Genomic DNA, 144,179 nt, shown 5'->3' on the forward strand with positions numbered 1-144,179 from the left:
GGGTCCTTCCACCTCGTTTTCCCGCTACGAGGCCGCGAACAGCGCCCTCACTGTTTTTGACATGCTCTCAGTCTCAAGACTGCAAACCCGATTCTGCCATTTTTTAATTCGCGGACCTATTTTCTCAATAATTATAAAATGCTACTTTTTGGTGACTCAAATTTATGTATAGGCTTTCCACTTTTATTTAAGCTATAATTCGCCACTCTTTTTGATTAATAAGTCTAAAGACCAGCCCAAAATACCTCAAATAGTTTCTGTATTTTACTGGAACTCATTAGGGTTACATAAATGGCGCATTGATTTAGTGGTGTGCCCCCTTATTAGTGCGGTACAAGAGTACCCATTTTTATATGATTAGTAATGTTTTATGCAAATAATATGATATTTAGGCTTACAAACATAACCTAAATGTACAAGTGAATGTTTCCATATTTACGTAGCTCTATTTAAATCGACTGATGCAGAAAAAAGTCTAACTCCAAATTCAGATTTATGCCTCCACCCCGGTTTTACATAAATAATGTTTGGCCCCAGTTCTAGGTCCCCATATGCATCTGCCCCTGGCAGAGGACGTGTGAGGGTCCGGGGTGGTAAATCATTGGTTATTGATATAAAAATGCGTTTGCCATGGAAGTTCACCCATTTTTGTTATTTTGGGCCGAATAAAGATGTAATGCGTTGTTATCAGTCAAATTCATAATTATAATTAATAATTAAGAGGGCAAAATAAGTAATATGTAGGAATGGATATATAGCGCTTTGCAATGAATCTCTTCATAAACTATGCAGAACAACCAAAACCACGAGCGTTGGTACCCTATCATTGCGTGTTCTTTTAAAATAAATTCTTGTTTATTTCTATAATTTGTGAATCAGGCATTAAAATACACTTAGGCCCTAGCAATGTAGGCCTACACAAGTTCGAACGAGACTTTTTATCTTTTGACGCGTATTTCGGTCAAATGCCAAAATTGATTGCTCAATGAATCATGAAATGAGAGCAATACTACTTTGATGATACCGATCTCAAGTGGATATCAGCCAATGAAAAAGTATTCACCGGAAATATATTTGTGGGAGTTGAATTTTGTTGAACTCGACAGATATATATTTGGTGGGTCACCGTGGGTGGTCTCATATATAACACTTGTGAGGGCTGTCATATTTGTCGTCGCTTCAATCATATCTTATGATATTTATATATTTATTTATATATTTATTTATTTATTTATTTATTTATTTTATTTATTTATTTATTTATTTATTTATTTATTTATTTATTTATTTATTTATATTATTTATTTATTTATTTATATATTTATATATATTTATTTATATTTATTTATTTAATTATTTATTTATTTATTGACTTATTTATTGACTTATTTATTTATTTTTTATTTATTTTTTTATTTATTTTATTTATTTATTTATCTATTACTCATTCATTTCTTGATTTGCTTTGCAGTTGAAACCTACAAGAAGGTATGGGTCAACCTCCGCGCCTGTTACAGGCAGGTCGTAAATGCCCTGAAAAGCAAATCTTTTTGACTCCTATTCAGGTCAGGGGCGTAACCAGACCTGACCTTCCGGGGGGAGGGGGGGGGGCAAGATTGAAAAATTTCCCAATTTCTGATCAAAAGTTTTAGTATTTATATTCGAGAGAACGCTCGCTTGCCACGAAGCGTTAAACGGGTGGAGTCGGTGGGGTCCAGGGGTCCAGGGGCAAAGCCCAGGCGGGGGTCAAGGGGGCTGAGCGCCATGAAGCTCCTGGTTTTTGGCATAGGCCTATTAGAAAATATCAGTGTTTCAGAGTACAAATTTCACAATGAAAGTAGTAGGCCTATAGATCTTTTTCTCTCTTTCTTTCCCTTTTCTCTTCTCCCTTGAGTCCCTTCCCCTTTTCTCTTCTCCCTTCCCCCTTTTCTTCCCTCTTTTTTCTTTTCTTCTTTCCCCTTTCTCTTCCCTCTTTTTCCCTTTTTTCTCTTCTCCCTTCCCATTTTTTCTCTTCTTTCCCTTTCTCTTCCCTCTTTTTCTTCCTCTTTTCTCTCTTTCCCCTTCCCAATTTTTGACTCTTCTTCCAGGTTTTTGTGTGTCCGGGGGGCAGCTTGCACCCCGGCCCCCACTGGTTACGCCACTGCTCCTATTTAAACCCATTTATCATGTTTATACAGACATTAAATCATGACAATAGTTCAATGGAGTTTACCTATTATGATTTTATTAACTTCGTTAAAGAAATTCTCTAAATTTTGCTTACCTTGGTCAACGGGCAATACTTGTTAACAGTCGGGCAACGCTATGAACTGTAGAAATATATTTTTCTCCGGTTCATAGTTTTATATTCGAAGCCGCATATATTTTGACGCCCAAAACGTATTCGAAGCCGAATATTCGCCTTCGAATATTCACTTTGAACCAGCCTTAACAGTCAATTTTGAGTTTCCCGTCACATAATTTCTGAAAACAAGTGAGGTAACTTTTTCATTATTCATTATTTTTCTGCCTTTCGTTATATGACTAACACGAATGTAAAATGTGTTGTTATTTGCCACTCACTCACTTGAAGATGGATGTTTAGCCCTACTGAGATTCAAAAGTATATTAAAAATAGTCACAATAATGAATTCAAATGAGGGTCAGAAAATGAAGTGAGGGCGGTGACGGGAAACTCAAAATCGACTTTCATTGGCCTAATCAAAAAGACTGATTACTCAATCCCAGGGATTCCTGCTCTACCAAAAATGTATAAAACCAAAGCCACTATTATCTACCCCAATTGCTGGTACCCCCCCCCCCCCTCGACGACTACTGTCACTCCCAACATCAATTAGTGTTGGTAGTAGGCACCTGCACTATTTATACCCAGCTGTGGTCAGATCAGGGAATGGTCAGATAATGCTCATTATTATTGTTTAATTAGTGGTCAGTCTGGTCACACTTTACTTAGCTTTATATCAGTAGTCGGATCAGCAGGGGTGCAATTGTATCCTTTTTCATAGAGCAAAATTGTTCAAAATGTTTATTGTCGAATGGTTCCAAAAAACCTTATTTCTGAACAGATTTCCGTCGTTAACAAAGCAAAATGTATGTTTAATATATTATTTACTTCATTAATAGCAATTTCCTACGTTTCCATCCATAAATAACCACAGAGCATTATCTGTTTACAAAATAAGTGTTTATTTTCAATTAGCCATCTTATCAGTAAAACTGATAGAGGCCAAATTATAGTCAAAAAACAGATTCTTTGTCTGGTAGTCCCGGCAACCCAGTCTGTATGTGGTTTAGTTGTAAACATACACAACAGAAACCGACTGTGAAGGAGCCTATATGCACGTAAACAACTTTCTAGTACATGTATAATAAAATCCGTTTTTGAGTATAATAAAGAAAGTCATGCATTGGCAACATGAAGGAAATACCTATTGCTAACTTGGTAAAATGCATACTGTAGCCCAATCTTGTACATCATAGCACCCAGTTTTGGTTTGTAGTTTCGAAATGTTGCAATTAAACATTAGTTCTTTCAAATATGAAACGCTAAAACACAAATCTAGAACAAACAATCATTATATTTAGAAAGATATAGCAAACTTTCCATGATAGAGATTGGACCCAAGACAAAGTACACCCAAATTAGGTGACAATTCGGAATTAAGCCATGGCTGGAAAAAAAACCATGCAGGCATAAATGCATAGTTAGTAATTTCATTGAAAATAAATAATTTATATTTAGCTTATATAAAACATCACATCCCATATGGTCTAGTGGTTAGGATCCGGCGTTTTCACCGCCGTGGCCCGGGTTCGATTCCCGGTGTGGGAAGAAATTATTTTCCTTTTTTTTAGTATTTTATTTTATTTTATGTTCAATTTTATGTTCTATTTATTTTCTTCTTTTTTTGGGGCGGGGGGGGGTGATTTTTTTCCTTTTTGATTTGGTTCTGCCAACTAAGGAAACAAGTACCGGTACTACTCGCCATTCCAAAAAATACAGAACTAATTTGTTTGGATTAAAAAAATATTATCCTGTTTTACCAAATGAAACATAGCTATATCCTAATCCTTTATTAGTCCTAACTGGCAATAAAATTCTAATATTTTTGTAATTTGAGGGGAAATGGTCCAAAAACATGCAATTTTGCATGTTTTCTTACAATTGTAGTCACAAAATTGTAAGACTTGGCACAAGTCTAAGCATTCAAAATCGTGAGTATAGGACAAGAGTTAGCTCATAATTTTAATATTAGGTGTTATTTTTGGTTATGAAAAAGATCGGAAAATGTGTTTTCCAAAAATTAGAATGCATAACTTGATATTAGCCTTTGTTCAAGTCTTTGGGCTTGATTGTCACAGAATACGAAAAAGGTAGAAAAACACCCCAAAATTACATGTTTTTGGCCCTTTAATTCCAAATATTGACCAAAAATTAAAATTTCACTTTCATTGCTAGTTAGGAGTAACTAAAGGATTAGGATTTACCTTTGTTTCATTTGGCAAAACAGGATAACATTTTTTAATCCAAAACAAGAAATGTCTTTAAAAAGACAACGCCATGGATGAAGATCATGTTTCATAATTTTGCATTGCAAGTACTTGGAAAGCTAGTAAATTTGAATGTTTGGCACAACCGGGTGCGAAATATTGGCATTTATTGGTAAATACCACCAATGACATACTAGGAAATACTCAAAATTTCCATGTCGAAAGCTGAATTGGAAAATGTGTGCTAAATTGGTCTACATTTAATTCATACTTGTAACAAACGGCTCAATTGAAATCACATCCTCTGAGTTTTACAACAATCCAACAATCTATATTCAGATAACCTTAAGAATGTTTGCTGCTTAATTAAGGGATTTCATATCAACCCAATTCATGACAATCCAATTATCCAGTAACTGTTAACCTTGATATGACCTTGATGGTTTTTACCCTTAGAGCCTAATTGTGATTACATGCACCATGTTTTATGAAAATCAGACTATCGATGCTCTGTTGACATCAAATGCGCTTGACACCACTTTGAACATTCTGACAATCCAACACAATATTTTTCATTATTCATTATTTTTCTGCCTTTCATTATATGACTAACACGAAAGTAAAATGTGTTGTTATTTGCCACTCACTCACTTGAAGATGGACGTTTAGCCCTAATGAGAGATTCAAAAGTATATTAAAAATAGTCACAATAATGAATAATCAAATGAGGGTCAGAAAATGAAGTGAGGGCGGTGACGGGAAACTCAAAATCGACTTTCATTGGCCTAATCAAAAAGACTGATTACTCAATCCCAGGGATTCCCGGTTGCTCTACATGTATCAAAAATGTATAAAACCAAAGCCACTATCTACGCCAATTACTGGTACCCCCCCCCCTCGACGACTAGTGTCACTCCCAATATCAATTAGTGTTGGTAGTAGTGCACTATTTATACCCAGCTCTGGTCAGATCAGGGAATGGTCAGATAATGCTCATTATTATTGTTTAATTAGTGGTCACACTTTACTTGTCAATGCTTGTTGACAGCTTATCAGTAGTCAGATCAGCAGGGGTGCAATTGTATCCTTTTTCATAGAGCAAAATTGTTCAAAATGTTCTAAAAACCTTATTTGTGAACGGATTTTAATCGTTAAAAAAGCAAAATGTATGTTTAATATATTAATTATTTCATTAATAGCAATTTCCTAAGTTTCCATCCATAAATAACCACAGAGCATTATCTGTTTACAAAATAAGTGTTTATTTTCAATTAGCCATCTTATCAGTAAAACTGATAGGAGGCCAAATTATAGTCAAATCAATTAGCCATCTTATCAGTAAAACTGATAGGAGGCCAAATTATAGTCAAAAAACAGATTCTGTGTCTGGTAGTCCCGGCAACCCAGTCTATATGTGGCTCAGTTGTAAACATACACAACACAGACCGACTGTGAAGGAGCCTATATGCACGTAAACAACTTTCTAGTACATGTATAATAAAATCCGTTTTTGAGTATAATAAAGAAAGTCATGCATTGGCAACATGAAGGAAATACCTATTGCTAACTTGGTAAAATGCATACTCGTAGCCCAATCTTGTACATCATAGCACCCAGTTTGGGTTTGTAGTTTCGGAATGTTGCAATTAAACATTAGTTCTTTCAAATATGAAACGCTAAAACACAAATCTAGAACAAACAATCATTATATTTAGACAGATATAGCAAACTTTCCATGATAGAGATTGGACCCAAGACAAAGTACACCCAAATTAGGTGACAATTCGGAATTAAGCCATGGCTGGAAAAAGTGTTCTGTATTTTTCTGGATTGGGGAGTAGACTTTGTTTATCTTAGGATGACACTTTCATATGGGACCAAGTTTTAAAAAGAGTTTAAAGCCACACAGGGAATTTTGTTGTTGTTAACTTTGACCCCTTTTTAGGTTTTTTTTAGATTACACCACTGGTAATCGCTCTCCTTATAGTTTGTCCCCATTGGTAAGTTATGATGCTTAAGGTACATGTTAAGTTCGTCAACTTACCAAGATAGTGATCTTGGCTTTTCGGTGGCACTGAGGGGCTTCGATCGACCCTCTTTTAATTTCCTTCTTACGACGGAAAAAATAACATAAGGATCCCCGGGAAGGAACCCTGATACTGATAGTAAGCGGTTGTACAGCTCAACTTACCGTACTTTGCCTAACCAGACAGTCCATGCCAAAATTGTTACTACACCTTTACATTTCATCGAATCTCTTTTTGATGTCTGTCATTTTGAACATCATACTTGAAAGATGTATGCTATGTAGAAACTTTATTTTGCAATTTCATAATTTGCATATTATTAGCATATTTGCAAGAAAAAACATGAAAATCAATAAATACCTATATTTTTCACAATTTCCATACTATAACAATCATACTAAGTCATTCAGGCACAGTAAGTATGAAAAAGAAACTGAGCTATCAAAATATATCTGGAAATTAAAGCAACAAAACAGGGATTACAGCATCAATTGGGAAATTGTGCACAAATCAAACGCTTGTATGAGGCAATCTGGTAACTGTAATTTATGCATTGATGAAAAGCTGGCAATCCTACTTGCCAAAAAAACCAATAGCTCAAGTGCCCTCAATAAAAGATCTGAGCTAGTATCTAAATGTCGTCATGGATACAAACCAGCCAACCGTGCTAAGAAAAAATAAGACTGTGTGATCATTGTCATACCATTCCACCTGATGATTGCTATATGCTTGTAGCATGAAACTCGGAGTAGTGGACATGATGTGTTAATTAAACTTAATTAATTATTTTTCACAATTTCAATATTTTATTAGAAATTAAGCATGTAGGCCGTTTGTTATGACTTGATGAATGAAAAACTGTTTGCTTATTTTTCCTTTTTTGCCCCAAAATGTGTAAAAATCACAATTTTTTGGATGACCTATATTTTCTTTGAATATTTATCAAATTTCTTAATTTAGGTATAATACAGTGCAGAAAAAGATGTCAAAAAAATATGTTGAAACAGATTTCCAATAAATTGTTCCATTTTCATTTTTCGGTTAAATACTCAATTTTCAAGCGCGGGATATTTGAAACATAAAATGAAAACATGTCCATTGCACTTTTTCCTCGAGATGTACTATATAATATCAAGGTTACGGATATATTATAATCCCTTCTTATCTTCACTGATCCATCAGATACCTATTGTTATGAATGATCAATGAAAAGGTTCAGAACTGGGCTACTAATGGTCTTGTCAAGTATCTATACGCCGTAGAAGTGACGTCATTATCGGATTAACTACTATAGCAATAGATGAATACAATTTTTGAATATACCGCGCTGCACTGCAGCAGGTTGCACTCATCACCTGTCTTCAATCATAAAATAACAGATTGAATACAATACCGCTCTTTTCAAAGAGACTAATCTACAGGTGCAAGTGATTAGCATTTCTTTGACATCTATGGTTCAATGCATCGGTACCGCATGAACGTTGTAGTGCGGGGCGATATAGCCAAAATTGTATTCATCTATTGCTATGGTAGTTAATCCGATTAACTACGTCACTTCTACGGCGTATAGTTATTTTCATGACTGTGTCAACTCAAAAATCATGCAAGGTCGAATGTAGGAAAAGTATGATCAGTTGAGCTGTAGCGGAATTTCGATAGATCAGGAGTCAAAATAAAAAAGGAAAAGATTTTCTTCCCACACCGGGAATCGAACCCGGGCCACGGCGGTGAGAGCGCCGGATCCTAACCACTAGACCATATGGGATGTAACACGAGATATTAAGCTAAACATAATATTTGTTTGCAATATTTAAATTAAAATTGCTAACTACGGTATGTGCTTTTGCAATTGCTTAGATATCATTTTCTCAATCAATCGTTTTGGCAGTGTAGTTTCATTTTTAAAATGAAGAAAAAAGCCTCATCATATTAGGCTTTGGGATATAATTTAGATGAATTCAACGCTGTGCAGGGTTCTTTGTTCTATTGTTTCCGATTAGAGCGCTGACATATTGGAAAATGTTGCTAATCAATATTATGAGAGTGTACATTCCATACTGCAGTTACTGTCCGTTTTCCTATACACAATACACAGTGCTCTCACCATTGACGCGTGACCTGTACAAATGATGTATGTTGGGAGAATGGACACTTGCCTAGTTAACATCACTGTGTGAAAATAACCAGCCAATATTTTATTTATTCTCCAAAACTTCTAGCAAATATATTTCTCTAACATGACCTAAAATTACAGCTAGGTTAGATGTTCAGAAATGGTCGCACTTTTGTAAAATATGAGTGAGGGCAAGGCATAGCTATAGCCAACTCCCCGTGTTAATTGAATGAAATATTGGTATCGGACCGCTCACTTCTGAAGGATGCCACAAAAAAACGGTAAAAGCTACATTTAAATTATTCAAAATAGGTTCTAGAAAATAAAGTTTTGTAACATGTCCTAAATTTTTAGCTAATTTAGATGTTTGGAGAGGGTCGCACTTTTGTGTTTTAAGAAGGATATGTAAACGACGGATAACACCAAAATATGAAGAAATTATTTCCAAACCGTGTTAAGTCAACAATCATTATGTTGCTCATTTTGAAGAATGCTGGTTAACAAAAAGCAGGTCTTTGTCTCATTTCGTGAACAAAAGTACACATACCATTGTTTCCTTTCGTTTCCTTTATAATCGGTTACCCAACTGAAGCTATAATACGCAAACTTTATTGCGATATCGCACATGAAAACAGTCACATGTGCACAGCCAGAGAAGATCCGATTTAATCAGTTGAGCTGTTTCAATGAGTGTTATCTTGGTTTAATAGCTTTTAATGGGGTTAAGTCCTGCAAAGGTCGAGATGAATTCTACTGTAGACATGACTGCATCATGCAACTTCCAAATTTTATTACAAAATACAACAATAATATTATTCTCCTGCCGAAAATGGTACTATTAGGGTAAACGTGTCAGTATTCTATTAAAACTGTTTACATGTAGGCTAATAAAATAAATAAATAATAATATAAACAAAAAACGGGCAAAAATGGTAAAAACGCATAGTTAGTTATTAAATTGCAAATAAATAATACATTTAGCTTACCTCACACATCACATCCCATATGGTCTAGTGGTTAGGATCCGGCGTTTTCACCGCCGTGGCCCGGGTTCGATTCCCGGTGTGGGAAGAAATTATTATTATTATTATTTTTGTTGTAATTTTAATATTCCTGATCTTTCACAATTTCACTTATTTATGTTATACTCGTACATCTACTTCTTCAGGGTTTCTCGTGTGTTTTTTTCCTTAATAGTTAGGAAACAATTTAACAGAGGATCATATTGAAGATATACATCCCCCCACAAAGACCTACATTTTTTTGGTGTTTTTGAAAAAAAAAAATCTACATCTTCAATACGAAAGTTCATCATTTTCATATGATGGACGGCTATTCATCCCAATTACATACTCTTTAAGTACATATTATTATTAGATTTATACAATTTACTTCGAGGACTGTTAAATTTCAAAAATATCAACAACAAAATATCTACAATCTGCTATCTACTGAAGATAGCAATCCAGTGATATACAACAATTCAGTGATACACAATCTGCTATCTACTGAAGATAGCAATCCAGTGATATTCAACAATTCAGTGATACGCAATCTGCTATCTAGCTACTGAAGATAGCAATCCAGTGATATACAACAATTCAGTGATACACAATCTGCTATCTACTGAAGATAGCAATCCAGTGATATACAACAATTCAGTGATACACAATCTGCTATCTACTGAAGATAGCAATCCAGTGATATACAACAATTCAGTGATACATAATCTGCTATCTACTGAAGATAGCAATCCAGGGATATACAACAATTCAGTGATACACAATCTGCTATCTACTGAAGATAGCAATCCAGTGATATACAAAAATTCAGTGATACACAATCTGCTATCTACTGAAGATAGCAATCCAGTGATATTCAACAATTCAGCGATGCACAATCTGCTATCTACTGAAGATAGCAATCCAGTAATATACAAAAATTCAGTGATACACAATCTGCTATCTACTGAAGATAGCAATCCAGTGATATACAACAATTCAGCGATGCACAATCTGCTATTTACTGAAGATAGCAATCCAGTGATATACAACAATTCAGCGAAGCACAATCTGCTATCTACTGAAGATAGCAATCCAGTGATATACAAAAATTCAGTGATACACAATCTGCTATCTACTGAAGATAGCAATCCAGTGATATACAACAATTCAGCGATGCACAATCTGCTATCTACTGAAAATAGCAATCCAGTGATATCAGTGATACACACTCTGCTATCTACTGAAGATAGCAATCCATTGATATACAACAATAATTCAGTGATTCACAATCTGCTATCTACTGAAGATAGCAATCCAGTGATATACAACAATTCAGTGATACACACTCTGCTATCTACTGAAGATAGCAATCCAGTGATATACAACAATAATTCAGTGATACACAATCTGCTATCTACTGAAGATAGCAATCCAGTGATATACAACAATTCAGTGATACACACTCTGCTATCTACTGAAGATAGCAATCCAGTGATATACAACAATAATTCAGTGATACACAATCTGCTATCTACTGAAGATAGCAATCCAGTGATATACAACAATTCAGTGATACACAATCTGCTATCTACTGAAGATAGCAATCCAGTGATATACAACAATTCAGTGATACACAATCTGCTATCTACTGAAGATAGCAATCCAGTGATATACAACAATTCAGTGATACACAATCTGCTATCTACTGAAGATAGCAATCCAGTGATATACAACAATTCAATGATACACAATCTGCTATCTACTGAAGATAGCAATCCAGTGATATTCAACAATTCAGTGATGCACAATCTACTATCTACTGAAGATAATAAAATTACAAACCATAATGTATGCAGTCCTTTTATTCAAAATAAATCAGACACCTCCACGCCCATGATAATCTACTCACAAATCTCAGTCTGATTTTAAATTTTTCAAAAGATGCGGTTTTCCTCTTGCGGTCACGAATTTGACAATTTTCACAAAAGCAAACTATATCTGACCAACGTCACATAACTATACTTTTATAAAAACCCACAACTAGGATCCATATAATATACACGCGACTTGGGTTGTCAGCCTTTGTTTTCTCAATGGGAATCAGTATACTCCAATGAATATTTAACCCATTCCATGAGGAATCAAAGTCGAAAACTTTTCATAATTTCTTTACAATATGATTAAAATTCATGTTAAAATAATAATCAAATGGGTATAAACATAATTGTCTAGTATTGGTCCAATATGGTTTTTTTTAATATATATATTAATATTTTTAATTATCTTGATTCCATAAACTGCAGACGATGCAGCCGGGTTAATTTAAAAATAGGAATAACCCGCCTACCCCTTTTGGCTATGCGTACGGTTCATTAGTTCGTGTAGCCTAAGTGTTTATAAGGCACGTGCCGGTAACGTGTCGAGTAAAACCCGTTACACCGCACAGGAAAAAGCGCGGGACATTTATAATACAATTAGGTAAATTGTGTTGGTTTTCTCACGGTAGTAATGAACATGAGAAGGTTCCAACGGTTTTCCGTTAAACGATGTTCTGTTTAAAGGAGGATTTCGTGATCCTAGCATCCTCTTTTTATGACATTTTTCAGTAGATATCCACGAAAAAAGCTTATTTCCAAAATTTCAGTTGATTCCTGTGGGAACATGGGGACGTGTCCCCCACCTTTTGGCAAAATGACCAATATTTTTGGGTTTTTTTCAGCCACTTTTTGCCTATTCAGGCCAAATGTCACCGTCACACATTCCCACTCACGCACCCCCACACACACACCTTTCAAGACGGATTAAACGCTAAAGATAGAGCAGAAACAGCAAATTGTAAACATGTGGGTATAATAACCATGATAACGATACATTTAAAGGAGTATTTCGTGATCCTAGCATCCTCTTTTTATCATATTTTTCAGTACATATCCACAAAAAAGCATATTCCCAAAATTTCAGTTGATTCCGATATTGCGTTTGCGAGTTATGCATGATTATGTGTATATTACACTGCTCCATAGACAATGTGTTGTAATTTCATCATCATCATCATCATCGCTATAATCATGATATTGATCATGATCATCATTATCATTATCATCATCATCATCACCACCATCACCATCACCATCACCATCACCGTCATCATCATCATCATCATCATCATTATCATCATTATTATCATCACCATCACCATCATCATCATCATCATCAGCTTCATTATCAACTCAGTGGCGGCGCCAGAAATTTTTTCGGGTGGGGGGAAAATTGAATTTCAGGGGGGCAAAAACAACAAATTTTGTGCAAAATTGCCGCAAAAAGTGGAAAATTTTCGTAATTTTGGGTTTTTACTGGGGGGCAACAGGGGCAAGAGTTCTGACTGGGGAAATTTCCCCCTCAAGGCTAGTAGACTAGGTATTGTTGGTCGAAGCAGCCAAAATTTTTTTTTTTATTATCTAAATCAATATATTATTGAAAAATAACCCTTTCATGTTTAGCCAATTTCATTCCACAAATCATATACTTTGAAAACTTGCTTGATTTATTGTTGTTTTAAAATGAGTTATGTATGTTTTACAAAAGTGTTGTTGTTTCAGCCCTCTTTACAACATAACTCAAGAACCACACGACCTACAAAAGTATATCTGTGATATTTGAATTCTTCTAATCAATCATAATGAAATGATCAATGCAATTTTTGCCAAAGCTCACTACCATTCGCAAGATGCCATGAACTACCAAATCGCAACAGTTTAAAATAGTTGCAATATCCGTAAGGGATCTGGAATGAGCGTTTCGACAGTATTTTTTGTGGGACATGAGAGCACATCAGACATATCGAATTGCATTCTGAATACGAAGAATGTCTTCTGATATCAAATAATTTTAATTTTTTGAAATTCGCGATATAATACAAATTTTATGGCAAATTATTAAAATTTGATACTTTTCACATTTTTGATATATAACAGTCCTCAAAGTATATTTTATAAATCTAATGATATATTCTTAAAGTGTATATATGTAGCCCCAAAAGACCTAATTTTTGTTGGTGTTTTGGGGAAAAAATCCATATCTTCAATACGAAAGGTCAACATTTTCAATTGATCGTCGGCTTTTCATCCCACCTACATACACTTTAAGTATAAATCATCAGATTTATAAAGTTTATTTCGAGTACTGTTAAATATCAAAAATATCAATTTTTAATCATTTGCCATAAAATGTGTATCACATTGCGAATTTCAAAAAATCAAAATTATTTGATATCAGAAGGACATTCTTCATATTCAGAATGCAATTCGATATGTCTGATGTGCTCTAATGTCCCACAATAAATACTGTCCAAACGTTCATACCCCATCCCTTAAGAGTTCAGTTTTGTGTCTTATGGATCTCTTAAAGGGGCATTTCGTGATCCACAGCCTCATCCCCCCACTTTTCCCAACAAAAGTTGAGATTTTTACACCACTGGATACCTCTGGCTACATAATGTTTATGTACCAAATATTTCTTGCAGATTAATTCGTTTAGCAAAAATATCGCCAAATTTGAATTTCGTTCTGGTGCACCAGAACGAAATTACAACACATTGTCTATGGAGCAGTGTAATACACATAATCATGCATAACTCGCAAACGCAAAATCGGAATCAACTGAAATTTTGGAAATAAGCTTTTTTCGTGGATATCTACTGAAAAATGTCATAAAAGAGGATGCTAGGATCACGAAATCCTCCTTTAAGTTTTGGAAATTGGCATAAGAACACTATAGAACAGTATGTCTATTAAATTCTGTTTTGTCACTTTGTCCGGTTTTCTTTCTGTACCACTTCCTAAGTTCTGACCGGTTTTTGTTCTCACAAAATGTCAACATAACTTCACACTGTACTCAATGCAAAATTAATTGTGCATAAACCGTGGGAACAGTCTATCAATACATAATACAACTGATGCCAAAAGGTCGTATCACTACATGAACCTTCACCATTTTGTATAACTGCCTTTTAGACCATTTACGTGTAAAAAGGCTGTATGTAACTAAATATCGATTTGAGATATTTTATTTTGTTTTTTAGTCTTGATAGAACAGATAATACTAATAGTCTAAAGGGGTATTCAGACTTTTTATTGTACGTACAATATTGTATGCAACATATCTACGTTGTTTAATCTATTGCCATTCTATTTCCAGTAATGTTTAAGTTCTAACGAATGTTTGATGACATAAAATCGATAATATATTTCTACTAGATATTACATGTAACATATTATCGATTTCGTCATCAAACATTCGTTAGAACTTAAACATTACTGGAAATAGAATGGCAATAGATTAAATAACGTACATATTGTACATACAATATTGTACGTACAATACTCGGAGTCTGAAGCGCGTATCATGGTATGTCTGGGTTTTGCGAGAACGGGTCTCAATAGTCTATTCAATAAATGTATGTCAGCCCGCTGCAGATTAACATACACAAAATTATGTTGCCAATCACTTATTGGTTGACATGACTTTGCCCCGTACTGACAATACAAATTGGTGTTGAACTGGGGAGGCGGGTAATAATCTATATATAGGCCTAGTGTTTAAGGTAACAGCGATTTCACACTAAATTCAAAAGCACTGAGTAGGCCCCTATAGCGGGCCGCGAGTCGCTCCATGTAAAGTTACGTCTGGGGAAAGTTCAGATTATTAATAATAATAATAATAATACTCTATTTTTATAAAGCGCATTTACATCAAACAAGATCACAAAGCGCTGAACAATATTAAAACAAAATATAATAGTACAGATAAAATATAAAAACATCAATAAAAAGTACAGATAACATTATCATAAAAACAAATTAATATGAAAAACAAGATAATCACGAGATAATATAAGATAAAAGAAAAATACAATAACACCAAGATGGGTAATGCAATGAAGGAATGATTAATGAGCAGCAGATGCAGAAACACATTGCACTAACCAACTGGCTAACAGCAAAAAGCAAATGATGTAGGGCTGCCACAACAAATTCACGAGAGTAAAAAACAATCAAAACTGAGCGGGCGTACACCAAGAGCAACAAACAATATGAATGAATAAAAAAATATATAACTGCGCAAAAAGAAACTTAAACTAACACCTAAAATGCAATCTGCACATGAAACGGAAACACGAGAGCAAAGGCCACAAAAATTAACTGTGCAGAAAGCAAAAGGAAAAAAATTTGAAGCAAAATTTACCAAAAAATATATAGACAAAAACCGTGATGAGAATTGCAAAGGAAGAGGTGAACGAGCAAGAGCAAAACAATAACAACAATGCAATTACCATCGGTCTAATATAATAATAAGCAAATACCATCGGTCGAACATAATAATAAGCAAATACCATCGGTCAAACATAATAATAAGCACAAGAAAAGCAAAAAACTAAATTATTGTCAACTTCAAAGAAACAATAATTATGGGTGCAATTTGTGAATGAAAGTAAAATGCTATATACGACATGTATGTACGAGGTGCATTTTGTAGTAAAGTGCAGTGATGGGTTAAATTCTGGCCAATGGAGGGCTACCTCCCCCTGGCGAAATTTGTCACTTGCAGTCTTCCCCGCAGGGGGGGGGTGCATGCGTGTAAAATCATGCAGTTCATTGGGGCAAAAATTGCTTAAATGAAAGTTTTTGTAAACAGATTTTTGTGATTTTTTGAGTCGGTTACTGAAAAGCAAAGACATACCCGACCAACCCTACACTACAAGATTAATATTGTGGCCGTCTGTACCGGTACACCATCGCTACTTGACTGGTAGGCCTACACACAGCGTATACCTACATAATACCAATGCTGCTACTGCACAGGACCCACCAGCAGTGGTACCGCGCTGGTACAGTGGCGTGCGCAGCACATTGAAAGGGGGGGGGGACAAATTAATATGAAAAACAAGATAATCACGAGATAATATAAGATAAAAGAAAAATACAATAACACCAAGATGGGTAATGCAATGAAGGAATGATTAATGAGCAGCAGATGCAGAAACACATTGCACTAACCAACTGGCTAACAGCAAAAAGCAAATGATGTAGGGCTGCCACAACAAATTCACGAGAGTAAAAACAATCAAAACTGAGCGGGCGTACACCAAGAGCAACAAACAATATGAATGAATAAAAAATATATAACTGCGCAAAAAGAAACTTAAACTAACACCTAAAATGCAATCTGCACATGAAACGGAACACGAGAGAAAAAAACAAAAAAATTAACTGTGCAGAAAGCAAAAGGAAAAAAATTTGAAGCAAAATTTACCAAAAATATATAGACAAAAACCGTGATGAGAATTGCAAAGGAAGAGGTGAACGAGCAAGAGCAAAACAATAACAACAATGCAATTACCATCGGTCTAATATAATAATAAGCAAATACCATCGGTCGAACATAATAATAAGCAAATACCATCGGTCAAACATAATAATAAGCACAAGAAAAGCAAAAAACTAAATTATTGTCAACTTCAAAGAAACAATAATTATGGGTGCAATTTGTGAATGAAAGTAAAATGCTATATACGACATGTATGTACGAGGTGCATTTTGTAGTAAAGTGCAGTGATGGGTTAAATTCTGGCCAATGGAGGGCTACCTCCCCCTGGCGAAATTTGTCACTTGCAGTCTTCCCCCGCAGGGGGGGGGGTGCATGCGTGTAAAATCATGCAGTTCATTGGGGCAAAAATTGCTTAAATGAAAGTTTTGTAAACAGATTTTTGTGATTTTTGAGTCGGTTACTGAAAAGCAAAGACATACCCGACCAACCCTACACTACAAGATTAATATTGTGGCCGTCTGTACCGGTACACCATCGCTACTTGACTGGTAGCACGGAATAGGCCTGGAAGCGGCGCTAGAACTTAGCATGAGGCCACATTGATATGTAAATAGCGTATTGTTATTTAAATTTGCGCCCAGACGTATTGAGGGCGACAGTCATGTTATCCAGACGGAGAATGGCTGCATATATGCCGGGCATGTGAATTTGCTGAGTGAAGGCTGATAATCACCTTTCTGTATAGGTGATAAGCTAGTATATTTCGTGTACCAGTTGGTTATAACAAAAAATTAGTATCTTATTAAATATATTAAATGTATAAACTTTGAAAGTTACATGAATTTGAAGAGCAGAGCTTCGAAATCTAGCTAAGTCAGGTGATGTGAAATTCTGCTGCGTGACCCCCTCTGCGTGGTAGAATTATATTCATAAAACATTGAATTTAACAGATATCATGGGCAGCCAACCACGATTTATCAGCATTTAAAATATATGTTAATTAACAAAGATAAATAATAAAGAGTACAAATGGCAATTAACTAGTAAACAAGCCTGAAATCTTAAAATGTTGCCACGTGTTTTCCCGAACACATGATATGTCACCATGTGACCACTATTCAGATTTACCGTAAATATTTGGAGTATGCTTGCACATCATGCACATACACTATGCATTTCTTTACCTCCGTATAAAATCAATAATTCATGCTGGGAGCCAAGTAACATTGTCTGCTCAGCGCAGATTGGTATTTTATTTTACTTGAGAGAGCATAATAGAAATACATAAAACGAATCATGGCGCCATGATGGAAGGTCAGGTCGGGTATCAAAGGTTATTATAACTTAAATAATACTTGTATTTCCCACCTTGCCTCTGTCACATATTTCCTTCATATTATTGACAGCAAGCCCTAATTTTGACTTTGCTACTGCAAAATGTCATTTCATATCAAATTAGTAGACTTTCTTTGAAAAAACATATCACTGGTGCCTGATGGGAATACCCGTCCGCCATTTCATTAAACTGGATCGTTTTCGCCTGGTTTGCGCCCAGATGTATTGGGGGCGTGCTATACTCTCATTGAACAGGCAAAGTTCGCAAAACTAACAACGTTGTTATTTGCCAAACTCAATTAACATGATCCAAGGGTCGAACATGAATTATTCATAACGAGCTATAACGGATCGATAACTGGCCTCACTTTCTAGCTAGTAAACCAGCTGAATTTTTCATAGATTTTGCGTTGCTAATAGAACAACCGTGAATTTAGTGTCACCCCCTTGCTGGTAGGCCTACACACAGCGTATACCTACATAATACCAATGCTGCTACTGCACAGGACCCACCAGCAGTGGTACCGCGCTGGTACAGTGGCGTGCGCAGCACATTGAAAGGGGGGGACAGGTTGTTCAATTCCCCCGAATGACCAACAAAAGTGGGGCCCCTGCCCCCCCCCCCCTTTGCGCATATATTGTAAGATGTCTAGTTTACATACATTGTACAAGAAATTTTGAACATTTTTTCTTGCAGACCAAAGGAACATTTTGTTTTTGCAGAGCCATCAGGCCTAAATGTATATGTAATCCATGTAGCATATTATTCAAAGAAGCAGTTTCAGATTAAGCATTTAAAAATAGTTATACATCTGGTATCGTGCAGGTCACTACCAAATGTTATATTACTTTTGCACGACTCAAAACTTGTTCAATTTGTTGATCATTTTTAACCTCTGAGGTTTTTTATAATATATTTTTTGGTGTGACCTGTGTTTTATATAACGACAGTCTTAAATATAAAATGCACTTATAACTTGATAAATAAAAGTACACGCATCATGTGTTTGAGACATTTGATTGTTTTTGAGACCTTTCTCTTTTGTCCTTTCTCTTTTTGGGACCTTTTTGAACTATTTGAGACCTTTTTGAACCATTTGAGACCTTTTTGTACCATTTGGCCTCCCATATTCCAATGTAAACGATTAATTTTGATCAAAAGGAAAACTATATTAAGATATTCTGAATTAGCAATTTATCTCATTTAGTATATTATTCCAAGTAAAACAGCATTGTCTGAAGGAAATCTTTATGATTTATGACCACTGATGCATCGTGTTTTTGTGTAGTAGCGATCAATCTCATTTTAGTACTTTAAAAAGGAGAAAGGAGAGAAGGCCACTCCCAAACACAATTGTACAATATTTTACTCCTAGCCCTTACTTCGTGAGAAAGGCGGAAATTGGAATTCCAATCTCAAGCCCCGATGCAAAGGCTTACTTAAAGGGGCATTTCGTGATCCACAGCCTCATCCCCCACTTTTCTCAAAAAAGTTGAGATTTTTATATCACTGGAAACCTCTGGCTACATAATGTTTATGTACAAAATATTTCTTGCAGATTAATTCGTTTTGCAAAGATATCGTGAAATTTGAATTTCGTTCTGGTGCACCAGAACGAAATTACAACGCATTGTCTATGGAGCAGTGTAATACACATAATCATGCATAACTCGCAAACGCAAAATCGGAATCAACTGAAATTTTGGGAATAGGCTTTTTCGTGGATATGTACTGAAAAATGTCATAAAAAGAGGATGCTGGGATCACGAAATACTCCTTTAAATATGCGTCCTTCAGTGACAAAAGATATCATTTCGCTACTTTTATAAAAGTTCACATTAACATGTGGAATAACCCCCAACATTGACTAAGAAAACCGCTTGGATATTGCATGTTTCTTTGTGGAAACGTCATTAAATGTAGGCCCTACATTTAAAAATCAGGTAATGCCCCTTTAATGCCAAATCTGGCATCTACCCACCACTTTTATGTTTGTATAAATCATATGTTTGGATTCAGCACCCCAAAATGACTAAGGACAGTTTTAAAATATTTTATGGCTCGCTCGCGCTGTGTGGGGAAAAAAGCCTCTAAAAATTAGGTAGTGCCCAATGTCTAATTTCAGGAGTTTCTACCAGTGGCGTAGCCAGGATTTTGGAACCGGAGGGCACAACTTGTAAATGTACCGACGGAAATATTTCTTGCCGACGGAAGTTGTGATTTGTTGACCCGAATTTTTTTTTGCATGGTTTGAAAGAGTGAAGACGCTGGGGGAGGGGCGGGAGGGGAGCAGAGCCCCCCCCCCCCCACTGGCTACGCCACTGGTTTCTACCACATTTATGTTTGTACAAATAATGTTTTTGGAATCAGCACAAAATTGACTAAGAACGCGTCAAATATTTTAATTTAAAGCTGTCTGTATAGACTTCCCATGAAAAAATACATTTCATCTTTCAGGCAGTGCCCCTTTAATACCACATTTGATTTAAAGGTGGGTAACCTGATCAACAGCATCATCCCCCACTTAACCCCATCAATAGGCCTATGCAGATTTTGGTATCCGGAGTAGGCCTATATTGAAATTAGGCGTTCCTTATTTTGGCTATGACGTTGGAGCCCCGGGTTGGAGGCCTATTGGAAGAAAGTCTTTTGCAGCTTTTGCTCTTGATCATTGACCCATCAAATTTTGCCAAAACAGCACTTGTTGGGGGGGGGCTTGATGCAAAAAAATTCATCGCAAAAATTGTTCGGCCCCACCTTTCAGATCTCAAAATTTCAGCCCCCCCCTTTAGGCCTATTGGTCAACCCCATAGAAAAGCATAAACTCAATTTTCCCGGGAAAATTTGTGGTCAATTTTTTTTCAGAGCCGCCTTAGGAGGGTCAACAATTTTAAGGGCCCCCTTTTTGTTTCAACCCCTCCCCCCTAACAAGTGTTTGTGAATGGTCCCTAGCACACAAATAACTTTAATACGACCACAGAATTCTAATAATATACCGGTATCTTTGCTTACGACAAATAACTTTTGATTCGGATCACCCTGTGTGAAAATCTTGCGCACACGTTTTGATGACGTTTTCACATGCACATTTCAGCTGTGTGTACAAATGAATGGCCGGAGCGAAGTCAGTGCAAAACTAGCAAACAAAAACAATGCCGAAAGTAATTTCAAGAAGTATTGTCGTTTCTGACAATCGTGAAAGGGAAGAGTATGACAAAGACAGACCGCTACAGACATTTTATTGTCTTTGCGGACAAATGGTTCTTATTATTGGTAAGTTAAGTGATCCGAAGAAGTATTTTAAGCTTACCGTACTCATCTGCTCAGCCTCAGTGCTCATTATGATTATTAATATTGTACTCACTGAGTCACTGTACACTGACTCCATGTACTTGTAGGTATCCCAGGCAAACCTAATGCTGGTTTCATACTACCCTGCCGCTTGCCGCTGAGCGGCGTGGCGCACGCGCATTGCAGACAAACAGACACAATAAAGGCTTGTCATTGGTTGAAACACCCTGCCGCTTGCCGCAGCGGCAAGCGGCAGGAAAGTATGCTGGAGGCTTTAGTTAACACATTTACTAGTCAGCCGAGACCGGGGCCCAAACACAACAATGCATATTTACATAGAAATTTGAATTTTTTTCGAGAATAGGTCGGTGAAGGAAACCTACATAAATATGTTTTCTATACTTCACTTGACCCAAATATATGATTTTTATGGTAATAATCAAGTCGCACATGGAATTTTAGAGGATTTTGATAGCAGTTCCATTAAAAAAAAGCTGCTATCGCCATGAGACTAAGATCTAGAAACACCCCTAAGATCTAGAAACACCCCTAAATACCGTTTTGGGGAATTTTGCTAGCAGAATCTTATTGATGAAAGTCAATCTTTGACAAGATGTAACTTTGTTACGGAAAGTGCTATGACAAAAATGTTTTCAGTTTTGGCTTTCTTTACTCAAGGGCTTTAATTTGATACGTAAAATGATGCAGTTTGATGGCAAATTTGAATTCACCTAGCATACCTACTCCATGCTGTACAGTGATAGTGTACTGAAACTTGAAAATTAAACGTGATTGTGAAATGGACATATTGTTTACTGTTAGTATGTGATAAAATCAACCAATTTACAGTACACTATTTTGCAAAGACCTTTCGCACTGGCCGTGATGATCATGATGACGTGATTCATCAATCAGAACTCAACTTCATGTTCACACTGACACTCAGTCTCAACTTAAGGGGGTACTACACCCATGTGGTAAATTTTTTACTATTTTTGCATTTTTCTCAAAAAATAATTACAAACTGGTAACATAAGTTATATTATTGGGGCAAAGAATCCAATTACTACACTGAAATTTCAGGGACTCAAGACAAGCGGTTCAGTATATATGATAGGAAACGCGGTACATCCTAGCGGTACCTTATTTCTGATCATAAATAACCAACCGCTTGTCTTGGGTCACTGAAATTCCAGTGAAGTAATTGGATTCCTTGCCCCTATAATAAAAATGCAAAAATAGTAAATGTATCGAGGGGTGTAGTACCCCCTTAACTTAAAAATGAGGGTTCAACCATGTCTGTAGCTCAAATATCAACAAAGTTATGGGCAAATGTCTGTTTTTAAAATTTTCCATTTTTCTGCGGCCATCATTGACAATGCCTTACAATGACTTACTGTACAAAAGAGCCAGTAATGCATCATTTTTCACCACGATGATCCGTTTTAAACAAAGGTCGCCCTCTATAAGCAATGTGAACATACCTGAAGACTTAATTTAGTATGTGAGTGAGCAATGAGCATAGGCTCATTACTACATCCATCGCATAGCCACTGTGTTAAATAAATGCACTTGTCTCTGATTGGCTGCTGATGTGATCTGCTGTTGTTAAGTCAATGATACGCGTCATACGCATTATTAAACTTAAAATGCATAGCGGTAATAACTATATGTAACATGACAAGAACATTGTGAGTACGGTACACTTAATTTGTTAATTTTAGGAACCAGGCAAACATATTAATAATGGGTGTTCACTACAGTTTCTGTCAAAGAAGAACAGCACTTGTTTACATTTTGAGAGCGTGTAGTGCACACAACATAAACACAGAAGTGGGGTTCTGCTTGGCTGATTCAATCACCTGACAATCATAACAGACGCGGTAATAATCTGATGGGCTGAAACAAGGCCCATTCCTGCTTATTTTCACCCTTGCACTAGCTGCCGCTTCCTTTAAAAAAAAAGTGTCAAACAAAAAGAATGTAGATTTTGAGGTGTAAAAACCTAAAAAATATAGGCAAGGATGCTGTTTGAATGCACATATCTGGAAAATTAATCATCGAAAGACAGTCTTATATTATAAACAAGGGATCATACCCCCCCCCCCCACCCCAATTTTAACCCATTCTATTTATTTGCATACATTTCTCTTACTGCAGACTGTGCCTTGGACAAGTTACCGCTTCGAAAACGAGACAAAGCCAGGGTGATTGACTCCAGCAAACATGTACACAAGTTGACCTGTGAGAAGGGAGAAATAATCTATCTTAGAAGGTATGACATATTTAGAGAATAAAAGATAGGATTTTGTCTTTTGCCTATCCAATATCGTGTCATAATGGATGGGCTGGCCAATAATTTGAGTAGAGCCGGTATCCACTACGATAAAAATATTGGCAAGCCCATCCATTATGACACGATATAGGCAAAAGACAAAATCCTATCTTTTATTCTCATTCTTATTCAGTTTTAGTATAATTTTAGTAAAAACTGCTTTTTTCAGAAAAAATAAAATTACTTTTGTGTGGACATCCCTGTTGTTTTAAATGAACGAAACCATCACAAACATCTAAACCGCCGAACCGCGTTCTTAGTTCTCGCATGTGTATTACGCGAACGCATTATTGCGCGATCAATTAGGAACAACAAGCGTGCCGCCGTTGCGTGGCAGCGCGCCCTGACTAATATCACTATCCACTATTGTGTGATATTATACACCAGAAAACCAATCAAATTACGTGAATTCTTTACAAGACACACCCACTGAATATATTAATTCTCAACAGTTGAAGTGAAAACATGTGTTGCCAGATTGACAGAATGGCTCAAGCCATTTGTTGGAAAGGTGATAAATTTGGTTTAATAGTAAGTGGCTTCAGTGTGAGATACATGTATGATCCCTCAAATTCTTTTGTTACTTTAGATGTTATACTTAATAGACCCTATGCAATAAACCAACCGGAACAGTATGACAATTGAAAAGGCAACCACCATGTTGGGGGACAAGATGATTGAGGGACAGGTCTCTAGTTCGATTCAGCAACCATTCATGCCTATCACCTGTTTTATTGTATTACCGTTACCGTATCATGGTAATTGCCCTGTGGTACAGTGAATAGATTCATCAGGTTTTGTATATCAAATCAGTTAGTAATTTGTGCTTGACAAAACCAGTAAGTTTTTACTTACTAATATTTTGTCCATCTTGTCGGAGGACTTCATCAGATGTGAGCATCTGATCCACTTTCCCGGGAAACTGGCTTCTGGGTTTTGAGTACCGTAGTCTTACTTCCAGTCTTCAAAAGTTTCCAGACATAGTATTGGTTCAGTGGATCTTAAGATAGCTCTTGACATTTTGAGAAAATGTCTCAAAACGTTGACTTTTTATGTTGAAGCCTACATGGCTAGCACGCAGAGCATTATGCAGCAGAATAACAGTATTTCTTTCTTTTTTACAGACCTGAAGGAATTGAAAAACAGTACAGAAAGAAATGCAAAAAGTAAGTAGGAAAGCTATATAATAGAGGTCCATAAATTCCATTCTAATATGGTGGAGCACACTCAATTCCAATTTGGCTGGGGTGCCGGTGTACTGTGTCAGGGACAGGGGTAGCGTTAACCCCCTAAATTAACCAAATATTAATTTTTCACCCTCCATATATTGGGAATGTGCAAGCTCGGGGTGAACTCTGACCCTTTACTTTGGACCTTACTCCTACCCCTGACTACACTGCAAAATATTTTTCACCCCCGAGATTTAATTTTCACCCCATGTATTTGGATTTTCTGCAAGCTCAGGAGTGAAAAACACGGGAAAACAACCCCCGACTTTCGGGCCTTAATGCTACCCCTGGTCAGGGATGGAGATTTAAGGCGAGCGAGTGCGGTCGCACACCATCGCATGTTAGAGTGCGATTTATAGCACATCTCAATTCCTAAAATTCTTACCGAGTGCAATTTAATAGCACACCTGGCAGCTCATTAAGGGGTACTACACCCCTGGCCAATTTTGTGCCTATTTTTGCATTTTTCTCAAAAATTATAGCACATTGGTGACAAGTAAGATATGTATATTATAGGGGCAAGGACTACAACTACTGCACTGAAAATTCAGCAACTCAAGGCAAATAGTTATTGATTTATTGATCAAATATTGGTTTTCCCTCATTTTTGACTGTAACTCCACAACTGTTGTCTGTGCTGAAATAAAATTACAGTGCAGTAGTTGTAGTCCTTGCCCCTATCATATACATACCTTACTTGTCACCAATGCGCTATAATTTTTTTTTTAATTTTATAAATAGGCACAAAATTGGGCAGGGGTGTAGTGCTCCCTTAACATTTCCAGAATTGCGATTTGTAACACACCTGTTATTTTCAAAACTCAATTCCTGCTGTGTGCTGTATACATGTACATTCTATCAAGATCATTGGGCGGATGACAATAATTGTCGGCCAAATCCCATTGTCGTATCTCAAAAGGCTGCCTTGTGTGATTTTTGGTTATTATCTCCTAATTAAGATGATACACTGTAAGTAAAATTAACTTTATTATGTTAATTTTGAGGTATTATCACTATTACAATCCCATGTCCATTCATAAAAGAAACAAGCATGCTGAATGATAAAATAACAGTATGAAATACAACAATAATACTGGGCATATATCTCACAAGATATGCCAAACAAAGGCGACAATATTTAGCCTGTCTTAGCCACCTGGGCACCTGTCCACCTCACCAATGACATGGAAATTATGCCGGGACTTGTAAAGTTAATGACTTTCTGTGATAAATTTAATGATTATATTTTAGCTGTTGTAACAGTGTTATTCAACTCTAAAAATAATTACATTTTGAGCTCAAGGAGTGCTTTTTATAACCATGATATAAAAGCAAAACTGGATGTTAACGCGGCTGTGTACTCTAGCCATTGTTTCTTTCTCAAAATTGAGTTTTTATGATATGTTTGTACCTTGTTATGTTTTTTATAAATACAAGGAATGAAAATCCAGATTTGTAAACTCCAACTGCAATATTTTAAGGATTTTATTTCACTATTCCACTCGTGTTTGAAATTGAAAAGGAAAGAAAATCTTTGTTGTACCAGCAAGGTACACGCGCAACAACTCATCGCGTTGCGTATCGCGCAATTTGTTAACGCACAAATACGCTGACGCGATACGCTGACGCTTATCTGCATCTTGGGCGCATCTTATGGAAACACCACGGAAGCACTGATTTCACAAAAACCTTGTGGTCAAATGGCTCCGTTTTAGCTGATAAAATGTGGGTTTTTTCAAGTTCTTTCCCCCGATTTAAATATCAAGTTATGAATGGATTTCACTCAAACTTCTCAAGGGGCTGTGGATTTACCCGATGTTCACGTAATATAAGTTACAAAAAGCGAAAACTGTCGCATTCTCCTGTGAGATTCGATGAAAGTGCAAAATGTGACCACTTTAAACTTCAACGGCCATTATTTCAATGTTCATTTTCTCGGTAAAATGACGATTTAGGTACACGATAACTCAATAAATACAGCATCTATAGGTAAGCAAATATGATCATCGTAAAAAGCATGATCGACTCAAGAAACGGTTTTCTCATTTTTTTATATTTTGGTCTATTTCCGATTTTGGGCATCATTTTGTGCAAATAGGCGTTTTGAATTTTAAAAAGTTCATTTTGATGCCTTATATGGTCAATATCTCAAAAAAATAAGGCCAATATCAAAAAATAAAAAACTGTTTTTGGAATGGAGCCTCAAGATTGAGCTAAAAACAAAATAAAATATTTTGGAAAGAGTGTTTTTTGTTATGATGTACCTAACAAATATTGCCAAAAACTCACTTTTTGTGATTTTCTTCAAAATTGTTGTTTTTACCCCAAATCTGTATTTATATTAAGATTTATTGATGTCTTGCCTTCATAAAAATGTATACTTTTATATGTTTTTGTGAATAATTACAAAGTTATTGCACTTTTACTACATGCATGTCTGAGAGTACACAGCCACCTTAAGAAGACGATCTGAAAAGGATCATACTGATGATGTTGCTCTTAAATGGTTTTAAATCTTTTATTTTTTAGGTGTGGTTTATTACTATTCTACCAGCATTCAGAAAAAGACAACAATGTTGTGTTCATAGTAAATGGTGCAGTATTTGAGCCAGGAAAAGGTCCAGTAAAGGAACCTTTAGTGATTAAACAACCACTTCGTAAAAAGGTAAGATACCAAATTAGTTGAGTTGGAAGAAGGGTCTATCGTTCACCCACGGAAATCAACTTCTAATCGACATCTGCAGATCAGAAAAAATGCGTAGAAAACAAAAAACTATGTTAACAAATTCAAAAAATGTCCCTAGAGGTCAACAGGGGTCAAATTACGTATATACAACAGGGTTCACATTTTAGAATTGCTCAGATTTTGTCAAAAAACCACACCAAAGTATTCCTTGAATATTTTTGAATTTGTTAACATAGCTTATCGTTTTCTACACTTTTTTTTCCGATCTGCAGACGGCGATTAGAAGTTGATTTCCAAGGGTGCACGATAGGCCCTTCAAACTAAACTAAATGGGCTGTTCTAGTTGAAATCCATATACCCCCTATGGAAGACTTGACCTTAATTAATCTTCCACATATGGAGTGTGAATTTCAAATGGGGTTACCTGAATGGATGACTCCATTTGAAATTAATTCACACTCCATGTGTGTGAGACTAATGTCATCATGTCTTGGTGTATGGATTTTAAGTGGAATACCCCATTGTCCTGATTCCTTGCAGTTCTTTTCCAGGAAAACAGCTTTTGAAAAGTATGCTATACAGAACAAATTAAAAGCCATGTAACTTACCGTTCACAAACACTTGTAGGGGGGCTGAAAATTTTGACCCTCCTAAGGGGGGGCCCTGAAAAAAAATTGAGTTTATATGCTTTTCTATGGGGTTGACCCATAATTTTCATGTCAAAAGGGGGGCCCTGAAATTTTTGAGGTCTGTAAAGGGTTTTTTGTGATTAAATTATTTTGCATCAGGCCCCCCTCCCCCTACAAGTGTTTGTGAACGGTCCCTTACAGGGGAAAGTTCAGATCCACGCATCATACACTAACTAGCAAATTTAAACATGGAAACATAACATGTGTTGGCAGGTAAGCCAGTGGAAAAAACTCCGGACATACCTACCTGTGACCTTTGGATAGTGGGTCTGATGCTCTAACCACCGAGCTACACAGATTATCCCTGATAAACAGGTATCAAAAAGTTGCATAGTCCAGTAAGTCCACCACCGTTATGTATCTGCAATATGTGAGCCTTGGGGACTGAAGACCAGTCCAAGACCTAGAAGTGAATTTACAACATAAGTGTTTTTATTTATTGAATAATTTTTCCGTAATTTTCTTTTTCTTTTCTCAGGTTATGTTGACCAAGAAAACAAAAGAGATGGGCAAGTATGCGTCCGTTACCGTGTCAACCGTTGAGGAGGAAGAAGACGAAATAGAGGAGGTATGTTTCAAAATCATTCAATCGCTTGATTTATTGATCGATTAATAAATGAATCAATCAGTGGTGGCTAGACTTCACCTATTTGCAAATTATCTTTTTATGTAAGTTGGCAAAAATAAAGGACCAGGCCCACAGGTTTTAAGCAGTGGCAGTGCCAGAGGGCCGGGGGGGGGGGGGGATTTTACTCCAAAATTCCTGGTGCCACCACTGGTTTTGAGATTAGGGTTAGAATTAAGAGTTACCGCTTGTGTCAGTTGAATACAAGAAGTTCGTAAACTTACATTGTAATAACAAAGCATTTACAACCTTGAATCCAAGCACCAAATTGTGCCTGGATTAGGAAAACCGATTTGAATCAGAATTACCAGAGAAGATGATAAAAGAGGAGGTCGCTCGCTGCCTACATCAAATAAATAATGTGTGCATCCGCCTATTGATGGAAATAATGATCTAATCCGATTGATCAACTACTACGATAAGTGGCTTTGCGCGTCACGACTGCCTGGCTCTAGACAGCGCATGCCCGGATATCAATTTGTTACGTCAGTTGACCGCGAAATATAATTTCTGTATTGTTTGGCATGACCGGCTGCTAAGGTTGACCCAAGATCCCTGTGAAAAAGACCCTCATTTTGGATCCAAATAGCATTTTTGGACACGTTTGGACATAAAACGGTAGTATATGGAGAAACTGACACGAGTTTGAATTACTGATTACACAAGTAACACTAGTTTTAAGTTTCCGTAAACTGCCGCAAATATTCAAATACATATCATTTAAATTTCTTTTCCTTTGACCTTATATTAATTTTACTGGAAAATTAATTATGCTTGACTTTCCATAACTTAACAAAACTTTCGATTTTTTTAATGGGAGTTGCGATATATATGATGCTTTTTCACTCGTTTAAAAATAATGGTCACCCTGGTTAGTATTATTTTTCTTTAAAGAAAAAAAAGCATGATTTGACTGCAAAATTTGGACTATTACGATGTACTTTCGTGTGTGGAATATTTTCTCCACTGAGAGAACTACCGAATCAGTCGGCGTGTGTCGGATGAACAGATTACCACAAAGGAAGTTTCAAGTGGTATTTTAAGTACCCCAAACAAAGAAAAGTGAATGGAGGTTAACTGTGGGTAATCGGATTATATGTTCGAGCGATCTCCTCTTTTCTCATCTTCTCTGGAATTACAAAATGCTGGTGTTGATGTTGAGTTTTTTATACTTCAGGAATTAATTGTTTTCAGTAGTTTTTGATGGAATTCTTTCATATGTTTGTGTCGGTTTTTTTTTTGTTGCATAATACAGAGAGAAATTGCAGATTCCTATGCCAGCAATGCAAGGGTCATTGAAAAGCAGCTGCAGAGTAAAGGATTAAATAAACGCAAAGCAGAAGATGTAAGTACCTTAACCCCATGAGAACTACCTGCCGATTGGTCAAAAAGAGGTTCTCATTATCAATTGGACCAATCAGGAATATTGTTAAATAATTTCACCACACAAAATAATTTGGGTGAATTATTTGCAAAGCTCCATTCTGATTGGTGATTCAAATGAAGATATGAGTTCCCATGAGAACTACCTGCCAATTGGTCAAAAAGAGGTTTTCATAATCAATTGGACCAATCAGCAACATTGTTAGAATAATTTCGCCACGCAAAATAATTTGGGTGAATTATTTGCAAAGCTCCATTCTGATTGGTGATTCAAATGAAGATATCATGTAATCGACCAATCAGAGGCAATGTTAGATCGGCAGGTAGTGCTCAGGGGGTTAAATGGACTAAAAATAAAGCAGATTTCCTGTAACAAAAGTGTCCAGTGAATAATTACATAGTGCCGTTTCACGGTTGTTTGACGGGATCATTATTTAGATTTTCAAACAAAACATGTATAACCAAATTTTAGGCTTAAACAGCTAAAAGCGATATCATGCTAATGTATACAGATGCTTTTGAGTCGTTCTCAACTTTCATTTCCCTCTTTTACAAAATTATTCACTTTCATAGTATTTTGTAAAGCTTTTTCGGATATAAAATGTATCTATTAATGCCAAAATTGGTGGCGCTATTTAGTTACGGGAAATTTCCCTTTCAAGCTTTTTTAAAAGCTTAAAATACAAATAATTCCCTTTATTGTTTGATAAAATATGTATATAAAATTTCCTTGTTGCTTGTTTCACCTATTCCAGCTGTTTTAATGGCGGTATTAATCACCTAACCCTTGCAAATAAAGAAATATGATTTAGGATAAATAGCGCCATCTATAGTTTGCATTTAGTTCATAATGAAGCCAATTCTATATACATCAAACAGCCATGGTTTATTGACTATTCATGTGATATTCTGATAGTCGTCAACAGTGCCGGCAAATGTTGATGGCAAGTGTGTATTGGGCTATTCCAGTTGAAATCCATACACCTGGTATGGAAGACCTTAATCTTCCACACAGGGGGTGTAGATTCAGGTAACCCCATTTGATATTCACACTCCCTGTGTGGAAGGTTAATGTCATGTCTTCCATATGGGATGTATGGATTTCAACTGGTATAGTCCATTCTTTGTCAAAGGAATTCTGTTGGCCATCATTGTCATACAGGTTGAAGGATGTAGCAGATGAAAACATTTTGTACTTTTGTGAGGGTTGTGTTTTTCAACTTGTATGCATATTCATTAGTTTTAATGAGCTCATTTACAAATTTTGTCAAAAATGTGTAGGAGATATTTTTTGCACAAGTTAAGAACACAAGGAATCGTTCAGTATTATGCCAGTTTTGACGGAAAAATTTTTTATGTTCCCACGTATCCGCACAAAGTTTTTGGAATCCCCCTTGTTTTCCCTTTTTCTTTATTTAAAACTTGACATTCCACTCATGGTTCAAGTAAAAATTTCTTATTGCCCTCTGAAATCCCTTCCCCAAAATTGGATTCCCCCTTAAAACTCCCACCCCACCTCCCGGCGTAAATATTGAACAGTCCCTAACATTGTGAGGAACTCAGTGCATAATTTGGCGGGCTCTTTCTCATTAGGACATGGAATCTGCAAATTGTAAAAATCTTGAATTTCTATTAAATTTTGGTTTCTTTTTTCCCCTCCAGGCTGTCCGAGAGGAATTGACAAAGAAGGCAAGAACAAAAGGAACACTGATTGATAAAGCGCCCCCTGGTGCTGCGAGTAATCAATAAGAACAAAAGGAACATTGATTGATAAAGCGCCCCCTGGTGCAGCAAGTAATCAATAAAGTACTAATCCTTCCAAGTGAAAATGCTGCGTAAATGACCAGCTGTTACTTTTGTTTTATTGAGCTGACCAATGACACACCTATCTACCAGGGCGTTGTCTGTGGCTCAGCGTTCGAAATAGGGCCGGTCAGCCGGCCATTGGCCTGTAACTTTTTAAGGTCAAGCCCGGCTGGCCTGTAACTTTTTGAGGCATATTTCGAACACTGCTGTGGCTCCAGTCCAGTGATTTGCCATGTCATGCAGATGGCCATTGTTCTCATCACTGCGATACACACGATTAGGATACACACACGAGGACGCCTTTTCTGCATACATCGACACTTCTTCAGCGTACAATGGCGACCTCCATTCTGGTACCGGGGTGCTGGAGTGGAGCCAAAACAACAGCGGGAATTGCTTGGAAAATCGAATAGAAAAAGTAGGCATGTACCAGTTGAATTTACTGTCGAGGCCCTGCACCTACCATTCAAGTAAAAAGTCAGCCTGCTATGCTATTTACTTGAAGATACTGGCATTTTACTTTGGGAGCAAAATACAGTTATCTGCAATGTTTTTGATGTTACAAGTACTGTGTTTTTCTTGGGTACAGTACAGTGGCGGCGCCACTGGGGAAGGGGAGGGGTATGGGGGGAAATACTTCTCCAGTTAGAACTCTTGCCCCCAGTAAAACCCCACATTACGAAAACCGTCACACGGGGCAGTAAGGCTCCAAATTATAAAAATACTTACATTTTTATTTTCAGACCTGAAACCTTTCAGCTTTAAAGCTGATATCAGGTTTTTTTTGCTCAATTTACGTGTTTTCTTTCATTTTAAGCCCAATTTGAGCCATTTTACCCCAATTTCACATTGTTTTCAGGCTTTTTTGAGCATATTCAGCTTTTTTCACTAAAGTATCCATTCTACTAAGAACCAATCAAATATTGATTCATGGTTGATGTGACAAAGTTTCACCTTCAGAAAGCATACTACAGAAATGACACCCTATGTCAAGCATTGGAATCTCCTTTATAAACTCCTCAACAAAAGTTTGGAAAGTTTTTTCAAGCATCTGTATCTCCATTTATTTGTGACATATTCATATCGTGTTGCATATCAATGGATAGCTACAATACTCCCGTTTACAATAATACCCCATTTGAAACAATAACATTTTTCACGGCTGAGTACACGCCTTGTGAATGTAGTGGGGTCTCAAACAGAATTTGCCAAATTGACCATTATTCTGTGCTCAAACAACGCTAGCCACGAACCTCAATAGCGGGTGGAAAAACCATAGGCAGCCACCTTCATGCTGCTCACCGACCTGGTTACACGTTACTATGGGATGGCATTCCATTCTTCAAGAAGGATTCGTCGCAGATCATTCAATGCGGTTGCATATGGGCTTCTCTGGCCCCCGGGTCTTGCCTGATGGCAGGTCATTTTGACTCTACTCCCATATTCTGTAGGTAGTCGTTGACTACTGTGGCTATGTGGGGCGAGCGGTGTCATCTTGGAGGATTGCATTAGGTCCCAGATTGTGAAGATATGGGATTGCAGCTTGCTGCACAGAATAACGGTCAATTTGGCAAATTCTTTTTGAGACCCCACCACATTCACAAGGCGTGTACTCAGCCGTGAAGAATGCTATTGTTTCAAATGGGGTGTCATTGTAAACGGGAGTATTAAAGCTATCCATTGATATGTAACACAATATGAATATGTCACAAATAATTTGAGATACAGATGCTTGAAAAACATTTCCAAACTTTTGTTGAGGAGTTTAGAACCCAGGCCTTGCCATCTAGTTTTTGAGGTCGAGTGGGCAATGATCACTCGCTACCATGATGCTAGGCGAGTGGTCGAATCACTCTCTAGTAGAATGTAGGGGTCAAATCACTCTCTAGTTTGAAAGATAATTCATTCCAATATGAAACACTTATGCACTGTTGACACCCTCTGGCCTCTTTCACTGATTTTCAGGGATTAAGGCTAATCTATTATCATGATAAATCAAATACATTGACTAAATGCTGAAACTTGAATGCTGTAAATTGGATTTAATTTTGGGCGATTCGCAGCAAGCGATATTTAGTGTCTATGGCGTGTGGAAAATCGTTCACTAGAAATTGAGTTTGGGCGAGTGGTGGTGAGCGAGAGCGATTGCTCGCCTCAAACGGCAAGGCCTGGAACCCATACCATTCCTCATGTGAGTCAGCTTTATTTGTCTCAATATTTGAGTGCAATCATCACAGAGTCATCCGATCATGCTCTTGCTGAAAGCTTTTTTATGCTGAAACTGTGGTGACAGTAGAATCCCATTATATTTTTATCAGAGTTATGAAAGTGTTGAGGCCAACCATTTTCTTATAAGACCAGGATAAAAGTTGGCATTGCTGGTATGTTTTAGATGCTATGTAATTATGTAAATAAAATCTTTTGATAACAAAATGACATTTTTGTTCAGTCTTTATTCCTTGTCTATTTCAACAGTACTTTAATATCAAAGTCAATTTCAATGTCAATGAGTTTCTCTTTAGTTGTTACAGTTTGATCAGCTTGTAATCGGCGGGCCTCATAACAACTCGGATTAATATCAATATATTTTATTTTAAGAATTGTCTCGTGACAACTCGCCAGAAGCATCACAATTTATTAGTTGAAGTCCTATACTTTGTCTACTTTCTTTAACACGAACAATATAGACCCAACAGGTCAACTATATCACTCTTACCGTGGGTATACTTTTCAGCATAGTAGTAGTAAAAGCCTCCCCCCCCCAGATATTACGGGCTGATCAAAGATTTAATTTGCTCTCTCCCCCTTAAGGGGGTACTACACCCCTGCCCAATTTTATGTCTATTTTTGCATTTTTCTCAAAAATTATAGCACATTGGTGAGAAGTAAGATATGCATATAAAAGGGGCAAGGACTACAACTATTGTATTGAAAATGCAGCAACTTAAAGCAAGTAGTTATTGATTTATTGATCAAATATTGGTTTTCCCTCATTTTTTTTTTTTTTTCCACAACTGTTGTCTGTGCTGAAATAAAATTTCTAGTGCAGTAGTTGTAGTCCTTGTCCCTATAATATACATATCTTACTTGTCCCCTATGCACTATAATTTTTGAGAAGAATGCAAAAATAGGCAAAAAATTGGGCAGGGGTGTAGTACCCCCTTAAGGGAACAAAACAAAACATCAATGCAGCCATGTGCTATACACACTCCTCAAAACATCCGCATTTTTGAAAACACCCCCCCGAATCCACGCCTGGAACATACACACCAAAATATTGATGATGTAACACCCCACAGCGTCACCATTCCTATATCTTCGTGATAGCGAATCCACAAGTTCTTCAACAACCACGCATGGCGACGGTTTGAGATAGGCCGAGCGACTCAGGCTAAGAGAGTGTTTATAAATACCTTGGTGGGAGGGGCTGGTAAAAGGGGGGGCAAAAGTTTTGGACCTTAAAAGAGGGGACCAAAAAGTTTTAGGTGTTTGAAAGGGGGGCAAAAGGTTTCGCTTTAAAACCGAAAATTTCCGCGCGCATTGAGGCTCTCTATAACACTTTTAACATGGCCAAGTTTTGGTTTTCAGTGCTTTTATTTGACTGACAAAACGATGGTACTTAGTGCACACATATCTATTAATTAACATAACATTAAAGATGATCAGCAACATCGGGGATGGTCTAGAAAATCATCACTTCCATTTTTATCATAGAATTTTATATTTCTACAAAGTAGGCTATATACAAACATGATTATGCACCAATCTGATCAAAAACCGGGAAAAATACAACTAAATCAAGAAAATATTGCAAATAAATTGGATTTCTTTGCACGTAAACTGCACACTTCAGTTTACTATTTCTCATTGCGGAATTATTTTGTTCACATACGCCCATGGTTTACCATATTAGGGCAGAGTGGGCACAGGCCCAGGTGCCATGGTCTTTAGGGACCAAAACTGATGCCTGTGTACGTGTATGTGATTTTGACCAAATTAATCTCATATTAGCTTTTTGCATATTAATTAGTTCCAATTTTTAAAACAATAAAAAAATTATTTGACCATTCAAGCTTCAATATGGCCAAATTTTTGTGCGCTGTTCACCTGCATTTGTACTATCATAATAGCCATGGATCCAAATTATGCTGCTGTGCCTATGAACCTCCAAATAAATCCTTTATTTCATTTATCCCTGTAAAATCAGATAAACACCCTGATTTGGGACAAATCTAAATTAAGTTTAAAATTAAAAATACCTTGTGCTTGTATTAGGCCTATGCACAATTGTCCCACCGGGAATGTTTCAAACATTTTCCTCCCTTATCATTGACATGTGACCCCCCCCCCCAAAAAAAAAGTTTTCGAGCGAAAAATTTGAGAAAACCCAGCCCCCCCCCCCCCTACCAAAGTATTAATGAACACTCCCTAAAGCACACCACCTGTACGATAAAAAAATATGTTTCCTTCCCACTACGAATGCTCTGCTGCCATCATGGCTATTCATCAGCTGAAATGACTCATTACGACATGCACAAGCTAATTACGCATCTTCAACGTTGCCAAGTTGAGAAAATTCGATTCAACAAATACCGTACGTCATCTACGTGTATTTACCGTAACAGGATGAGGTGTCTTTTTTAAAAATAAAAGTAGAGAGCCCGCAGTAGAGAGGCAGTTTCATATACGAAATCAATACTAAAGGAGAAAATCAACAAGTACAACGAATGGCAGAATTTGAGTCAGTTGATATTTAACTCAATTCCACGTAACTTTATTTGAGCAAGATAGGCCTATATACAATTTACACATGTTAGGCCTACATGGTAAAAGGTAAGATTTAAAAATGACAAATTGCGTTCTTAAATTCTAGGCCTACTCCAAAGCTAGCCGCAGTATACGTCTTTTCAGTGTCACAAACACAAAAACGTTCATATCATCAAACGCCCTGAAAGCCAATATTTATTGTTTTCCCTATAGGAAACAAACTTTCGTTACTAATTGTTCGTTATCTACCATGAAAAAAAAATGCTCCCAACGTTTAAACAATTTTTTGGATGATGTTAATTCCATAAATAGTAGGCCTATAGTGAGTCACTGAGTGAGAATAAGATCGCTTTTAAAACCAAACTATGGAACCACTCGTATGGCTTTATAAGCGGCAAATCTTTAGACGCACGATCTATTCACTCCTGGTTCGAACCCCGGTAGGGTAGTTCTACTTATACTTTTGATTCTATTTTAACTCGAGTTTTATAGTTTTTTCTTAATCCTAGGTTTTATATTTTTGTTAAAAAATCATAATATACGATTTTGGTCAAATTTTATGAAAAAAAATTATAATACTAGTGGGCCTAAAACAACTGCCATGAAGGTTTTCTGGTCATTCAGAAATATAAATGAGGTAAAATGAAAGAAAATGAAAGCACCAATTATGTTGATCACAGCGGCTGTGCGGGGGATTGAATGTCTTGATAAGACATTAAAGAGGCGCTCAATTTTGGCTGATTGCAAGTAGGTTAAGGGATATGGAATGAGCGTTTCGACAGTATTTTTTGTGGGACATGAGAGCACATCAGACCTATCGAATTGCATTCTGAATACGAAGAATGTCTTTCTGATATCAAATAATTTTCATTTTATGAAATTCACGATACAATACAAATTTTATGACAAATTATTAAAATGGGATATTTTTCACATTTTGGAGATATAACAGTCCTCGAAGTAAATTTTATAAATGTAATGATATAGTCTTAAAGTGTATGTAGCTGGGAGGAAAAGCCGACGATCAATTGAAAATTTTGACCTTTCATATTGAAAATATGGATTTTTTTCCCCAAAAGACCAATTTTTTTTTTGGTGTTTTGGGAAAATCCATATCTTCAATACGAAAGGTCAACATTTTCAATTGATCGTCGGCTTTTCATCCCACCTACATACACTTTAGGTAGAAATAATCAGATTTATAAAGTTTACTTCGAGTACTGTTAAATATCAAAAATATCAATTTTAATGATTTGCCATAAAATGTGTATTACATTGCGAATTTCAAAAACCAAAATTATTTGATATCAGAAGGCCATTCTTCGTATTCAGAATGCAATTCGATGTCTGATGTGCTCTAATGTCCCAAACGTTCATACCCCTTCCCTTAAGCCAGGGGTATAAGTTGGGACATGCGTAAAAATTACAAATATGCCAAAAAAATCAGATTTGAAAAAAAGGATTCCAAAACGCTATGTTCACAAAGCCGCACTCCGAATCATATCATGAGCCAGCCCTTTGGCTGAAGGCGAGTTGATTGATATGAGCGCTGCACACCGTCATCATCCCTATATCTTCGTGTTAAAAATTGCCGTGGTAGTACGATGAATCCTCACGTTTTTCAACAACTACGCATGGTGATTTTGTTTGAGATAGGCCGTGCGACTCAGGCTAAGCATACAATTTGAGATTTTGAGAGCCTGCCACACTGTTTCTATTCTATGTTTTACGATTTTCGCATGATCAATATATGGCTGGCCGTAACCGCCACAACGTGGAGCTGCTACGCGTAGCTTACTTTTCGCTTCGCGGAGCTAAATTGACCAATCATGTTAGATCTTTTCATTACGCGGAGCCAGTGGATGCATCCTCGTTCCAGAGAGAAAACTCTTGCCAAAATTAATGTTTACTATATGGGGATTTTAAATGAATCGATTGTAAATAAACCACGACCAGTTGTACAGGATCAATACCATTGTTTGATTAGTGTATAGTCAATGTTACCTTGCATGAATGTGTCATGTGTGTGGCGTGTTTGTTTGTTTGTCTACTGTGTCAGGCCAGGATCACTGACACCCACGGTACTGATACTCTCATACTATCACGGTGATCATATTGTTGAATGTTGTTGACTTTAAAATAATCATGATGCAGTCATGTCTACAGTAGAACTCACCACGACCTTTGAAGGACTTAAACCCTATTAAAAGCTATTAAACCAAGGTAACACTCAATGAAAACAGCTCAACTATGTTACATCAGATCTTCTCTGGTTAAATACACACTGCACTTGTGTCTGTTTTACCTGTGCAATGAGCAATGAGCTGGTATTATAGTTTCAGTTGGGTGAACGATTATAAAGCGAACGCAAGGTAACAATACTGTGGGCTTTTGTTTACGAAATGAGACAATAGTCTGCGTATTGTTAACCAGCGTTCTTGAAAATGAGAAGCTTAATGACTTAACACGGTTTAGAAATAATTTCTTCATATTTTTTTGGTACAAAAGTACCAATATTTCCAAACACCTAAATTAGCTAAAATTTAGGACATGTTACAAAACTATATTTTCTAGAATTTCAGAGAATACTTTAAATATTGGCCGGTTATTTTTTACACAGTGACGTCAACTAGGCAATGGCCTATATTTCTAACATACACTATTTGTAGAGGTCACGCGTCAATGGTGAGCGCACTGAGTATTGTGTATAGGAAAACGGACAGTAACTACAGTATGTATGGCATACTACTAGTATATAAAGTAAATCCGAACTGGTTTGCAGTTTGCTGAAGGTCGAATTCCGCAGGCCACACCGCGCAAGTTATACAAATTAGCTCCCGGCGATACACTGCAGATCGCAGAACTGTGTGCATGGTTTACCACCACTCTGCCTAGCTATATAGTTATGTACAAAACTGTATGAGTCCCGGTATGAGTTTCTTATGAGTGCATGTTCCTCTTAATAATAAGTCGGTTCGTACTTTTCATAAACTACTTTTTGAATCATAACTTTCGTGACCGAGGATATCTTGCAAATTCTGAATGAATAAATTCGCTTCACGTAATGTCGCTTCAGTCGTACTTGATTGGTCAGTTTTACCTCCGAGTAATGAAAAACTCTAACATGATCATTGATTGGTCAATTTGAGCTAATTTGGCTCCACGGAGCAAAAAGTCAGCTACGCGTAGCAGCTCCACGTTGTGGCGGTTGCGGCCTACCATATCAGTATCCCATATGATATTTCTATTGCAAGAAAATTTTATTTGTTGTCAGATAAATCACAGGTTTTATCTTAATTACACTAACTGGAAATTAAATGCACTAATTAGTGAGGACCGGTATTTTGCTGTGGATATGTTTGGCGGTAAACTTTTGAAATTCTGGGTAAAAATTGTGATCATTTCAACTCTTTGAGAAAATATTTATATAAATGAATGCATGTAGAATCAAGGTGCAATACAATGTACATTATTGACACACTATCACTCTCTTTATCTACGTCAATAATAGAATATCGATTTCAATCGAATTGAATACCTCGCTCAGTTTTGAGTTTGTAGTTGACTACTATACTAAGCGACCTAAGCGATCGATTGCTAGCCAATCAGATAGAACTCCTTTTCTTGCGTTCGGTGAAATACCAGTCGCCCGTCGCTCACCAACGGAGTATTAAATTTATATTTATCGTATAGGAAGTCGACACTGTGCGCTGTGACTTATGAACAAATGTTGAACTTGAAACAGAGCGGATAGCGTGTTTGAGCGGTCACAATTCCGTTTATTGTACGATTTCCGTGATCTGGTCCCTTCAAGTTAAAATAATGAAATATGAACCGAGCACTATACTATAGACAAATGCGCGAAGCGAGCAAAAAATTGTAAAGTGGCGTTTTGCTCCCAGATTAAGTTTCTCTGAATAACTTACGCGCGAAGTGCAGAAAGTCTGCCGATTTTAAGGAAGCCTATACTGAGTTTCGATAGTGGTAACCTAACCCTAACCGCCTAGGGCCTTTTTGGCGACGGGAAGGGAAAGAAGGAAAGAATAAAGAGCGAAAAGAAGGAAAGACTGAGTTGTTTGCTCTGGGTGGGATTCGAACCCGAGACCCCTCGCATGCCAAGCACTCGGTCGGCGACACTTTGCCACGGGTCTTGGGCTTCGCTGGCCAGCGAAACCGTGCCTATATATCACTTAGGGCGATTGCGTCATCACACCACGTGGGATGCATGTACGAACAGCGCATAGATCAAGTAGTATTTTGTAGTATTCAGGAGCGTAAGGGTTAAGCTAAAATGATCGATGGGACAAATGCAGGTGGTGGTCGTCGTGCATTTTCTAAATTCAGTAAATTTTCATCGTCAACCGTGCCGTGTAATTGAATGGGATTCTTTTGCGCTTGAAATATCACAAACAAATAGGCCTATGTTAAAATTTATATAAATACGAGGGGGTATCAAAAAGTTTTAGAAATCGCCCAGAAGTGAAAGACCTATATCAATGAAATTTTGGCAGTGCAATCACTGGTCCAAAAAAGGTCTCATAGGTATGTTTACTTTGTTTACAGGTGGCACTAGATGCCAATAACCTGCTGCCCAAGTTACTGCGCATAAACTGCAAGATTGAGAAAATTGAGGCAAACAGCATTATTAAGATCCTGCTTTTGAAGGGTTGCAGTGACTAGAAAATTGATGATGAAATGAAAGTTATCTTCGGGAGTGATTGTGACATGTCACTGTCGCTTTTTGGAAAAGGAATTTTTATTTCATCACAGATTTTCTGGGCACTGTAACCCTTAAAATGGAACTTAATCATGCTGCATGCCTCAATTTTCTCCATTTTGCTGGTTATGCGGTTACATAGGCAGGTAGTGACATCTAGCTCCTGCAAAAAAAAGTAAACATACCTATGAGATCATTTTTGGACCATAATGTACATAAAGACCAGCGATTGCACTGACAAAATTTCATTGATATAGCTCTTTCGCTGGGCGATTTCTAAAACTTTTTGATACAAGCTAATAGACCAACAATTTAGCAGTTATCACAAAACTTGTGAGTACTTTTATGAATGCAGGGTGAACCTTTGAAACTGCGACATGAGTTCAGTGCCGCTGCCTCCACGGGTGCCCCCCTTTTTGCAATAGTACGGAAGTCATGGCCCTTTGGCGATGAAGGAACCAATAGGGCCATGATGTGTTGGGCTCAACTTTGGTTTAGGTGGGGATTAGTCTCGGTCCCAGCCGGTTTGTGCTCCTTCGTCACTAAGCAAACCGTCTGGGGACAACCTCATAGTACGTCTTTTCTGATTGGCCAATCTTCGTCAGAAGAAAATCTTCTGATTGAGAATTGCTGTCAATCAGTGCCGGGCTTCAATGCATGCAACGGTTGAGTGACAGCTATGCGGTTACATAAATCCACACAACGTACGTGAGTATGCGCGGGAGTACGCGCTGTGAGTCGCTGACATTAAAGGCGATATCAGACAATTGGCGCCTCAGTGGCCAATGAGCTAGCGTATATTTTGCGTTTGCGGTATCTACAAACAGTGAGGGGCCTACGCTGTTTAATGTCACTTACACAAGTCACGTCCTATAGCCAATTGAAAACGGTTTTATTGAGAATTATTTGGAAATTCATTAACCAATCAGCAGATCGTCATTTCGGGGTTGTCGCCAGACGGTTTGTTTAGTGACGGAGGAACACAAACCGGCTGGGACCGAGACAAGGTGGGGATATGCGGCTAGACTCCGGCAAACTACCCGACTTCAAAATAAATTTGACGAAAAACAGACCCGCACACAGTGACATCGCCCCGATATCTTCATGGTATAAATCGCCATGGTAGGTTGAATCCACAGCCAACCATGGCCATTTTATTCGGACCTTATGAGATGTATAATTAGCGAAGTGACCTGACTAAGGCTACTGACAATAGACGGGGTAATTGATTTCTCGCTGTTTGAGTAAGCTTGTATACGACATTGCGGTTACTACTCTCCACTTGAGTGAGTGCCGCTATAGCCTGCTGCGCGCTGTAGTCCATACAGGACCAACGCAATATAAAATTTAGAGTTTTGGTCAAATTTTGAGTTCAAAGCGCACGGCGAATTTTCAAATGGCACGCTAACGACTATCATATCTGTTCAACACATATTTTCAAGTGTATGAGACCACATCTGGTTTCTTGAGAAAAATTCATTTACGGGAGATATTCATCATTTTCTAACCCAGTATCCGAAGATTTTCGTCTGATATCAAAATCGTGCATAGCAATTCACGTGTATCGATCCCTTGTATTCATTTTATGTCTCTGCTGCACCAAATAATTATTAGCCAGGCGATGTCGTTGTGCCGCACACCTTGCTAAAAAACAATAATAATTTGGGACTTAATGATCGAGTAAAATTTGAAAAAAACACACAAAATTTTCATGAAATTGATGGCCATCAATAAACCTGAAAATACACCCCGAGGTTAAACTAAATGGCTGAAAATGCATCCCGAATCTGCCGCACATCCATGTAGGCCTACATTGTACCCCCATTTCCACTAAGAACACCCGCCAACCCCCTCCCCGGGGAGGGTCATTGCACGCGCATAATTCGGGTGGCGTTGCTGTTAGGTATTTTCCCGGGGTATTTTCGTCTCAGGTCAAGGTACGTCTCAACAGCATTATTAAAGTTTTATGTTCATTCTTGTGTGTTTTTCTTTTTTTTGTGCAGAATCATGAAGATTCCCTGTCTGGTTGACCGTCTGCGAGTTCATACATGCAAGTATTGCAAACGAAGGTTCTATTTTAGTTCTAGACGATATTTACTTCATTTAAGATTCCATGAAAACTGGACACACCCATACAGGAATGGTTCGTTCCAGCAGGCTGCTGCAGCATGTCGCCGACATTTGTGGGCAAAAAACATCGCAATGTTATCTCTCCAGCGTCAATCTTGCACGCAGAGTTCCTCAAGTCCAGATAAGATGAATGTACATCATATGATAAGCACCAATCAGAAACGTGACAGATGTAAGATTTTTACATCGGCAAAGGACAAGACAAGACATGAATGGATTCGTACTAAAGGGAAATCAGTACATGATCAACAAAATAAACGATTGACAATTTGTTTGAAGAAACTAAATTTGGAAGAAATACTAAAGGGCAATATTATAGGAGGCCACCTTAAATCAAATAAATATCATTGTGGTGACGAAAAGACCTTACCAGCGTGTGAAAAGTCAAATAATAAATGGATTCCAACCAAAGATAAACCATCTCAATGTAAATATTGCAGCAAGAGTTTCTCACAGTCACGTGACAAGACTGTACATGAAAGGACTCATACCAAAGAGAAACCATACCAATGTAAATATTGCAACAAGAGTTTCTCACAGTCATATCACAAGACTGTTCATGAAAGGACTCATACCAAAGAGAAACCATACCAATGTAAATATTGCAACAAGAGTTTCTCAGTCACGTGACAAGACTGTACATGAAAGGACTCATACCAAAGAGAAACCATACCAATGTAAATATTGCAACAAGAGTTTCTCAGTCATGTCACAAGACTGTACATGAAAGGACTCATACCAAAGAGAAACCCTACCAATGCAGATATTGCAACAAGAGCTTTTCACAGTCATATCACAATACTGTACATGAAAGGACTCATACCAAAGAGAAACCCTACCAATGCAGATATTGCAACAAGAGCTTTTCACAGTCATGTCACAAGACTGCACATGAAAGGATTCATACCAAAGAGAAACCTTATCAATGTAGATATTGCAACAACAGTTTCTCACAAGTAGGTACCAAGATTACACATGAAAGGACTCATACCAAACAAAAACCATACCGATGTAAATATTGCAACAAGAGTTTCTCAGAGGCAGGTGAGAAGACTCGACATGAAAGGATTCATACCAAAGAGAAACCATACCAATGTAAATATTGCAACAAGCGTTTCTCACGGTTATGTGACAAGACTGTACGTGAAAGGACTCATACCAAAGAGAAACCATATCGATGTAAATATTGCAACAAGAGTTTCTCACAGTCAAGTGACCAGACCAGACATGAAAGGTTTCATACCAAAGAGAAACCTTACCAATGTAAGTATTGCAATAAGAGTTTCTCACACGTAGGTAACAAGACTGTACATGAAAGGATTCATACCAAAGAGAAACCTTACCAATGTAAATATTGCAATAAGAGTTTCTCACAGGCATGCCACAAGACTGTACATGAAAGGATTCATACCAAAGAGAAACCTTACCAATGTAAGTATTGCAATAAGAGTTTCTCACGCTCAGGTCACAAGACTGTACATGAAAGGATTCATACCAAAGAGAAACCATACCAATGTAAATATTGCAATAAGAGTTTCTCACAGGCATGCCACAAGACTGTACATGAAAGGATTCATAGCAAAGAGAAATCTTACCAATGCAGATATTAAAAAAAAAAAAAATAAATACCTGATACTTTAATATAATGCACCTTTACTGGAAGATAAAAAGCAAAATTCAATATACATAACAAAAAAATCAGGAAAATAAATTTATGAAGTGCAAATAAGTAAAAATAAATACAAATATCAGTGCTCAGTGCATGGTAGAGTAAGACCAAGACTAGACGCCATGAGTGACCAGACACTCAGGCCCTCAGTCTATGGCTGGCCTAGTGTTAACTCCTTGCATGGAGCAGGCTCCAATGCTCAAAAATTTGTCATGATTTAACATTAACTAATGTAAAATTGTAACTATAAAGAATAAAGGTTTATTATTAAAGAAATTGACCCCTGCATTAAATCTTGAGATGCCAATGTTGAATTTGACCACATTCCAAATGTATGTGCCAGTGGCACAGAGATTCAGGGAAGAAGGGCAAGGGTTATTGGTCTTGCGTCATATGGGCTCTCTTTTGAGTATTCCTTGACTTCCCATATTGAAAAATGTGACCTTTGCGGATAACTTCCTGATAGTCCCCGGGTAGACATCGGCAAATTTCACATGCAAATACCCGCTAACTTTTTCAGAAACTATAGTGGATACCTTTCAGGTAGTAGATAACGGATGACTACCTGATGACTTTTTTTGGAAATTAGTAGATAACGCTATACGCAGACATGGATATGATCATACAACTTTGTAGCACATTACTCAGCAAAAATAACACTGTTGTGTTGGTAATATATACACGCATGTACCGTCAGCGTTGTGCTTTTCGAAGTTCCATGTTATACATAGAGAGTTTGCGATGTCCCATGGCCATGCGCCATACGACGAGACTTTGACTGATACAACTCATTACTAGATTTGGGGGAGCAAGTCAATTTGGGGGGCGAGGGGTGGGCTGGAGTTTCAAAATCAACAAATTTTGCACAAAATTGTCGAAATCGTAAATTTTTGATTTTTACTGTTGCGGACTGGGAGAAAGAGTTCTGACATTGTTAATGAGCATGCTAAAATTGCTAGTCTCTGACCGCTTCATAGATTTGGACAGTGTTGCAAAGGGAAGATAATTGGTTCTGTAGATGAGTCAAGGATGCCATCAACATCAAATGAAAAGAGAGTTATCTAAACTGAGGCAGGGGGCACCACCACCAACTTCTACCCACCTATAACAAGCTAATCCACTCACACAAGTAAGAACAATAAATTCATTTGTTCATTTGCACAGTTATATGCTGCAGGAATTTATTTAATATCATAATATATGACAAAAACAAAATGCCCAGAATAACGATATCAATAATAATTATCCAGTACAATACACAATACAGTTATACATTCAAGAAGTTAAGAAATATTTTCTTCCAGTAAACATATGACCAGACACTGATAATTCATAATACAATTCAATATACATGTATACTTTGTTTTTATACACAATTTTAACAATGGGCATTACTTACTATACAACCATCCACATTTATAACAATATTTTGCTGCATATAATTATTTGCAGTACGTCGGACATTAACAAAACATATGCATAATATGTAAGTAGTGTATATCAAAGAATTTCCATAAATAAAAAATAAATGAGAAGAAATCGAGTGTCCAAATCTTTTGAGCTATTCTTGCTACACACTTACTGTACACAATAATTGAAAATATTTGTAAGAAGACAGTGTTAAAAGTTGGGATAGCTAATAGAGGTAATTGCATAATAAGCTTATTTTGATATTAACTAGGCTTTCGTGTAGTCTGACGGAATAGGACCTGTTTTTTTCTTTGTTACCAACTATATACTCATGTAGACTCTGATCATCAAGAAAGATTGACCACGAAAGTCCACTAACCGGCCCGTATGACGATGGAAAAAAAGAGGAAGAAAAAACAGGCTCTTTAATCTAGCACACCAATAATGTGATATTTGCATAGAACACCTGATAAAAATTAAAGGGTGTTAAAAAAAAAATACATACCTTGGTAGGGGCAGAAAACAGTATGTGGCACAAAGATATTAAACATCTCTAAAAAGGGTGGAAAAGGGGAAAAACCTGCGTGGTCACTGGACTTTCACGATTCGTCTTTCTTGCACCATACGAGATAGTGATCATAGTCTGAGCTAAACATAGTCTGGTAAATAAGAAAAAAAAAAGGTCCTACTCGTCGGACTACTTTCGTGACGGTTAAACCTAAATATTAATATTAATATATTGTAACTGGATAATATAAAGCTTTTATATTTCATCTTGGACAAAGGACAATTGTAAATTGGGGAAAAAAGCCATTAAAAATCTTGACATTCCATATGCGAGTACAAATTGACTCCACTATACAAAGAATAAATACTGTACAGCTCAGTGGCAGAAGTGGGCAAGTGCAATAGCTGTCATGTGTAAACGAGTACAAGGGGGGGGGGAGGGGCATAACTTGAAAATGTATCGGCAGAAGTTGTGAATTGTTGACCCAAAACTGTTAGGTCCAGTGCGCTGGAAATCATCTCTAGCTTCAGAAGATCTGAGACATAGAATTTGGCTCTATATAATTTGGGAACTTTTTCTCTCCTAAAAGTTGATTAATACTGATAACAACTTATTTTTGGCACATCCATACATTTTTATTTTTAATTTTAATATCAATAACATGATAGAGAGTGATATTTTTTCATTCTTAACTTTTACATAAATTTTCAGCAGCAGGTTTGCGGTATGCAAAGTTCATAGATGGCGAGCTGAAAATACATCCGCAGGCTAGGCTTGGTTCTGAAATAAACTTAAAAGTGCAAAATTAAAAACCTGGTGAAAATTTCCTGCTATACAAAAATAAAAATCTTGTTTTTATGGCCCAATTAGTACAAAAAAAAAAAAGTTATCTTCTGTCATTAATTTGTGGACAAATTATGGTATAGGATTTTATGACGGGAGTTCATAACAATTAGTAAGTTTTTACGGGTAGAACAAGCAGACCTTGCCTATCTGCTAATGTTTAAAGTTTGGTGGCTCTGAAAAGAGCCGTTCACTGACACTTCAGTGATAGTTCACGCAGCACAAAATGATTAATTGGTAACACGTAACATACAAAGGAGTATTCCAGTTGAAATCTATACACCCCCTATGGAAGACATGACCTTAATATTCCACACAGGGAGTGTGAAATTCAAATAGGATTACCTGAATGTGTGACTCCATTTGAAATTCACACTCCCTGTGTGGGAGATTAAGGGTATGTCTTCTAAGGGTACCTAGATTTCAAATGCAATAACCATTTCTGCCTAACAAGATGACTTATCCACCAAAGCACCCATTGAATTACCCAAAATAAAAGCACCTTTCCTATATGGAAATCACAGCTTACAAAATTATAGCAATTAAAAGATTATCTTGAACCAGAAGACATGATGCATATAAAACAAGATCTAAAAAAAAATCATAATTACTTATGACTCTCTCTATAGAGAGAGTCAGAAAAAGGGAAAGATTGTTGAAACTATAATTTCTTATCTTTCAAGGAGTACACAGCAGCTCATCAGCAGTATGGACTCATGATTGTGAGGATGGGGGTTCAAACCCTGGTAGTGCCATTGTTTTATGCAAGTAAGCCCATAACCACTAAGCTTCTCTTTTTATCACTGAGCAAATCCCTTCTGCTGCTTGTAAATTTTAACTCTCTTCACGCGGGTGTCGACTGCAGACGACAAGTTTCAAAAATTTAACAAATTTCAGAAATGTAAATTTGTATGACCATATTTGGAATCAGCATGAAAAATGCATTAAAATGAGTACAAACAAGCCTAATATTGGTTCAGTAGTTCTTAAGATAGCTCTTGGTATTTTGAGAAAATATTTCAAAACTTTTTCCGTTGAAGGGGCATGGCTAGCATGCAGAGCATTAAGAGGCAGATTACGGGCTTGGATAGCGACGTTTTCAAATATTTTTTGTGGGAGCTGATCGTGAGTGCACATCAGACGCACCAAATTGCATTTTGTATACGAGGAATGTCCTGATGATATCAAACAATTTAATTTTTAGAAATTTGCGAGAAAGTATTAATTTTATGGCAAATTATTAAAAATTAACATTTTGACATTTAACAGTCCTCAAAGTAAATTGTATAAATCTAATGATCTAGGTACTTAAAGTGTATGTAGCTGGGATGAAAAGCCATCCATCATATGAAAAAATTGACCTTTCGTATTGAAGATATACATTTGTTTCCTAAAATTAGTTAAAACTTTTAGGTGTTTTTGTGGAAAAAAATTATATCTTCAATGCAAAAGGTCAACATTTTTATATGATGGTCGGCTTTTCATCCCAGCTACATACACTTAATTACCATATCATTAGATTTATTAAGGTAATACACTATTTGGTAGTTCACAACATCTTGCGAATGGTAATGAGCTTTGGCAAAAATTGCATTGCTCATTTCCTTGCGAGTGTGTAGAAGAATTCAAATATCACAGAAATAATTTTGTAGGTCCTGTGGTTCTTGAGTTATGTTGTAAAGAGGGCTGAAACAACAACACTTTTGTAAAATGTACATAACTCATTAACAACAATAAATTAAGCAAGTTTTCAAATTATATAATTTGTAGAATGAACCTTTGCAAAACATCAAGGTGTTATTTGTCAATAATTTATTGATCTAGAGAATGAAAATCGATTTTTTTGGTTGCTTCGACCAACAACTCCTCGTCTACCCTTAAGTTTACTTTGAGGACTGTTCAATGTCAAAAATTTCAATTTTTAATAATTTACCGTATTGCGAAAAATCAGAATTATTTGATATCAGATGGATATTTCTCATATATTCAGAATGCAATTTGGTGTGTCTAATGTGCTCTCAGGTCCCACAAAAAATACTGTGCAAAGGTGGGTTACAGAGCCCTCAAAAGCTAGATGATAATAAGTTATAACAATAAGATAGTGGAAGCTTCAAAGGAAAAAAGTAATACAAAATTTCAATATGATGAACTTTCATACAAAACTTGCCAAAGAATAAAATAATATTGTCAACGAACATGAGAACTATACAAATATATCCTATATATTTAAATTTGTTCATAAATTACTGTTATTTTGGAGAAAAAAATACTATTTACACTGACATCATGGAACAACAAAAAATAGATGCAACATAAATAAACATTTCAAATGTGACAACATTGCATAGCTTAAAGGTGACCACAACGGGCTATTCCAGTTGAAATCCTTACACCCCATGGACGACATGACCATAATATTCCACACAGTGAGTGTGAATTCCAAATGGGGTTACCTGAACTGGTGAGTCCATTTCTCATGTCTTTCAAGGGGGGGGGGGGAGGATTTTTCAACTGGAATAGCCAGGATACATTGAAGGCAAGTATTTTGGGCTATTCCATTTAAAATCCACACTCCCCCGTGAAAGATTTTGGAAATAACTTCCACAGGGGGAGTATGAATTTCAAATGGAATGAACACATTACGCAGCTCCATTTGAATTCCATACACCCTCTGAGAAAGATTCAACATGAATCTTCCACAGAGGGAGGGTGAGTTTCAAATACAGTTGATTAATAATATGCTAATTCCATTTAAAATTCATACACCCCCTGTGGAAGATATTTCCAAAATCTTTCACAGGGAGAATGTGTAATTTTAAATGGAATAGCCCATCAATTGTATGTTTCACAGAAGACCCAATCAGTAATTTGCACCGAAATACTATAATTATATAAATTAATTAAATTCAGACCGACACTTTTAGAGCAAGGATATGCTTAAAATGCAAATCCTTTGGCCCCCATTAGCCTTTTCAAGATACAGCGCACACAATAGGAGGGCAGTCTTCAATATGGGTAGGTAGTCACTTCTACCATCGTGACGTCACAGGTCAAGAATACAGAGCCAATTCAAGACCAGTCGGCCTGATGATGCGTCATGGATATGACGTGATACCGTAGCCATCACAAATAGTAAGTCCAGTTGAATAGAATTATAATTTAGTCAACTATGGGTAGGTAGTCTTCAATATGGGTAAAACCTGGCAAATTCAAAAGACTTGACCCATTTCGTGCTGCGCCCTTGTGCCTGCCATATATCTCAAAAAGGCTAATGGACCAGATCGTGTCACATATAAGAAAGAACATATGTGACGTGTCATGTCAAAAGGAGACACTTTTGGGCAGGATCATAAATGGAGAAATAGCCAAAAATCTGCCCGTGGGTGATTTTTTCACAATTTGGATTTTTGCAAATTTGTGATGTTATTAATGTTAAAAATATTGTCAGATAGTTTTAGACCGGAATATAAACTGGCATCTTGTATTTTTTGACACATTTTTGCAGGTAATTCCTACTCTCAACATTGTCAATAATATTTTTAAAGGCCGATATCTCAGTTTTCAATTTTATAATACCATAATTTATGAACTCAATATCTTCACTTAGGAATGTCCGATTTAATTGGAAAAAACGGCGATGTGGAGCAAAATATCTCTTTATTTAAGATATGTAGAAACCGCGAAATTGATAACCTGCCCAAAAGTGTCTCCTTTTGACATGACACGTAACATATTCACACAGTTTGATTTTTGTGGCAGCCGTTTTGAGTGTGAAAAACATGAAAATTAATGTTCTACCTTGACCTTCATTTTCTGGGACAGAATCATATTCAGGGTTTAGAATTGTAAACAGAAATGAAGAGGTGATAACAACTGGAAGCAATGACAGGCTATTTGAAATCTACAACCCCTGTGTGGGAGATTAAGGTCATGTCTTCCATGGGGGCGCATGGATTTCATATGGAATAGCCTGTTGTATGCGCTGAATTTATAGCGCAGTTAGAGCTCTAGAAAGTCATAGAAAAAAAATATAAAAATAAATAAAAATAAATTTCGGATTTATATAGCGCCTTTTTCCAGCTAGATCTTGAAGGATTCAAAGCGCTGTAATTTAGCTGCCATGGTGAATCATCACAATCAGATCGTATCATCTAGGCCAGTTGCAGCCGAACCTCAGGCGCAGACCTATCAGCACTTAGATTGTAACATCCACCAATTATCTGTGCAGCTCCCCAAATTCCATTGGGTGAAGGAAGTTTTGATAACCAAACAACTAATCACCAATTTTTTGAAAGCAGGAGGAAACCGGAGATCCCGGAGAAAACCTGCGAGAGCGAGCATGGAATCGGGATAAACCAAGTGCACATGAGTCCTTGGGCGCGCCGGGCTTGAACCCGGGACCTCAGTGGTGCAAAGTTTAGGAACTACCGCTTCGCTAACTCGCGAAGGGGTAGAAAGTTACTGTTCACAATTAACATCCATAATTTAACTTTTCCAGTTACTTAGATTATATCTAATTTACCTTTATACTTTATGCTAGGATGAATTCGAAAGAAATTTGAAATCAATCTTCAAATTTCTTTAACCCTAACTGAACCAAACATCAAAAAATCTCAATTCACAAAGCATCTGCAAGGTATCCCATGTGATATGATTAATCATTGTGTCGATCATGCAAACAGTTGTATGGGCACAGAAAGCTCGGGAAGACCCCGTGACAAGGTATCCCTGTGCACGTGTCTGACCCTGTAAGTGAGGTTGGTAGTCTAAAACCGCACCCAAGAAAAATAGTTTCCTGTTCTTCTTCCTTCCTTCCTTCCTTCCCCCACGCCAAAAAGCACATAGGGCGTTACGGTTAAGCACAAACTTGTAAATAACATATTTCCTGAACACAAAAAAAAAAAAAAATGATTTCAAATTAGGCAATAGAACCAAATTAGTTTGATCTTTCAATCGACCAGCAATGCTTTATCGATGGTTATTATTAATTACCTATCTGGCTAATTGTGTTAATATATAATTTATGAATCTGTGCATGTAATGAAATTGACCAATACAAATTTACCATTAATTCTGATTATAAGTTGACAGTTCATTATTGACAAACATCGAGCAGCAGCATTGTTGGTCGATTCCAAGATCAAACAAATTTGGTTGTGGTGCCATACAAGAGATTATAATTATGTATGCAATACACACAGGGTCATCGCCCCGATATCTTCATGGCAGAAATCGCCATGGTAGGTTGAATCCACCGGCACGCATGGCCATTTTGTTCCGACCTGTTTAATAGTTTTGACACGCATAATGGGTCGAAGGACATCTGACTAAGACTACTGACAATAGCCCGGTGACTTGACCTCGCTGAGTGTGAGTGAGCATGGTACGCCATAGGTCATATGTTTTTAGACTACCCACGATTGGCCTATACACTGCGCTATATAGTTCGGCACATATAAAATCAGAATTATTGTCAGTTTTTTAGTTCAACACATATCGTCGGCTGTATTCCATAGTGGCGTATAGTGATTTTTGGTCATTTTTTTAAAAATTGGCACCTATGTTTTTAATAATGTTCTCTTTCATTTTTCTAAGTCTCATCAGTCATAATTAGCTAATTAATTAGTAATTAATTAATTAAATGTGGCGATAGTTACAAAGTGACATTTTTGTATTCCATAGTGGCGTATCGACCATACGCCACTTTTTATACACATTTTATAATTATGGAATATCGGCAAAAATGAAAAACATCGTATGTCATAATGGCGTACACGTATCGGACCTATACGCCACTATGGAATTCGAACGACAAAAAGTAACGCCATAGGGATTACACGGCGACCGATGTGGCGTACGGTTAACGTTAGGTTAGGGTATTGCGTTTTGTTTGTTTTCCATAGTGACGTATAGTTTTATTTTCGGTTTGCCAGCAATAGTATGTGTTTATTTCTTTTGAAAAATATATAACAATAAAATCTATTTAGTTTACTACAGAAATTTCACATCATTTACAAAATATAATGAATGTCTGATTTACACAACTCGATTTTAAATTGGCATTTCTTCAAACCCGATTTTCTCGTTGTTTATTCGCGGCGCCCCACTATACGCCACTATGGAATACAGACGACGATATATTCAAGTGCAAGGAACCACATCTGGCTTCTTTAGACGAAATCATTTACGGGAGATATTCATCATTTTCTATCCCGGTATCCAAAGATTTTCGTCTGAATATCAAAATCGCATAGCACATTCACGTGTATCGATCCCGGTATTGATTTTAGTATCACTGCTGTACCAAGTAATTATTAGCCAGGCGATGTCGGTGTGAGACATATGTAAGGATTAACTTCAACTCAAAATATATCTCTCTATACTGTTTCACTATAACGCAATGCTGCCCTCGCGTGACTGGCACAAATGCTTTTAGAAATGTCTATTACTGATACTGACTCTTAGTAACAAATCATTAATCAATATAGTACTTTTGCTTGATCAAAGACTATAGCATTGTTTTAATTCTTACAACTTATTATGACAATTATGTGTTCATGAATGTCACAATTTGGATCTTAGTGGCTAAGGTATTTGTCACAATCATTATGTGTTTTTTTTAAATTAAATATCCTATGGAAGACATGACCTTAACGAGGCATTTTGTGATCCACAGCCTCATCCCCCACTTTTCTAAATAAAAAAGAATGATGAGGTTTTTATTACCTCTGGTTGTACATAATGTTTGAGTGCAAAACATTTCTTGTAGATTCCTTCGCTCGGCAAACATGTCATTAAATATGAATTTATTTCTGTTAACAGAAAGAAATTATAACACAGTGGCCTATGGACCCGGGCCTATGGAGTCTTTGTAATACACATAATCATGCACAACTCGCAAATGCAAGACCAGATTCAACTGAAAATTTGAGAATAAGCTTTTTTCAAGTATATCTACTGAAACATACCATAAAAAGAGAATGCTGGAATCACAAAATACACAGGAATTGTAGATTTCAAGAGGAGTCGCCCATTCAGGTTACACCATTTTGAATTCACATTCCCTGTGTGGAAGATTAACCCTAACCAAACCCATGGTTTCTTTGCTATTGGAAGGGAAAGAAGAAACGAGAAAGGAGAGAAGATGAAGTCGCTTGATACCCTGGGATTCAAACCTTGCACCCCTGGCGTGCCAAGCAAAAGATCACCGACCGGAAGCCACAGGGGTTTTGCTGGCCTGGCCAGTGATTCCGTAGGTATACACGACTAATTGTGTCATGAAATCAAGTGGGACGTATGCATGCGTAGTGTTTTCCAAATAAGATTTAGTGAGTTTTAGTGTGGTTAGGGATAAGGGCATGTCTTCCACAGGGGTGTATGGATTTCAATTGGAATAGTCCAATGGCTTTTTGTCTATATTCTCTGATCAAACGTTTTTTCATTGCTACCTCATCAGCATTTTTCATGAGACATTCCAAACATACTTGCCAAGTACTTAATCTCATGCCCACTCTTAAAGTACTGTACAATACATACAGAGAGGTATTAGGATTCAAATCACATAGTGATCTTGTATATCGTCAGGGTTCGAATTCGTTAAAAAATTTTGGGTAGCAGTTTTTGGCTAATTCATCTTAATCAGGATACTTCCATATACTAAAGCATTATAAAAAGTGCTATACAAATGCAAAATTGGGTAGCAGTTACTTCAAAATAAGGAGCAAACTGCTATGCAATACAGCCGAATTCGAACCCTGTATATCGTACTAAAGTTTGTTCGGCTTAATAATTGGCAAAATATTATTCGGTTTTTACATCATAAGTGTGAGCCAGTCACACATTCCGTAACGTGCAGCTGCGTGCATACCATTCTTTTCATTTTTTTTTTTTGCCTTAAATAGTTCTCATGATATGCATTGTGGAAGTGCCACATGTGTTAGAGGACATCTTTGAGGACAAGCACTGACAGGGCTATTACAATTGAAATCACACACCCTATGGAAGACATGACCTTAATCTCCAACACAGGGAGTGTGAATTTCAAATAAAATTACCTGAAAGGGTGGCTCCATTTGAAATCTACACCCCCTGTGTGGGAGATTAAGGTCATGTCTTCCATAGGGGATGTATGGATTTCAACTGGAATAGCCCTATATATAAAATGTCCACTCGGTACAATTAACAAAGGTGGTGACAAAGCACCACACTTTGGCCCCTGAACATGTTTAAAGCAAAACCTCCTATGTAACTTGTTGGCAGTTTTGTTTAAAACATGTTCAGGGGCCAAAAGCACATAGGAGGTTTTTCCTGCCAAGCGACAATATGTAGCAGGGCCCATGGATAATTTTTTGTTCACACCAATCAATGAAATCGGAGAGTTCTTAGCTGGCGGCACAAGGCATATATAATTTGTATTCTTGGCACACAAACATGTTACCGTTATAATCAATATACATGCTTCCGACACGGCACATGCATGAACATTATAGTCAATATGTAGTAAGTAATTTAAGACATGGAAAATAGACCAAAGTTAACAATTTGACACACATGTATAATAATTCAATATGAGTATAAGATGCTTTAACTTTGTTCAGTTTACTTTTGATCAGACCAGCTGCATGGTCGGCGGAAGTTTTCAGCCCAAACGATGTGTAAAATCACACAAGTTGCCAATTGTTTCCCCTAAAGGTCTGTTCATACTACGCCGCAATTGCTTTACGCTGCGTTGCCGCACTGCCTGCATCGTATTGCAAAAATACTGCATTGCGGTATCGCAATAAAGTTAAATACATGATAACCTAGAAATGGAATGAGTTGTGACAAAGGGTAGTCGATATATCGGGAACGCAACGCAATGCAAGTGCAGCATAGTATGAATGGAGCTTTAGCCATTGTTTTGTAGTAAAAAGTGGTCACAGTTCCTGATAGATCTTCAAACACAGAAATGTTTTTAAAGCATGATAAGAAGCAGTTTGGTCAAAATTTATAAGAACATTTAAATGTTGGGTTATATAAAGGTCATGAAAATGTTTTTGAAACATATTTATAGGAAAAAAATACAACATTTTTAAAATGTTGTCAAAACTGTAAAATACTTTTTGGCAAAAATGTTCAAAATATTTTGTCAACACTTAACTAGCAAGTGTTCAAAAATGTTTTGAATGTTCTTAACAACATGTTTTATAACCAGACATTTAAATATTTTCTGAAAAATGCTTTGTGTTTTCTTGACCAATGTTATCTGTTGTTACGTTGCTATCCAAACCTGCATCAATAACAAATCCTGGAAAGTAACAGAGTAGAGAGTCCATGATGTTATGATCCTTGCAACAGAGAGTCCTTGTTGTTGTGACCCTTGCAACAGAGAGTCCTTGATGTTATGATCCTGTGTGTAGCTAGTACCTCTTATATTCCTCTACAAGGTCTTGGATTTCCTCTCAAACACCAAGACAAAAATCTTGGCAGAATGAGTCCTAGAAATCTTTGATGTTGTGATCCTTGCAGTACTCTATCATAGCTATAGTATTCAACATATTCCATCAGCGGTCCGACTGCTCTTCCGCATTATCACGTATAGAGAACTAGGGTACACATAGCTACCCAGCTTGATCGGCGAATGAGGTGCTGATGTGATTCAATTAGCCAATCAGAGCCCCACTTCTGTGTTTACACTATAAACAGCGTCAAATAGAAAGTCCGCTGAAGAATCTTGCCGAAAACTATATTACCTCTTATGTTCCTCAACGAGAGCTTGATTTCCCATAAATCCCAAGATAAAAATCTTGGCAGTCTAATCTAATTGTTTTTCTCACGTAGCTCTTGTACCCCTCCCTGAGGGTTTGATTTCCTTGGAGAGTTGCCACATAGCTTCCTCATCTATGAAGTTGTTGAAGTCATCAAAGAATGCCAGCACTCTTTGATCTTTCTTCAGTGTATCATAGTGACTGGATAAAAAAGAGCAAAAAGAAATAATATTAGTTTCTGAAGTATGATGTGATTCGCAAGTAAGGGCTATTGGTACTGTAAAGTTAGCTACAGATTCATTTACAGGGTTCAAGTCCCGCACAGACAAGCAGGTACCTGGTGTCCCAAAGGCTACAGGCAGATTTTTGAAAATAATCTAAGTTAATGTTAACAAATATAAATTCCTTTTCATGACATAATAGATGTACCCTCTGCTAGTACCCCTGTGAATATTACGGTTAGCAACTTTTTAAAACTGTTGCGAATTGGTAGTTCACAGCATCTTGCAAATGGTAGTGAACTTTGGCAAAAATTGCATTGATCATTTCATAGCGAGTGTGTAGAAGAATTCAAATATCATAAATATACTTTTGCAGGTCCTATGGTTCTTGAGGAGTTATGTTAGGGCTGAAGCAATAACACTTTTGTAAAACATACATAACTCATTAACAACAATAAATCAAGCAAGTTTTCAAAGTATATGATTTGTAGAACGAACTTTAGCAAAACATCGAAGTATTATTTTTCAATAATATATTGATTTAGACAATGAAAATCAAGTTTTTTGTCTGCTTCGACCAACAATACTGAGTGTACCCTTAAGTTCACAACTTGCATACTTAGTCCGCATTTGAACAAACAACAAACTATACAATAATGAAGATGCACTTACTGTTGTTTAAACCTCCTCATACTGTCTAGGATATTGAAATATTGCCAGCATTTAACAAAGTTGATGCATTCCTTGTCATCTCCTAGGCCTGGTATGAAATCTGGATTGCCGATATGTACAAAGGTGATGTCTTGTAAAATAAGACCACTGCAAGCAAACAAAATATTGAACATAATTTAGATTAACATCAAAACAGCTTAGTTACAAGGTGTAAAATCCATTACACCAAGATTTACCCTTAAGTAGAACAGCAGAGAAAATAATTCCAGATTCTTTCCTATTAAATACTTCATTTTCATAGAATTTTGCATGCTTTAATTAGATAATGAACATCAGCACCACAAAAGAAGTTTACAAGTTTTCATTCTTCCTAAGGACAATTTGTTGACTGTACCAAGTTACCAGCGAGACGACTACAGCACCCAACAAGGACTCCTTCAAGAAGAAGCTTTGCGGGAGCACCGGATGCTGTAAGGCTGTGAGATCATCCTGCCCAAAACACTTTCATTTTTTTAATATTATTTTTTTTTTTTAGTATTATTTGTTTGTTTTGAATGATTTAAAATATTGTATGCATGGTCCTTTGCCCCCCCCCCCCCCCTCATTCCACCATAGATGGCAAACATGTTCAGCCTAAAAAGTTAAAACTGATAACCTAACTACCGTATTTCGTCAAATAGTCGCCCCCCTCAAATAAACGCCCCCACCACTTTTTTCAACCAAGATGTTTCAAAAATGCCAATATTTCCATGCTATCTTGTGTAGTAAGCTTACCAAATTGCGCACATGGTCGATAATAGCGTCAATAATTGGCGAAAATCTGGATCAGAAACCCGGAAGTGAGCCAGAAGTCAGTGCTTCTAGTTCATAGTTCGTTATTTTAGCATGTGTTTTTAGTTTACCTAATGATTTTAACGGGAATTATCGTTCTAAAATTGACCTTGAATAAACGCCCTCCTTTTTATGATAAGAAAAGAGGAATCGCTAGAATGTACCTCATTAGTTACAAAATTTATCAGGGGGTGTAGTACCACCTTAAATCCGTAAATTAGCCAATTGATACTGTTATCACTGGGTTGTTGTGAAGGGGTGAGCCTAAATGATGTTAGAAATTTAATGAGGAACTCCCTTGCCTAGTGAGTTCACCAATGGTACATTGGCAGAAGCTCACAGATTAATTAAAGGTGTACCGCTTCTCACAGGGGATGTTATCACATATAGAAAAGAATGACTCTACTGGATACGACAAATAACTGAATATGTTCACTTACAGATATGGTATACATGGTGGGTCAGCGTCAGCCAGAGCTGCCCTGTATGTCCTGAAGGATGACGAGCTGTCTATAAGTGTACAATACTCCTTCAGACCTTCCACAGTCTTTTCCTGCCACTCTAACCTTCTGATTGGGGCGGAGTCTAGTGCTGATAATACGGCTAAGTACGAGTTGAAATTGTTTAACTTCCTCAAATGCTGTTAATGACAAGAAGTATAGTAAAGTTTTCTCTGATTTACTGTAATGGTCAAACACTTATTTGAGGACAAAATACTTGGCTGTTCCATTTAAAATCCTCACACCCTCTGCAGAAGATTTCACTGCCATCTAAATTTCCAGTTGCAGCTGGAAATATTTCCTAGTTTTATGTTAAATTCCAGTTGAAAATGGATGAAATGAACAAAATCCAGTTTAAATTTACAAAATATTAATGTGGCCTCAAATTATTTAAAAAAAATTCAGATTCCAAAATCTGTCACATCTTTTATACTTTTTTATGGTTGGATGTGAAAACTGAAAATATTTGAATTTTTTTCAATTCCAAAATCTTATTAACTGGATTTACTAATTAATATCTCAACTATGTCATTGTTTTTTGTTGCTGAAATTTGTATAAATCAAAACATCTTTGATAAGTAAGTGATAATAACCATTCTATGCAGTCACATTCAGATGCAGATATATGTGGCACAATCTGGTCCATGGGGGCCAAAGGAGGCATTTTTACAAATTGAGTTACTGAAATTACTACATTATACATACAATAGGCTATCATTTACTGAAAAAAGGTCTAGCATACTTGATTCTAAAGTTAAGTTTTTTGATGTCTATTTTCTTATGTATTTTATTGTTTTTTACTCCATATTTTTTCCTTTATCGCAGTTTCAAATTTGCCGCCTTTGGCCCCCATGGACCAGATCGTGTCACATATTGTAAACTTGAAAATTGCATTGTTTCAGTTAGATAATCCAAATTTATATTACCAAAAGTTTGATTAAGTTATGGATGGATAGTTAATATGTCTTCTTACCCTCATGACTTTGATGAATTTAGTGACTATCTTCTCCCTCATGTCAGGTCTTTGTTCTTGTAAGATCATCGACCTCACCCTGAAACAAAACAAACGCACACACTTGTAATGAAATTAAATGCAAGCAAACATCATGAGCAACATCTGCCACCACGAACTCATACTCTGCTTTTATCAGTTCTATTTATCAGCCTATTATACAAAATGCAACAATTTGTATTTTGCTCCCCACAATTTTGGAAGCAATACATTGTATCAATGCATACAGGCAAAGAAATTAAGCAAATGTGACGGGTGGGTGGATTTTGTACAGGGATGTGCCATTTTGGATGCCTACTTTTTCTATATCTACTTTTTGCTGTTTTTGCCACCCATCAGTATACCAATTTTTCACAGAAAATCACCCAAATTTGCCCTAATTGGATGCTTTTTGGGGCACTGAAAACCCACCCATCAATATACCAAAATCACTGAAAAGGTGCCCCAAAACCGTGGCACATCCCCGTACACCTTCAACCAGGAAAAACCCGCCGGGTATGTAAAAATCACACAACTGAAAACTCCATGTGAAGATGCAAAAACTGATCAATCCATTTTCCTTGATTTGAGACATAGGCAAATATGTGACACGATCAAGGGAAATGAGTCGGATGTCGCTAATATTGATTTTGAGATATTGGCAAAGAAAGTGTTCAAATTCTTTTGTTTTATATTGTTTTCAGCGATTGATAAATTGACGTAACTTCAAAAAGTCGTATCAACATGGGGTTTTCTGTTTCTAAAAGCCCTAAATGTCCTCTTTAGAAACATGTGTAAAACTCATTTTCGACCAGGGCCGACATTTGACTCATTCCCCTTGATCATGTCACATATAAATAAAAAAAAAAAATATGATTGTGCTACTTTTGACCATAGTTTCTAAAATATACATTGGATTTTTAAAAGTCAAGATCCAAATCAAATATTTTGTCAATTGAACCATCATTCAGGACACAAAGAAGAAGAAGAACATGCAACTTACCAGAAGGACATTTTGTTGAAATGTTCTGTAAAAATTGTGAGATTTGGACTAAGCTCTTCAGATTGTTCTTTTGCCCACAGTAAGACTTCTGCAATCTGTGGATGAAATAGAATGAATAAAGGTGTGTTTACATAGGTGCACAATTGAATCCAAGCAACTTATAATATTTTATTTTTTATCTTATTTTTTTATTTATAACATTCAGCCGAAACCAGGCTGAGCCCAATAGTGCTCAGAGGCCTACTAAATTTAAGGGATGCCATCCGGATATGACGGGACAGGGATATGGGAAGAGGTCCGATTTTAGATGCAGGAGGAAACCGGAGCACTTGGAGAAAAACCTGCGAGGGCGAGCATGGATCGGCAACCAAACTCACATGTGGCACCATGGGAATTGAACCCGGCCACAGTGGTGAGAAGCAAGTGAGAAGACCACCACACTAAGGCCCCCCCCCAAAAAAGGTTCGTCTCAAAGCTTGCGCGCGCGTTTGTAAACTCCCATGATTTGAAATGCGTAAATTTTTTATTTAAAAAAAAAAAAAAATTCCAGAAAAATCGTGAAAATCAGACTTTTTCTCAAAATACCATGAAAAAAAGTAGGGAATAAAAAAAAAAAAAAAAAAAAAAATCGCATTTCGCATTTGTTTTTAAACCATCTCGTGAGCTTTGAGACAAACCTTTTTTTTTTTTTTGGCCTAACCCACCCTATATACGGTATTTCACCTAACTAGCATCTTCATCATTTTCCTGAAGTAATTAATCACCTGAAGGGGTTACATAATAATGAATCATATTTTGAAACTAAATTTTCATGCAAGACAATGTTGTAGTTAAAAATAGATATAAGAACTGTAGAACAAACATCACAACTGTTGAATCCCTATGCCGAGATAATTTTGCTTCGATACAACTAGTTCTAAATATCTTGGTTCCATGATGGGCTCTAGCACCAGTGACCTCTCCCGACGGAAGGCGTTTGCTTGGTATGCATTTTGGAAACTGGAGCATCTGTGGAGAAGTCCAACAATCACTGTTGCAACAAAAGTCAAGCTGTTTAACACCACTTGTGTTACAGTATTGCTCTATGGCTGTGAGTCCTGGGTGATATCTACTGATATGGAAAATAAGATCAACGCTTTTGGTACATCATGTTACAGGATAATGCTGAACATCAAGCGCACCGACCATGTTAGTAATGAAAGGATATATACCATCACCAACACTGTGCCTCTTATCAACTCTGTCAGATCACGACAACTATGATTCCTGGGACATATCCTGAGGATGCAGGAAGAGGACCCATGCAGAAGATATGCTCTCTACACCCCATTACATGGTAAAAGAAGACCTGGAAGGCAAAGAACATCCTACTTGTCTTATGTGCAAAAACTGTTGGGGATTTCGACAACTTTCTACTGCCAGATGCCATTGCCACTTTGGCTTCAGATCGTAGTACATGGAGAAACTAATTTGTAGTCGCCTGCTTCGCAGCCGAATGAAATGAACAACTAGTTCATGCTAAAAGTACACTAAAATAGGGCTTTTAATTAGATCATATAGAGGGAGTGTTAAAAAAGGGGACAGGACACTATTTAATGGACACAGTAATTGTCTAGTTACCTCGATCTTTTGGAATAGTTCTGAATCCTGTATAGTCATTTGCTCTGCAAGTTGTTGACTACCAAACTCCCATAGAGTTGTCCTCCTGTTAAAATGAAAATATTAATCAAAGATAAAAAATGCTGGTACATAATAAGAGAGATGGCTTTGCTGCCTATGCGCCTTTCGCTGTATTATTAAAATATACTTCTGTATCTCTAGCTCAGATTCTGAGACTTTTTTTTATTTTGAATCCTCAATAAAGTTGTCATGTTAAAAACAAAATGGGAAAACCATGACCTTCCATCTCTGAGCTGTTCTAGTTGTGCCTGCTGGCAATGGTCACTAAATATTTAACCTGTGGTTATCAGAGAGTTTGCGCCCCCATCACTAGACTGGACTTTCATAAAATCAAAAGAACTCTGATTAAAAGCTATTGTATCTCATAAACCAAGGAAGCTGAAATCATTGACAAAGATCCTGGTTTGGTAGAGGGCTATAAGAAGTTGCATATTATCTGAATGACGAGCAGCAGTCTCAAAATTGATGAAGGGAGTTTTCATCTGCCAGCAATTTAACAGAGATATCCAGATGCCCAGTGAACACATGGCTACCCAACTCTACAGCCCAACTTTTAGGGCAAATAAAATTGGGAAAAATATTTGATTGATAACATTTACTTACACAGTGGACACACCCATGGCTGGTAGTGATACCTTTGCCTTCAAAGCAGCCTTCTTGTTGTCTTCTATCTTCGTCAAGACTTTGTCCCTCAGGATCTTTGCTAACATCAGTTCACCATCGCAGAGCAGCTGGAATACCAGGTCCATCAACATCTTCAAGATGTCGTCTTCTACTTGGCCTCTGCGGGGATTAAAAAGTTTAGGAATATTGTTTCCATTGGTTTATTGGTTTACATTATTTATGATGCAAAATCATAAAAATTAAAAACATTTTCAGGAGCAAAATTATGAATTCTTGATAAGTGCAAATTCATGTTGCAAATCTTGTAAGCTTGAAAACAAAAACAAAAAAATTGGGGGATTCATAGTGCATGGCGCTAACCCACTGTCCTCTGCACACCTTCGATGGCCACTGTGACCCACACTTTATAAATCATTATACAAAATTCAGGGATGCAGCTCAATATAGGCGCAGTCTCCTAGGCGCAGTCTCCTCAAGTAAACGTACGGGTATAAAACGCGAAAATTAGGCAGCTTGTTCCTTGTTAAGGTCTTGTGTCACAACCTGGGGAACCTTTGTGTTACATAGTAAAAAAATTAAATGGATCAAATATTTTACCTACACATCTCATTTGAAGTGGTTTATCCTCCTGAGCATTTTGACACCTTTCTTATGAAAATCGGTTAAAAAATGAGCGAGTGCCGGCAAAAACAATCACAACGTAGGGAGGATGTAACCCCACCTCTTTTTTTCGACATTTACAATCATTCTGAGCAAGTATTGGTCTTTTAATGAACTTTTGTATTTATTTACTTGGTTCAGATGTCTGGGAGTCCATTTACACATTTTTTTACTAGATTCAAATTTTTAATGGTGGTTTTAAATCAAATTTACGTTATGAATCCCTCCCCCTAATCCTCAGCCACCCTTGGCACATTTCATGCCAAACGTCATAAGAAAATAAATAAAATATATTTTAAAACAGGATAAAAACATGAGTAATCTAGAATAAATTAGCCTCAATTTAAGACCTAATTGAATCTTCTAAGTGAAGGAATACTCAAGAGACAGTGTTTTGAAATCCAAGCTGCACATCAAAATGTAACAAAGCCACCTTTTTGGGTACCCCAGTATATGACACAAGATCTTCAAGGAAATTTCAAGTTGGCGCAATTATTTTTTCCAACCACCCCAGAGCTCGAACTCAGGACCTCCCACACTGATGACTGATACCATATCAACTGCACTAACTTGACTGCTAATTAATGCTCTGCGTACAAGCCACAGGCTTCAACATAAAAAGTTCCAAGTTTTGAGATATTTTCTCAAACTATCAAGCGGTATCTCAAGAACCACTGAACCAATACTACAATCAAGTCCAAATTTCCCTGGGACACTTGTTCATATTTCGCGCCCTCTGTTCAATAAAACCGGTCATATGAAGTTCACCATGTGATATTTTATTTGTATAGTTTTCAACCTATTTGAATCCCCTCCTCCCCACCAACCAATGTTGGAGCAAAAATATAGGCCATTTAAAAAATGAGGCGTTTGGTATACAACATTGAATAAGAAGTGCGGGGAGGGTCATTGAACTATGAAAGTGTCCCAGCAAATTTGCACTTGATTGTAGGCTTGTTTGTACTCATTTTAATGCATTTTTCATGCTGATTCCAAATATGGTCATGAAAATGTACAATTCTTAAATTTTCGAATGAAAAAAATTGAAACTTATGAAGTCAACACCCGCATTAAGTTAAGCAACCACAAACAATGTTACTTACAGTAATTCCCCTGCAACCCTTAGCAACAGAAAGAATGCATTGCGGTTTGCCCTTTTGCATTTCATGTCCGGTTTATGCCTGAATCTCTTGTATCTATTCAACAGTTTGCTGAGTAACTCATTAGGACTAATAAACATTCTGTAGGTGGACAGGAAGGCTTCATAATACACCAAATCTGAAAGAAAAAATAGGTGAAAATTACACAAATTACCAAGTTAGCATAATTATGTGCTTACTATCGAGCACTTTTGAAAACATGAAATTGTACCAAAGCCTGGCGCTTTACCAACTGAGCTAATGGGGATGAGACACACATTTGCAGGTTTACTTGTTTGTATATAACTATGTGTATTGATGATTTGCTCAAACCCCTTTACATTTTTGTGGATGGGGCTCTTCATACTTGCATGTTTAAAAGCACCCGATAGTAAGCACATATGCTAACTATCAAGTTTTTACCGTATACTATTGCAGAAAAGTTTTTAAAACTTATTAAACATGTTTTGGTTTCAGTACAAATAAATGTCTATTTTGTAAATGCAGACACAAAGGACCGGCCATTCAATCACAAAGGACATACTACTGGCTTGTACAGGTGCGTGGGAAACAAAGAACATCAACTCAGCAGCCAGGATGACTAGAAATTAACAACTTGCAACTTTACGCTCCTTTCGTGGTAGCAGATCACATGTGGTCAACAGCATCAAAAGCCTTTTTTACACCTACCTTTCCTATCTGCATCACATGCATAAACTATGAGTGCTTCTACAGGACCACCCTTGATGGGATTGCCTTCCTCCTGTGAAAAGAACAAAACATACGGAGAAATATTAAATAACAGACTCTAAATATCAAACCAAATCAGAACAGATCTGGATTATTGATACAAAATCACACATTTTACAAATTCAGACAATAATAGCTTGTGCCTTTCCTGGAAATCTTCCTTATTTTATTTTTAATACCCAATGATCAGTGTATTTTTCTGATGCATACTACTAGAATTTAGGATCAAGAGTGTCAAATTAGAATTTTGCTACAACCCATCTTAAATGACAGCCATATTTATTAACTTTCGGAATTTTCAAACAAAGTTTCAGAAAAATACTGACAGACCTATCTAAATCTGATGTTGACATGAAATTAACTGATCAAATGGGATATTCATCACTGATTATATAAAGTTTAAGTTCGAGTATTATCAGAACCGGGGATGGTCCCCTTCTCTTTTCGAATAGCTCTGACACTTCACATGCATGGGACCAAAAGTGCCAAAACAATTTCAATTTCAGACTATCTTGGCCCAAAATGAAGGTGAATTTTGCTATACAAAGGGAATGTGCACGCAAAGCATGCACAATTTTGGCCCAAAACATGATGTTTTTCAGCCTGAAAAGGAAGAAGCACAGGTCAATGTGGGGGCCCTGGGCCCAGGCCAATCTGACCCAATGGTAAATCCGACCCTGCTTATAGGTAAGGAACAGAGGATGTTTAAAGACATTCCCACAACCCAATGGGGTTTCTGACCTTGTATGTCTGGCTTTTGTACACATGTGGTATAGTTAATCATACCTTGCATTGGGATTGTGTGCAAATATCTAGTGTTTTCATCCTATTATTTAACATTCAAAACATCGAGACTTAGGAATAAAATTAATGCAGTGGGACAATATGAATGTTTCCTGTAAGAAAATCAAATATCAGTCCTAAGTCTCAACTATTAGCTCGTTGGCTGCAGTTTTAAAATTACCATTTTGTGTGTGTGGCAATGGGGACTTTGCCTTTAAAATTAGGTTATATTGATCAAATTTCCCAATCATAGTGCATTGTAGGAGTGCCTTTAAGCCTCCTCTGGGTAAGGAACTTACTTCTGTACTGTATAATAATAGGTGAGTAGTGTCGAGTAGTTGTAGCGTTGATGGCTCACTAGATTCTTCTTCTTCTTCAGTACTTTCAGATTCTTTTGTTGATGTGTGGCTAGGTAAGTGTACTGGTGAGGACTCGGGAGTATTTCTGTTGCAATCAAATAATATTATAAGCAAGATGTTACAGATTAATATCAAAACATAAGATCAAAGCCATTTATTCTGTATCGCTCATTCTACAAAATCCGGTGCCAATAGCTTTTTTTCCATTCTTTGGTCCACAAAAACTTTGTCGAGCATTTAGGGCATCAAATATGTTGTTTTTCTGGTAGAACTCAACGAGATCTACACGGACATATATAGTTTTCCATACTTTAAATGCTTTCTTCAGCCTGATTAACCCTTGCAAAGGCTCAAAAATCGCTAAAAATGCGTTTCCACAGCTCAAGTGTCACATCTAACCCTGAATTTTTTCTTTGAATAAATGCGATTTCTTTACATATTTGTTGTTTTTTAATTAGATAACGCACCATCATATTGTTTATCAACATTATTTTTTAGTGATTAAAATGTCTTTGTGTAATTCTAAAATAAATTGCACTTTCCACCAAAACGCTGTGAGCTACGTTACCCCTTTTTAACACACGTTATTGGAAAGAAGTAAAACAGAGGTATCAATGTAATTTGCGGTTTTTGAAAGGAAACACTCATAGGTTTTTAAAAATCACTGTAAAAATCGTGATGCTGTAGCATTTTTGGCATAGAAATGTTGTAAACATTGAAATTTCGACCGACCATGTTAAGATTGGTGAGCTACGTTACCAGGATTCTATAGTATGCACTTGTATTACATGTACTTCCTAATAATATGTGAAAGCTACCAGTGGTCGAACCTCATTTATATTAGAATTAACCGACATAACGTTCTAACGTTCGCAAATCACATTAAAAACATTAAAAACCAGTGAACTACGTTACTGTGAGCTATGTTACACACTCATTTAAGCATCTTCAAAACTTCTATGAAATGGTGAAATTTGTTTTACATTTCACTCAAGTGATCTTTAATTTGCTTTTTATGACCTTGGATTGAGTAAAACCAGCCCATTTTATAGTCGGTAACGTAGCTCACATTACATTGAGTTTTAGTGTTAAAAAACATCATGACTTCCTGAAAGAAAAATATGCAAGTGGTGTTGGCAATTTTTTACATATGAAAGTAGTGATACATTTACTTTTAAAAAACACAAAAAGCAGGTCTTTTTGAAGTGGATTGGCACCGGATTTTGTAGAATGAGCGGTATACTACTTTTAAATACTGGAAAGATGCAAGCTACAAGAGCTAGGTATTTCACAAATGCATACTATTTTATACTTGAAGTCGTTAATTTATTCAATTTGATTTTAGTTGTGGCTCCGTCAAAGGGACAATATGAAATTGGCATTTTCGTATTTTGCAAGATATTTACTAAATGTCTAATTGGTGTAATTAGAGGAGTGGCGTAGATTTCTTTTTGACATTGGGTTTGGAAAAAATTCTTGGAAGTATAGCGATCCAGCACCTTTTGGCGACAGAATAAGTTTATGGTACATATGCGCGCAAATGTTTGCCATTTTGAAGCTAAACTAATGAAATATTGTGCAAAAGTGGAATAAATTGCACTTTGGGGGGCTAAAATAGTCAAATATGAGGTTAATTTGGTCAGAAACCCACATACAGGCGTCAACATTGGGGGGGATGATTGTATGGACCATCCCCTGGCAAAATATGGGGGATTTATCCCCCCCCCCATCTACGCCCATGAATTTGAGGACAAATCTTCTTCTTTTATCTTGCAAAAGGTGGCTTGCACTCAACCCCTTTATGTGTGTTCCTTTTTTGTTTTGCTCCTTATTTTTGTGTGCATCTAAATTTCACAACTGTTGCCTTCGGCATGGTTAGATCAGACTATCTCACATATGACTTGATTTTGATTTATAAATATGACTTCTCAGGGTTGGTATGAGTCTCCAATCCAGATCATAGATTCAATATAGTTTGGATGTTTTATATAATTAGAGAATAAAGGTGTTTATTTTACAAGGAAATACCTAGGGTTTAAAATCGATCAGTCCCGATGTTGCTATGCGCCTCCAATTGAATATATGAATACAAAAACCACCTAAGTCCATACTTAAACCAAATTGAGTTAAGCATGGGAAAGTGTTCCTTTACATAGGCCTCTCATATGTATGAAAGAACAACTCAAATTCATCCTCTGTGTCTATTGAGCATGTGAAAAATAGCATGTATGAAAGAATCACCCAATTCCATGATTTGAGTCTTGTAACACATTGATTAAAATCCAGTATGTATAAAAGTCCACTTGTAACACATTCATTGCTAGAGAGTGACTTTTGAAAAAAAATGGGTTTAATAAAGGAAAGTGTGTGGTTTATATTACATGGCAGAATGCTTATCAACATTATACATACCTGTAAAGCGCTTTATTTTGTATTATCTTACTAGTGGTAATCTCATTCTAACATTGTTGTCTTTGTATATGATTCAAACAACCACCTAAGTCCAAAATTTAAAATGAACCCCACGAAGTCCCTGAAATGCTAATCGTCAGTACCTAATACAGGTTAATCCACTCATTTGCACGTAAAACTTACCATATTGACCAGGTAAATCTAACTGAAGGAATTAAAATGATACACAGGTTTTTCTCTCAAAATCACTTCCCATGGACTTAGGTGGCTTTTGTATTCATGTATTCAATTGGTTCAAATGTTGATGCACACGCTCTGATCCGTGTGATATTGTGTCATATCACACGGGTAAGAACCAAGTGTTTAAGAATTTGGATTATTTACTTACACATGATTATTATGATGACTACTTTCTACCATACTTTCACATTTTCGTTTCACGTCATGCATGGGATGTGACGGCTTCTCTGGGTTTGTGTGCAATCTTAACCTATGTAAATCCTGAAATCATACAAAAACACATAATTATGTTAAAAGAAAACCAATATATAAATTGTTTTGAATTCATTCTCAAAATTGGAACAAAGTTACAAGCACAAAATAGACTGCTAAAAAGCAACTTCAAATGGGCTTATTTTAAAGTCCACATTCCCCCTGTGGAAGATTTTGGGGGAGTATGAATTTCAAATGGAATAAACACATTAGGCAATTCCATTTGAATTTCATACACCCTCTGAAGGATTCAACTTGAATCTTCCCTCTGTGGAAGGCAAGTTTCAAACAGAGCTGCATAATGTGCTCATTCAATTTAACATTCATACTCCCCCTGTAGAAGATATTTTCAAAATCTTCCACAGGGGGAAAGTGGATTTTAAACAGGATAGCCTAATATGTATGTAAACAATAACTATTATAAAACTTACGTTTACATACTGTTATGATTTATAGGATGATTGTATGTCATCGTATTTTTAAGGACATCTTACCCAACATGTTGTGTTATCTAACATGTTTTCCACACATCTCAAGTTCATGGGTACAATTGTATAACTATAAATCATGTAAACAAGGTCTTATGACACAATCATATACACATACTAGTAATCCAAACAAAATCTGAACTTGGCTCCTTGTAACGCAACTCTTCAGATTTACATAAACATCATAAGATATATTTAATACACTTCTTATTAGGGCTGTTGTCGAGTAGAATTTACATTGTCGACCAATCATTAAATTTCAAGATTCGACAAAGCAATACACCAATAAAGTCAAAATATTGAGTTCAGAGACCATATTATGTGTTGTTTTTTTATCCAAATATTACTCCATATGCAAATACGCATCGTCAGTTTATTGGAATTGATAATGGAAAGATAATCTGCACCACTTGCAAATGAAATGGAAGACTGATGCAGTTATTTCATGGCCAATAATGGTGATGTTAAGCATATCTGAAGCTTTTCTCTAATTTTTTTAATGATAAGTTTTTGTTGACAATTGACCCATGCTTGTTGACAATCAGGAAAATTGCATTGTTGACAACAGCCCTACTTCTTATGCAAGTAACAAACAAACATAAACAAACTTAACAATCAACATAGACCAAAACATGACAAACAAAAATTCCTCCAAAGTAGAAAATGGGAGAAACACCAAAATTGATTCCAACCCCACCTGAGTGCTACCCATGGCAACATCTCCATCTCATTTGTTATGCCATTTTCTATTTACAGGCCTATCTATCCCAAACACACAAACCAATAACAAACTAAAAACACAAACAAACAAAATACAAGCCACAAATACAATCTGTAATTGACCCCCTTTTATCGCCATCTGCAATATTGATATGCAATCATCTAATATCACCTGATCGATCAATATACCACTTATTCAACTGCATCGAAGTCAAATTATTATGAAATAAAAAACAAATAAAGATTAATTGCCCCAGCTTGATGGATAAAACATATGTAGAGCTATGACATTGTATCCAATATGCTCCCTTGTGTATACAGTCTATTAACATTGAGTGTTATCTTATAATTTATTGTATATATGTATCTTCTTTTGAGTGTTATTTTATAATTTATTGTATATGTATCTAATTCAAGTCTCGTCCAATATTTTAAAACTCATAGCTCGACTAATTTATATGGGCTCAATCGATCCAATTTTATATCAATATACATGCGGCAGCCATTGAATTGCATCTGAACTGTGACAACATATAATGTTGCTGCTGCTGTTGACACCATTAGAAATTTTGCATGGTTTTCACTGTTACATAAAAGGTTGATACTCTGGGAGCTGCATCAAGTTTTATAACATGCATGTGCAAATAAAAAGTACCGTATTGGGCTATAGACCACTTGGCATCTAGCGTCATTGCCCGGCAGTATGCTTGCTGAATTATGGCAATTTCAATTGTTCTTTGCCCTGCAGTGTGCGTAGTCTGCTAAGGGCACGTGCATTTTAAATCGCCCGCCACATTTCATATAGTACAGGAAAGCCATTGATCAGTGTAGCGGCTCGTTCGAGCACATCGATAGACGAGTCCCTCGCCTTTGTTGATAAACAGTGATGTCAAGTGGTCTATACCAGATGAAATCCATTTGAAATCTACACCCCTGTGTGGGAGATATAACCCGACATTTAAATATTTAATAAAATGTTTTGAATAAACGTTTTTGAGTTTGCTGGGTAACAACCGAGACCAAAACATTTTTTCCACTGTAAATTTTTGACAATGTCGCCCTCTGCCGTCAATAAGTTACAGATGTAGTCATTTAAAGTTGTCTGATATTTGTCAGTTCGTCGTCTGTATTCCATAGTGGCGTATAGTGGGGCGCCGCGAATAAACAACTTTTTGAGAAAATCGGGTTTGAAGAAATGCCAATTTAAAATCGAGTTGTGTAAATCAGACATTCATTATATTTTGAAAATGATGTGAAATTTCTGTAGTAAACTAAATAGATTTTATTGTTATATATTTTTCAAAAGAAATAAATACATACTATTGCTGGCATAAAAAGCACAAAACTATACGTCACTATGGAAAAAAACAAAACGCAATACCCTAACCTAACGTTAACCTTACGCCACCTCGGCCGCCGTGTAATCCCTATGGCGTTACTTTTCGTCGTTCGTATTCCATAGTGGCGTATAGGTCCGATACGTGTACGCCACTATGACATACGATGTTTTTCATTTTGCCGATATATAAAATGTGATAAAAAGTGGCGTATGGTCGATACGCCACTATGGAATACAAAAATGTCACTTTGTAACTATACGCTGCATTTAATTAATTAATTACTAATTAATTAGCTAATTATGACTGATGAGACTTAGAAAAAATGAAAGAGAACATCATTAAAAACATTTGTGCCAATTTTAAAAAAAATGACCAAAAATCACTATACGCCGCCCACAATGGAATACAGCCGACGAGTTTGCATAAATTGCTGTAAAAGTGGAAATTTTCGCATGATTAATTTTTCGCACTTTGCCAATTTAGAACTGTTTCCCTTGTTTTTAAAATTTGATTGCGATTCTAAATTTCCTTACTTGATCTGTACACAAAAGGAATAAATTTGTGTGTTGTTATTTTCGCGGTAGCAGTTTGTAGCGTGAAAATAAATGCATGAAAATTTCCACTTTTACAGTTATTGTACCCATTGTAAATATGCATGAAAAGTGGAAAAGTGCAAAATGTAGTCTGCAGTGATCTGCAAATTATATCAGGCTGTTCCATTTAAAATCCATACACCCCCTGTGGAACATATGCCCTTAATCTCTCCCACAGGGGTGTAGATTTCAAATGGAATCACCCATTCAGGTAACCCCATTTGAAATTCATATGCCCTGTGTGGAAGATTAAGGTCATGTCTTTTAGAGAGGGTGTAAGGATTTCAACTGGAATAGCGCATTCTTCACATTATTCTCACCGGTGTTTGCATTGTTCCTTCTTTTCGTTTCCCTGGCAATGATGGCGGTGTTTCCAAGCTATCGCTATTTGAGTCCGAGTGACTGTCGTCAGAGTAGTGCCCGTCCGAAGCATGCCGCCTTAATCGCGACATCCGCGTGTGATGATGTTGCCGCAGGAGATACGTTTCCGACGTCTCTTGGAAAAACTGTTCTCGTCTTTGGATGTACTCCCCCATACTGTCATGATGCTCGCTAAAACCCTGGTACCCGTTACAGCTGGCCTGGTAATATGTCATACGAAACTGGTCTTCTGTGTAGCCACCGAGAAGATCTAAGTATGCGTTTACTGGTGGAAGAGCACAAAATACAAAACGGAGAATAAATTGAAGTTGATTTATAATTATGAAATTTCAGTATTGTTTTACTTTCAACAACAAATATCAGGAATACTCAGGTAGGCATGTTCACAAAATTTTCAAGTAGGATATTTCACATTGAAATTATTTTGTTTAAAAAGGTGATTATTTAACTTAAAAAATGAGGGGTCAACCATGTCTGTAGGTCAAAAATTAGCGAAGTTATGGGCAAATATCTGCACTTTTCTGCGCCCATCATTGACAATATCTTACACTGACTTACTGTACAAAAAAGCATTTAATGCACCATTTTTTACCACGATGATCCATTTTACACAAAGGCGATTTTATTTTATGAAATCTAACTTTCACTGCATGCTGACTTCTGTATCAAGGATAAAGTACCAGCACTTTTTAAACTGCGTCGTCGAGTTTCTGGTGTCCAAATTTCAAATTTTTGTATTTCCCTATGGGGATTACACAGTTAAGCCATTGACTGTGAGCTACTGTGGACACAACTTTTTGGATTGAATGTCGCCCTCTATAATAAGCAATGTGGACATGTCTAACTCAGGCTCCTTACCCAGGATTTATTTAGGAGGGAGGGTGCGGACTTCCAAAAAGTGAATCTTATTTGAATGATAGTGTGCTTGTACATATTTTTTGTAAAAAGTAAGCCTAAACCCCCTAAACATTTGGAATACCTTATCACCAAAACATGGACCTTTAAAGGGTTTATCCTTAGTGTAAGAGAGCACGAAATACTAATAGGATTAGAGTTAGGGTTAGGATTTAGGGTTAGGGTAGGATTAGGGTTAGGATTAGAGTTGGGATTTGTTTGGATACACCGACCTTTTGTCAATTTTTCTCACTTTTGGGGCCACTTTATTTGATAAAATACCAAAGAGTCCTCTTTCCCTTCCTTCCTCCCTCCCGTCCTTCCCTCCCTCTCTCTCTTCCAAAGACCAATATGAAACTATAACTACTAATACCACTCTACTCCTCCCACCAAAGCACCCACAGGCCCACACCACCATATACGATTAATATGAGTCATCAGCCCCACCATCATAGTAACACACACCCACCCCTACACCAAAAACATACTTACTGTGTTTCCCTTTCGGTGGAAGAGGCGGTGGCTCATCGTCAGTTGGTGTTATCCCCGTAATTTCTCGACTTATTCTCTTCATCATCTCGTGCGACACCTGCAACTGCGTTCCCTCTTCAGTCGTAATAATTGCACCTTGGGCCGACGTCGCACATTGGAAAAATTGTCTCTTAAAAAACGCTTCCTTTTCTTCCTCTTGTAAATTCTCGCACCTCTTCACCACTTCGGGTGCTTCGTCCGGCGACAAGTTATCGTATTGAGAAAGCTTACGTTCGACTCTAGGTCGATTCTTCACAGGAAGTTCTGGTGCAGCGCCATCGCTAAAAGCGCTACCTTCATCGTTTGATAATTTGTCCGGATGTTCCGATGAAGATGTGCTAGTTACAGAATGCATGGATAATCGTGACGATGCATCGGGGTTAACGTTGATACCCGAATCGAGTTCGTCTCCGAGCATACTTGAAAATTGACTACTGTACATGGATTCGGGTCTGCTAGGTGCGGACCCACTGCTCAAATCCGATTGGTGGCTTTTTACCGACATGGAACTACCCGAAATCGATCTGTCTAATAAATAATAGTCATTGCCGCCTGGAGTTAACATGATCGGGTCTTCATTGTCATAAACCGAAGTACGGTTTGAACTGGGCGTACTGCTGCTGGTCATACTTGGCGTGCTGCCTCCTATCCCAGGGCTGCTGTTGCCTCCTAAACCAGGGGTGCCACTTAGTTTCTTTGGGGGTAGTGGTGGCGCTTCATCCGGCTCCCTGTAATAAAGAGGACAGGAACGAAATTCTGAATGCAAGTTGTCATTGTGCAGTTTTGAGCCTCAAAATTAATAGATACATGTACATTATTGTGAACATAAAGAACAAATCCTGGGTTACTACATACCGTACCTATTATTGTGCAGGGGGTCTCATTTATATTTAATATATTTATATTTGCTTGCGGGCCTCTGAGGGACAAATACATTTCAGAGATGTGTATTTGAGGGCCAAATACACTTGCTGTGCTTACTATACATTTCAAATATGCTCAAGGTACAAGCACCATTTGTCCACAGGCCAGATCTGGTCCACTGGCCGGATCAGGTCCACAGACTGGATCTGGTCCACGGGCCGGATCAGGTCCACAGACTGGATCTGGTCCACGGGCCGGATCAGGTCCACAGACTGGATCTGGTCCACGGGCCGGATCAGGTCCACAGACTGGATCTGGTCCACGGGCCGGATCAGGTCCACGGACTGGATCTGGTCCACGGGCCGGATCAGGTCCACAGAATGGATCTGGTCCACGGGCGGATCAGGTCCACGGACTGGATCTGGTCCACGGGCCGGATCAGGTCCACAGAATGGATCTGGTCCACGGGCCGGATCAGGTCCACGGACTGGATCTGGTCCACGGGCCGGATCAGGTCCACAGAATGGATCTGCCCCACAGGCCATCTATTGGAAACCAATGCTGTTACATAATCGCTTTTTACGGTTTTTGCTGAACGCAAATAGCAACCAAGGCAAACTTAGTTTGCACTGCGATTTTTGTAATAATATCGCCCTCTGTTGGCAACATAATACCAAGGGTTGCAGACAGTTTATAGAAGTTTGCTATTCGTCAGTATGTAGTAATCACAGTGGCTATTCCATTTAAAATCCACACTACCCCTGTGGAAGATTTTGGAAATATCGTCCACAGGGGGAGCATGAATTTCAAATGGAATGAACACATTAGGCAGCTCCATTTGAATTTCATACACCTTTTGAGAATGATTCAACCTGAAACTTATCAAGGGTGGGTGAGTCTCAAATAAGAGTTGGTTAATGTGCTTATTCCATTTGAAATGCATACTCCCTCTGTTGGAAGATATTTCCAAAATGTTCCACAAGGGGAGTGTGGATTAAATGGAATAGTACAATTATGCATATCATTAACAAATTTGAGATGACACTAAATTTGCTGAAAAGGAAAAGAAACACTAAGAAAAAGGTGATATCTTTAAAAAAAATTGAAGAAATTTTAGATGTACAGAAGAGGGAAAAGTAAAAAACTGTTAGAAAAAGCAAGTTTAAAGAAGAGCACCGTATAATTATATACATACCCTTGATAAACCCACACCAACTTTAAATATATCTTTGGGTTATAATTTATTGGCAGAAATCCTACATATTTCCATATCAACACTCTACACTAACACCTGATATTAACTGCAAGCTTTTATCAAAGTGATATTTTTACAATTTTTTAAAACCATTTCCAACAGTTTGAACATGTCACATACATACTTTTTGTATGCTATTTGTCACACAACCTCCCACCATATTTGTAATATTTATAGGTTGATAAAACTTAACACAATTACAGGAACAATAAACAACTATTCAGTTATTGAATATAATTTAAACTGACAGCTTATGACATCAGAGTTATAAAGAGATAATTATCAATAATAGTTTAACTTCCTGAATAATTCTATTGGCTAAGGTTTGCTATGACAAGATAACAGGTTTGATTGAATGAGGAAATTGTATGTAATCAAACCTTGCTGTCTGTGTCATTAGTGCCGCCACTAACTGGGGAAAATGAATCTTGAAGAGGCCAAAGTAAGATGAATATTAGACCGGGATATTTTTATGAAACTTGACACTTCAACCATGGACCACCGTCCCCATTTAGCTAAGATGTGTAATTGAATGCATATGAGAGTGCGTCCCCTATTGTTGATATAAAAAAAAAAAGTCCCCGGTTGATATGTTAAGTTAACATCCAAAAAAGTGTAATTTGTGTAAAACGGGGTCAACATCCCCAATTAGGCACAGCAAATGTGCGTGTACATGGTCCGCCTTTGTCGGCAAACACATATAGGGGTGTGTACGTTTGTATTGACTATCAATTGTGGACACACACATTTGCAAAAAAAAATGTGTGGCATGTGGAAACATGGGAACAGCGGATGTCTGTAGACTGCAGATATTAAAAAAATACATTATAAATGATGTCCACAGTTATATGTAGGAGTGTAGGGTAAGGGTTGGTCTGCAATTCGATGAATAAAAATCCATGGTAAGGCAAGTAAAACACAAATGTATATTTGTCCAATGTAAGACAAATAAATACTACTTAAAATACAAAACCTTGACTTTCTATGTTTGGCAGTGGTTGCACATGTGGTTTGTGGGGGAGGGTGTGTTCTTGAATTGGGCGAGTAAGAAGGCTCTTCGGGTTGATATCCATACACTCCCTATGGAAGACATGACCTTAATCTCCCACACACAGGGTGTAGATTTCAAATGGAATCACCCATTCAGGTAACCCCATAGGAAATTCACACTCCCTGTGTGGAACATTAAGGTCATGTCTTCCGTAGTCCATAGGGGGTGTATTTCAACTGGAATAGCCCGATCTTATATTTTTAAATACAGCTGGCAATGGGACTTGGCAAAGCGTGTGTTTCGTGTCTACAATTGATGACATCATTATGATACAAAGGCTATTGTTTCTCAAAACAAAACCACAAAAGACCTTGGCATTGGTGTAACTATTATCTATGCCTATGCGTGGGGGCACGGTGGCGCAGCGGTACAGGCTGTACCTCGCAATCGGAGGGTTGAGAGTTCGAGCCCCGGCGGTGCCATCGTGTTGTGCACTTGGACAAGGCACTTTACCTCACTTGCCTCTCTCTACCCAAGGGTGAAATGGGGAGCTGTTAGGGATATTGTCCATTGAGCGCCGCCCAAAGGTATAAGCATGCCTTGGGCATTGTATGGCAGCTGACATATTCTAACGACGGCGGAATAAATGTAAAGCGCTTTGATACATGTGAAAGGCGCTATATAAATGTCAACATTTATTTATTTATTTTTTATTTATTGTGTTTCGTGTCTACAATTGATGACATCATTATGATACACAGGCTATTGTTAACAAAACCACAAAAGACCTTGGCATTGGTGTAACTATTATCTATGCCTATAACATGACCATGAATATTCAAACGATCACATAATATGTTAAAAGAACAACTCCTTAATAAACTTAATTTCCACACTGGCAGTGACAGCACTAGCCGGGGTATAAGGGAGGGGCATTTTATCAGTCCCGCCCCTCCCCCCCAAAAAAAATATCCTTTTTTTTTAGACAAAACTCAAATTTACCCTCATAGCCAAAACCTTTGCCAGCCCCCTCCCCGAAACATCCTTTTCTTAGACCAAACTTGCACATTTCTGAAATTTACCCTTCCCCCTACTCACTTTACACAAGCCAACAATGAACTTTGCATCCCAATTGCTTCTGGTTTAGTTATAATCCTAATGTAAATTACACCTTAAATCCTAACCCTATCCTAGTTAATTAGAATTCAGTTAAAATTAATTCCCAGAACGGTATTATGTGAACACAAATTTCATCATGATACATGTACCATCAGATTAGTAGACAACAAAATTAATTTCATGGTAGTAATTTTAGACCGAAACCAATCAAGTTATTTGACGAGGCAAAGTGGTGGTTGAATGCGTATACTGTATTGTGCAAAATGTTCGTGATGATTTAATTTTCATGCTTTTCATGGTAAACTTCACAACCGTGAAATTAAAAGCCAGTCAAAATATTTTGGGACACATATGCTTTAATGTGTAGCTTCAAACCATAAATAATAACAAAAACACATCTGTTTGTGGCAGTTAAAATTGCGAAAAATTAATACCATTACAAATATCCCGCTAGACACCACTGTTATGAGAGGTGCACAAGGGAAATACAGTGTGCTCCAAAATTTGACGGCATTTGGAAAATCGTCTACTGCTGATAGCAAAATTTCTAATTATTTAGGTCTCGCTACATATCACGGAATACAAGATCTGCCATCCATATGATACCAAGTATATTGGGCCATTCCATTTAAAAGCCACACTACCCCTGTGGAAGATGTTAGAAATATCTTCCACAGGGGGAGTATGAATTTCAATGGAATGAACACATTAGGCATCTCCATTTGAAACTCACCCTCCCTCTGTGGAATATTCATGTTGAATCTTTATCAGAGGGTGTATGGAATTCAAATGGAACTGCCTAATGTGTCATTCCATTTGAAATTCATACTCCCCCTGTGGAATATATTTCCAAAATCTTCCACACGGGTAGTGTGGATTTTAGGTATAAAGAAAAAAATGTAGCTCAACGATGTTTTAATATCAAAATTAATAAGTGTCAGGTGCAATTTACAGATGTCTCAGTAAATAATGTTTGTAACTAAAATCCTGAAAAGGATCAAAAACCAATATTTTTACATCTTTGCCAATGGATAGGCCTACCTTTCGAACTTTTTTGTAATTGCATGCACGTTTAAGGGCTGGGGTATGAACGTTTGGACAGTATTTATTTTGGGACATCAGAGCACATCAGACATATCGAATTGCATTCTGAATACGAAGAATGTCATTCTGATATCAAATAATTTAGATTTTTTGAAATTCGCAATTTAATACACATTTTATGGCAAATCATTAAAATTGATATTTTTGATATTTAACAGTACTTGAAGTAAACTTTATAAATCTGATGATTTATACTTAAAGTGTATGTAGGTGGGATGAAAAGCCGACGATCAATTGAAAATTTTGACCTTTCAGTATTGAAGATATGGATTTTTTTGCCCAAAACACCAAAAAAAAAATTAGGTCTTTTTGGGAAAAATCCATATCTTCAATATGAAAGGTCAAAATTTTCAATTGACCGTCGGCTTTTCCTCCCTGCTACATACACTTTCAGAATATATCATTAGATTTATATAATTTACTTCGAGGACTGTTATATATCAAAAATTTGAAAAATATCAAATTTTATAATTTGTCATAAAATTTGTATTATATTGTGATTTTCAAAAATGAAAATTATTTGATATCAGAAAGACATGCTTCAGTATTCAGAATGCAATTCGATAGGTCCGAGGTGCTCTCATGTCCCACAAAAAATACTGTCGAAACACAATAAACGCTCATTTTAGATCCCTTAAGACGATAATGTTTGGGCTTCATATCATTGGTCTGTATAAAATAAATATAATAATAAATTTCGGATTTATATAGCGCCTTTTTCCAGATCTTGAATGATTCAAAGCGCTGTAATTTTGCTGCAATGGTGAATCATCACAATCAGATTACATCAACTAGCCCAGTTGCAGCCGAACCCGGCGCAGACCTATCCGCACTTAGATTGTAACATCCACCAAGTTTCTGTGCAGTTCCCCAAATTCCATTGGGTGAAGGAAGTTTTTGATAACCAAACAACTAATCACTGATTTTTTGAAAGCTGGAGGAAACCTGTGAGAGTGAGAGGATAAACCAAATGCACATACAGTCCTTGGGCACGGCCATGGTTTGAACCCAGGACCTCAGTGGTCCAAGGCGAAGGAACTGCCGCTGTACCAACTCGCTCTCCCACAAAGAGTGAGAATTTCAAACACTGTGATAGATATGACATGTGCATACAGTAAACTTCATTTCAAAGTTTTTAATCTTCCTGATGATAAATGCTTCATCACATGGCTATTCCAGTTGAAATCCATACACCCCCTGTGGAAGACATGACCTTATCCTCCCACACAGGGGGGGGGGGGGTGTAGATTTCAAATGGAATCACCCATTCATGTAACCCCATTTGAAATTCACACTCCCTGTGTGGGAGACTAATGTCATGTCTTCATTATAGGGTGTAAGGATTTCAACTGGAATAGCCCAAAGCTTCATCCTTGCTATGCCCTGAACTACATCTAGCTTTGGTTCAATTCAACACACGATGACAAGTGTAAAATGAAGATGGAGAAGAAATTAATCCGGTACTGACTGAGACATAGCACATCCAAGATAGATGTGACACACCATACACTATGGACCACAATGACCTCATCCCAATGGCATAGTTCAATAACCTCAATTAAACACTCGTAGTGCAAAATTTGACCTCAAGTTGCAGAGTATGAGTTTTTGTACCCAAATTTTCTAAGGTCATTCAATGAATGTACAAATGTATTGGGGTTAAGGAACTGTGCCCTGATAGATGAACATGTTGCGGATCCTAGTGATACTTCAACTAGAAAATTACGGGAGGACAAAATATTGAAAACATGTAAGAATGCCTGACTGAGACATAGCACATCCAAGATAGATGTGAAACATCATACTGCAACTAGAAAATTACGGGAGAAAATATTGAAAATATGAAAGAATGCCTGATTGAGACATAGCACATCTATGATCGATGTGACACACGTACTGGAATTAGAAAGTGATGGGAGAGGAGAAAATGATTGAAAATATGAACATATGCCTGTCAGGCCTGTGTATGAATACCATGAGCTCAATGCATGGGAAAAGGACTAGACTGATGGGAGAAAATGAAGATAAATGAAGGATATCTTATGCATGTAACATATGACACATCCCTACTCTCATGTGTGCATCATAATAACATCATAACAGACAAACACACATTTCAGAATGTCTGTGTCACAAGGGTGGTGAGAAAGGTCCTTTTTTATTTTGATCAGGTTCTCATACAAATGTAGGACCAGCAGAAAAACCAAGATAAGGCACTGGACATGAAGGGAACAACTTTTCTATTAAGAACTACCTGCCGATTGGACAAACTGCATAATTGTGTCCAATTTTGAACCAATCAAGGAGGGTATTAATAAGATCATCTGCAAATGCAAGTTTCACCATAAATAGTTTAAAGCCCAGTCGTAATTGGCAATTGAAATGAGCATTTCAAGTTGTCAACCAATCAGAAATGCTGTTAGATGACCAATAGTGTCCATGGGGTTAAATGTCCTGGATAGAGAAAGTATTTATACAATTATTGCTTTAAACCATTCCTGTAAGCTCACTCTTCAAAGACTTCATTGCTACATGCCACTGTGCCCTAGAGCTTACAAGTAGTTTTGCTGAAGACATTTGGGGGGGGGGGGGGGGGGGGGAGGGGGCAAGGGGGGGGGGGGAGGGAGGAAGCCAACCTCTTCGGGTTTCGGGAAACTGCTGTATACCAAATGATTAAAAATCGTTTTTTCCTAATGTGTACGCACTTTTCTTCCTTCGATGAAGATTAAAATTGCTTCGTTCAACAAAGCTAAAAAGAAAACAAAGCTAAAAACGAAGGAATACTTTGTTCGACGAAGCTAATTTTGTAATGTGTACGCTCACTTCGTTCGACGAAGGAAATTGATCATGTGACAAGTGACCTTCGCCGGCTTTAATAATAGCCGGGCATTAATAGCTTCGTTTGAGCTTCGTTAATTTGCATGCAATGTGTACAGTGCAATGTCTTTGTTCGATCTTCGTTCAGCGTAATGTGTACGCATGCTTAATTAGTTAATTAAGATTAACTTATCTTAGTCGAATGAAGAAATTTTCTAATGTGAACAGGGTCTAAGACCACCTCTAAAGGTCCCCTTTTCTCATGTCAAACTTGAATGCTTGGGATGTGACATAGGGCTGTTTGAATGCAACTTATACAAATAGCAGACCTATTAGGGTCCCCTTGAATCAGGTCACTGGCAAAACTTGAATGTGAGACTAATGTTACACTATAGTGCTTAATGTTAAATCAACGATCACATTACTTTATATAAATAGTCAACCTATTATGGTCCCCTTAAGGGTAGACGAGGTATTGTTGGTCGAAGCAACCTAAAAACTGATTTTCATTATCTAGATCAATATATTATTGAAAAACAACACCTTGATGTTTTGCAAAAGTTCATTCTACAAATCGTATACTTTGCAAACTTGCTTAATTTATTGTTGTAAACGAGTTATGTACGTTTTACAAAAGTGTTGTTGTTTCAGCCCTCTTTACAACGTAACTAAAGAACCGCAGCACCTATAAAAGTATATCTGTGATATTTTTATTCTTCTACACACTCGCTATAAATTGAGCAATGCACTTTTTGCCAAAGCTCACTACCATTCGTAAGATGCTGTGAACTACCAAATCACAATAGTTTAAAATAATTAATAACCTTAAATCAGGTCAAACCAGGCACGTAGCAAGGGGACAAAAAGTGGGGCGCAAAAGTTATGCAAAGTTGCAATAAAGTTCAAAACAGTGCAAAAAATGCACAAAGTGCCAAAAAGTGGGGCGCCCATGGGCTTGCGACGCGCCTGGGTCAAACAAAACTCTTGCAAGATCTTCCCTAGCTGTAACTTGAACAAACAAAACTGCAAATTTGTAAGAAGCTTTTGTAATCTAAGCTGAGTGTTCTCAAATGCAATGCAACAAATGTACTTCATATTGAAATTTCTTTTTGATAAATATCTTCTCTAGCTGTGAATTGACTCAATTGAACGATAAAAAACCTGAAAATATTTTTAGAAACTTAGCATGGAGTGTTCTGTAAATGTGTTCGGCATATCATATCAAACCTATTAGGGTCCCCTTAAATTGGGTCAACATATCTCACTCTGCAACTTATCTCACTCTGTGAATAGGTACAATGTACTTCAAATTGAAGCTCAAGCTAGCCTAGTACAGACTGCTGAATATAAACAGTGTTGCCATACCCATGAATTGGAAGCCCAACTGGGTGACTTTGAACAGTAACTTCAAATTGAAGCTCTGAAGAGCCCTACAGGCTCAAATTGACCTCCAAAATTGAATTCTGATAATATTTTGGGTGGATTTTTGCTGATTTAGCCTGTGAAATGGGCCGATACTTTTTGGCAATCACGAATGTACAAGATGAGTGAGAATATGTGGAAAGATTAGATGGTTAACAAACGAGACTATGATATCTCACAATAACACACAAATCAGGACACAGTTCCTTAACTCAAATATACTTGTACATCCATAAAATGACCTCTGGGTACATAAACTCATACCCAAAACTTGAGGTCAATGTTTAAGCTATGATTGTCAAATGGAGGTTATGAACGATGTAAATGGAGATGACATTATTTTGGCGTCAGTCTTGTCATGCTTGTATTTGTCTGTATCAGAGGCCATCATGGTTGAGATATGTTAGACAGCACACCACCAACGAAGTAATCAAACGGAATTCCCTATTCCAAGCCAAATATGATATACCACTCAAAGTGGTGCCAATGCCATGTATTTTAATTTTTCATGGGTGGTGTGATATTGAACACGTTGGATATGTATTATAATTTACAGAAACAAAACCACCAGGACTGGTGTTATATTTGTCACAATTTAAAATTTTGCCCGTATTGTTTAATAGAGCCCCATTTTCATGGTTCCGATTTAAATAGTAGGCCTAATACTTTGCATCACCTTAGTACATACATCGAATGTATTATTTTCTTCGTAAGTGGTGTGCGGTTAAAAAGTATGCCTTTGAAACACTTATATAGAACATGGAATACATCTAGAATGCTTGTCTACAAGATATGCAATTTGATGGCTGCTTATAAGCAAACTCTGATATTCAGTTGCGATCATACAGTCACTATGGACCACAATGGCCTCATCCTAATGGCATAGTCCAATAACCTCAATTACATAATCATAGTGCAAATTTGACTTCAAGTTGCAGAGTATGAGTTTTTGTACCCAAATCTTCAAAGGTCATTCAATGAATGTACAAATGTATTGGGGTTAAAGAACTGTGCCCTGATGGGTGAGCATGTTGTGGATCCTGAGTAGTCCAACATTGTTTCATTACGATATTCCATTTAAAATCCACACTACCCCTGTGGAAGATTTTTGAAATATCTTCCACAGGGGGAAAATTTCATACTTCCTCTGGAAAAGATTCAAACTGGCATGAAAAGTGACCACCACAGTTCCCCTGAATGCCCCCCCCCCCCCCCTTGTACACGCCACTGGCCATTGCAACTGAAATCCACACACCCTCTATGGAAGACATAGCTTTAATCTCCCACACAGGGAGTGTGAATTTCAAATTGGGTTACCGGAATGGGTGATTCAATTTGAAGTCTACACCCCCTGTGTGGGAGATTTAAGGTCATGTCTTCCATAAGGGGTATATGCATTCACACTGCAATAGTCCAATTTACTTATAGCAGCTTTTGGAGTTTGCTATTTTTATCAAACTCATATTAGAAAGTAAAATGGAGCAAGTTTGTAACCCGCCATTATTTAGGCGTCAACTAAACATGTAACACAGCCCTGGGTAGAACTGAAGATTCAGACACACTTTGCTTATTGCTCTGTATGTATTGTACTGTGTTCCAGTATAGCTCTAGATAATACTCCCACCGACAGACAAATGCAATAGCGCTACATGTACTCATTTTTTTTTCATTTAAATATTATTCTGTTTTGCTAGATGCACAGCAGCTGAAAGGAGTATCCCATCATGCTTTGCAGGACCATAATAATACTGCACTTGCCATAGAAAATGTACACAAAATCCCTCACTTCCGACTTCCAATTACTCACTTAAATTAGGGGTGCTTAGAATATTCAGCTAATAAAACCGTCTGGCTTTTTCAAATCGATTGATGTTGTTATTGCTCCATCTGCTTGGAGCGGGAATCCCGGCCGGATGTTATTGTTTACCGGAAGTACTCCTGTCAGCAGAAAAACGTAAGTTTTTCCTTTGGTCTTGACGAAGAACTTTTATTAGCTGCTTAATCAACAGTCATGCTTAGAATATTGTTTGAAAAAATATGTCCCCTAAAGTATAGTGAAACTATCCATAGCTCTCAACATCTTTAGAAGCGGTCCTAACTAATTTGTTGTATACATTATGCAGCAAGGAGATACACTGCAATGCATGATGGGATACTCCCTCCAGCTGCTGTGTGCTAGATGTGACATAGCACGACACTGGGAGGAATAGAAGTTGTTCCATATTGTTGGATTTCTAAAATGTGGACATTTTTTGGGAAAAAATATTGCTTGCATGTAACAATTGGAATTAATTCTCCCAATTTGTACATCATAAATTTTCATGATTTGGGGTTTCTAGGGGGGGAGGAGTTCTGATGGGAGGCATGGGGTACTTCCACTGCAAAATATAGACCTTTTGGTATATAGGAAGGAGGCATATGGCTCAGTGGGCCCTAGGTGGGTGAAACAAGAAAAGTGTGTATATCAAATGCAGTCACTTTCCCCTAATTTCTCAACTTCATGGCCCTGTTTATAATTGAAATTTGTTTGATGGGACTCGGCCATTGTAGGCCTATGATGACCTATCATTTGCACTTTGCCCATGTATTGTGTAAAAGATTGGAAGTAGTTGACTTCCTTTTTCTAGAATCACTATTGGTAACGTTTGTTGATTTACATACATATCAGATACTGTTGAAGACAAGCGTTTGAATGTTTGGTTTAAAAATAATTATACCATAGTATCTGTAATAAATTCCCCCTCCTGTGATTTGTCAATGGAAAACAGTAGTGCAGCCAAGGGGGGAGGGAGGGGAAAGGGGGCACCTGCCCCCTGTGAGAAGTCTTGCCCTGATCTTTCCCAAAACAGATTGAGCACCAGTTAGTACCCATACAAGCATGGCAAAACTAGCACTTGTTCAGTGCCTAGTATATGGGACCATGACAACCCCTCCCTGACATTACAAAATCCACCAGTCCTATGCTGGCGCACCCCCCCCCCTTGAGGAACTAGATCCAGTTCTAGGCAAAACAAGACACTTTGCCCAAATGGGGATACGCCATCACCGTCAAATGGGAATCTGTGAATATGTCCGGGGAATATGTACCCCCAGATGACCAAGCTAGTCTCATATATATATGCAGTTTCACATGCATACACCAATGTATGAAAACAAAAACATTGGTAACCCATAATAATACTTGAATAATATGAAATACAGGATATCATCAATAAAAACTAAAACATGATATTTCATACACGGTGTTGGATAGCAAGGTTGAGACATGACAATGCAGTTGGTGATACTCTAAGGATTATCATAAATAAAACTAAAAAATATGATATTTCAATGTTTATGCAGGAATGTTTAAACATGACAATGCAGGATAATAAAAATAAAAAACTAATGATATTTTAATTCTAACACAGGAAAGTTGTAACATGACAATGCACTTGGCAATGATCAGTCTATGGGCTATTCCAGATGATATCCATACACCCCCTGTGTAAGACATGACCTTAATCTTCCACACAGGGGATGTGAATGGGTACACCAAATGAGTGACACCATTTGAATACCCCTGTGTATGAGATTAAGGTCATGTCTTCCATAGTGGGTGTATGGATTTCAACTGGAATAGTCCAATGTTGCATGCAGGCATTCAAAAGAGTTATCATCAAATCATATTTTCATTTCATGATTCAGATATATACATTGTGGTTTAGATATTGAAATAAAATCCTATATTTAAGTCAAGATGCCCCAAATGCTGTAAGTAATATCTTACCTGTAAATGCTGAATATTACTTGATGTCAAGTTGTTAATTCATGAAATAGTTTTATCCATTTGAATGCATATACTTTTTGGAATATGCATTGTCAGAGTAACACAAGTATGATTTAAAGGAGGATTTTGTGATCCTAGCATCCTCTTTTTATGACATTTTTTTTTTGTTATCCACGAAAAAAGCTTATTTCCAAAATTTCAGTTGATTCCGATTTTGCGTTTGCGAGTTATGCATGATTTTTTGTGTATTACACTGCTCCATAGACAATGTGTTGTAAATTCAAATTTGGCGATATTTTTGATAAACGAATTAATCTGCAAGAAATATTTGGTACATAAACATTATGTAGCCAGAGGTATCCAGTGGTGTAAAAATCGCAACTTTTTTGGGGAAAAGTGGAAGATGAGGCTGTGGATCACAAAATGCCCCTTTAATAGTTGTCTTTTATCCACTTTTCCATTTAATGGGCTATATTGAAGTGAATTTAGTGCTAATTATTAGCATTTAATGACAATATTGTTCACTTGTTCAATGCATAAATATTTAATCCAAGCAGACAGCTGATGTCGATGAAATGAAATTAAAAAAAATTTATCGGGCTAAGACTCGCTAATTTGTAAGAAGCTTTCTGTTAATGATGATTGCAATTTCTTAAACACTCACCTTCCAAATAAGAAATTCCAACCACCATTAACATTTTACACAAATCAGTTATAATTTCACATCCTGACATAATGTTAAATAATTTACACAAAGTTCACTTCATGCATAGCGCGATCACACCCATCACCCCCTGACAGTTAAACGACCTACAATTAGTACAGTTTAATTAGTAAATCACCTCAGGTATACCTCATCAGTGTCATCATCGCTTGACTCGCTTGATTGATTGTACTAATCAAGCGATCGTCTAAGCGTGACTATAACTATATATTTGACGGCCATGTAGACAGCCAAGCATCTTTTCCAGTGATAAACCACATTTGAGTCTGGAGATGTTCTTTGCATCAATTAGCGGCACAAGCTGGCAATTTGGGGTTGGGGTAAAGCCAAAGATGACTTCCCACAATGCATTTCTCCCATTTCAATTGTCTGTACTGATTTGCTATCTAGTGCAGCATGGGTAGATCGTGACAAAAAGTACCTCAATGAACAGAGCACATCCAGATCTTATTTCTTGACAATGACCCACATTTTATGATGTTTAGCCAGTCTATTCTAAAATGAAAACAAAGGAGCATGTATAAAGTAATGGGAGCATCATTTGATAAAACAAGGGGATGTATCATAATGCGAAGGATTCTGGGAAGGGTAGGATATTTTCTTTGGGGTCAAGCAAAGATCTTGACAAACCTGCACATAATTTTCTGAGTCAGAGTGAAATTTCAAACAAGTACATGACTTAACCCCCTGAGCACTACCTGCTGATCTAACATTGCCTCTGATTGGTCAATTATATGATATTTTCATTTTAATCACCAATCAGAATGGAGTTTTGCAAATAATTCATCCCAATTTTTTTGCGTGGCAAAATTATTCTAACAATGTTGCTGATTGGTCCAATTGATAATGAAAACTTCTTTTTGGCCAATCAGCAGGTAGTTCTCATGGGATTAATTGTCTTCTCAATCAATAGCCAAAATGTGCATCTTTTCAATGCAGCAGTTCATTTACCATTAGCTCAAAACGGGCTATTTCAGTTGAAATCCTTACACCCCCTATGGAAGATATACCCTTAATCTTCCACACAAGGAGTCGTCTGAATTTCAAATGGAGTTACCTGAATGGGTAACTTCATTTGAAATCTCTACTCCCTGTGTGAGAGATTAAAGGCATGCCTTCCAATAGGAGGTATTTAGGATTTCAACTGCAATAGCCCAACATGATTGAAGTTGTGGAATATTAATTTTGGTACCCGACATATCCTCATCCTCATTGCATAATTATTATTGATGTTCTTATCAAAACGAAGAAAACCAAAATAGTCACAGGCATAAAGCAAACTGCTTCATGAATGTTCTCACAGAATTACCATCTCGATATTCTAGATTATGCAGTCAGTGACTAGCTTCATTGGCAGCCCACCCATCAACACATGAATATTATTTCCTCGCTGCCTTTTTTTGAATTTGCCAAGTGTCTGCAGGTGTTACACGTACTAACCACATTTTGCGGGATGATAAATTATGTTTTTCACCATTATTGCTGACAAGATTTTACACAATTTGCCCCCTCCCCCACCTCAAAGGGTGACAGAGGTGGTGTACTGTGACTACTATCACTAACCATAGACTCTGAATACATTCCTCCCCCACTCTCACTATGGACCACAATGGCCTCATCCCAATGGCATAGTCCAAATAACCGCAATTGAACAATCATAGTGCAAAATTTGACCTCAAGTTGCAGAGTATGAGTTTTTGTACCCACATTTTTAAAGGTCATTCAATGAATGTACATATGCATTGGGATTAAAGAACTGTGCACTATTAGATGAGAATGTTTTGGATCCTAGTGTCTATCCCACAGGTGGTACTGATTGTCAATCACCGGATGAAATTTGCATGACTTTTCACAAGGCTTGGTACTTTATACCCCGCCAAATTAACACTCTGTATTGGTAGGGGTGGTTTAGGAGAGGCACTATCCCACAACCCTCCACAACTCCCTCACCCCACCCAAAGGGATGGTTCTGATACTGTGGTATGGTAAATCACTAACAATTTTGCTCAACTTTTCACAAGGCTTGGTACTTTATACCCTGTGTATTGGTAAGAGTTACTAAGGAGATGCGCTACCCACCACCTTACACCCCTCCCTCACCCCACCCCAGGGATAGCTCTGGTACTGTGGTGTGGTAAATCACTGGAAGTTCTGCTTGACTATTCGCAAAGCTCAATACTTACTCTTGACTAAACTGTGCAATCAACACTCTCTGTATCGGTAGGGGTGGCTTAGGAGGGGCGCTATAATCGCCGCCACCCTCCGACCCGCTGCCGTGCGAATCACCACTGGACGACCACGGATAAATCGGGGTTCTCTGGAGAATTTCTTGTTCACGAGGACTGAGAGGGCGCTCTTCAAACACCAGTGATGGACTGGAAGGGTGATTAAATATAGAGATAGGAAGATGCAGGATGATTTAAATACATGCTATGATGTGACCCAAATCAAGCGAAAATATGGTTTTTAATTTTATCATTAATATTAATTTTTTTAAATTTTTTTTTTAAAATTTTTCTTTAAAATTTTTTTTTTAAATTCTGATTTTATTCATTTGAGTATCTAACTGTGGTATCGAAATCAAATTGTTAATAGTAAAATTGTGAATCCACAAAATTTGTAGAATTTGTAAGATATATTTTGCTTGATTGAACCACATCAAAACAAAAGAAAAATAATGATGATCAATGAGGATGTATTCTACGATAAAAGTCAATCTCCTTCCCCACTGTGCAAATATGATGTGTTTCCTTGGTACCGATACAGACTTGTTTTCCAGAATACTGCTTATGTACTGGGCGTGTCAACACGGGCGTGTCACATCTTGGAAATGAAGGCAATTTAAGACTAATTTGATTGGCACAGTGCGCCATATACAACAAGTCTTTTTCTTATTTATCGTTAATTTGCACTACCCTCATCAACCCAACACCCTTCACCTTTTTATACTGTGATTATACCGAGTTCCATATCTGCCCATTTGTGCTAACTTCTGCACCCATCTATAGTGTGCACATAAGCTATTCCCGTTGAAATCCATAACCCCTACGGAAGACATAATTCACATTTGGTGTATTAGATTAATGTCATGTCTTCCATAGTGGGTGTATGGATTTCAACTGGAATATATCGTAGCCCCAATGCAGTGTGATGGTTAAAGATTGACTTTTAAAAATAATCTACAATAATATTCTAGAGATACAAACCAAAATATTTGTTCAACTTCACTTGGAGTTCATTTCTTAAATGTCGCAGACTTTGTTTGCCAAGTCAGGATACAGGCTATATCAAAATGATTGGTACCCATCAGTTTTGATGGTTATTGAAAACCCTGCTTCTTCCAAATGCAACATGGTCTTCTTGAAATTACCATAATGACCATATGTGACCCCTCAGCACAACTGAGCCCTGAAGTCGCCAATCATCATTTTTGAAATTAGCTTTAAAATGATGTATATCATGTCTATAGTACTTGACATTTAAGTAGTGAAAAATCAATAAAACAGTCAATAAATCCTTTGTTTCCTATTGTTTATTGTTCAGTTGTGGAGGATGGTCCCATATATGGATGTGGATTATGTGGATCCTATGTTGCATTTTGATGTAGTAATCTCTTCCATACCAATAAGAACTGATGGGTACCAATCATTTTGATACAGCCTGTACAATGTCAGAAGTAGGAATTTGAAGATTCTCAAGTCAAGTTGAACAATGTATAGGATAAGCTTCAAAGCATTACTAACATAAAACAAAACTTGAATACCATAAGGTCGTAACTGCTATGTTACCCCCATGAGAACTACCTGCTGATTGGCCAAAAAGAAGTTTTCATTATCAATTGGCCCAATCAGCAACATTGTTAGAATAATTTCACCACACAAAAAAATGGGGTGAATTATTTGGAAAGCTCCATTCTGATTGGTGATTAAAGTGAAATTGTCATGTAATTGACCAATCAGAGGCAATGTTAGATCGGCAGGTAGTGCTCAGGGGGTTTAATACAATGCAGTTACAACCTTCTTGTATTAAAACAAAAAGACAAAGAAACACGTCAGCATTTTTTATATTTTGCCAAAATAATCTTGACCCAGTTGGTTTTCTCAGTAAGGCTGAAGCCTTATAATGCTATAATATAGTTTCACAAATAGCAGTGCTTTGAAGGTTATTCAAGATATATTTAAATATTGTCAAATTATTATGAATCCTTAGTTGAGGCAAAATTATTGAACATTAATTATTTGTTCACTTGATAAATTGGGTGCCAAAATGTATAATTTCTCCACATCGAGGATTGGGGGCAAGAAAGGCCTATCTCCAGTAGCTGCCCTATAGACAATTTGATAATTTCTGTGTTCTACACATATGACACCTGGCAGCTATTGCAGATAGGCCTTTCTAACTCTAAACCCCCAACATAAACTTTATGCCCCGACTGAGTTGGATTCATTGTTTTGACAAAATTTTAATATTATTATTCAAACAAAATGCATTTTAGGATTAAAAAACACAAATTACAAATCAGTTATCAAAATGCACAACAAAATCAGGATTAATTCAATTCAAATGCACATTCCAAAACGACAAAATGCAAAATGTTGGAAAAGTAAACATAAATATGTTGAAAAACAAAGTAACATGGGATGTCAAGTGTATATCAGTCCTAATGAAAAGTATGAAACGGCCCTAAAAGAAAACTAAGAAGTGAAAACTATCCCCAGATACAGGTTGAAGGTAAAAAAGAATCTGTAATATTATTTCTAAATGAAAATGAATCATGTTGTGTTTGGAAGTAAGGAAGCCAAAATGGCTGCATAATTTTTCTGGTGAAAATGGTCTCGTATATAAATTGGAGGGATGAGATGGAGAATGATGATCAATTGAGAAAAAGCTTAGAAATAGCCCTGTTCGCAAACTGCGATGCCCCTCGAATAGTGAGCGAAGCGACCAGCGAGAATAGTCCTGTTTGCAAACCGTGATGCTCCTTGAATATTTTAGATCATCATAGACCTATCAGATAGTGGAATATCTTAAATCGACATAGGTGACAGTCCAGCATAGAGCTTACAAGTGCTAGAGATACCTAAGAGCTTGTAATGATCATAGGTATTGGAGGACCTCCAATGGGCTATTCCATTTAAAATCCACACTACCCCTGTGGAAGATTTTGGAAATATCTGCCACATGGGGAGTATGAATTCTAAATGGAATGAGCACATTAGGCAGCTCCGTTTAAATTCCATACACCCTCTGAGAAAGATTCAACCTGAATCTTCCACTGAGGGAGTGTGAGTTACAAATGGAGCTGCTAATGTGTCATTCAATTTGAAATTCTTACTCCCCCTGTGAAAGATATTTCCAAAATCTTCCACAGGGGTAGTGTGGATTTTAAATGGAATAGCCCAATACGTATGTAATGATTGAAAATCTTCACACCCAATTTCAGTTTACATTTTTCTCTTGGTGGGGCATTTTTGCAAGAAACAAAGTCCTTGGTGATTCCATTCCGCTAATCATACCACAACCCTCCCCTGCCACAGTGCAAACAAAAGGTTTAGGTATTACAAAATTCTGTAATGTATTACCTTATTTGTTCCATTAACCCGCCCAGGGCACTTTACAAAGTCATTTTGGGTGGGCGCTTACTTTTTACATTGTCTAAGCCGACAATATGTGACACGATATAGTCCATGGAGGCCAAAGGCTGCAAATTTGAAATTGAGATAAAGGCAAAATATGGAGTAAAAAACAATAAAATACAGAAGAAAACACACATCACAAAACTTTGTAACTTTAGAACCAAGTATGCTAAACATTCAGCGTTTTAGATATGATAGGCTTTTGTTTGTATAAGGTGATAATTATAGGAACTCAATTTTCAAAAATGCTTCCTTTGGCCTCTATGGACCAGATTGTGTCACATATATAAAAACACACACAAAATATTCATCCATCATCAGTGTGTTCAATATTTCAGACCATGATTCAGATTTGCATCACGGCAGTTACTAAGTTAATAACTAATATCACAGTTTGCTTGTTGTAAAGTCACTGGGTGGGCGCTTATTGGGCATGGGCGATTAATGGAGCAAATACGTTATATATTTATGTAAAAATTATATAAAATTATGTAAATAATATTAGAACACACTAGTCAGATTCTAAAAGAGGAAACAACTTCCAGATGGCATCAAAAGGAAGGAAAGTCTGATGACCAATGATTAAATTAATTAATTGGGTTAATTAATTATGTTAATCAATTAGACCTTAAAAGAGTAAAATTAAAATAAAGCAACAACAAGCTGAGTCCCGATGTCATAGCACCATGATATTCATGTCAGTAATTATTGAAAGGAATGGTAGTTAAACCCCCTGAGCACTACCTGCCGATCTACCATTGCCTCTGATTGGCCAATTACATGATATCTTCACTTTAATTACCAATCAGAATGGACCTTTGCAAATAATTCACCGCAATTTTTTTTTGTGGTGAAATTATTCTAACAATGTTGCCAATTGGTCCAATTGATAATGACAACTTCTTTTTGGCCAATCGGCAGGTAGTTCTCATAGGGTTAAAAAGCGGGATTCATGGATTTCTTGGTTCTCACAGCACACCTAAACTTATTTGCTACAACATTTTGGCTAAAACTGAGCAACAGCCACATTTCCAAACTTTTGGGTCGTCAGCTTTCATTAATTTTTTTCCCAATTTACAGGTGCAGCTGATTTCAACATCTCTTCTAAAGAATTGCCAATCACTCCTCATAAACTTACTACTATATATACTCCAGGCGGGTGTCGACTGCAGACGACAAGTTTCAGAATTTCAGAATAATTTCAGAATTGTACATTTTCATGAATATATTTGGAATCAGCATGCAAAATGTATTAAAATGAGTACAAAGAAGCCTAGTCTTGGTTCAGTGGTTCTTGAGAGGCTCTTGATATTTTGAGAAAATAGATATCTCAAAACTCTTGCTACCTTCCTTCAAATTCAACAGTTAAATATCATAAACTTCTGAGATAACGAAAAAATTAAGCGTGTCCCCAGTAACAAGTTTGCTACTATTTTTAACCAAATTTACCTAGTCCTTCTGCTCAGTGTCAAGACAGTGACCGGCACAAAAAGTGACCAGTCACTGTGGTCATCTAGATTCCTTGGATTTCCTTATTTATCATCTCATCCAAAACGAAGAGGGTATTATATAAGAATTATCTTGATGAGTCCAATTTTTCCCCTAGATCTTGTCAAATATCCTCTTTGGTCTATAATATAACTTCCTCTCTTTTATCCATTAAGGGGGTACTACACCCCTGCCCAATTTTGTGCCTATTTTTGCATTTTTCTCAAAAATTATAGAGCATTGATGACAAGTAAGATATGTATATTATAGGGGCAAAGGACTACAATTTCTGCACTGGAAATTTTATTTCAGCACAGACAACAGTTGTGGAGTTACAGTCAAAAATGAGGGAAAACCAATATTTGATCAATAAATCAATAACTACTTGCCTCGAGTTCCTGAATTTTCAATGCTGTAGTTGTAGTCCTTGCCCCTATAATATACATATCTTACTTGTAACCAATGCGCTATAATTTTTGAGAAAAATGCAAAAATAGGCACAAAATTGGCCAGGGGTGTAGTACCCCCTTAAAGAACTCATATTGACATACATCTATATAGAGTATCTGGATAAAACATCTAGCACTTTCCACACAGATTTTTTCAGCTGGCAACTTCTCATAATTTGTAATCTGCAAAATAACACCCCAGCCCTGACTAACTTAAATTTTATTAATTTTCAATCTACAAGAATTGCCCCTGAGCCCCAACTAACTTTGTTAAATTGCAACTCACAAATTTCTGGGAAGCAATACAAGTAATTCCCTCCCCTCAGTTACAACTGGGGCCCTGAATTGCTGGTGCAATTAGTTATACCTGCGTTCATGTCCTCAGATTTCTCCATACCCATGACTCCTGGGTACTTATGACTAGCCCTACTAGTATAGGGCCTTTTGACTGTGGTGATCCAAAACCATGCTATATCATAAAACCTGGCTATGTCCAGAGAGCTGCTGCCAGCACAGATTATACTGCCAGTGACTGCTAGCTAATTCTCGGGGACAGCGGTTAGTGGGTTGTGAGCTGTCACTGGGGTTTTAGCAGTTCTCAGTATATAGCATGGTGTAGCATATGTGTAATAAAAAAAAGGGCCCTGTGGTAGGGCTAACTTATGACTGGATGTGCCATAACCTAAACTTTATACCATTCTACCAGGCACAGTCAGGATTTAATGGGGGGGGAGGTGGATTTTGAAAAACTGGACCTTTTCCCCAATAAGTGGACCTTTCCCAAAAAATTTTTTTGACCAAGAAAGCATAAAGGACAAACTTTTTCCACTCACTATGCTTGCAAATGGGGAAATTTTGACTTTTTTTAGACCAAAAAAACAAAAATAAATTTTCACCTGCAACGCTTGCAAAAGTGGACCTTTTGGGCCTTTGAAGACTTAGGGGGCAGCAGCCCCCCCCCCCCCCCTTTACGCCTTGTAATCTGCCCTTTCAAGTTGCTCTGTTCCATTCTTTCAAAATATTGTACAGTTAAACAGCATAAATGTTTGCAAACACATTATTCTTTGGAGGATTTCTAATAATAACGTTCATGTTTATAAATTGTCAACAAATACAAACTAACTTTGTTGATAGCATAAACCTACTGCTACATAATGTCGACTAATATAATGTCATTAATCCTCATCTAATAACGACAGCTGGCATTAGGGGATTCAAATGGCTTCCTGTCTAGCTGAACGAGGGCTTAGGTGAACTTAGGCTAGCCAAAATATTGGCTATAGGGTACTGCTGGTAATATTAGCATTGGCTGGGGGTGGGGGGGAATAGTGTTAACGAAGATCCACAACATGCTCATCTATCAGGGCACAGTTCTTTAACCCTTATACATTTGTACATTCATTGAACAACCTTTGAAAATTCGAGTACAAAAACTCATACTCTGCAACATGAGGTCAAATTTTGCACCCTGATTGTTTAATTGAAGTTATTGAACTATGCCATTGGGATGAGGCCATTGTGGTCCATAGTGAGGATACTGCTGCTAATATTAGCATTCGCTGGGGGGATAGTGTTGCACAGTTTAATATGCCACGGTCACAGCTTGATTGACATATCTACTAATGATCAAAGGACGGGTCGCAGACTGCAGAATTTGGCAGCTGTTGTGGCCTTGCATTCAATAGCATGCATTGAATTGTGTAGGTTTTATATTAAACAAATGTTGGGGTACTATAAGGTAATGAAGATAATTGTAGCGCTCGTTATTTTAAGGCTACAAGTTATTTTATTACAACTCCTTGGAATGGGTTCAAATGTGTGTTTTGTCATTGTTTATGCAACTGTCAAAGCTTTAAGAGGTTCCTAACTTCCTAAGGCCTACTTGGAGCAGAGCCTATATAAGGATATGGGTAACTTTTAACCAGGACTTTAAGATTTAGTTAATTAGCCTATTGATTTAAGTAATTCGACAGTTTATTTCTATTAAGTTTGATCAACTCGTAATCAACAAGCCTTATAACATTGCGGATTAATATCAACATATTTTATTTCGAGAATCGTCTCGTGATATCTCGCCAGAAGCATCATGAATTATTAATTCAAGCCCTATACTTTGTCTACTTTAAATCCACATATGATGGACCAGACAGGTCAGCTATATCCCTCTTTAATAACACGGATCTACTTTTCAGCCTAGTAGTAAAAGCCTAACAATTCCCGTCGATAACACGCTGATCTATAAGTCTGATAACTCTGATAACTCCAAACTTTTTATCCTACCCCTAACTCCATCCCTAACTCTAATAAGCACAAGCTATATTCAGCTGTTAAGCCCTATTTTTAGCCAAATTTTGTACCACTGAATGTGTGCTTGTTTGCATAAATTTGAATTTGGTGCAGTCAACATATTATTCAACAGAGAACTAAACAAGCACTAGACTACATAAAGTCTGCACAAAAAGTAACGCAGCTGTTATAAATACGCCTATAGTATCAGAACTAATAATTGTGTTCACAATATTTCAACATAGAAAGAAGGATGATTTATTTATGCGCATTTTGATACCCAATTTGTCTAATTGCATTCCATATTAACAACACAGCAGTGTTTTGGAGGAGAAATACTTGAATTAAAAAGTTGCAGCTATTTGTATTAATTTGAAGTCAGCGCGAAGATAATGGAGGGTTTTACATGCCACAATGCTTGCGTAATAACCGTTGATCGCTGTAAACTGCAACTTTTAAATTCAGGTATTTTTCTTCAAAGGCACTAGTGTGCTGTTAATATTGAACGACATTCGACAAATGGGGCATCAAAATGCGCATATAAATCATCCTTCTTTCTATGCAGAAATATTGTGGAAACAATTATTAGTTCTGAAGTTATAGGCGCATTTATAACAGCTGCGTTACTTTTTGTGCAGACTTTACATCTTCATAATTATGTGCTCTACTAAGTACTTCATACTTTTTTCCCTACGAACAGATTTTCTTCTTTCTCTAAAATGTGGTTAGCCTAACCACTGTAATACTAGAGTAACAAGGCGGTTGTCTTATATTAACTTTGGCAGGTGATACGACTGAAGCGACAAGTTTGCGGTTTACATGTCTCATTCGACTTAATCACAACCACACTGATGGGATGGACTGTGAATCGAGTATAAAATACAGCTACCGAGTCTGTCTCTTCAGAAACCCGGTCGGGCAATTTTGATACTGTAACCCAGATACGCTGTCTAGCCTATGTTAAACAAGGGCATGTTATCTATTGGATACACAAATGAATGAATTTCAATTATCTGCTAATAATGGGAACCAGGTGTTGTTAGGCACATCGTTTTTAGCGTGTTAACAATATTACTCATCCTCGGAATTAACAAACCTATGATTTGGCAGCCTATTTCATGCAAGTTTGATAGAACCACCCCCAAATTAACCACAATACACTAGGCCTCAAAACACTTAATTTTAATTTTGGGGGCTACTTTCCACAAAGTTTCCTTCCAGAAGCTACCTTCTATTAAAAATGATCCCCCGTAATTTTATTTTTGAGGGCAATCTATTCTTGGCAATTTCGGGGGCAATCTTCTTTTGCCCTGTCTATTTTGATTGCTACAATAGAATTGACCATACAGTAAATCCTGAAATCCATTGCGATGTATCCCATATTAAATATGTCACATCGCGCCCAATGCAGGACTATGTGTGCAGTGACAGTGCAGTAGACACTGATGTGCACATAGAACTCCAAGGGATTCAGGGCTACATCAAAAAGGAGAATTGAGAGGCAAAACTTGCTACAGTTTTTTCTCTGGGACTACTAGAGCAAACCATGACTTAGCTTCTCAGCATAGACCATAAAAAGACTATCTATGTTTAAAACTATTTACTTCAATTTTGTAACTTATTTAAGCTAACTGTGCATGTTAATGGGAAAAAAGTCCCATGCTAGCAAAAGTCAACATTTGTCAAATTTTAATATTTGTATTATTTGTAACTTTCAGACACAGGCTAAAGAACCGAGGTAACTCAAAAGTGAAAACACAATTTGAGGAGCATCCCTCAAACAACAATGTCCTCTCCAAAGCAATACCTGAAAGTATTAACATTTCAAGTTATTAAACAAATCTTGTCAATCAAAACCTGTAAAAAAAGAAAAATCAAATAACTGGCTACCATGACAACAACTGTTACCATGGCAACAACATAATAATCACCCACTTACTCTTTGGGATCTATCTTTGGTGTGGTCGGCGCCGACGAGGTTGTATGAGACGCCATTGACGATGATAGATCGGCGCTCATCCGCCTTTCCCGAGCTTTTAATTTCTCTCGTACATGTCTACCAATTCCTTAATGCCAGTCTTGACTTCTTCCGTGATAACGCTACCCTCCCCTTTATCCATGGCGTCGGTCCCGTAAAGTACGACTCTGTCGGCCCAATGGATAAGTTTCGCCAGGGCTTGGTAGACTTGGTTGTGCCTTGATGAAAGAACAGAACTGTGGAAAATGAAAGAAAAGTGTTTTTAAAAAGTTGCAATATCTTTGATTTGATCAGATTCACTTAATTCTTTGCTGAAAACGGTACTTCCTTTAAATTCTGAGCTGCAGCCATCCCCTGAATCCCAAATTTTCTAGGATCTTGTTCTCTTTAAGGCAATCAGCTGAAATTGATAAGTACATATACATAGTCTTAGTCAAAGGAAATATAGAAGACCTGCACACTGATATATAAATTTAGTACATAAATAATAGTACTTAATTCTTTATTTAGATCAATTACAAAATGTTTCTGCAAGGTCTGTAACCCAGTCTATGACTTCAGCTGCAGTTAAACTAGCAGGGTTGTCAAAAAATTTCAGCCCGAATCGTGGGTCAAATAATCGAAACGTCGCCCAATTTTCCTCTTTACCATTGGTTTCTATGGGGCAGTCGGAAGTCGCGGGACCCAATGTTGAAAAGTCACCCAATTTTGTTCTTAACCACTTGTTTTCTATTGGACAGGAACTTGTTATAAGTCGTAGGAAAATATTCAAAAGTCGCCCAATTGGGCTATCAAATCGCGGGTTTGGCAACCCTGGGTACTAGTAGCATTTTACAAGTATTAATTACCATGGTGCCCCGATTACAACTTAAAGGTTAGAGGCGATTAAAGTGACTTGTATATCTCTGACTACTATTATTACAGTCAGTCCCAGGGATCAGTTCCTACTACCCTGAGCATGTATTTGAAAGACTGGGCTATTCCCGTTGAAATCCACACCCCCTGTGGAAAACATGACCTTAATCTTCCGCACAGGGAGTGTGAATTTCAAATGGGGGTTGCCTGAATTGGTGACTCCATTTGAAATCTACACCCCTGTGTGGAGGATCATTAAGGTCATGTCTTCCATAGGGAGTGTGGATTTCAACTAAATAGCTCATTTGGAAGACAACTGATGAAGGAATCTCTCCTTGCTTTGCACGCCGTTATTGAAGTGGAAAATTATCTGTAGCTGCTTGTTTGCGATTTGTTGTTTATGAAACAACTCAATGCGTCTTGTTTTTTTAAATTTGTATTATCTTTTTATACGGTATATAGCTGAGTGGAGTACAAAAAGCACAAAATTAAATATGGCATGAAAAAACTTTTATAAATTTCAAGTCCACCTAAGGCAGATAGGGATCATATATGATTGAGATGAGCATTAAACATTTACAAATTACAAAAGCACAAAATTAAATATGGCATGAAAAAACTTTTATAAATTTCAAGTCCACCTAAGGCAGATAGGGATCATATATGATTGAGATGAGCATTAAACATTTACAAATTAGTGACTTTTAAGGGTTCGGATGGCGACGTTTTCACCTATTTTTGTGTGACCTGAGAGCACATCAGACATATCGAATTGTATTTTGAAAAAGAGGAATGTATGTCCTTCGATATCAAATAATTCTGATATTTGAAATTTGTGATATTAATAATTTTATGGCAAATGATTAAAAACTGATATTTTTGACATTTGATAGTCCTCAAAGTAAACTTTATAAAATAAATCTACTAATATGTAGCTGGGAGGTAAAAGTAAAAAGGTAAAGGAGTCGATCCTGTATAAACAGTGATCGGAGTGCCCATCTCTCTTTCATTGGCGATTGGGCCAGACTCCTCCATGTAATGTTGCTATAGGGGATCGCTACACCTCCTCTACAGCGAGTCTGTTACCTTCCCAGCATTTAAGAATGCCGGTACCCATTTAAACACTTGGGTGGAGAGGAGTAATCGAGATAAAGTGCCTTACTCAAGGGCACAACACGATGGCGTCGCCGGGGCTCGAACCCGCAACCTTCCGATTATGAGTCAGTGCCCGTTCCGCTAGGCCACCGTTTGTGAGTCCCACAAACATACTGTGCAAATGTTGCTATCCAAGCCCTTAAAGGCAAGGACCAAAAAGAAATCTGCTTGAACTTTTAAAGGGACACATTCTTTTCAAGATAATACTTACCTGAAAATTATTATAAATAACTTGGAACTATTTCATTTCAACAGAAAATTCTAAGCTTCTGTCATGTGCCATATAACAAGTATTCCCAGGTCTTCAAATCTGTGAATCTGTGATAGTTTGCATCGATTTCACCATCAGCCCATTGAATTTTTTTCAGTATACTCAAGACTTACAAATCTGTATTTTCCATACAAAATCAGTATTTTCACAATTTCACTTAGAAAAGTATTCGAAAAAGTACTTAGAAAAGAACATTATTCTTAACTTGAACATTTTTAGTTTTCTTCTGCATTTTTTCCATATTATTTAGAAAATTCAGTACAAAATACTGCAACTCAGTACTGGTTGGCAACTCTCCTTGTACGGAACCAAAGCATGCTTATAAATTCAAGACTTTTTAACCCAAAATAGTAAGCACATCTCAAGAACCACTGATAGAATATATTATTTTCTGACATATCTGAAACTTCATATATTTTCTGACATGCCACCTCACCTATTACTCTGGGAGGCGAGTTCTAGGCCAGGGGCGGATTCAGGGGGGGGCGCAGCCGGCGCGCGCCCCCTCTATTTGACTAGCAAAGGGCGCCGGTAACTTAAAAATACAAAAATTGTAAGAAATTAAAAAAAGGAACAAATTCGCCATGAACAGCAAACAATGGGCCAAAACCGTTGAGTTTTCGAGGGGGTAACCCCCTTTAACACATATTTTTCGTCGTCGACCAAAAGGCGCCCCCTTTATCAAAAATTCCTGGATCCGACCCTGTAGGCAATTCATGTATAATCACATGAATTTTGTTCTCATTTATATATGCAATTTCAATGAAGCTCCAAATAATATGAAACAAAATCTAATTTCTGACATTTATGAAACTCGATAGATTTTCTGACTTGTCAATTTTACTTACAATCTGTGAGAAGCGAGTTGTCGATAAATCACGCATAATCATGTGAATTTCAGCTGGCTTATTGCCTAGTCTTATTGACACATTCTACAATGCACTTTGATTTGTCGTTTGATTCGAAGTAAGTTGCACTTTTTGTAATATTTTTAACTTGGCTAGATTTTATTTTATTTTACAAAGACACGTATCTAACATAAACCCAGTAAAATAATATACCTAATTCTGAAGATTTTAAAATTGTGAGGGGGGGGGGGCTAAAATGATTGGAGTGGAGCCCTATGGAACTTGGCACAATACCAGAACTGATCTATTTTGAAATTTTGATCAAAAGTAACACATATTTTTTTGCCATTTTCATTATTGGCTAGTTACATTTGACTATATCTCAAAGGGGAAAAAATATTGTTTTTTGTGTGTGTACACTTCATATTTTTTAATTTGGCCTAATCAGCCGAACCTTCCACGAAAACGTGACATCTGATAATTACACAAGGGAATACCTGTACATGACAGTTCTTGTTACTACACATGCCGTGGTGATCAATGCAGCCTAAAATAGGCCTGTCTATTATCGTAAGCACCCAGATTAGAAGCATAACTATCATCTCGACTTAGTCATCATCCACAAGGGGAAGGAGGCAGGGACAGGGTATGCTACAATTAGTTATTAATAAGTTAATAAGTAATCATATCTTATTTTCCACAGGGGGAGGATTCCCTGGGGTAGGTTAACTTGTGGGTGAAGTTTCTACCTGTAGGATGTGAGTGAGTGCCAGGTGTACTTTCTTTAAACTAATGATAATAGACACATACCATACCAGGGTTACAGGGTAGCATTTACTGCCTTTTGGTATATCAATGACCCCTTTTTCCAGGGCCGTAGCAAGCGGGGCGGCCGGGGATGCCATGGCCGCCCCACTTTTTGAGAAATTTGTTATGTTTTTCTTTGTATCTTTATTTCAATATGGGCATAGATTTGTAATTTGGCCGCCCCATATTTGTGATGGCCGCCCCACATTTTTCGACCTTGCTACGGCCCTGTCTTTTTCTAAGCCAATTTTGGTACATGAATGGGTCCTTTTTTCAAATTTTTCTCATTTTTTTTGGAAAATAACCCAATTTTGCCAAAAATTTTTGGGAAAATTTGTAAAAACTAAGACAATTTGGGTTAAATTTGGCGGCAAATTTGGACTTTTGATATATCGATGGGTCCACTTTCAATTTCTCAGCGGCACACCCCTACCAAAACCAAACTTGAGTACCCCCTCCCCTCGGATATGATATGATGTTACAAATCTTCTTGTAATACTGAATAGCACTTAGGGAGTGTTCAGAAATACTTTGGTGGGGGGCTGGTAAAAGGAGGGGGCCAAAAAGTTTTGGACCTTAAAAAGGGGGACCAAAAAGTTGTAGGTGGTAGGAAAGGGGGCCCAAAAAAGTTTTCCGCTTTAAAACCCAAAATTTTCACTATTAAGTATAGCCTAATGTTTGTTATAGGATAATGGGGGGTCAAAAAAGTTTTGTCTGTCAAAAGAGGGGGGGCAAAAAAGTTTAGCGGTCCATCGAGGGGGGGTCAAAAAAGTTTTAAAGCGAAAAATTTGTGGGAGACCAGCCCCCCCTACCAAAGTATTAATGAACACTCCCTTATTCACAGATACTCATAGCCCAATAGAGCAGCTAAAAGAAGGGCACCAGGTGCTATTTGAGGGGCTTAACAGTGTGTGAATGAGGATAGTTTTCACTTGGAATATTATAAATCTCAATGCAGCAATATACATTCAATTTTTATTTAAAAATAAATATATGTGACACGATCTGGTCCATGGGGGCCAAAGGCAGCAAATTTGAAATTGAAATAAAGGTGAAAATATGGAGTAAAAAAACCAATAAAATACATAAGAATATAGGCATTAGGCAGTAACTCAATTTTCAAAAATGCCTCCTTTGGCCCCCATGGACCAGATCGTGTCACATATTGATAATTTAACATTTTCACATATTTCTTATTTGGTTCAATGGGTATTTTTTTTTTATCCTCTTTTTAGGGTATGGTTCAATAGGATGTATCCACAAAAAACAAACTTATTTCCAAAATTTCAGTTGATTCGGAAACTGAATTTGCAAGTTACAAATTGGACCATATCTTCGCAAAACGACCTAATCTGCACGAAAGTTTATGCACACAAACATTATATAGTCTTAGGTTTCTGATGGTTTAGAAATCTCAACTTGTTTGTGGAGTAATACGTTAGGGGGATGAAGCTGTCGATCATGAATGTCCTGCGCTTTTGATCATAGCAGGATCTTTATCCAACAGTAAATGTTTCTCTTATTTGGCACAAGTCTACAGACCACTGGAAGCGAAAGGATCAAATCAAAATGACAATCAAGCCCTTCTTTACCTTTAAAAGAATATTGCAGAAATAGCTGTCAACCACAAAATTGAAAATCCTGCATCAAAATGGTAACAGGACATCCTAACCCAAATATTTCTCCCTGTTTTGTTTCAGTAGGAGTATTTGGCTGTTCCAGTTAAAATCCATACACCCCCTGGGAAGACATGACCTTAATCTCCCTCGCAAGGGATAGGCCTATAGATTTCAAATTTAGTCACCCATTCAGGTAACCCCATTTGAAATTCACACTCCCTATGTGGGAGATTAAAGTCATGTCTTCCACAGGGGGCATGGATTTCAACTGGAATAGCCTAAAACCACAGGGTAGCTAGGTGGTACCAGTTATTAGAAGGCTTTCTCAATTCTCATGGTTTACTTTGCGATTACAATGCCTACTCACTATTTCCTGAGCCAAGACAACACATGGGATGTTTTTGTAACTTAATCCAATGCAATAGGCACTGTACTTTATAGAACTTACGAAGTCACAATGGTATTTTCACTTTCATGAAAAAAGTCTTTTTTGTGAAATTAACAGCCAAATTTACTTAACTCTCTCCAAGTGGGTGTTGATTGCAGACGACAAGTTTCAAATTTTTTAATTAAAAAATTTCAGAATTGTAAATATTCATAACTATATTTGGAATCAGCATGAAAAATGCATTGAAATGAGTACAAACAAGCTTAGTATTGGTTCAGTGGTTCTTAAGATAGCTCTTGATATTTTGAGAAAATATGTCAAAACTTCTTGAAACCCTATGGCTAGCACACGGAGCAATCTAGTGCTGTCCCAGTGCTAATGGTTGTGTTGGTTATAAATTGCTTGTCTTGGTTATAAAATCAGGACAGCAAGACTTCAGGACTGAGTTGTGTAATGTAAATCAGGAAATATTACAGCCTCTAGTCAGTTCAGGTCAAAAGAAAACATGTTTCCTGTCCTTAACCAACAGGCTAACCAACCTAAATTTTTGACGTATTTCCAAGAAATAATACTGACATTAAGTCCTGAAATTTCATTAAAAAAACGCTTTGTGCCTTTCAGATGTGTGATATTTTCAAGTCATTTTATCAATTTATATAGATTAATAAATGCATATCATTTGTTGTGAGTGAAACTGTACAAACTGCATCCCGCAGGAGGAGTGCATTAGATGCATCAACATCTCAGTGCAAAGTGGATTATTTTGAACAATTTCTTGAGCAACAGGTAATAACCAATCTGAAATGTACAGATATCGACTGGTCAGTGCCAGAAGTAGGTAAGTACAATATAGCTGCCATGTGTAGATGAGTACCATATATGTGTGTAAATTGCCAAATGTTCACAGGGCAGCTATTGCACTTACTCACTTCTGGCACTGAGCAGTTGTAAAAGTTACAGTGGAATATCCCAATTCATCTCTTATGTAACCAAGAGACAAGGCTTTTCCTGGCCACCCTACCAACCTTGTAAACTTTTGATTCATCCTGACTAAAACTTACTCAAAAGTTATAATCATTGCAATCTTTCAAAATGACTCAGGCACATCATTCACAAGTAATTACTTGCTACATTGCAACTATTACTTCTCCAGATAGATTTATTTTTCCAAGCAAGATATTCATGTATCAAGAAAACCATTAAACTAAACCGAAAGCCAGTGCCAAGAAATCGCTGGCATACCAGAAATACACTATCACATGGATCCACAACATGCTCATCTATAAGGGCACAGTTCTTTAACCCCAATACATTTGCACATTCATTGAATGACCTTTGAAAACTTGGGTACAAAACTCATACTCTGTAACTTGAGGTCAACTTTTACACTATGATTGTTTCGATAGTTTCATTGATATTAAAGAACTATGCCTTTAGGATGAGACTATTGTGGTCCATAGTATATAAGCCAAAATGATCTCACCTCCGACGGCACAGTTTGTAAACCTTCATTCAACACTACTGGCTCAAAGTTTGACCTCAAGGTGTAAAGTATGAGTTTTTGTACCCCAATACATTCAAAGGTCATTTCATAAATGTACAAACATATGGGTTAAAAGAACTGTGTCTGAAGGATGAGCATGTTTCAGATCCTAGCACTGTATTCTGAAACAGAGAAGATACATTACCCTTCCCAGAATCCTTTGCTACATGATACATCCCCTCATTTCATCAAATAACACTCCCATTACTTTGTAACGATTCTCTTTGCTTACAATTTTGGGAATAGACTGGCTAAACATGGGTCGATAGTCAAGATATAAACATAATTTGCAAGATCTGGATGTGCTCTGTTCGTCACTGATCACATTTCATCACTATCGACCCATTGTGATAGATAGCATATCGGTACAGAAAATTGAAATGGGAGAAATGCATTATGGGAAGTTCTTCTCTAGTTCCGACATGCCTACTGAAAATAAATACTGCACAAGATTGGCAGATACAGAAGCACACATTAAATCATGTTGATGCTCGACTATAGTGTGTCTTGCATCGAGTTGAGAGTAACGCCATGTTGGATAGATCTCGAAATGGCAGATTTGAATCATTGCATTTACGCGGTTGCGTCACCAGCGTATGGACAAATTATGTGTGTGTATAAGGCCTGTGGGATTAGGTTAGTCCATAGTGCACGCAATTTGAATCTGCAACTGTGAAATCCAACATGGCATTACTTTCAACTTGAGACGAAACACACTATACAGGGTGTCCCAGAAAAAATTACCGAGTGAATAGAATTGAACGTAAGTCGAGAAGTAGACATCGGAATCAAAATATTTAAAATGTAGCGCATAGCCTATTTTATTGTGCATTACGTACGGAAATTTTATTTGATTCGGTTGACTGGTTGCGAAGAAATTAACGATAACATAATGCGCGTATCAATGCAGTTCATTCCAAGTTTGATCACTGGCGCTTTTTTCATACTCGCTCACCGTTTCGTAAAGTTTGTGTATCTCATTAAATTTAGTTCACATTATTTATTTTATAATCCGACGGTGTTATGTTATTCATGCTTTCACTGAAGATGAATTACAGTTTGTCCGAGAAAACTTTGATTTCTGCACTGGAAGCTTTCCAACTTTAATTATTTAGGTTGTGCAAGTATGTTATGTTTTAACTTTCCAAAGAACATTTGAGCCAAGAATGGCAATGATCAAATGCTTACAGTTCACGCGTGATTTTTGATACCATGCAAGATTAATGTTGAAGTTTTAAAAGATTTCAACTTTGCATTACAATTTAATGTGTGTGAGAATTTTTAAGCCAACTGGAATGCTTTTATGCAATAATTCTTTATGCAACATTTAAGTCAACATTAACGAAAAAAGATATTTTCAAGTACCGAACATCATCTTACATGCAAGCTTTCATTTTCAATATCGTGCAAGTTTTCAAATTTGAATAAAACCTAATTAAATGTTTTGCAAGAAACAGATTGTTTAAAAAGAACGAAAAGGATTTCACCGAACAAAACATGAAACCCATTGACAGTTAACCACTATAGTGCGCATTGTGTTGAATGATCTTTCTTTCAAACTTGGAATGAAGTGAATTTACGCATGCGTTATGAAATCGCTCATTTCTTCGCAACTAGTCAATCGATTCCAGTAAAATTGACGTATAAGATGCAGAATAAGATGGGCTACACGCTGATGTTTAGATTTTTGGATTTTGATGTCTATTTCTCGACTTACGTCCAAATTCATTCGCACAGTAATTTTTTCTGGGACACCCTGTAGTCTCAGTAAAACTTTCTAAAATTCTTTGAGATGAATCATAGCATACATCTAGGAGCAATCACAGACGAATGGCATGTGCCATGTTGTATTACTGTGCAGTAATATTTAGGATGTAAACTAACCAGTTGCCCAAACATTGGCCGAATTTCAAGAATTTGAACAATTATCGTAGCAAGTCTGAGAAGCAACAGAACTTTATAGGCTGCATGTGTATTTGTGGTAATGTTGGATATCAAACTTGTGCAGTTGCATTCTTTGCATGAACTCTGTCGTCATTTTGAAAATTTCAGTTATGAAGCGGAGGAGGTGGTTCTGAGAAGTTGGGGAGATCCTTATTCGAAGTTGAACTAGGAAAGTTACGAATGTCCTAAATCTCAAGAATTTTAACTATGAAACGATATCAGTTCTGAGAAGTTTATGTGCTACGTGTATGTTTGTGGTGTAATGTTGGATATCAAACTTGGGCAATTGCATTCTTTGCATGAACTCTGTCGTCATTTTGAAAATTTCAGTTATGAAGCGGAGGAGGTGGTTCTGAGAAGTTGGGGAGATCCTTATTCGAAGTTGAACTAGGAAAGTTACGAATGTCCTAAATCTCAAGAATTTTAACTATGAAACGATAGCAGTTCTGAGAAGTTTATGTGCTACGTGTATGTTTGTGGTGTAATGTTGGATATCAAACTTGTGCAATTGCATTCTTTGCATGAACTCTGTCGTCATTTTGAAAATTTCAGTTATGAAGCGGAGGAGGTGGTTCTGAGAAGTTGGGGAGATCCTTAGGCGAAGTTGAACTAGGCAAGTTACGAATGTCCTAAATCTCAAGAATTTTAACTATGAAACGATAGCAGTTCTGAGAAGTTTATGTGCTACGTGTATGTTTGTGGTGTAATGTTGGATATCAAACTTGTGCAATTGCATTCTTTGCATGAACTCCGTCATCATTTTGAAAATTTCAGTTATGAAGCGGGGGGGGTGGTTCTGAGAAGTTGGGGAGATCCTTATTCGAAGTTAAACTAGGAAAGTTACGAATGTCCTAAATCTCAAATTTTAACTATGAAATGATAGCAGTTCTGAGAAGTTTATGTGCTACGTGTATGTTTGTGGTGTAATGTTGGATATCAAACTTGGGCAATTGCATTCTTTGCATGAACTCTGTCGTCATTTTGAAAATTTCAGTTATGAAGCGGAGGAGGTGGTTCTGAGAAGTTGGGGAGATCCTTATTGAAGTTGAACTAGGAAAGTTACTGAATGTCCTAAATCTCAAGAATTTTAACTATGAAACGATAGCAGTTCTGAGAAGTTTATGTGCTACGTGTATGTTTGTGGTGTAATGTTGGATATCAAATTTGTGCAATTGCATTCTTTGCATAAACTTGATTGTAATTTTGAAAATGCCAGTTATGAAGCAGAGGCGGTGGTTCTGAGAAGTTGGAGAGACGGAGAGGTCCTTATTTGAAGTTGAAATAGGAACGTTAGGAATATTTACAATCTCAAGAATTTAAACATTGAAATGATAGCAGTTCAGAGAAGTTTATTGTGCTACGTCTAGTTTGTGTATCCGTGTATGTTTGTGGTAATGTTGGATATCAAACTTGAACAATTTCAAAGTACATTTTTGGCATCAACTTGGTCATTATTTTGAAAATGTCACTTATAAAGCAGAGGCAGTGGTTCTGAGAAGTCGGGAGACGAATATATGTGCCATATTCCTTGAATAGTCGCCCCCCTTCAATTAAACGCCACCCACCACTTTATTCAACCAAGATGTTTCAAAAATGCTGATATTTCCATGCTATCTTGTGTAGTAAGCTTACCATGGTGCACACACGGTTGCTATTGGCATCAGTATTTGCCAAAAATCTGGTTGTAAACCCCAAAGTGAACAGGAAGTCATCGTTCTAAGTTCATAGGTCGAAAATTTCAGCATGAGTTTTAAGCTTACCTAATGATTTCAACGGGAATTATCGTTCTAAAATGACCTCTAATAAAGTAAACGCCCCCCCATTTTGGAAAAATGCAACGCCCTGGTGCGACTATTTGAAGAAATATGGTAGCTGTAATTTAGAAAGCAAAAATGTTCATAATTTGAGGTTTTTGCAGGGGGGACAAGAGTTCTAACTGGGAGGCATTTGCCCCCCCCTCCACCGACACTGTCGACATAGTAAATGACCTACCTTTCTTCATGGTTTAGACATGTGTTGAGCTGCTGATTGAGTTCCATGACTTCTTGTAACACTTTTGTGGTACTCCCTGGTAGCATAATCAATATATCTTTTGTACAACATCTGGAAAATAGAAGCAGAGGAGATTACTTGAACAACTCTACAATAAAATAATGTCAAAACATGGAATTATTTAAACAAACTGGTTTAAATTCATTCCTTTCATGAGGACTGATTGTTTCTATTCCTTTCCACCCAATGAAAGGGAAGGGGTAACAAGCATTATGGTAACTGTGGTGGCAACTGAAAAAGGGGTAAAGCCCACATTTTTGGGGAGCAAATTCACACAGGACCCCCCCCCATCACCACCCCCTGTACTGCCATAGAATATGGGTTCTGCAACAGAGATAGACTAAGCCCTAACTAAAAAGAAATCTGTAAAATATTGTTTATAACATTCATCTACAAATTAGGTGGATCTTATGTTGCATTTTGATGTGGCAATGACAATAATGTGCTTTTCCATTTTGAATCCACAACCCCTGCAGAAGATTTTCTCCCGGGGAGATTCAGGTTAGATCTTTATCAGAGGGTGTATGATATTCAAATGGAGCTGCCTAATGTGTTACCGTAAATGTTCGCCTAATGGCGCAATTGGGCTCCATGAGGGCCATTTCATGTGCAAATAAAGAGCTCCCTCCTCTGAAATACCACCAACAAGAATTCATGTTCCGTGCCCTTATTTGTTGGTGGGAATTTTTACGGGAGGGTACTTTTAGGTTGTGCCTAAAATTCCACGAAGTCCAGTGACCCCTAGAGCGCCATTAGGCAAATCTCTACAATATTCCATTGAAAATTCACACTCCCCCTGTGGAAGATACTTCCAAAATCTTCCAGAGTGGTACGGTATGAATTTTAAGCTGAATAGCCCAATCACTGGGAATTGATGGGTACCAATCATTTTGATACACCCTGTATTGCCTATAAACAAGCAATTCATGTAATCTATACTACACATAATCGAGTGACCTTATTTCTGCTCCATTCTTCCTTGTTCCATGGTTGTAAAAGAAAACAGAGATAGAAAACAGAGATATATGTACACAACTGAAATCCAAAAAGGGGATTTCCCTTTAGGGGATACTCCCATATGGGGTCACTGAATTGGGGTCATATGCTTTGAGGATGAAGTCTTTCCTATAAACAATTTTGACTATCTATGTCAACTGTCTTCTTTGAATCTTGATGATCAGGGTATGTTTCTTACTAAGAAAGCATGGAACGCTAACATCAGTCCCTTTTCTGAACTTTACAGTATACCCATATCAGATTCATACACAGGTTACTGGCATGTGACTTGATGGATGATGTTATGTCACTTACCTAGAAACCATTTGAGTGCTACCATAACAGCCTTCTCTGAACCTTGTAATTTATCCACATCCTGAAAAACAAATAAATAATTTTAATCATCTTTCAAAATAATTAGAAACATGAAACTTCTGACACTTACTAGCTTGTAGATAGTATCTTTCCATGAGGAAATATGATTTTTTTGGTCATTTTGAATCATATAAAGATGTGAGTACAGTTGAAGAAGAGTTTTCAAAATGAGAAGCAATCTCACAGAATTAACCCTCTAAGCACTACCTGCCAATCTAACATTGCCTCTGATTGGTCAATTACATGATATCTTCACCAATCAGAATGGAGTTTTGCAAATAATTCACCCCATTTTTTGCATGGTGAAACTATTCTAACAATGTTACTGATTGGTCCAAATGATAATGAAAAACTACTTTTTGACCAATAGGCAGGTAGTTCTCATTGACCAATTCTCATGGGGTTAAAACCAGAGAACCTGGATTGACTGCCATCTTGATACATGCGTGGAGCAAATATTGGGTATATTCGGTATTGCTCGCAATGCCCTCGGGGCAATCGTTGTCTTGTGACCACACCATCGCATACTAGACACATTTGAAAAACACACTTAATGTGACCTGAAAGCGATACTTGAACGCTTCTGAAGAGATGCAGAATTGGTGTTTTTTTTGTTTTTTCGGCGCACCGTTGGCAAGGACCAAATACCCCCCAATTTTCCCCCATAGCTGACAGAGCTATTGCACGTAGTAGTATAATGGTTCTCTGGTTGAATTTCTGTAAATTAACTTTTTTAAGGAGTTAGGAACCACTCACAAACACTTGTAACAGGGAGGCCTGATGCAAAAAGGAGGAGCCCTGAAAATTTTATCCCTCTGAAAAGGGGGAGGGGGCTTTAAAAAAATCACCTTAATTTTTCTTGTAGAACATGAGTTTACACTATTTTCTATGGGGTTGGCATACAATTTTCATGGCCAAAGGGTAAATAAATTTAGGTCCGAAAGGGGGCCCTGAAAAAAAATTGAATTTTTCATTTTGCATCAGGCCTCCCTTAATCAGGATCACCTTATATATACATAGGATTCCAGTTTTGATATTAAATGACATTGTACAATAATTGATAACCATATAAAAACGAAATGAAAACTCAATTCAATTACCTTGCTAACCCGGCCTTTATGACTATGTGCTGCATCAAATGACACAGGGGTATGATCCCGGGAGCCACGGCTCAGCTTCCGTCGCGTCATTTCAAACGCGCTTCTCCTCTGAGACTTGGGTCTGAGACTAGGCTCAGTCTTGGGTGTATCTGTTCCGATGTCGTCCTTTGATTCTTTTACTTTTGATGTCTTTTTCTTCTTACCCAGTCGAGGGAGGGTGTTGAATTTGTAAGCTGTAAAGAGAAGAGAAAGAGAGAACAGAAATAAATAACATTTGTTAGTAACTTTTACAACAAATTATGAAAACTGTGCCCTCCGAAGTAGGCACTTCAGTCACAAGATGGTGATAGGTAGCCTGCAGTATTTGAAATAAGTAGTTGTTTGTTCGCCCAGAACAATTCAATCTAGGACTGGACAATCAAAAATGCTACTGATGGTCCACTAGACAACCAAAAATATGCCTGTACAATTTCAAAAGCTCACATAAAATATACATTTTACAATCATGATACAAATTAAATCAAGAATAACTAGAATTTCACGGTTCTCGTCTCGACCTGCGCGGTTTTCGACGTAAAGCGTCGGTCGCAATGCCTCCACCTTGACGCCCATCATTTTAACCGGTGCAATTTCACTTGACCCCAAAATGACCTTCACATTATTTGCCTCACTAAGGTAGCCGTTCCCACCAAATTTCATAAACCTGCAGCAGTCTATGGCGATTTGACCCCAGACGACCCCCCAAATGACCTTGATATTTTTGCTTTGTTTCAGTGGTCATCCCCATAAAATTTCATGAACCTGCGACAATCTATGGCGATTTGACCTCGGATGACCTTGGATGACCCCAAAATGACCTTGACAAAAATAATGGATAACTAGTACACATATTTGATCAACCATTTAAAAAACATGACTGGAGTTCCATACAGATTTAACAATCAACATTTGCAGAAGTTTTGACTCTGAAGAAATCTGGGCGACCAACTTTATTTTCTTATATTCGGTTTTTGTTACTGTACGCAAAAAACTACGCATCAATAAAGTCCCAACTTGTGCACACGTAAATTCACATAAGCTATCAGCACCCCCCACAGTACTAGGATTAATATGCATAGTTAACTAACAGTTATATGTGCACGTAAAGCCTGTGCAACAATCTGAGGTACAGAACACCGGGACCGCACGTATGTATCATATAAAGACAAAGAATAGAATAAGGAAGTACTTCAGCCAAGGTAATATACATTAACTCTCTTCACGCTGGTGTCGACTGCAGACGACAAGTTTCAATTTTTTTTTAGAAATTCAAAAATTTCAGAAATGTAAATTTTCATGACCATATTTGAAATCAGCACGAAAAATGCATTAAAATGAGTACAAACAAGCTTAGTATTGATTCAGTAGTTCTTAAGATAACTCTTGATATTTTGAGAAAATATTTCAAAACTTGATTTTTTTCCATTGAAGCGCATGGCTAGCACGCAGAGCATTAATGTATGTATAGATGGCTGCTGTTTCCTTGCTTTGTTTTTTCAACCACGGTTTAATGTAATATGGTGGAATTCAGCCACATTTAAGAACAACTTTAAGAAATTTCAGGTCTTTTGTTTTGAGGAGAGCTGGAGCTCTCACCTGGCTACAGCTCTCCTTAATTGCTTTTGGTGTGAGCTACTTATCACTCCCCTTAACTGCAATCAGGAGAGCTGTTTTTTATGACTTCACCCAACTTCACTGTAACTAAATATCAGTAGAACATACTTGAAATCTATTGATAGGTTTCACCCAATTCAAAAATACACTTTTTGTATTCTCTAGAGGTACCTAAAGGTATACATAATATGACTGAAAACCCTCTTGTTGCTCGCCACTCTCCTGTAACAGCTCAGCCACTCTTCCTAAAGATTTTAGGGGAGCGGTTTGAACAGCTCTCCTTAATACCCTCAAGAGGAGCTGTTGAGAGCGTGCCTGAAAAATCTAAAACACACGGCCTAGAATTTAAAAAAAAGAAATCAACTTGAGAAAAATACATGTCACAGCAAGCTACATTAAAGCTATAAGCAAACCAGCAAACACACCTTCCCCGGGTAAAGGCAGTGTATCCATTCCTGGTAAACGCAGTGTATCCATTCCTGGTAAAGGTAGCGTATCCGCTCTTGATAAAGACAGTGTATCTGTTCCCGGTGTCCATCCTAAACCTTGTGTATCCATTCCTGGTAAAACCAGTGTATCCATACCCAAAGCGCCATTCCCTGCAATGAATGCACTCCTACATAGTCTGCCCAGATGTGGCATGTTTCTTGTATTCGTCAAATCACTTTGCACAGACTCCTCTTCCGTTGCAACTACAATCTCTATCGTAGATGGTACAGACGATGTGTCCACGTCTGTAGTGCCATTCTCTGTGTCTAAAGCACTCTCGCAGAGGCTCCCCAAACAAGGCACATTCCCTTCATCCGACAAGCTGTTTTGACCTGATTTCTCACTTTGGGGTACAGTTGGTGTATCAATCCCTATCGCACCTTTCCCCATGAATAACGCACTGGCACACAGACTGTCCAACGACGACGGCATCTTGCCGTTTTTAGACCCGGCTGCTATGGAAATCATTGTAGAAATTCACCACACACTCAAAAGTATAAGCCGTGAGTACAAGACAATCCTTCACAGATCTATGGCTATATGGTTATGGTGCATAGAAAACACACATTCAGTGGAGGTGATATATTGACTCGAACTACATGCAGGTATGCAGCACTGACAATAAAATGGTATACAGGAGACTCCTAGAAACAGTGAACTATGAACAGACCTTTGACTTAGGAGGCTTAAGTTCACTTAAATGCATTGGTTATGTGCCAGTTTTGAGACGTGCCTCATGATAACATACACTGTATTTAAGGCCTCCTCAGTTTTCAACAGAGAATGGTGGCTCTTAGACACAACTGGCTCACACTTTACCAATCTGTTTGGACGCAACCAAACAACAGATTTGAACCATATGACTCTGTCGAAACTATAATGTAAACTCAACACATTGTGCCAATTATATCCAAGAAATACTGACAATTAACAGCTTCCCCACGCCTGACTTGTTGATAAACTTTTATGTAGACCTAATATAGCTAGCGCATGTAGTTTGGCTGAAACCATATGTCCAGAATTAAATCATGTTAATTGTCTTGGAGAATCCACAAGTTCAGTGAACAACAATTTTCAAATCTATAAGCAATCAGTAGAATCTTGTCGCTATACTCTCCCAGTTACTAGTGTCTTTGGTGTCAATAAGAATATTTTATCGTAGTACCAGCTTCCAATTCATGTCAGGGATTGAACAATGATGTCTGTTATAGATATATGGTACCAAGTGGGTTTAAAATTTTCAAATCTATAATATACGCAATCTTGTCGCTATACTCTCCCAGTTACTATTAAGTGTCAACAAGAATATCATATATCCAGTCCTATATATTTGTAGTAGTACCACACCACAGCTTCCAATTGCTTCCAATTCAGAGATTGAACAATAACGTCTTATAGAGATATATGGTACAAAGTGGGTTTAAAACTTCCAAATCTATATAGGCAATCAGTAGAATCTTGTCGCAATATTCTCCCAGTTACTTTGTGTTAACAAGAATATCTTATCCAGTCCTATATATTTGTAGTAGTACCACACCACAGCTTCCAATTGCTTCCAATTCAGAGATTGAACAATAACGTCTTATAGAGATGTATGGTAGCAAGTGGGTTTAAAACTTCCAAATCTATAAAGGCAATCAGTAGAATCTTGTCGCTATATTCTCCCAGTTACTAAATGTTAACAAGAAAATCTTATCCAGTCCTATATATTTGTAGTAGTACCACACCACAGCTTCCAATTGCTTCCAATTCAGAGATTGAACAATAACGTCTTATAGAGATATATGGTACAAAGTGGGTTTAAAACTTCCAAATCTATATAGGCAATCAGTAGAATCTTGTCGCTATATTCTCCCAGTTACTTATGTCTGTTATAGATATATGGTACCAAGTGGGTTTAAAATTTTCAAATCTATAATATACGCAATCTTGTCGCTATACTCTCCCAGTTACTATTAAGTGTCAACAAGAATATCATATATCCAGTCCTATATATTTGTAGTAGTACCACACCACAGCTTCCAATTGCTTCCAATTCAGAGATTGAACAATAACGTCTTATAGAGATATATGGTACAAAGTGGGTTTAAAACTTCCAAATCTATATAGGCAATCAGTAGAATCTTGTCGCTATATTCTCCCAGTTACTTCGTGTTAACAAGAATATCTTATCCAGTCCTATATATTTGTAGTAGTACCACACCACAGCTTCCAATTGCTTCCAATTCAGAGATTGAACAATGACGTCTTATAGAGAGGTATGGTACCAAGTGGGTTTAAAATTTTCGAATCTTTATATGGTACGCAATCAGTAGAATTTTGTCGCTATATTCTCCCAGTTACTTTGTGTTAACAAGAATATCTTATCCAGTCCTATATATTTGTAGTAGTACCACACCACAGCTTCCAATTGCTCCCAATTCAGAGATTGAACAATAACGTCTTATAGAGAGGTATGGTACCAAGTGGGTTTAAAATTTTCAAATCTATATACATGTAAGCAATTAGTAGAATCTTGTCGTTATACTCTCCCAGTTACTTTAATAGTGTCAACAAGAATATTTTATCCAGTCCGATATATTTGCAGTAGTACCACGCCACTTGCTTCCAATTCAGAGATTGAACAATGACGTCTTATAGATGTATGGTTATGGTACCAAGTGGGCATACAATTTTCAAATCTATAGGCAATCAGTAGAATCTTGTCGCTATACTCTCCCAGTTACTTTAAGTGTCAACAAAATATTTTATCCAGTCCTATATTAGTAGTAGTAGCACACCAACATTTCCAATTCAGAGAATGAATAGTGACGTCTGTTATGATGTAGGCCTATAGATGTATGGTACCAAGTGGGTTTATGTGGTACGACATCCTCTTCTCGCTGGTTTTATTGGTGTTCGAAGGAACTGCCTAAGAAACCCCACACACCCAAATATAGTATACTATGTCATGGTAATGGCTAACTAGGCCTACATTGGTGTTGTATAAGATCCTTTTTCCTGTAATAGTTATAATACTAATCATGTTCAAGATATGAGGGGAAATAATCAAGCCAGGACAGACCAGGGTTGCCAACAGGTCAAATCAATTCTATGGGACAGGAAGCTACCATTTTTTGTGGGGTTTTTTTTCCTCTAACTACATTGGTTTCTGTGGTGCATGAAGTTGTCACAAGTTGATGGGAACCATTGACAGTGCTGGGGGATGTGAGGGCAAATGGCCCCATCAGAACTCTTTCCCCCAGATTTCCCCCAGTAAAAACCCAAAGTTACGAAAAAATTCCACTTTTAGCGGCAATTTTGGACAAAATTTGTTGATTTTGCCCACGCTCTTGAAATTCAATCCTGGTGCCAATACTGATGGGAAAATCTTCAGAAGTTGGACCAAAATTGGGCTACTTAATTGTGGGTCTGGTAACCCTAGTTCAGACAAAGGCCATATATGTAGGAACACGATGTTTTAACATATTTTAAACAAGAAATAATTCATATTTTTACCAGAACTTGTCTCCTCTAGATCCAAATTTGTCAACAACAACAAAAATTAGTACACTCTTTGTGAAGGGGACTTCAGAAAAATATTATCCAACACAATTTTAGATTCAATGCTTTCCCCCACCCCACCACTCCCATTTGTCCCCATTCAGGGACTGCCAACCACTCCCATAATAATTATTAATATTGATATTAATGTTGATGAAACAAACAATACAGCAAACAACATTTGACTAGAATGGTCCAAAGTTGTAATGGTAACAACTTACAATATTTTGACAGAGTACATGGATCTAAAATGCAACATAAATATGAAAAATATTCACAGCGGTATACAATGATACTTTTGGAGTACCGTAAGTTGCATGTCTACTAAAAATGTTTCAACAATTTAACCGACTCGGCAACCAGACCACTTAAGCCTGCGATAATTACCATAATTACACCCCCACCCCCACACACCTTGATTTGGTATAGCTAATGTCTCCATCCTTGTTTACTCTCAGCTCACCATCCTGTCTACATAATACCAACACACATCATAACAACCCAATTCTGGAAAACCTAATAAAACACTTCATCCGATGTATACCGCATAATAAAGGAATAGGTGCTACTAAAACAGATGCTTCGCTAACGAGAACCAATTGAGACGACTCATTAGAGTTCAAACGTTATCCATACGTTATTATACATGCTGGCGTTTTTAGGCGGCGATAATCGCTGTCTGGTATAGTCATTATAGACAATATTTGTAATAGCCCAATGTATGGAGGTATTAGCGGCAGACGACTCAAGCAGACGACACAAAATGAGGTAATTTCTAAAATTGCTTCAATGCATCAACATAATTCAACCACTTGTTGCTAAAATGTCTATCTTAAAGTAGTTTATGGTCCGCAGAAGTGTGACGCTAGTACAACGGTTTATTCACTTTTGAATTTCATACGGCGTCAGATGGATGATAATATATTCCAAAATATAACAATATTTTCAAAACTGGATCCTTATATACGTAAGTCAGCAACACTTCAGATCAAATGATGATACCCTGATGTAATAACAAGGTGTTTTACCGATGGCTTTTATCTATCAATTCAAAATAGTCCGCTTTTGCGTAATCACATTACAATATCCAAACTGTCCATCATATTTGTCAAAAATATACCAACGCATGGACAACACCTACTTTCTCCAATAATCCATAGTAACAAATCCATGCCTCTAAAAAGATGACAATACATTCCTGTGTTATTGTTTTCGAAAACATTTCCTTTTACAAAGTTGCTATGTGGTTACAAAATGGCCGATATTCACCTGGTAATGCACACCAGAACAGAAAACAAAGCATACACACCAATGTTATTGTTTTAGTGGTACATCCTTTGACCGCATGATAATGGGGGGATATAGGAAGTTAGTCCCACCTATTTAGTTCCACCTACTTTAGTCGGAACTAAATAGGAAGGTATAATTGTACAATTTTCGAGGAACATTAATGTTTGTGATTTTTGCGCTCATCATAGCTACTGTGAAAATAAATATGTGTGAAATATGTTCTTTTATGTAAAGGTTTATGGATAACTCAAAATCACAAGCTAAAATTGGAAAATTCACAAAGTATGTAAATAAAAATGCTACAAAAATAAAAGCAAAGGAGGCTTTTTCCTTTTCCTGTATACATGTAGACTACTTTGCAGTCCCTTTTGATCAACAAGTCACCCCGGCTATGCCCTTCAATAACACATAATACATCCCCAGTGACAACCCCGGAGTGACCGTTCTGCCCAGAGAAGTTTCTTGATGCATCATGGTTTTTCGCACGGGAGCGGTTCTTGTTTTGAACTTGTGTAATTTCATTTTGAGATGAGTTGACATTACATTGTAGAATATGAATTTCATAAAGGGGCTATAAAGTAGACTATTTCCTCTATGACCTACAGTTGTCTAACCACCAATATTGTGTTATCTTTATATATCTAATTCAATTACTAGTGAAAATATACATATAATATATACAGAAGGCTTGTGATGATACTGAATAAATAAAAAAAACCTTTAAAAGGGTTAAGCAGCGTCAAAGGAAATCTTTGAAATTTTGGAAACTGTGATGATTTTTTTTGTGTGTGTGTGGGGGAGAGAATGGACCAAAGTAATAATGCGTTGACACGAATGTTAAGTTTGTTAGGATGGGTTAAAAATGTACACTGTGAGTCCAAGTGTTTAGGGTGTCTGTAACAATTTTGGCATTATACAGTAAAGGTATGACACCAAAACACAAAAGTTAACACATAAATATTAGGCCAAATAAAAAATAAACATGTTTCACGTCCCCTCCGCTTCCTTTTCTGAGGTTTCTTCAATTATATTTTTATTTTTTGAAATTCAGTCATAACTTTTCAAAAATATGTCTAAGAAGTAGATATATGCTTTCTACAGTCTTGCTGATAATCAAGAAACTGAATAAAAAATAGTTCAGAGCATTGAACATATTAGAGCAGAAGCAACGAGCGAACAGACATATTTTCAATTCTATATGAGATGTTGCAGATATATCCTACCAAAACTAATTCTGAACTAGTCTGACTTGTTCAATTGAGCTGCATTTTCCTTCCTTGTGGTTTGTGTGGGATTGTTAAGGATATTGTAGGTGTCAATAGAAAATCCTGAAATATGGGGAAGAAATGCCCCTTTTCATGCTCCAAGTTCTGTTTATCCTGCTTGCGAAAATACACGGAATAAGCCAACCACAGAAACCTTCTATTGAATTCACCTTTAAGGCACACCTGGTGTGTGTTTGTATGTTTGTAAACAAATACCAGAACGGTCAAAACACCATGGTTGTCTATAGTCTTGATCCCCCCTGATGAGAAAGGTATACCATTGCTATGTCACTGCAATAGTGATGTCTGTGTTTGTTTGTTTGCTGGGGACGGTGTATCATGTGTTCACCACTACAAGGTCATATTTGTGGTAACACACCTCCAACCATGGACACACACCTACATGTGGACATGTGGACTGTCCACAGTCTGTCATTGGCGCAGGATGACGGAAAAGATGTATTTGACGCTATTTAGAGCATGTCCCCTCTTGGCGGTACACAGGGCGTACCCCTCATCATAGTGTGTATGTCCATCGGATATGTTGAATCACTGCAGTCCTCAATTGGATTGTACATTGTGTTTTTACTTTGTACGTCCTCGTTTGGAGGCACTTACAGGGGTGTGTGTATGTAGTTTGTAGGGGTTGCATGCACACTAAAAACTACGGGGTTATATTTTCCGTGGTCATTTTGAATTGACCACGTTTGGGGTTGTTTTGACCCTTCAAGGGGGTTGTACTGTTTTAATTTGACCACATTCACGAGGTCATTTTAGCCACGCATTTAACGTGGTCAAAAACTTAGTGGTCATTTTGCCGATACCGTCGCGCATTGATATCAGTTTCAATCTTCCGCTTTGAAAATCTCAATTCATAAATGAGTTTAAACATGAGCTGCAATTAATGTTTGTTGATTAATAAATAAAACTAATTTTTTGACCGAAGTTACCCAATTTGTCAACTTTATAATGACTTGCATTTGAACTATTTGCACACACGGTGTGCATCGGCTCACATGGTCACATCAGCGCCATATTTGTTCTGATTGTGCAGCTCAGCGGATTGTCGTGTGTGCTTGTCTGCATGATGGAATATGAAAAGTTAGTTGAAAAGTGAGACTGCAAGGATGCATAGACCCTTGTCTATGCACGCAGATTCATTCCAATTTCATGCTGTCGTGGCTGGTGTCTTGGCTGCAGTTGTTATAAGCTTATATCATGTAAGCTTTAATCGTGAACTGTCATAGGCGATGACTGACTGTGTGTGAGTGTGATACACAGACGCATTTTGCAGTTTGCTGTTTATGTAATGCTTTCTCTGTGCAGAAACACACTTATGTCCTGGTGGGACCAGCATGACCATAGGCCTACTAAAAAATCCAAACAACCCCTAAATGTGGTTATTGAGTAACCCTATAAAACAACCCTTTCAAATGGGTCATTTCATTTGACCCGAAATGAGGTCATTAAGTAACCCAATAAGGCAACCCTTTTGAAGGGTCATTTCATTTGACCCCGAAATGTGGTAATATTTTGACCCCAATGGGGTTACTATTTGACCCAAATACGTAGTCATTGCAATGACCCGACCAATGGGGTCAAAATGACCCCGTTAGTGGTATGGTGTTTAGTTGATAACTATGCTGGGGTCAAAAATGACCCCGTTTGGGTCATTTTTTGACCCCGTAGTTTTAAGTGTGTGTGTGTGTGAAGGGGGTGTTGCAATGATATGCCATCTGACGCACAGATGGTAACTTCCATTTGTATCACATTATTAGCATGTATATAGTATTGTTAGTTTAGAAATGTGCAGGAAGATGTATCGGTCATTTAGGGATTCAAACATGTTTCACCGCTGTTCAGTCATCACCGTTTAACAACATTTACACCATTTTCACCCTGATGTGGCAGTGGTGTCAATGCGTTGAGGTAGCTGTTTAGCCTGTGCATCTACATGTATACGGCGTCTTAAAGCATGGGTGTATATACGCCAGTGCTTTGAGTGCATGCTGCCAATTTGCAGCTGCCCCCAATGAAATGCGCACTGACGTCACTGCCACACCAGGGTGAAAATAGTTCAAACCTAGGTTTGATGCCCATGCTTTGTACACAAAAAATCTGTAGGCCTAGCACTCTTGTACCACCAAATCACTTATAAATGTATTTGATGGCAAAATTGCAGGAAAGCCAATCTACTTCTACTGCATTTCTGGGCAGACCATTTCAGGTATCGCGCCCAGCGGTGCAAAACATCGCATCTGGTGCAAGACAAACACAATCACTCCGGTCGCTCCTATCAAATACTGACGTGGTGATCAACTAAAAATACAAAATCACTATAAACGACAAAATTTGACAGACAAAACGGGAGCCCGATGATAAACGAGCAAACATACAGATTAATTAAAGGAACATACAAGACAATTTGTAAAAACAATTTATTCTTCCAGTTGCGACTTCCCGACCACTTTTAAAGCTTAAAAACCCATATCAATGCCCCAAGCCATCTTATTGCTATATTTACATATGAGTTACACAGGAGTATCTCAACATGCAACAGACTCACTGACAATTCGTGATCGGGAATAATTCAAAAGGATGCACACCCTAGCTAGCAGGTTCTTCAAAAATACTGTGCCACTGAAGTGGTCTGTTTTTGGTATCTCTTTAGTGCTCCCAGAGTGAATTTTACAAATAGAATGCTTCCTATAATACTGTTGAAGATGATTTACTTTTGATCTAATGGTTTTAACAGCGGCATTTCGTAATATTTAGATAGAGCTGAGCTAGATTTAGCAGGTGTATACATGTATAACACACAATTTTACAAATGTATGTCGCTCATGGGGGGGGGGGGTCTGTCAGGACCCAAAAAAGTCTAAAGTCTGATGTATACTCCACTTCCCGAGAAGCTGTGATGAAAAAATTAATTCGCAGCTTCGCACGAAGGCATTCATGTACACTTCATCAAAATATCGCCGAGTATCGCGAAGAATTGTTGCCAGCTCTGTGCTTTCATATAGAAACTTCGCTGGCCTACCCCCAAAAGTTGAACTAAATCCAACTCTCCATGGTTTAAGAAACCTGCTCCGAAGGAATTACTTCACGGCCTGGGAAATCGCTTGGCTCGCAAGTGGAGTATACATCGGACTTGAATTATTTTTACAAAATATATGAGGCACCCTCCAAAACATTATCAACATAAATCAACAAAACAAATCACTTACTGATACTGCAAGGAGTATAACTGATCCAACAAAATAAATCCTTCAATTTCTAAAATTGAAAAAATAATCCTTCCATAAAATATAAGGTAGATCGATGATGAGTAGTCAACTACGCGTGTATGCTACTCGCATACCAACGCGTATATAATACACCACTTGTGATATACCTGCTTACATCATAACAATTCACAATACATTTGTCTTAGCTATAACATATCACTCAACCAGAACTTATTAACGGGATCTACAGTGTGTCCGAAAGAAAACAAACTTCCACGACCCATTATGATTGGTGAATTTGTGTAAAAGAGAAACAGCTGATGCTTCTAGATCAAATTAACCACAGCAGTTTTTTTTTGGTTTTTTTTGATTTTGTAAAAATATGACGAGATACAAATACAGGGACTGCCTTTTGAGGAGAGCAAGACCAATCGCTCTCTACTGCTCTCCTTAAATATAATATAGGAGATTGATTTTTAGCTTTCCTTGGTTGACCATTCTCTCCTTACATTCTATTGTAAATGCTCTAAACAGCTCCCCTTGAAGGCTCCTGAAGAGCTATTTAATGCTCTCCAGCAAATTCCAAAAGACAGTCCTTGCAAATAGTTTCTTTCTGGACCATTTAAAAAAACACTGAACATTAAAAGCAAACACTATACATGTCCTGGGATAGATACTCAAGTTTGGTTGGGGTAGGGATGTGCCTCCAAGAATATGAAAGTGGGTCCATATTCATATCAACTTCTAAGAAAATTTGATAAATTTTTTATATCATAGACCTAGATTTTTGACCAAATTTAACACAATTTTGTAAAACTTTCAAAATTGTTTTGAACTTGGGCTCATGGTAGTTCCATGAAATATTTATACCAAAATCGACTTACATTAGTTACAAACCGGTTATACCACAGGCCCGAAAATGAAACCCATATTTGCGGCACAACCCAATATGGTGATTAGTACTGAGTATCCCCAATGTACAATGTAGCCAGCATTTTCTCATAGACTCCTATGAGTTTATGGTTTTCTATACAGACAATATCTAAAGAATCTGTACCATCATTGTGAATATTCTGTGTATCTCTTCAAGTTCAAGTCAAATTTGTAGTTTAAAATTTAGCCTATGGACAGTATCACAGTCATTAGCTAATTGGAGATGTCAGCTTAATTACTGACTCAGTATATGCTGACAGATGTCTTGAGAAGTTTTTTCTTCGAATGAACTATAGCGTACTTGACATATACCAATATTCTGAGAAGACATCTAAAATTAAATCAAGAAGATACCCACTCACAGGAGACATCTTAACTTCCCATAATGCATTTCTCCTATTTTAATTTTCTGTACTGATTTTTAAATTGCTATCTAGTGCAACATGGGCTGATAGTGACAGAAAGTACCTCAATGAACAAAGTACATCCAGATCTTGTAAAATGTCTTTATTTCTTGACTATCATTAGCCAGTTTATTCTCAACATGAAAACAAAGGGAACCTGTACAAAGTAATAGTACACACCGACATCGCCCGGTTAATAATTACATTATACAGCCAGAGACACTGAAATGAATACCCGGGATTGATACACGTAAATGTGCTTTGCACGATTGATATTCAGACGATAAATCTTTGGATACCGGGGTACAAAATGATGAATATATCCCGTAAATGATTTCGTATAAAGAAACCAGATTTGGTTCCTTGCACTTGAACATATATGTTCAACGGATATTATCGTCGTTACTTAGCTAGCGTCTTGAGAAAGAACCATTGCGTCTTTAACTGGAAAAACTGACAGAAATATTCTGATTTTCTGATGTGAGCGATCACTCACATGGCGTATACACACAGAGGTCACACACAGTGTAGTGTGAGCACTCACTCACATGGCGTATACAAGCTCGCTTACACAAAGAGAAGCCAATTACCGAGCTATTGTCAGTAGCCTTAGTCGGGATGTCCCTCGGCTCATTAATGCGTCTCAAACGTCGGAACAAAATGGCCATGCGTGGCTGTGGATTCAACCTACCATGGCGATTTCTGCCATGAAGATATCGGGGCGATGACACTGTGTAGTACTTAGTAGTGTCATTTGATGTAGCGAGGTGATGAGTTATGTTGCAAAGGATTATGGGAATGGTTAGATATCTTTTCTGGAAGATACCCACTCACTCAGTTGTCCTTTACCAGTCTTGTGACCTTTCAACGTAGTCTATCCATACAAGTGATGGCAATCTAGATTAGAACGCATTAATCTATATCATCCATGATGCAACTACACTGAAAACGCATTCTAAATTGAACAGTGAATGATGTACATGTAGCGTACTAGTGTTAGAGGGGCAAGGGGCATGCGCCCCTCCAATCAGAGTCAAATTTTGACAAATTCCATTCAACAAATACCAAAAAGCGACCTATGCCTCTAAATCAGACCCAGTGCCCCCTCAATCAGACTCAGTGCCCCTCAATCAGACCCACTTAATCAAATCCTGTGTCCCTCAATCAGACCTAGTGCCCTTTCAATTAGACCCAGTGCCCCCTCAATTAGACCTAGTGCCCCCTCAATTAGACCCAGACCCCCTCAATCAGACCTATTGCCCCCTCAATCAGATCTAGTGCTCCCTCAATTAGACCCAGTGCCCCCAATCAGACCTAGTGCCCCCCCAATTAGACCCAGTGTCCCTCTATCAAGACCTAGTGCCCCCTCAATTAGACCCAGTGTCCCCTCCATCAGACCTGGTTCCCCCGATTGAAGGACTCGGGCTACAGCACTGTGAATTGAAGCAGTCTAATAGATTTTAGGACTGTGTATATATCACACATTCACATTACATGTATCATCGGTCGCAAGACATGGCATAGCCATAGTGAATTTCCTAAATTTTCCGTTTCACATAGTGACCCTGTGTACATGGAAGATTATGGTCATGTCTTCCATAGGGGGTGTAGATTTAAACCAGAACAGCCCATTCTTGATTATTAAAGTTCAAGCCACCATTTATACGAAATATTCCAATCAACGTGAGCTCTAATCTGGATCTTGGCAATTTGGAATAAACCGCATTAAATATCAGTTTCAGTTCAGTTTCAGTTTCAGTTTATTTTCACCATACAATATTATACAAACCAAATAATGAAAGAAATCATTGGTGGGGAGACCAAAAAGAGCAGAGCTCGAAATGTATGGTCACCCTAGAAGTTACAAATGATGATAATTATAGATTACTACCTTAAATAACTACTAAAACATGACAACTACAAACAAGGAACAGGACTGGGTAAGTGCAGAACAGGACCGGACAGGACATGTGCAACTAAACACTAAGGTGAAGGCAGTGATGATGGCATATAGCAAAATTCATATTAACTATAAGTTACAGGTATAAAATAAACAAACCAATTAAGTTACTGATAATATGACAACAGATATGACTTATATTTTCTTTTAAATACATACAGTGATTTGGCATTCTTTAACTCATGTAAAATTGTATTCCAAATCAGAGGACCTTGTCTTCTAATTGTATTTCTTGCTAAATCAGTGTTGAAATTATACGGACGATAAAATGCGGATATGCGGGTGGGGTAGCTGTGATAGGACCTGTTTTGAGCGAAATAATCGGCAAAATTAACAGGAAGGTTATTGGAAGCATAATTGTGCATAAATGAACAAAGGGTCAATTTGTGTATGTCATAAATAGTCAGAGTATTAAATTTCTTAAATAAAGGTGGAGTATGCTCGAGCCAGTGAGAATTTGAGCAGATTCTCATAATTCTTTTTTGTTTTAGATGGATTGAGTGGAGATTGGTGTTATTTGAATCTGCCCAAATTAAATTACAATAAGATAAGTGGGGAAGCACAAGAGTATTGTATAATGAAAACAATGTTTTGGAAGGGAGAACTTCTTTAAGGCGATACAAGATACCACAATACTTAGATAAAATATTAACAACATTTGAAGTATGTTTTGACCAAGTTAAAGACTCGTCTAAGAGAACTCCAAGGAACTTTGTATGGGAAACTCTGAAGATGTTGACCCCGTCAATGAAAATATTTAAATCATTATACACACGATTGCTATACCTGTTTTTAAACATAATGTAATTTGTTTTGTCTACATTTAACGACAACTTATTAGATTTAAACCACACAGAAAGCTTATCTAATTCCTGGTTAACAATAGTTATTAAATCAGGGAGGTTAGCATGTGAAACAATAACATTTGTGTCATCTGCATAGGTTACAAAAGCAAGTTTATCACAAGAAAAAGCAATGTCATTTAGGAAAATGATAAAAAGTAAAGGGCCTAAGACTGAACCCTGGGGCACACCACATGTTATATTACGATATGATGAGTTGCATTCATCTAAACAAACATACTGAGTTCTATTGGTAAGGTAACTCTTGAACCACTCGAAGGCACTTCCTCTGATACCATAATGATGAAGTTTATCAAGAAGAATGTGATGATCAATCGTGTGAAGGCCTTCGAGAGGTCCAAGAAGATGCCCATTGTATGTAATCTTTTATCAAGGTCTGTAGCAATCTTATCATAGGCGGTAATGAGTGCCATGTAAGAGGAGAGCTTTTTTCGGAAACCAAATTGACAATTATGAAGCAAATTATGACATTCAAGAAATTTATACAATCTTTTATGAATAATACTTTCAACAATTTTGGAAAACACAGGTAAAACAGATATAGGACGATAATTGTTACATAAAGTAGCATCACCAGATTTGTAAATGGGAACGACACGTGCAATTTTAAGTTCATCTGGTACAATACCTGAGCTGATAGACAAATTAAAAACATGACATAAGGGTATTTTAATGAAATCAATTACAATCTTAACAATGTCTGGTTTAACGTCATCAAAACCACTGCTAGTACCAGCTTTAAATGAAGAACAAATATCAACGACTTCCTCAACATCAGTTGGAGATAAGAAAAGAGAGTGCATAGGTGATGGAACTGAATTGAGAAAATCATTGAATTTTGTGGGAGTTGAAGGAATATTACTAGCTAAATTAGGACCAACATTTACAAAGTAATCGTTTAAACCATCAGCAATTTGCTGTGAATCGGAAACAATAGAACCATTAATGACAAAAGAATCAGACAAAGGCTTCTTCCTTCTGTTACCTAAAAGATCATTCAAGACACCCCAAGTCTTTTTAAGATCACGTTTGTGGACATCAAGTAAGTTACAGTAATACTGCTTTTTAGATGCACGAATAACAGAGGTCAGTTTGTTCTTATAATCTGACAAGGCACGCTTGTTAGAAGCAGTTGGTGATGATCTATACTTTCGATAGAGTTTGTCCTTTCTGCTGATAGACCTAAGAATTGCCTTGGTGATCCATGGTTTATGAGGAATGCCTTTAGCCCGAGAGATACGTTTGCGCTTAACAGGAAAAGAGCTATTGTACAAATCATTGAATTTTGTAACAAAATTGGAATAGGCTTTCGTAGGTGATGAATCATTCATAATATTATCCCAATCTGTGAGCTGAAGATGATTCTTAAAGCAATTAATATTATCTTGATTAAATGTACGACAATTTATAAAATTAGGACTATGTTTATGTAAATCAATAGCACCAGTAACTTGAAATACGGGATAGTGATCGGTAATGTTATTAACAAAAATACCTGACTTAATCTGCTTACTAAGAACATTTGTGAATATGTTGTCAAGAATACTTGCTGAGTTATTAACAATACGTGTAGGACGATCTATAAGTGGAAACATATCATGAGAATAAAAATTATTGACAAATTCATTAACCTTGTTGTCGGTGTCATAATGAAGAATATCAAGATTGAAGTCACCAGAGATGTAACACAATTTATTTTCAAGTGAAATCTGATCGAGACAGTTAGACAAATCAGAATTAAAAGAATCAACATTAGTACGATGGGCACGGTAAACATTACCAACAATGATGTTTTTGGATTGTGGAGAAATGATTTCAACAAAAATGGATTCAGAATGATCAATATCATTGCGATCGGCTTGAATCAAATTTAAATCGGGTCTGGCTTTAAAAGATAATGTATTATGAACATAAAGAGCAGCCCCGCCACTTCTCCTACCTTGACGAGGGATACTTATCAAATTATAATTGGAAATGTCAATCAGGTTTGAATGATCCTCCTTGAACCAGGTCTCGGACAGGGCAATAATCGAAAAGGTGAAATTCAAATGTGAAATAAATGCATTGATAAAATCCTGGTTCTTGTTAAAACTACGTACATTTAAATGCAAAATAGAAAACCCAGCTTTAAATGACAAGTTAAAGTCAGATGAAGGATCAAACACATAGTTGCAAGAATTTAAAGTGCCAAGGTTTTGAAGGTAATCATGCGATTTGTCATTAATACCAACTTCAAATAAGAAAGGATTGAATTTTAAATCTAACAACTTATTATAATCATAAGAATTATTGAAATAACGAATAGTAAACAGAAATTCACCATCATCAGGAATGTGATTAAATGGGAAAATATCGCCAGAGCATTTGTAACAGAACCAATTGTCGTCTTCAAGATTACCATAAACACATCTTTTATGATACATAGCTTTACAGAACTTACATTGAATAGAATTGCAATTCACCTTATAAATACACTTATTACATTGATTACACTCAGCCATCACACTACCAACATATAACAAAGAAACACAAGAAACAAAGAACAAAATATGGTAAACAGAAAATAGACGAAAGAGAACAAAATATGTGTGCAAATTATATGACAGGAAACAAATTTAAAAAAAAAATACACGAAGAAAATCGAAAAATCTAAACAAGAATATGAAATAATAAGAGAATAAATATAAAAAAAAAATAAAACTGGGTTGGCGAATTCGGGGACACGGCCAGCACAAAAAAGGGATTATTTCATAAGGACATATAGATAACATAAAAGAGATGATCATGAAAGTTCATCTGATTTGGTATAAATCATGATTCTGATTTAAACCCCCGACCCAAACACAAGGAATTAATTCCGAGGTAGGAATCAACTCCTTGCGTCCGGATCAAAAGTTCAAATCAAAATCATAAAAGAGATGAATAAAACATGTTAATGGGAAATGGAAAAGAAACTCAACAAATGGTGATGAAAAATGACTAAACATACTAAAGGCATTAATTATCATGAAAACATATGTCTTAAGCAAACAATGTGTGGAAAAGAGATTTGTTGAAGTAAACCTTGTATAATCCAGGTTGAAGTACATTATTATTAACATGAGAAGATACTTGATTTGGTTTACAACTGCTACGGAACAATTCCACAAAACCATTGAAAAACAGTGATTATATCCGAGACGAAAATACTGTAGGCACCAGAGGGCTAGACCTCTAAACGTTTCTGAAACAGCATGTTAATTAATCATCCAAAAAAAAATTAATAACACTGATATTGAAATATATCAAATATTGCCATGGAGATATAGCATTAATGAAGAATTGTAAAAGAATCAGAGATGATGCCACGGAAATGAACTTTGAAATTTAAAAGCAAATGCAATTGTTGATGGTAAATAAGCTTAAGTAAATCACATCTTGAAAGGCAAATTTTTAACACCTCTTCAATTTGTCTTTACAATCACTTTCTGAAAACTGACAAATTTTTTTTGGAAAATTTAACAGCAAATCTATTCTGGCAATGATTCCTGTGAAATTGAGACTTCCAAGAAATAGGACCACAGCAAGTATGCTTGAGTTGCCGAGCCTGATCAGCCCTGATGATACCCATTTAGAAGGGTTATTTTACTGAAAATAGGGACTCCTATCTGAGGATTTATGGTGTTAAAATATGGCTATATGTTACAGAACTGACACTTGAAAGCACCTAAATTTTGTACTTAGTGTGCAAAAAACCCAGTATTTTAGGTTAGAAACTATTTCATTTAATGTGCTTGTGCCGAAATTTTTTTAAAGGAGAACCATGTCTAAGAATTTCTAAGAAAAACTTTTTAAAAAGCGCAGTGATTTATAGTACGCTGCACACAGACACAACGCCTAGATGTTGATCCACATGCAAGCCTCAGCACACTTTACACTCAAACTACCCATTTGAGCAACACATTCTTTTATACTTTATATATGTATTCATTATTTTTTCCTCCAAGTTTTCATACTAACTTTGTAAGCTTCGGATTTTTATTCAATCAGGCAACTGTCAAGACTCTGACTGTTCAATGTTAAAAATCCCTGTTTAGTTTTAACTAATTAACACAACAGACAACTTCCCTTTGTTGTACAGACATCCTGGTTAGCCTTAATAAATGTTTGCATCAGGAACTTGAACGGATACCCACTCCAAACAAACCACACAGGTAATACAACAATTAGAAATCCTTATACATTGTATGGTATATTGGGCACAATTCCACAAATAGCTCTGTATTTGCTTGCATAAATAATGTGAGGGATGATCTGATTGAATCAGACCAATGGGCTATTCCAGTTGAAATCCACACTACCCCTGTGGAAGATTTTGGAAATATCTTTCACAGGGGGAGTATGAATTTCAAATGTAATTGGTTAGAGTTAATCATTTTGAAACCCCTACTCCCCTTGTATTATGGCTTTACCTATATCTTCCACAACTGGAGTGAGTATTTCATGGAAGTTACCAAATTGTCTCTTCTATTCAAAACTTATGAAACTACAGTTTGTCCACTACAAAGTACAAAGTGACAATGCGCGTATACAGTGCGTTAACAGTCAGCAGTGCTGTGCCTCTGCTGCAGGTATGCCTGCACAATGTGTGCGTCCGTGTTGGTACTTTGTACTTCAGAGTAGACCGAGTACTTCAGAGTAGACCGACTGTATGGAATTAAACTGACTGAAATAGTCCAATGCATGTTAACATGAACCACCATGTTATACATGTATTTCCCTGCCACACAACAAACTTTCCTACCAGCTAAAAACCGCATTACAGTACTTATCATTATAGTTCATCATAACGAAACTATTGCAGCTCTGATATGCACAACCAAGCGATAAGAACGTAGCATTGGTTTAAATTCCACGCATCAGGCACACCAAGTTTATCAAGCCACATAAACACATGCACATACAAATCGACATACCTTATCATAAGTTAATTCCGGACAATATTATCCCTGTCGAAATTTTTCCCTATAAACTTATCCTCCGGTAAAAAAACATATCTTAGTGCATCCGAATGACACATCCCACATCAAACCACTGTATCACCCATAGTACGTACTCCACTGCCTAACTGACACACTAAAAGCTGGGTGGTTTTCTCTAAAACCCCGTATGTCTAATTTTCGCGGGGTTAATTTTTCACGCTTTGCCAATGCTGAACTGTTTCACTTATCTTAAAATTTGTGATACTAAGCATCCACATATTGACCTATACACAAAAGGATAAATATTTGTGTCTTTATGTTCGTTGCAGCTGTTTGGGATGGCAATGCGTGAAAATAAATGAAACATGAAAATTATCACTTTTTCCATAACTTCCTGAAAGTAACTTAGCTTCCGCTTCAAAGCTTTGATCTTACACAAACCATTTGCTGTCACGCCTCATATCACTGTGACAAAGTTCAATGGTGTATATACAAAAACACTTCGAAACACACTGCAAATGAGTACTCTGTGAACAATTTAACTCATGGACAGAAAGTTGCTTTAAAGACTCCATGTGGAAGTTGCGAACTGGTTGTCATATCACAACTTAGTGTTTTTAATTCAACAACTTTTGCCATATGTTGGAAAGATGTATTGGTCACTTAAAAAGTGTACATTTTCTTGCTCCGTTTAATTTCACGCTTTGAACACACGTTATCAATACCTTGATAACCACAGCCACAGTGAACCACAGCATGGAACAGTTATTAAGGGGGTACTACACCCCTGGCTAATTTTGTGTCTATTTTTGCATTTTCTCAAAAATTATAGCGCATTGGTGACAAGCAAGATATGTATATTATAGGGGCAGGGACTACAACTACTGCACTGGAAATTTAATTTCAGCACAGACAACTGTTGTGGAGTTACAGTCAAAAATGAGGGAAAAACAATATTTGATCAATAAATCAATAACTACTTGCCTTGAGTTGCTGAATTTTCAGTACAGTAGTTGTAGTCCTTGCCCCTACAATATACATATCTTACTTGTCATCAATGCGCTATAATTTTTGAGAAAAATGCAAAAATAGGCACAAAATTGGCCAGGGGTGTAGTACCCCCTTAAAAGGTGCAGTTGTAAACTTGAACAGACATAGACTTGAGATCAAGTGATACAGATCAAAATGAAACGCAGTAAACTACCCTATAGCACAAGGTAGTGTTCTGGACACGGTTCGCGAAACTCCCGTCATAAACTTACGACAACTGTTAAGTTATGTCCTACCAGAGAGAGATTCTCCTCTTCTTCTCTGGTCCTACACAATGGACATAGCATGCAAATGTACATATTAAAATAAGATATTTTCTGTGCATGGCATATGAATATGATTGTTGTAAAAGTTTATAACCGAGTTTCGCAAACCAAGCCCAGGATCATATATGGATTGACATTATCCCTTCTCCAGTCATTAACACAATATGCATCTTTTCTATTCAATGCACATAGTTACAGATGCTGTCTCTCCAAGTACACAGGGGTCTTCCACATAACTTCAATAGATCTATGCTTGAGCATTGCAAACTTCCTTGGACCTAACTTTGCTTCTCTTAATGTCTACAATGTAGGAACAAAATCTAAGACTGTGCCGTGCAAACCTTTCTTGAGCAACAGCTCTTTTGCTTATAAACAAGTTCTTATTTATTAAACTCATTAGCAGAACTTTCAGGGCATAATGATTCATGCTTGATTAAAATAAGATGAAGGAAGGACACAGGGTGATCTGAAATAAAGCACCTGCCATGTGTGGACATCTTAATACAGGGTGACACAAACTATAGATTAAAAAAAATGTGTGTGCAAAGAGGAGGGGGCAAAGGGTCATTACCCCAGTTTTGTCAGTCAAGTTTGGGGAAATGCACTCCTCTGATGATAAGCTACCAATCTCAGTGATTGAAGTGAGCCAAAAACCTTTGAGCAATTGGGGTAATTAAGACCAATGCCCCCCGTAATTCGAACATGTATGAGGGAAAACCCCTACACCTTCCTTTTTAAATTTACCACAGGCTGTACTCACAAGACCTATGGATATGCTTCAGCAAAGTTACAGCAAAACAGAAAACCCAGAAATCATTCACCAAGCACCTAAATGCACCATAACAAAGCTATCACATCCTCAATTCATGGTCAAGGTTCACTGACCTCAATGCATAGTCATGGTAAACATGAATTGACCTTGTTGATGAGTGGGCTTGGCTTTGTCAACCATGCAAATCCCACAATGATGAATCTGGATCCCAAATGTTCCACTTTAGAAGAGTTCCTTACATGGTTCAAGACAATCAAAATAAATAGTGGAGCTGCATGGATAAACTACAGACATCAGTTATGCCTAAACATTAACACATCCTATGTCCTATGGGTAGGGCATTTACACAAGTTTGAGTTTTGCAAATCCCACCAATAATGTGACATGGCGGCCATCTTGAATATGTATATGCAGGGAAGATGAATTTCAAAACTGCTCATAGATAATCATTTGAAACTTTTGTGAAGAATTGTTGTATCTTTTCCCTTACAGCACATCCAAGATGGCCGGGACACATCGTCATTCATGCAATATTGCGACTTTCGCTGGGAGTGTGATTTCCAGTAACTCGTAATATTACAAGTTGCATGGGTGTCGACTGCAGTCTGCAGACGACAAGTTAAATTTTCAAAATTGTGCATTTTCATTTCCATGAGCATGAAATGAGTACCAATAAACCCAGTACTGGTTCAGTGGTTCTTGAGATAGCTTTTAAACTTTATGTTGAAGCCTATGGCTAGCACACAGATCATTCAAGAGAAATCTTAACAGGGACACCAGAACCTAAACACAGAAGCCTGAACTTTGGGAGAGTCAGACGGCTTGTTGAAGACATGGTATCTGGAAGCAAAACTTTACTTGGAAAACACACAGCAAATTGTGGGGAACTTCATTCAGGAATTCATGGAATAATGCGATAATCATCCTTCAAAAGATGATTTCTGTGCAAAGCTAATTCCTTGCAGTTTTACAAGAAGGATCAACCGTAATTAAGCGAATTATCCATGGTACCGGTATTGAAAGACCTTTCCAGGCTTGTCAAAAGTAAAACACCCTGCAAAGGATATTGTGAATGTAAACGAACATCACATGTGAGTACCAATACTCATTTCACAACTATACCAACATTTTATTTTTAGCTTTTATAACTGTCATCCACATTGAAAGTGACGGAATTTCCCCTATATATCGTAGATTTGCAATAGGTTACATTAGACTCATACATATTTTGAGCCACAGTTTTAAGGACTAGTACAAGTTCAACAAACTTCAGCTGGTTATAGGTGCCCATAACGAAGCTTGACAAGCCAGTGTGTCAAACAGCACCCATCCACACACCCGAGATGGGCTATGTTATGGGCGCTTGAGTGGCTTCAAGTCGGATTTTGAAAGTTGCACTTAGCTCCTATTCAGGCCAAATGCGTTGTACTGTGAATCCAGGCAGTGATAGACAGTGATGGTGGGCACACCAAGTATTGAGATGTCAGCAGAAAGAGTTCATGAGATATTAAGTCAGAGATAAGTAATGGGTAGCAAGTATTGAAGTTGGAAGTCGAAGGAGTAAAATAAAGTTAAGTTCATGGTTTTAAGTAAACAGAGCACATCTGTGTCCTTTGTCTTGATTTTGTGTGTGGGGGTGTGTATGTACACGGAGAATGCAAAATTTGGCTTGAATAGGAGCTAAGTGCAACTTTCAAAATCCGACTTGAAGCCACTCAAGTGGCCATAACTCGACCAAATGATATCGTAGAGCAACAAAAGAGGTATCAAAATGCGCAGGAGAAAGCTGCGCTTTATATATATTAAATAAGTTTTTGCTATATATTTCAGTTCCCGATATATCTGACCATCTATAATCGTTTGTTTCGTTTCGATACTTTCTGGGTTGAGTTTACATGTATAACTAGTAGTGGCTAATACCTGGAAACAATCTACAAAATTTGTCATATATATTCATCTTCCTTTTGGCCCACTTTAGGCCTGAGTGAAAAAAAAACTTTGTTCCTGAAAGTGTAATATTAGGGTCGGTATTAATTTGTACATAAATAGCTATTTTGCCAATTTTCAAAATTTGGATTGGTTGAGGAGCAACACAACCACAACAGTTTGAAAAAAAAGTGCAGTGATTTATAGTGCGCAACGCCTAGACATTGATCCACAAGCCTAAGCACACTTTTACTACATGTAGGTCTTGATCAACAGATCAACACTTTTTTAAGTCCTGTAAATCACCTTCACACCTAGGCAAGCCAAAGCTTTTGCCCTGAATATATGTTACGAAACAGGATAGCCTCTTAATACTGTGGCTAATTATTATATCAATTAGTCAATTAGTCACAAGGGGATTTCCTTCAATGGCCTATTAAGCTTGCAGTACCCCCTCAGTGTCAATTGCTGACAGTTTTATAGACTTGTTTCAAGTCCTTTGGCGTCCAACTTGAGTGAACTTGTAAAATTCATGGATTCAAAACTTTCCCACATCTTCCAAAATTCTTTCCAAAGTTTTGAAGTTATCTATTCTTTCGTCCTACACAAAAATTCTGACCTGACTAAAAATCTTGAGGGAGTCTAGTCCAGTAACCAGTATATGATACTTCGACCATGGGTCCTAAGAAGAGCATGAATAGAGAAAAAGTAAGGAGGAAACTTGATGAAGGCTAACAGTTTTAGTGACAATAGGTTTATAACCCTAACACGGACCATGCTTTTTGCTATCAGAAGGCAAAGAAGAAATGAAAAAGGATAGAACATGAACAAAAAAGTCACTCAATAGTCCTGGGAATTGACCCTGGGACCCCATAGTGACGGAGGACGACAATCCAAATTTATCAAGAAATGGGCATCGGGAAAACGTTGAGTAGGTGAATTGTAATTTGTATTAGCAGTGCCGCCGAGAGCCATTGCAGGCCCGGGGGTAAAATGATCGCATGGGCCCCCTGAGGTCTCTTTTCTATACTTTTATTGACCCATTAAGGTATGCTTTATTTTTACAGGCCTCCTACGACCACGGGCCGGGGGTATTGCACACCGCTTAACAGCGGCACTGTGTATTGGGCATAGATTTGTCATTAAAGTTCAGCAATTCATGTGTCTACTAAAAGTAGACCTTTGAAAGTTATTTTCAAAACATTAAAATGTTGTAAAATCGTACATCTCACATAAGTAATAGATTGCCAAAATTATCTGTCACTATGCATTTCGCAATTTTTGTGAAATCTCAACATCTGTCACTTTTGATTTTACCGTAAAGTGTAGATCCGTCACTATGCAATGTCACACCAACAAATTTGTCAAGTGACAATGGTTTCTCAAAGTCCTATTTTGTTAATATCTTACCTATACTTTTTTCTAGTGCTGCTGTGACGTCAACATTATCAAGGTAGTTTTTTTTTGCACTGTCGTCACTCTGATCAGTATACTTGACATTTCTTTATCTCTTCTTATGATCTGCATTTATAATTCATTACTAATTAACAACTAAATAATGGATTAGATGATATAACATCTATCTTCAATAATCTGTTTTTTGTCAAAACGTTTTAATTTAATGTCAGGCTAAGGGCCAAATGTTTTCAAGTGTTTTTTATCAAAAAAAAACCACATTGCAACAAGATTTGATTTTGTCAACACACGGATTTGAGCGACATTGGGGGTTAAATATAATGATTGCATGGTCCATCCACCCATGTCAACCCCCTCCACCCCGCCCATCAACATCTCCCCCGGACTTACACCTATGCTGTTAAATGCATGTATCCGTACTGGGAACAAGGTATCATCAACAGTGGTTAGCAATCCCTGGTTTATGGGACCATGAATCTGGATGAGAACTGGTCAGTGGTAATACTGCCCTCTACAGGCCACTGTGCAAAATAGTGTGAAAATGATACAAGATGGTGTCCCGAGGCCAGATGGAAATGTAGCTGGAGGGTTACCATGGTTACTATGGTTACTGGTCATTGCCTGTGGAAACACACTTGTGTCTTCATGGGACATAACCAGGAAAACAGATTTTAAGCAAAACTTAACCATGAGGAAAATATGTTTTCTAAATAATAAAACACAATGGCAGATTCCCCATGGATGGCAGTCCTGGATTTTGAATCAAATTAATGCAGTTCCCATTAATCTTACTGGAGATTAGACTGAGGTGACATATTTAGCGTTAGCTTTGGACATTTATTTTCTTTATTTTTAACCCGGGTAAGTCTGGATTAAATATCCAATGCTAACACTAAATATGGCGCCTCCGCCTAATGAAGAGGACTATAGCAGGACAGCAAAAGTGGATTCCTACACAGGGTTCCAAAATCACAACTTTCACTGAATCATTTGACGTACACCTGGCGGAACTTATGCCGACTATTGTTCACACTGCCACTACCCCTGGCACTGCCTACCGCTACTCCTAGCTACTTGTGCCGACCAAGTTCCACTGAGCGTATGTCCGACAATGTGAATACAGCTTATGATATTATACCTTCCTGTTTCAATACATCCTTTTATTTGATTATTTCTTCTTACACTTCCTCTGCAACTCTCATCATACAGACATCCATACGGTAGGCATTACGCAATTCTCAAGCAAAAACTTGGGCAAATCCGGATCCGCCATGTGAAACTGTCTTAACGATTCCAATCCAAAGCTTTATCCAAAAATTTATCCCAAGAAATTTAGGGGATTTATTTTCTAATTTTCCCGAGTGATTCTCTAGTGCTATTGCTGCGTGAACAAGCCATTTTGCTATTTTCGAGTGTCGAGCTTTGGTTTAATAATCTGGTAAATTTGGCGCAAACACCAGATAGGTCAAAGTAAGCTACCGATTTAATTCCTAAACTGATATCATCAGGCATTGCAAAACTCACAGATTCCAGTCTTAAATGAAGTTGTGTAGACAAGCAGTCGGGATTGACTGAGAAATCGCAATCAGTGGCGGCGCCAGGAATTTTTTTGGGGTGAGGAATGGGGGGAAAGTGTATTTCAGGGGGGCAAAATCAACATTGCTGGAAAAAGTTGAAATTTTCATAATTTAGAGATTGGGGGAAGAGTTCAGGGGGGCATTCCCCCCGACCGTAGCCAGTGATCGCAATTCCTGAGTATGATGATTTTGGAGAATTCTATGATCGTCTGCACACGCCTCATAATTATGTAGAGCAATACAGTTTCAGTTTAAATCATATGTAGTATTTTTTGTAATAGCAACAAAGCCTACTATTCAGAAACAGGATGTTTTTGCTAATTATGTCATAAAGAACACTCTTAAATACAATTCAGTTTCATATTATAGTGAATTTCCTTTCCTTACAATATATGGAAAATAAAACAATCACAAAAAGATAGTATTTTATATCCAATACCTTTAGAAACCTTTTAATGCACACCCACTGCTACGGCTAAGCAGCCCTTTTTTGTACCCACACACTGTAAGCACAACGTGGAATTACCAATGAAT

General features: G+C 37.2%; 2 protein-coding genes and 3 non-coding genes across 5 annotated transcripts; 3 read left to right on the top strand and 2 right to left on the bottom strand.

Annotated features, from left to right (window-relative positions):
* Positions 1–3,760: 3,760 nt before the first annotated feature.
* Trnae-uuc (transfer RNA glutamic acid (anticodon UUC)) lies at positions 3,761–3,832 on the top strand. Its single transcript has one exon. It is a non-coding gene; the product is annotated as a tRNA-Glu (tRNA).
* A 4,379-nt stretch (positions 3,833–8,211) lies between these two features.
* Trnae-cuc (transfer RNA glutamic acid (anticodon CUC)) lies at positions 8,212–8,283 on the bottom strand. The gene has a single exon. It is a non-coding gene; the product is annotated as a tRNA-Glu (tRNA).
* Positions 8,284–9,630: 1,347 nt separating this feature from the next.
* On the top strand, positions 9,631–9,702 carry Trnae-uuc (transfer RNA glutamic acid (anticodon UUC)). Its single transcript has one exon. It is a non-coding gene; the product is annotated as a tRNA-Glu (tRNA).
* An 11,667-nt stretch (positions 9,703–21,369) lies between these two features.
* Positions 21,370–34,777, top strand: LOC140138770 (STING ER exit protein-like). The gene is made up of 7 exons (XM_072160535.1): positions 21,370–21,570; positions 23,749–23,863; positions 25,048–25,089; positions 27,682–27,817; positions 29,006–29,095; positions 30,408–30,497; positions 32,198–34,777. The coding sequence occupies exons 1-7, from the start codon at positions 21,450–21,452 to the stop codon at positions 32,282–32,284; spliced, it is 681 nt and encodes a 226-aa protein (XP_072016636.1). The 5' UTR covers positions 21,370–21,449; the 3' UTR covers positions 32,285–34,777.
* A 20,096-nt stretch (positions 34,778–54,873) lies between these two features.
* LOC140138777 (rap guanine nucleotide exchange factor 1-like) lies at positions 54,874–118,805 on the bottom strand. Its single transcript, XM_072160545.1, is given in 20 exon segments — positions 54,874–58,332; positions 59,025–59,171; positions 60,296–60,495; positions 61,329–61,407; positions 62,350–62,444; positions 63,970–64,054; positions 64,633–64,812; positions 66,417–66,591; positions 67,143–67,215; positions 68,285–68,429; positions 71,145–71,257; positions 74,710–75,035; positions 76,157–76,923; positions 92,444–92,635; positions 102,059–102,165; positions 102,168–102,333; positions 113,520–113,616; positions 114,891–114,951; positions 116,051–116,283; positions 118,129–118,805. Coding segments are annotated over 20 exon segments (3,873 nt in total). The 5' UTR covers positions 118,625–118,805; the 3' UTR covers positions 54,874–58,196.
* Between the last annotated feature and the right edge of the window lie 25,374 nt (positions 118,806–144,179).

This window comes from Amphiura filiformis, chromosome 18 (genome assembly GCF_039555335.1).
Source record: "Amphiura filiformis chromosome 18, Afil_fr2py, whole genome shotgun sequence".
NCBI classification, from domain to species: Eukaryota; Metazoa; Echinodermata; class Ophiuroidea; order Amphilepidida; family Amphiuridae; genus Amphiura; species Amphiura filiformis.

Excerpts from the sequence above, each read along its gene's own strand:
- LOC140138770 (XM_072160535.1), top strand. The coding sequence starts at position 21,450 with ATGCCGAAAGTAATTTCAAGAAGTATTGTCGTTTCTGACAATCGTGAA. Across the intron at positions 27,818-29,005 it reads AACAACCACTTCGTAAAAAG|GTTATGTTGACCAAGAAAAC; the intron begins GTAAGATACCAA and ends TTCTTTTCTCAG. Across the intron at positions 30,498-32,197 it reads ATAAACGCAAAGCAGAAGAT|GCTGTCCGAGAGGAATTGAC; the intron begins GTAAGTACCTTA and ends TTTCCCCTCCAG.